This window comes from Athalia rosae, chromosome 6, assembly GCF_917208135.1.
Source record: "Athalia rosae chromosome 6, iyAthRosa1.1, whole genome shotgun sequence".
In the NCBI taxonomy this organism is placed as follows: domain Eukaryota; kingdom Metazoa; phylum Arthropoda; class Insecta; order Hymenoptera; family Athaliidae; genus Athalia; species Athalia rosae.
Genome location: NC_064031.1, coordinates 8974090 through 9115479, shown reverse-complemented (window position 1 = coordinate 9115479; position 141390 = coordinate 8974090). Strand labels below are relative to the sequence as shown.

The 141390-nt window shown below is 44.3% G+C and overlaps 11 protein-coding genes, 1 long non-coding RNA gene and 2 other non-coding genes across 23 annotated transcripts in view; 8 read left to right on the top strand and 6 right to left on the bottom strand.

Annotated features, from left to right (window-relative positions):
* LOC105690405 (protein GDAP2 homolog) overlaps window positions 1–316 on the bottom strand; it is a 26518-nt gene extending 26202 nt beyond the window's left edge. The window contains exon 1 of the mRNA XM_012408176.3: window positions 165–316. The gene's annotated coding sequence lies outside the window, so the exon portion shown is untranslated. The remainder of the gene's footprint in view (window positions 1–164) is intronic.
* A 124-nt stretch (window positions 317–440) lies between these two features.
* On the top strand, window positions 441–3001 carry LOC105690425 (dynactin subunit 4). Of its 2 annotated transcripts, XM_012408204.3 has the most exons (9): window positions 441–714; window positions 834–904; window positions 989–1179; window positions 1277–1419; window positions 1498–1657; window positions 1721–1904; window positions 1989–2187; window positions 2275–2465; window positions 2546–3001. In XM_012408204.3, exons 1-9 carry the CDS (start codon window positions 586–588, stop codon window positions 2763–2765), a joined length of 1488 nt encoding a protein of 495 aa, XP_012263627.2. In that variant the 5' UTR covers window positions 441–585; the 3' UTR covers window positions 2766–3001. The 2 variants fall into 2 exon arrangements, with proteins under 2 accessions (XP_012263627.2, XP_048512892.1); XM_048656935.1 differs by lacking the exon at window positions 441–714 and having other exon boundaries at window positions 834–901; window positions 985–1179.
* A 99-nt stretch (window positions 3002–3100) lies between these two features.
* On the bottom strand, window positions 3101–4400 carry LOC105690426 (40S ribosomal protein S14a). 2 transcript variants are annotated; one of them, XM_020854844.2, is made up of 4 exons: window positions 4242–4400; window positions 3757–3907; window positions 3574–3661; window positions 3101–3380 (listed from the first exon to the last, which is right to left on the bottom strand). In XM_020854844.2, exons 2-4 carry the CDS (start codon window positions 3903–3905, stop codon window positions 3162–3164), a joined length of 456 nt encoding a protein of 151 aa, XP_020710503.1. In that variant the 5' UTR covers window positions 3906–3907; window positions 4242–4400; the 3' UTR covers window positions 3101–3161. The 2 variants fall into 2 exon arrangements, with proteins under 2 accessions (XP_020710503.1, XP_012263629.1); XM_012408206.3 differs by having other exon boundaries at window positions 4238–4394.
* A 52-nt stretch (window positions 4401–4452) lies between these two features.
* On the top strand, window positions 4453–7863 carry LOC105690429 (protein disulfide-isomerase A5). Its single transcript, XM_012408210.3, has 9 exons — window positions 4453–4662; window positions 5027–5253; window positions 5371–5575; window positions 5666–5886; window positions 5965–6238; window positions 6367–6667; window positions 6736–6938; window positions 7024–7195; window positions 7268–7863. Exons 1-9 carry the CDS (start codon window positions 4633–4635, stop codon window positions 7531–7533), a joined length of 1899 nt encoding a protein of 632 aa, XP_012263633.2. The 5' UTR covers window positions 4453–4632; the 3' UTR covers window positions 7534–7863.
* Window positions 7864–8126: 263 nt separating this feature from the next.
* On the bottom strand, window positions 8127–8339 carry LOC112694997. The gene has a single exon (XR_003150292.2). It is a non-coding gene; the product is annotated as a small nucleolar RNA U3 (small nucleolar RNA).
* Window positions 8340–8529: 190 nt separating this feature from the next.
* Trnas-aga lies at window positions 8530–8611 on the top strand. Its single transcript has one exon. It is a non-coding gene; the product is annotated as a tRNA-Ser (tRNA).
* A 1716-nt stretch (window positions 8612–10327) lies between these two features.
* Window positions 10328–11568, bottom strand: LOC125501380. The gene is made up of 2 exons (XR_007278929.1): window positions 10678–11568; window positions 10328–10612 (listed from the first exon to the last, which is right to left on the bottom strand). It is a non-coding gene; the product is annotated as an uncharacterized LOC125501380 (long non-coding RNA).
* Window positions 11569–11877: 309 nt separating this feature from the next.
* On the top strand, window positions 11878–17993 carry LOC105690382 (alanine--glyoxylate aminotransferase 2-like). Its single transcript, XM_012408125.3, has 9 exons — window positions 11878–12031; window positions 12507–12607; window positions 13275–13393; window positions 13530–13764; window positions 15257–15350; window positions 15448–15656; window positions 15730–15955; window positions 17134–17532; window positions 17613–17993. Exons 2-9 carry the CDS (start codon window positions 12543–12545, stop codon window positions 17715–17717), a joined length of 1452 nt encoding a protein of 483 aa, XP_012263548.2. The 5' UTR covers window positions 11878–12031; window positions 12507–12542; the 3' UTR covers window positions 17718–17993.
* A 1250-nt stretch (window positions 17994–19243) lies between these two features.
* On the top strand, window positions 19244–25719 carry LOC105690381 (vitellogenin-like). The gene is made up of 7 exons (XM_012408124.3): window positions 19244–19339; window positions 19535–20271; window positions 20353–21333; window positions 21444–22545; window positions 22641–24347; window positions 24435–24868; window positions 24950–25719. The coding sequence occupies exons 1-7, from the start codon at window positions 19309–19311 to the stop codon at window positions 25538–25540; spliced, it is 5583 nt and encodes a 1860-aa protein (XP_012263547.2). The 5' UTR covers window positions 19244–19308; the 3' UTR covers window positions 25541–25719.
* A 22873-nt stretch (window positions 25720–48592) lies between these two features.
* LOC105690352 (UDP-glycosyltransferase UGT5-like) lies at window positions 48593–51748 on the top strand. 2 transcript variants are annotated; one of them, XM_048657536.1, is made up of 7 exons: window positions 48593–48916; window positions 49004–49106; window positions 49512–49821; window positions 49917–50440; window positions 50536–50758; window positions 50917–51136; window positions 51356–51748. In XM_048657536.1, the coding sequence occupies exons 3-7, from the start codon at window positions 49512–49514 to the stop codon at window positions 51666–51668; spliced, it is 1590 nt and encodes a 529-aa protein (XP_048513493.1). In that variant the 5' UTR covers window positions 48593–48916; window positions 49004–49106; the 3' UTR covers window positions 51669–51748. The 2 variants fall into 2 exon arrangements, with proteins under 2 accessions (XP_048513493.1, XP_048513494.1); XM_048657537.1 differs by lacking the exons at window positions 48593–48916; window positions 49004–49106 and adding an exon at window positions 49190–49381.
* Window positions 51749–52980: 1232 nt separating this feature from the next.
* LOC105690400 (chondroitin sulfate N-acetylgalactosaminyltransferase 1) lies at window positions 52981–116373 on the top strand. 6 transcript variants are annotated; one of them, XM_048657530.1, is made up of 9 exons: window positions 52988–55669; window positions 55767–56102; window positions 70138–70204; window positions 94523–94671; window positions 106980–107153; window positions 110598–111447; window positions 111571–111753; window positions 111851–111998; window positions 113926–116373. In XM_048657530.1, exons 3-9 carry the CDS (start codon window positions 70164–70166, stop codon window positions 114208–114210), a joined length of 1830 nt encoding a protein of 609 aa, XP_048513487.1. In that variant the 5' UTR covers window positions 52988–55669; window positions 55767–56102; window positions 70138–70163; the 3' UTR covers window positions 114211–116373. The 6 variants fall into 6 exon arrangements, with proteins under 6 accessions (XP_048513491.1, XP_048513487.1, XP_048513486.1 ...); XM_048657529.1 differs by having other exon boundaries at window positions 55747–56102; XM_048657531.1 differs by adding an exon at window positions 87234–87283 and having other exon boundaries at window positions 52989–56102.
* On the bottom strand, window positions 70657–73075 carry LOC105690353 (leucine-rich repeats and immunoglobulin-like domains protein 2). Its single transcript, XM_012408078.3, has 2 exons — window positions 72943–73075; window positions 70657–72723 (listed from the first exon to the last, which is right to left on the bottom strand). The coding sequence occupies exons 1-2, from the start codon at window positions 72943–72945 to the stop codon at window positions 70963–70965; spliced, it is 1764 nt and encodes a 587-aa protein (XP_012263501.3). The 5' UTR covers window positions 72946–73075; the 3' UTR covers window positions 70657–70962.
* LOC125501473 (leucine-rich repeat-containing G-protein coupled receptor 6-like) lies at window positions 73260–75660 on the bottom strand. Its single transcript, XM_048657535.1, has 2 exons — window positions 75442–75660; window positions 73260–75263 (listed from the first exon to the last, which is right to left on the bottom strand). The coding sequence occupies exons 1-2, from the start codon at window positions 75442–75444 to the stop codon at window positions 73482–73484; spliced, it is 1785 nt and encodes a 594-aa protein (XP_048513492.1). The 5' UTR covers window positions 75445–75660; the 3' UTR covers window positions 73260–73481.
* A 10303-nt stretch (window positions 116374–126676) lies between the features above and the next one.
* On the top strand, window positions 126677–137493 carry LOC105690355 (transformer-2 protein homolog alpha). Of its 2 annotated transcripts, none has more exons than XM_048656634.1 (6): window positions 126677–126767; window positions 126872–126942; window positions 134968–135278; window positions 135534–135653; window positions 135834–136373; window positions 136779–137493. In XM_048656634.1, exons 2-6 carry the CDS (start codon window positions 126937–126939, stop codon window positions 136951–136953), a joined length of 1152 nt encoding a protein of 383 aa, XP_048512591.1. In that variant the 5' UTR covers window positions 126677–126767; window positions 126872–126936; the 3' UTR covers window positions 136954–137493. The 2 variants fall into 2 exon arrangements, with proteins under 2 accessions (XP_048512591.1, XP_025602653.2); XM_025746868.2 differs by having other exon boundaries at window positions 135534–135725.
* The last annotated feature ends 3897 nt before the right edge of the window (window positions 137494–141390 follow it).

The window sequence follows — 141390 nt, the reverse complement described above, 5'->3', positions numbered from 1 at the left end:
CAGAGTAGGAACATAATAATCAAGGTCACGCACGCGGGTGGCGTAAGATTGAAATGAAAAGAACAACCGACTTCGAGCAGGTGTATCACGTTATGAACGAGGAAGATGAAAATATTAAAAATAAGTCTGTACGATTTCTCATGTAAAGAAAGGAGTATACTTACGAATACGTAAACGGTAGTCTTTGGCACGTTAGATCCTATGAAAGGTATTTCCTCTTTTTCTGTCACGGTACGATGTACGTAATATGCGTTCACGCGAAACGATACTATGTCAGCAGAATAATGTTACCGTAGTCGCTTTAGGCTCCCGCCGCGTAACGCATCGCAATTTCATTACAAGTCGACAAGCGACTGAATAATACTAACCAGGTACTAACTGATGGAGGGGCAAGATCGCGACTAGCGCCACAGAATAAGAACTAATTCTCATTGCTCCTGATAGGTTGCTTTCTCGATCCTATAGTGAGGCCCGTTAGTGCCCTTTACCAACGCCTTATGTCAAAAACGCCTTTTTCAACTGACAGCTACTTTGGCTTAAAAATTAAAGTTCGTTTTGTGAATTGTCTTTCAAAAATAGTTAATAATGGCATATTTATTTCAACCTGACTACGTACGATACGCATGCAATTGTGGATCAATAAAACCTGTGTCTAAAATTTACTTCTGTCGACACTGTTTGAAGATTCGATGCGGTTATTGTGTTTGTCATGAGGTAGGTGATTGTTTAATAGAATTCATATGCACACATTTGAAAGTATTCTAGCTTCTCCACCTGCTAGTAACAAATGAATTCTATAATTATTGTATTCTTTCTGATAATTATTTTCTAAGGTTGACTCTCACTACTGTTCTAACTGTATGGAGAATCCACCGTCACCCGAAGCTCGACTGAAAAAAAATAGGTCAGCTCACATTAAGACTGCTACAACTTGTGTGTCAATTTTAACTATCGTAACCATCTTATTTTATACCTTATGTACCTATAGATGTATGAATTGCTTCGACTGTCCTTGCTGTTTTCAAACTCTGTCAACAAGAGCTGCACCTGCACCTGTGAGAACTGCAGGAAATCAAAATAAGGAGGATGCTGCACCAACCCCAAAAAAAGTTTACTATTTGTCTTGTTCTTTTTGTCGCTGGACATCTAGAGATGCTGGCATTCCAGATCAGTTCGTAGGTGAGTTGGAAACTAGCTAACTACATTTAGAGGAACCATGATAAACTTGAAACCAAAATGTAACAATTTCTTCTGCACATTTATAATGTCCTCGAAGCAACTGGAGGATGGCCAGAGCAAGAAAATCCACACTCATCGTGCATTGGAGCCCTCATAGAATATCATAGAATTCTGGGTTCAAAAGAGCGCCAGCAATGCGAGCGTAAAAAATTTTATCCCAAGCGCACTTTCATGCAGTTTGTAGGTCTATTTAATTGATCAAGTTATGCATTACCAAGATTCGTGTTCATTGTTCCATAATTTCTTCTTAAATGTCAGGAAAAATTTGGGATGTCTTCTGTTATGATTCGCAAGCGTGCTGGGCTTCGTCCACCTTCAGAATCTCAGTCAAGTGACTACCCACTTCCTGCTATTGCAAGTGAAGACGTGGAAGAACTTTCACCAGATATTTTCACGCGACCACTTGATATTACTAAAAGTAAGTTGACAATGCTGCATTTGATGTAGTAATATGAAACTAATGCCGATGCCTGGAAAACAGTAACCACTCTGGAGCAACGTCTTAAATACCCGGAAGTTCAGGCTGAGGAAATGACCAACTTGCGGCCAAAGCACAAGCAATTTCTGGTGAAACGTTCCCAACGTTGTAGAGTATGCGAACACAATGTATGTAAGCCAGAAAAAAGTCCACAGTCAATAAAATTCAAGATTCAACTAGCCGCCTTGTAAGTATATTCTCAAATATGATCACATAGTCGTTTGGTTACTTGAAATTCTAGAACACAGGCGCAACATTCTCTGCATTTCAGTTATCATGTCCCTGAAGTGCGTATTGTGACCTGCGAGCCACTACGAATTGGACAATCAAGCGAATTGCTTTTGAAACTCTGTAATCCCACTCAACATCAGACGCAGATAATGCTCTTTCCAATTTCTTCTCCAACTACACCTACCACTACCACTGCTGTGGGTATAAAGCAGAATGTTGATCGTGAGAATTTACAAATGGTAAGAATTTGAGAATCTAATCATATTCACTATCAAGTGGATCTTGTCTGTTCTGAGATGCGGTTGGATTTTTGTTCTTCTATTAAGGGCTGTGAGTCTCCAAACCTCTTGCCTTCGTTGGTACGTCAAGTAGCAATTACTGAAGATCCAAAACCAATCAAACTAGAGCCAGAGGCTGAAATAACACTGCCGGAGAGCACGCTAATTCTTCCACCCAGAGATGATGCAGCTGAATATGATGACACCGGAGATACACATAACTTTCAGGATGATCCAAAGTAAGCATACAGAAAAATCTTACTGAATGTAAAATATAGATTCTGATTAGGCCAATATTCATTCGTCTATTTTCCAACAGGCTTGTCGTGTGGAGAAAAGGTAACAAGGCAGTGATCAGACTTCACGTCAAACCGAACGAAGCTCAGCAGCTTGAGGAGGGCCAAGATATAACAGTCGGTTTCGTGATGCAATATGAATACGTGAACACCATTGCAACTCTAGAGCACAAGGAGCCCCAAAAACTAGATTTAAAAATCAAATTATTTCTAAGCATTGGAAAATTACTCGGTTCTACTTAAGTGCAGTTAGAAATTGTCCTATATTGTGAGATGTCATTATGAATGATTACTAAGCTTTTATAAAATTCGGCACTGCTTTGTATTTACTAGCTCATTTTATTTTAGTCAATTGATTTCGACACCAAGAAACCAACCAAGAAATGCAGCTCAATGTCATGCATACTCGTAACCGACTGCTAATATAATGTAATCCAACACATCTGTGCACATTAATAAAGATATATACGTCATAACAACATAATTCTTTTATTTTTTACCTGGTATTTTCCATCAGTTGGGTAATTCATACTGTCATAGCGAGCATAGATCAGGGTAATGGAAGTGGAACAAATATGTTGAGTTTTATTTGTTTATTAGAATTAGGTAGTGAACCATGTACAGCACTGGAGTGATGAACTACAGCCTGCGTCCACGGCGCCCACCCTTCCTGCGGGTTGAATCTGAAGGGATTGGGGTCACGTCTTCAATACGTCCAATCTTCATTGAAGAACGAGCAAGAGCTCGCAGAGCAGATTGAGCTCCGGGTCCTGGGGTCTTTGTTTTATTACCACCCGTTGCCCTCAGCTTAATGTGTAATGCAGTGATTCCGAGTGATTTGCATTTCTCAGCTACATCCTGATTTGTAAAAATATACCAACTTGCTAGACAATGGATGCATAGAGTATTTGGACATTGTAACGGTCTTATAGAAGTTTCTGTCAAGTCGGACTAAATTTAAGTCCCAGGTGATTTTCTGGCTAATAATTACTAATGACCATAAGACCATCATTTTGTAAAGACAATTAATATAGCATGAAATGCATATTACCTGGGCAGCCAACATAGCAGCGTACGGGGAAGCCTCATCACGATCAGCTTTGACTTTCATACCACCAGTGACACGAGCGATAGTTTCTCTGGAATAAAGAACATCAAGTTATAACCTAGAAGTACGAGTATGAGTGCAGGTTATGTTTACAGAAAGTTTGATGAGATCTCCAAATCGACTTACCTGCCAGACAAATCTGTGACATGAACGAAGGTGTCATTGAAGCTGGCAAAGATGTGAGCGACTCCAAAAACAATTTCTCCCTCACGAACTTGAGGCCCAAGGGAAACTTGAACCTCCTCTTTTTGGACCTTCCCTCTTTTAGGAGCCATCTCTATAAAATGGAGCAAATAAATTAAAACCGAGAAATTAGTAACTGACTAAATTGTCGTGAAGATCCACATGGAGTTTGATCCTTGGACACTTAAAACCAAACACTTTTAGCATGAGTTAACTTGACATGATATTACTGACAGCACTAGCGCGTCCGACATGCACAACCATTGTACACTATACAATCTTTATCCACATACATCTTGATACTTTCAGCAAAAATTTGAGGATTTATAACAAATGGTCATCCGGAATTCATTTTTGTGTGTATTGATTATAATATTTTCAAGAATTAGTCACTGTTTATCCATTTATTATTTGGGAAATATACCTACTAAATAACCTCGAAACAGGAATTCCGAAACAGGAAGTTGAAAAGGAAAGCAACCCCAGCCAGCGGCCTGATGTATCGAAGCAGCGGGCTGGTTGAATTTCGATAGAATCGAGTATGTTTCACCAAAGTCTTCTACAAACAACGCCACAGATTCAAGCCACTAGTGAACTCTGCGTTTGTCTTAAGTACTATTATTTAAAAGTTACCGATAACTAGGGTGCTGTTGACCCGATGCGTTGACTGAAATAAAAATTTCTAGTCAATGTCCGGGTTCACATAAAAATTTTTTGTGTACATGCGCTGCGGTAGTGAAATCTTAGAGACAGAGGTTAACGCCGTTCAAATGCATACATACATTTTTTCGTAGTAAATTGTTCAACTTTCAAGTAGCAATGAACCGAAACGTAATCCTGGTATTATTGGTGAGCACAATTTTTTCATATTTCGGCTACTCTTCTATAGATCTCAAGATACAGTAGCTACGTCTACCGGTGTTGGTGCCTCGTGTCAGAATTGTTGAATGCAATTTTTTCAACAATTATAATGAATATCTCATGATGCATTCAAAGGCATTTTGTCAAAATGAATGAGTACGACCTTAGGCCCAATTCTTCAGTATATATTTAGTTAGGGACTGTAGTACATTGTAACGTGTTTGTTGTACCGCCAAAAATGTATTTGCGTACGTCACCACCGTCAGTTTATCAACGGATGACAAACGATCGATGGGGACAGCAAAATAAAAAATCCAAGTTTTCCGTAGTTAAATTTCATGGTTCATTTCAGATATTGTGCTACATTCCCGATTTTTTAGCCAAGCAAAAAAATCAGAAGACTGTAATCGATGATATTGTTGACGTCAAAGACTTCAAAAAATTACTCCGAACAAAGAACAATGTTCTTGTGTGTTTCATCACGTCTCAAAAACAATCATCAGAAATAATAAAAATATTTGAGGAAGCCGCAGATACCATCAAAGGCTCTGGGACTATGGTACTTGTTGATTGTTCTGGGTAAGTGATCTAAAATTTTGAGAAACTTGATACCTTTTTTATGGAAGAGCCAGGTTACTTGGTTCTGCAAATTTTACTATAAGTACAATGTTTATGTGAAATGAATGTTCATTACAGGAATGCAAAAAAAATGTGTAAAAAATTAAAAGTATCACCTGAGCCATACATACTTAAGCATTATTTAGATGGAGATTGGAATAAAGACTACAACAGAAGAGAAACGGTTTCTTCTTTGGTAAATTTCATGAGGGATCCATCTGGCGATCTCCCATGGGATGAAGATTCCACTGCAGTTGATATCCTTCATATTCCAGATAATAATGTTAGTAGTGATTTAAAGTGATGTGTAGGAAGTAACTATAGTTTGAATTTTGGAAATTTGTGTTTTAATGGTTTGAAAAATTTATTTCAGGCACTAACAAAATTACTAAAGAAAGAGACGCAGCCAATTTTAATAATGTTTTATGCGCCATGGTGTGGTTACTGCAAGCAGCTGAAACCAGAATATGCCAGTGCAGCAACTGAATTAAAAGGTCACTCTATTATGGCTGCAATAGATGTTAATAGACCAGAAAATTCTGGTATTCGCAAAAAATATAACATTACAGGATTCCCCACAATGCTATATTTCCAGTGAGTAGTCGGTCATTGGAACTCTCCAATGAGTATCAGATATCTGATTGATTCAATTGATTACTGATACTTTTCCAGTAATGGTGTTCAAAAATATACTTATGATGGGGATAATAAGAAAGATGGTTTGGTGAAATTTATGAAAAATCCAGAATCTATACCTGTCAAACCAAAAGAAGAAGAATGGTCTGATACAGATAATGACGTCGTTCACTTAACAAGTGTCAACTTTGATCTAGTTATCAAAGAGGCTGCCTCTGTTCTCGTCATGTTCTATGCCCCTTGGTGCGGCTACTGTAAAAAAATGAAACCAGAATACGAAGCTGCTGCTGCAAAACTCAAGCAATTGAATGTGAGTAAATCAAATTGTGTACCTGAAAAAATAGAAAATACATAATCAGTTATAGATATTTCACAATAACGGAATATTGTAACGAATAACAAATTAAATAATGAGGTATATTTTTTCATATGTTCCAGATCAAAGGAATGCTGGCAGCACTCGATGCCACAAAGGAAAGTGGTCTAGCAAAGTCGTACAATGTTAAGGGATATCCAACGCTAAAATACTTTGAGTATGGTGTGCACAAATACGATGTAATGTTGAGGGATACAAATGCCCTGGTTGATTTTATGAAAGATCCCAAAGAACCTCCTCCTCCACCTCCACCGGAAGCACCATGGTCAGAACAAGAATCAGCAGTGGTTCATCTGACCGATGATGACTTTAAGCAGTTCCTACGACGAAAAAAACACGTCCTGGTTATGTTTTATGCCCCATGTAAGTGATTTACACGAACTGATGAATAGGTGAGTCATTACTTACATTTTATGATTTTCGATTCACAGGGTGTGGGCATTGCAAAAAAGTGAAACCAGAGTTTACAGCAGCAGCTGAGCGGTTTAAAGATGTTTCGAAAGTCGAATTTGTCGCTGTAGACTGCACAGTGAACACAGCGACGTGTAATGCTTACGAAATTCGAGGATATCCATCGATCAAGTACTTCAATTATTATGACAAACTTGTTAAAAATTATATGGGAGATCGAACGGTTAGTATATTAGAATCAATGTTATTCTCAGTAAGTCAACTTCGATCCTTGAACACAAAACTTCAAACAGTGATACAAATCATAGGAAGCAGACTTCGTCAATGATATAATAGAACAGGACGAATCTCTGTCATCTGAACAAAAGTTGGATTGGGATATCCACAAAGGTGCCGATCACATTGTCCATTTAACTGACAATAATTTTAATGAACAATTAGATACCGGTAGACCCATGTTCGTCATGTTCTATGCACCATGTAAGTATACGTGAATAAATGTTGGCTGACGTCAAAGTTATTCCTTGATATAACTTATTATTTTTGGCTTAGGGTGCGAATCCTGTAAACCAGTCAAATCGAAGCTGGCTCAACTTGCAGCAGAGCTAAAAACTAGGGGATCGAAAGTAACAGTTGGAGCTTCAGATTCTACACATAGTGCCGTGGTAGAATCGACTTACAAGATCAAGACGCACCCCACGTTCAAATTTTTCAATAATGGGAAATACCATAGCGATTATAATGGAAAAATTAGTGTAAAACACATTTTAGATTTCATTACTTCCGCTACTACAAGAGCAGCGCACAGTGAGCTTTAACGTTATATCCTGTTTTTAATTTTTTTTCCATTCCTTGCTTATTTTATCAACTGGAGATTTATGATTTGATGTTTTTTATACTACCATATTAGTTATACTATATTTTATTTTACAAAAAGTGATCGCGTCGTCTATTTTACTACGTTTGTCCTTAATCTCTCAATGATCTTCAGCAATCTGTGTTAATAGGCGAATATTTTGTTTTAACTTCAAGCGTGTGTTTGTTGACTTGGTAAGAAAACAGCACTTTTTAACACACTCATCATGTACTCCAATGTCGACGATACTATCTGTTTTTTTATATTTCATCAATAAATTAATTTAAATGATTATTATCGGCCGATCCCTTTATTCATTCCTTCGTTGCATCGACTAGATTAACTCCCCAACACTTTTTGATTAGAAATTCCAAATTTGGCGTACTAAGTGACTTCATATAATAGGGTAGTTCTTAGGACATGACACTGCTGGAAGGGCCGTGAGGCGAGAATTATAAGCACGAGGTAAACGAGGCCGTTTATCAGTACTCATCGGATCAAGTAGTTAGATCTGTTGAGAGACTAATTTTTATGTTTTATGTATTTTGATAAGCGACCACTCAGATTACTCTTCCTTCATGCCTCGAGCAAGAATGCCTGAGGTGAACGATCATCGATGACTGAAAGCACGAAATGATCGCGCTTTCGAGTCGTCCTCACGCTCAGAAAGAAGAGTTATGCCTCGTCATCATGGCTGCATCAACTCTATTGTTGGATAGAGGGATAATGAAGATACACTACAGAAATGATCCTGTGAAGTATGATCTTAGTTTTCTTCGGTTCGAGAGTCGCATGTCTACTTGAATGAAGTTTATTCTATTAACGAGAAGATCAGTCACCGTCAAGACATCTGTCGGTTGTTACCTTAACTTCGAGAATATATAGGTATATGTGTAACGTTGCAGTAACGCATAGCTGGCAAGTCACACCTCATCGATTAGGATGACGTTCAAGCGTAGCAGTCGTGGCCGAGTGGTTAAGGCGTCTGACTAGAAATCAGATTCCCTCTGGGAGCGTAGGTTCGAGTCCTACCGACTGCGGAATTTTTTTTTCTCCGCCATTATCATTGGACAGAACAAAGCTCATTTAAATGGCATGGCAACCTCGTAAATCAATGAATTGTTTTTTCAAATATAGATTACGCGGAACAAAAGGTGCACCTTGCGTAGGAAAAACAGATTTTGAGACACCGCGTCCTCGTTGACATTGCAGGTGATATATGCGATGCTCAGTAAATTACTGCGTGATAAGTTTGGTAAATTCATCTTATCAGCATTTGATTTTGATTTTCTTAAAGCTGTGCAGAATATATCCTACTGAATATAAGATAGAAGTCGCTTTTCTTGAGGCGAAATAAATCAGCAAATCCATGTACGTATAGGTATATACATATGTATATTACATACGCATACTATACCGAACACCGTTGATTTGCCTCTGGCTTTTTGGAGATACACTCAGCCGTAGATTTATACATTTATCACCCCAGGGCTCTGAGAAGATTGTCGCAATATATGGATGAGAAGGGGCTTTGAGTTCAGAGCTGATAATTCAAACGCTCGTTAAATAATTGCTCTTCATTATTATACGGCATTGATGGTTTTATCACCCACGCAAAGTTCGAAGGTAAAGGGAAGTGTCCATCATAAATATGAAAACCCGGAAGAGTTAACTTACTATCCTATCCTTGAAAAGTTCTAGCCGTTAAACGACAGTTTGTAATTATATCCTAATAAGCCGCGTAATGGGTCAAACATTATACACGAGCCTTGTTGGGCTTATTATTTCTTGTTAACAGGGATTGTTATTGGAATTGTTGACTACTATGACTGGAGGTAGTTGAGATTAAGGAATTCGAGCACGCGTGGTCTCTTCCAAATTACATGGGCTTTCAAATGATTAGAATCCATAGATATTTAGTGAGTACCTATTAATTAGTCGGAATGTGAACGCAGTTTAATTTGTACTACTACGGTTGTAATATAACAATAGTACTGATAACAATAACGTAAAGGGGAACAGCTGCTGTTATCATTCGTTTGAGTTACGTTATTATGCTATAGTGCGCATGCATTGTGTACTCGTATATATATGTATATTAACTCGCGTCGTTATCTGCATTCGTTTGCGTTTGTTTGTCGAATAACGATTATATAGAGAAATCATCATCACGTTTGTGTCACGCGGTGGTGCATGCAGCACGTGGTCCTCTTCCCTTTTCCGCGGTTACAACCAGACGAGATCAGGTACGAGTTGGTCAACCTCGTATGAATGAGAACCAGAGTGAGAAACAAATCACGTCACTCCGCGCTGTCCCGAGCAGTAAATAAATGATTGACGATTTTAATAACGACACACGTATACTCAAACTTCTTTGATGTTCTTCGTTTGTTATTTCGTTCGATTGTATTAACAATTGTAAGTGGAAGAGAACGAGACGCTTAACGAGCTTCGATTGATCGGCGATAGATTATAAATCAAAGTCAGACGAGAATTATTTATTCCAAAACGCGACATAGTTAATCGTTGCATGGAAAATTTACCCATTCGAGAAACCCCATTTTTTTACGATCGTTGGTTGGTCTATTATAATTAATATAGTCGAAACCGGACGAGAGTTGTCGGCCTACAAAAAACGCGAGTCAAAAATTTTCCAAATCATTCCGCCAACTTTCCGACCATCCGCACAGTGGAAAATTCTATGGGACGCGTTATGCTTTGTTTTACCACTGTTGAGGGTATTGTGAAAAATATTGGTACTTTGATATCACTCCAACGATGCACGATATGACTGAAAAAAAGGAATCTTATCGAGAGTTGGTATATCTTCGGCAGGGGCGGTGATATTATAGGTATGTTATGCAATGTCTGCAGCGTAGTCGCACTGAAACACAATGGAGTACAATAGATTCTTGTCTAGAGAACATCGAGTACTATAGTGTTGACGGAAACGGCACGTTTATGCAGATCCAATGTGACGTGATCGTGCATGTATACGTTTGCATGAAAGTATAAATGCGTGTATGCACTTCCGAGACCGCCTGAAATTGAATCTAATAAATTTTCAGCTCCGCAAATTTGCGGTGTTGTAAAATTGTATACGTACGCGGTTCTGTTACTGAAAATTATTCATAACCAAATCACACCCATAGAATACGATAAATTTTTATGTACATCTCCGTTGATCGTTTAGTGGAAAGAACATAAGAGACGGAGAAAAAAAAAGCAACAAAAAACTGATCGATCAATTATTGATCCGATTCGCCGCGTAAAAAGAAACTGGGACACGATCGGTATTGTCGAAGGTAAATCAAGCGGCGTGTTTAAGACAATCGTTCACGGAGGCATGCTTGACAAAGTCACACAAACGTCAGGCACACATAGTTCTCAACATGAGTTGAACGGTGGAGGGCTCGCCGCGGAAGTTTGTTGAGATGATATTGGAGGGACGATCAATCACGTGATCGCGAGCCTCCGTTGTACAGAAGATATCACAAGCATCGTCAGTGCGAACGACGCATTGATGTATAATGCCGTACCCTATAATATGCCGGTCATCTTGGCGCGCTTTTAAAAAACCGGAAGAAAAATTTCTACAACATACTAGGACCAAATTTCGTCCGTACATATTTAATTTTTCAACTATATGTAGGTCACGCGAATTTACGTAGAAGATTTTTACGCAGTCGCGGATAGTACGATATTTATTTTTTTATTTTATTGAAATTTATTTTCGGTATCGGAAGGCGACTTTGAAATTTTGCGAGATACTACGTATTAGGAGGTCAGAAAGTTTTAAAACGGCCGATTTATCGAGTGACCGTATAATTCGAACGTCGCGAGTTGGATGGCTCTTACTGTTATATACCGCTTGCGAAACTGAAACGATCGAAATAATAAGCTGGTAAACAGATTTATAATTACTGATAACTGATAAAAATAAAGAGTACCGATTAGGGTATTAAATCTAACGAGAGTCTTGCCTGCTTGATAAGGAATCTGGAGACTCTACTATCTGCAATTTTGTGAAAAAGATAAATTAAGATAAATAAATAAACAGAATAACGTGCAGCTCTACAATTTCGATCTAGCAATTGGTACGATCTATTTTAGTCTGAGAAAAAGTTGTTAACATTCTCGCACCGGATGATCTCATTGATTTTTGGGTCTTCTAGCGTTCGGTACGTACAACATTCGGCGCGAGAAACGCGGATTATTGTTACTATCAATATCATTGTATGTTATTTCTTTTTTTTCCAATCATTTTTGAAGTCTCGACTTTGGAGGGAGAAGATATGAAGATGCCAGTAATTGCGCGCGCAACTCCCGCTTTTTTTATAACATGCTCAGTGAAGCTATATATGACGTCACTAGAGTAGGTCGCGACACTTAGCCAACAGCGTTGCGTTCAGAAGCCGAGGAACTTTGCGGCAACTATAAAGTTTGAACTTCCGCGACAGGTATTGAGATTTTATCTTATATTTCCCGCTCTTCAATTTCTGTTCAGCTTTCCATTGTTATCCGCGGAGTCTACCAAATCCAAATTTCCCGCCGATTGTTCGCGGTCTCGATTTTCCGAATCGCATCAAATACATAGTCGGCTTCAAACTACGCGAATTTCTATCATTCGACGTAACAAAATAACAATCCACTCGAATACAAAGCACAATGAATTTTTATCGGATTTTGGAGAAAATCTTCTTCAAAAGTACCAATCAATTGAAAAATCTCCACCTTCGCGATATCGCGATTCCAACTCTGATCAACCAGTATTTTATTTTACTTTATTTTTTTCTACCGAACGATATTTTGTACTTTTGTACCATCTGAAATAACAAGCTATCAAAGTACGTTAGGTACGTGACGAGTAAAATAAATGATAAAAGATGAACTACGGAATTTTTAGAGTCATCGCACGATTCGATTGATTTACAGGTTTCAAGAAATTGGAGGCCATCTAAATCATTAAAGATGATGGACCCACTGGAGCAATTGCCTAAATCCGACACCATCAAGTTACGTGAAAGGCACATCGGGTAAGTGCGGAATCAATTAAAAGAACGACGACGAAGATTGCGGAGAGCGCGAACCGTTCACCTTGACCTTAACTACTTAGCTGCTGTTTAGTTATTATTCATTACGTTGTTTGTAAACGTCTAAATTACTAAGAGAAACGAGCTCAGCGCTTCACGTTCGCGAATAAAAATCACTGGCAATAATTAAAAATTCACAGCAACGTAGCGTCAACACCGACGAACATGAAAAAAGTTATAACTTGTTAATTACGTAATTCTATCCAGTTAAATCGATCGAGTATCATAAAACTAATAGCTTATTTACGCTATCTACATTATGTGCAAAGTATTATTAGAGTTGGCAAATAATCGTCCACCTGTACTTAATGTCAAATAGTGACAATTGTATGAGATATAACTTTACATGCGTACACACCTACTACGCGTGGATAAACAATTAATTGTCTAGTTTCGAAAGAAACTTTGACAGTCCGTACTATAAAGTGCACGAATATTATCAGAAATGTACTAAACGTATATCATAGGTTTATATCGGCAGCTACGATAAGCCATATCCTGTTGGGTAATACACTGCGTAAAAAAATTGTGTCGCCCAGTTTCTCTCCTACGTCAAAAATGGCCTTGAATTTGAAATTAGATTCACTTTAGACGGATTTTTTGTTCATAGACAATCTTGCAAGCTGTTTTATCGATCGAGTCCGCTGAAAATCGTCAGAGGAAAGGGTCAGTATTTATACGATGAAAGAGGAGAAGGATATTTGGATTGTATCAACAACGTCGCTCACGGTAATTGATTATGCTCGAATATACATTCAATTTTGGCGAAATGAGAAGTAAATTCGGTCGAACGTCCATCGGGTGTAGGGTGAAATTTATTCTTAACATTCCCCTAAATTTTCCGTATTTACATACCATTCCGCAGTTGGCCATTGTCATCCGGACGTAGTCAGAGCTGGTCAGGAACAAATGGCCCTGCTTTGCACGAACAATCGTTTCTTGCACGACAATTTGGTACTTTGCGCCCGCCGTCTCGCATCTCTTCTGCCGGATCCACTGTCCGTTTGTTTCCTCGTGAATTCCGGAAGCGAAGCCAATGACCTCGCCGTTCGTCTCGCGGAAGCCCACACCAAAAGCACAGACATAATTATCGTCGATCAGTAAGTTTCATCGATACACCTAAATCACTATTAGTTTATATTATTTGATTATTCGTCGATATGTTTTAAGAAGCGATTAACAAATCTCATGCCTGTATAGGATTCGTTGCGAACGCAACTTGCTGCCGGATCATCGACGCTAATTAATTTCGCTTCGATAATTCTATTGAATGTGCAACTAATTTGGATGGTAGTAGAATTACAGTTTCTCCATGCTCTCGGATCGGACGGAGAATTATTGACTCGGATGTGAACATTTTCGTTTTATTTTCATCCAATTTCAATCCAATCGATTCGAGAGGATGTAGATCCCGGGTATGCGAGTATAATAGAGAGTGAATAATTTGGATGGAAATTGAGCGGACAGGGATCATACGCAAAGTAGAAGTGATACTAATTGAGTGGGTTTATTCTTTGCTTGTTTTCAGCAATCTCTAGATGTCTATAGAAATGATGTATTGTACGTACGTGTTACTGGAAACCGTATAACGATATCAGGATCAGAGCAGATCCAGACGCTGCGGCCGACGATAATTCTCGCTTTCGTATAAATTTTGCGAAAGCACAGGAGAAATATCTGCTACCCTACATAACTTTGTTGTCATTTTAGGTGACACACGAAGATGTATGTCCACGTATGCTATGAACAATAATAATTATTCCAGCATGCAAATTGGAATCTCTATATAGAAACGCCAAGATGTCCTTCAGATGGGTCTTGACGGAACCTGCAGTTCGATCGTTTGACATTTATTATTCCTATCGCACGTTGGCCGGCGAAAATGAAAAAAATTCTTTTTCATCGCTGTACCACAAAAGTTGTTCAAGTTCGAACTGTCGTTTGTGAGAAATTCAAGTCTCGCGTGGTCTTATTATTGTTATCAATTTATATTGCACGAAATCAGTACAAAGAGATAATTTCGAGCTCGATCATGCCATTTTTAATATCAACAATATCATCGAACAGCTTTTATGAACATTGCACACGCCGATTGACTTGATACATTAATCGTATTGTTATCGTAATAATTGCACAAAAATTAACAACTCCATAAGATCCGTGCGCAATGTTCATGATTCTGGGTGTTAATTGACTCGGGAATTTTTGCGCCACGTGAGACTGATTACAGTGATTATTTTCAAATGTGGAACAAAAAGAATACTCATCGCGAATATAAATTTTGGTCAACGTTGCGATTCACGATTCATTTAATAGCATCTTATAAAAAATACATATCATTTCTGTACATAACATATTTCAGCGGAGTTTAAAATTCACTATGATTTATTTAGAGAAATAATTCTTTTCTTCATACCCATCAGTGACAGATCGGCGAATAATTCCAGGCTTGAGTACAATTGAGATAAAAGAAAGATGATAACAATGAAAAACGAGTGAAAAATTTTATTGCAGTTTTACCTGCTAAGTTAAGGCAATTTTATAAGCCTTCGAAAGAGGATTATTGAAATGAAAAATTTCTCTGCCTTGTAGCGCTTATCACGGACACTTGACCTCGATGATCGACATCTCCCCTTACAAGTTCAACAAACCGAATGGACCTGGAAAGAAAGAACACGTTCACGTGGTGAGTTTCGGCCGAGCGAAAACTGAAAATAAAAAGAAATCTACAAAATTCCGACCGGAATAAAAAAAAGATTAATTTTGTAATTCATCTCCCGCAGGCTCCCTGCCCGGACGTTTACCGAGGTAAATACCGAGAGGAAGATTATCCGGGAGAAGATTTGGGCGTCAAGTACGCCGACGATGTTAGAAAGATCTGCGCGGAGGTAAAAGCCAAGGGTAAAGGAGTGCAGGCCTTTATAGCGGAGAGTTTGATTTCGTGCGGTGGACAAATTTTACCCCCGAAAAACTACTTCAAAAATGTCTACAAGTACGTCGTCGTATTTCATTCGTTCTATAGAAATAAATGTTTGGGGTATCATTTTTCACTTCGCAAATTTCAGACACGTTCGAGAAGCAGGAGGGGTTTGCATCGCCGACGAAGTACAGGTCGGATTTGGCCGTGTCGGAACTCACATGTGGGCTTTTCAGCGTTACGGAACCGACGTCATACCGGATATTGTGACTATCGGTAAGCCCATGGGTAACGGACACCCGGTTGCGGCGGTTGTTACGACTCTCGAGATAGCGACGAGCTTCAAAAACACAGGAATCGAATATTTTAACACGGTGAGTGAAACGCTTGGGATATGAATCGCGCAGAAAAAAAGCAATTAAAAACGGGGAAAAACTGACGAAGAGCGCCACGAGTCGAACAAAAGCGAGCGTTTCATTTTTATCCATTTTCGAGCCAGCTGTTGAATGAAATACATAATTGTGATTTGCCGCTCTGGTTTACCGCGTTGAATTCGCGTTCGTCCGTATCTCTGCCTACATGTATAAATACTTGAATTTACCTGCACCGTAGATGCGTTCTGTTATTGAAGTGAGAGTAATGGGAATATGTATTACCCGATTCATACATTATGCATGCGTCTAGCTTTATTTACGAGCAGACTATTCGATCACTGCATTTATCGCTGTTTAACCGACATCGAACCGTGCAAGCGGAGCTCCGAGTTTTGCGCCCTCCGTTTCGGTTCGCGGACGATATTTATTGGAACACTCGTGAATCGCGCGTGCGTTTACGTGTATAAGTTTATCCACATACATACGTTATTTGATTGAGAGAGTATTTCGCAAATTGTTCCGCCTTGCAGCTATTTTTCACCCCGTGGTAATTTGTTATCGTTCCGTATAACGGGAAATCCTCAACGTCCGATAGCGGTACAGCGGATGTTGTGATCATTCGCTACCAATTTCAAGATGTCAATTTACCTAATGGCCTTGTTCGTGGAGGTCCAACAGTCGTTAGCGAACTCCGTTGGTGGCTATCGGACGAATGAACACCCGAATCCGTTCTTATCAAGCGACGTTTAGCTCCGAATAGAATTATCCTTATCCGGCGGAATTATTCGGTGAACTTTTTTTTCACGTACGTCAAAATGAGCCGTACGTTTTATTACCCCATGAACGTAGCTAGTTTTTTTTTTACTTTCCAGATTCCAAAACTTTGTTTATAGACACCTGCGTTGCCTTTTTTACACCCTCTCGTATCGTAGTTTTAACGATTTCAGATTACGACAGATCTTCGGGGGATTTTATACCACGTTGTAAAAGTAGGCGCTATGCAGCTGCCGTATTCTTTATAATCTGTGATACACATACAACATATTTTGTATTTTCCCCGGATGCCCACGTTGCGCGATGCATTATTTATAAAATTGTAGCTGTACTTTCGGCGGAATCATCTGCACTGAACGTGATTCACGTTCGTACCTTAATCGCGTGAATTTCTCATTTTACAGTACGGAGGGAATCCGGTGTCTTGTGCGGTTGCCAACGCTGTTATGGAAGTGATCGAACGCGAGGGTCTTCAGCAACATGCTTTGAAGGTCGGTAATCACCTGATCGAGGAATTGGAGAAATTGGCGCAACGACATGCCATAATTGGCGATGTAAGGGGAGCTGGATTGTTCGTGGGTATAGAGCTGGTCAAAGATCGTACTAAGAAGCTTCCGGCAACGGCTGAGGCTAAGCACGTCGTATCCAGGATGAAGGAGGAGAAGATTCTGATCAGTAGTGAAGGGCCGGACAATAACATCATCAAACTTAAGCCCCCTATGGTCTTCTCCACCGAAAATGCCGATCAACTTGTCGCTACCCTCGACAAGGTACTTAAGGAACTTGAAGACGACGTCGAAGAGGTCGGTTCGCTCACTATATGACTTTAAATTAGAAAACAAATGGCAGTTTTTCCTGATCCACGTATTGCTTTCATTTCAAGGTATCCGAATCAATGAGCGCGATACTGAAGACCGGCCAATCGCAGATCGACAGGGTCAACTCGACTTCCGGTGGATCCAAATCCGTACTTATTAAAGCGAAGTAACAACCGACTGATAATAAATAGTTTGTTATTTTTATAAATAAATATAATCTAATAGCTGATGTATTTATCTAATGGCGTTTCGTCACTATTTCACACGTACACGCGAGTGCTATGATGTATAAGTATTTTTAAGCTGATCAATGCATCGTTGTTTTTTTTTGTTTTATTTTCTCAACGAGAATTGATTACGATTATTCAAATATGTATAGGTATTTATTAGTTGTAAGTGATTCTTGTCTTTTTCCACTTGTATTAAAGAGAAATAGGATAACGCTATTTTGAGATACCCGATTGCTTTCCCCCTTGCGATCTTGAATCCTAAATTTTCTTTCTCAAGATTTTCAGGGGAGTGTAACATCGCTAAATTCGTTATCGCTTTTACGCGATGAGTAAAAGCACAATATTGTGCCCGAGAGTTCTGCTTCCATCCGTTGTCCGTGACCTTACGTCAGCAACTTCTCCGTGCGACCGGATATTGATAAAACTTCGTACGAGAAATTCCCTCCAAAGTTCAATGTTCATACACGAGTTTTGAACTTTATTAGCTAGTAACCGAGAATACTACGTCAACCGAAAGCTGAAGACTGAAATGATTTTTTAAACGCTCCCCTCCCACCCCTGGCACGGAAGAAAATTTCGTACTAAACTTGTGAAGCGATTGTAGGTGGAAGAATCGGGCTGATAAAATCCTCGATTTCGATGAATAATTTGAATTCACGGCGAAAGCGAACTTCTGCAAGTTTCATTGAGCAAAAAGATGTACGTCAGATGACGTACCCAATTATTGATGCCATCGGCTATCGTTGATTCCTCGTTTTTGCTTCGACAACAAAATCTCCAAGATATGCACGGATCGCATGATGAGGTAAGGCTTACTCCGATTGAATCATGTCGAATATTCTTTTCTCCAGGTCTTCGTCAACTTTATGTTACGAGGTGTTGATATTTCGAAACATGCGGAAAATTGAAACTAGTTCAGACGGGTATATATATAATCCTTCCGAAAAATCCGGTATTCAAATATTTACCATTTGCCCGTTGGAAAATTGATTTAGTATTTTATCAACAACAATTTTCAATTTTCCAATGTTGTTCGTCGGGGCGAATATAGTGGATGAAGCATCGCGAAAACACAGTAATGGAAAATTATTTAAAACTTTGTGCAGCAAATATGAGGAAGAATTTATCGTGCGTTACTCGTGAGCGTGTGCCGTTGTTTTTTGTCATTTCCATATATTTCGGAAAAAAAAAAAGATTCATCAAAGCCGTCATATTGGGACACGTGCAGGAATCATTGATTACGCGATGCACCGATATAGACACGTGTAATTATACTATTATTCCAAACAGCGGATGTCTTGACATGCGCTGACATTGGCGGTTGATAAAGCGATGAAAAAATGGCAATCTCACGAGTACAAAGTTGCTATTAGAAATTCTTCCTTTGCAACGAATGATCCTCAGAATGCAGGGAAGGAGACTCGTGGAAAGGTCAACCGCGCGGTCAAGCTGAATGAACAGAAAATGTTGCTATAAAAGGTGCTCTTTAAATCTCGGTGTTCACTCCACATTGGGAATCTCAGTAGTAACCATGTGGTCTCCGCTGTTCCTCTGCATCCTCCGTAAGTAAAGTGATAAAAAAAAAAAAAAACAGATAGTTTTAATTTCAACTAGTTACAACCGATTCGAAAAACTCGATATAATCATCTACTCTTCAAGAGAATTCGCAATACTCTGAATGACTGAATTTTTTTAAGTAGATTTGCAGGAGCATGCAAATGTTCCGCCGGAGGGGCTAATATTTGATCTTCTTACAGTTGGAGGAGCTGTCTTGGCTGATTCCAATCAGCAGCAGCAGCAACATGCCTGGAAAAGTGGTAGCGAGTACAAGTACCAGGTTCAGGGACGCACTCTTGCAGCTCTGCACCAGGTCGCCGATCAGTATACCGGTATTTTGATGAAGGCTCAACTCACCGTGCAACCAAAATCCGCCAACTCTCTCCGAGCCAAGATCTCCCAGGCTCAGTACGCCCAGATTCATACGGAACTTCCGGGTGGTTGGGAATCTCAAATTCCTGAGAAGAAGCTCAACTACAAAAAGTTTCCTTTGAGCGGAAAACCCTTCGAAATCAAGCTGAAAAATGGAGCGATCGATGATCTGATCGTCGACGGAAGTGTCCCCAACTGGGAGGTCAACGTACTCAAGAGTATTGCCAGCCAGTTGCAAGTCGACACTCAGGGTGAAAATGTCATGAACTCCAAATACAACCAGGAAGCCGAAGGGGATCAAGCCTTTGCAACTTACAAGACCATGGAAGACTCCGTGACTGGAAAGTGCGAAGTTCTGTACGATATTTCGCCTCTTCCCGACTACGTTCTTCAGAGCAAACCTGAACTCGCTCCTCTTCCTCAACTTCGCGGAAACGGACAGATGATCGATGTTGTCAAATCGAAGAACTTCAGCCACTGCCACCAGGACATGACTCATCATTATGGTTTCAACGAAATGAACGACTGGAAACTTGGTACCAACGACAACGGAGAATTCCTTTCGGTGAGTTTGATTAGTTACACGGGTTGAGATAATAATGTGTCACGTAATAAGTAACCACGGATTTCATTTTATCTTCGATAGAAATCATCGGTGAGTCGCGTCATTCTTTCTGGAAGTTTGGACCGCCACGTAATCCAGTCATCTGTTACCACTAACAAAGTGATAATGAGCCCCCAACTACACAACGAACAAAGTGGTATGGTGGTCAGCAGATTGAATCTCACTCTTGCTGAAGTCAGCGAACCATCAGACAGTATCTCTTCTCCCAGCAACCCTGAATCTACCGGAAATCTTGTCTACCGCTACCAACCGAGACAGAGTGGCGACGATGAAAACGACAGCTCAAGCTCCAGTTCCAGCTCCAGTTCAAGTTCAAGCTCGAGTTCAAGTTCAAGTTCAAGTTCAAGTTCTAGTTCAAGTTCAAGTTCAAGTTCCAGCAGTTCCGATAGTGACTCTAGCTCCAGTTCCGACTCGAGTTCCGAATCGGATTCAAGTTCCAGTTCCAGCAGTTCCAGCGAGGAGGATCAGAATCAGAAGCGTAACAAGCGAAGCGCCAATAAGAACAATGACAGTGACGAAGAAGAAGACCTAGCCAACGCTCCCGCTGATGATATATTTGATATGATGAGTGGTGACGATGGGAAATCCAAAAGGAAAGTTCTCGAAGCCAATGGAGTAAACTGGCTCAAGAAGGCTGCCCAGGAGATCGGTCAGGATCTTCAAAATCCTAGCAGCATTCCCAAAGAACAAACCCTAGACAAATACGAAATTCTGGTCAGCTTGATCCGCTCCATGAGCGCCCAAGACATTAGGAAGGCTGCATCCAGCTTATATCAACCTGCCGATAAGACAAACTCAAAAAGCCAGAGCGATAGCGCCCGTAGATCAGCCTGGGCAGCGTTCCGTGATGCCGTAGCTGCTGCCGGAACCAGTCCAGCTCTCCTCAACATCAAAGAATGGATAGAACAGGGTAAAATCCGAGGATTGGAAGCCGCAGAGATCGTCAGTTCTCTTGCACAAGCCAGCCGAGGACAGAGTGCAGAGTACATCGAGGCTTTCTTCGTAAGTAATGATCGATAAAGAGATTAGGAAATCATTCAATATTTACGATTAGGTTTGTCATCCATAGTCGGCGTAAAACAAAAATAATCCGTCGTTATTTCTTTTTGCAGTCAATGGCCACAACACAGGCTGTGACCCAGCAACGTTTCCTGAATTCCGCCGCAATCCTTGCATTCACCGAGGCGGCTCGTTTAGCTCAGATGAGCAACGACTCCGCGCACAACCCCTGTTCAGTTCACGGAGGCGCCGGATCTTCCTCAAAGGGCAATTCACTCGTTGCTCAAAAATATCTTCCTTACCTGACTCGCGAACTGAAATCTGCCATCCGGGCGGCCGATGCCCCCAAGATTCTCGTTGCCATCCGAGCCCTGGGAAATCTCGCCCACCCCCAGATGCTCGCCGTCTTTGAACCCTTCTTGGAAGGTCGCGAGGATGTTTCAGACTTCCAACGTCTGGCTATGGTCGTCGCCATGGACAAACTCATCGAACTCCATCCTAAACTCGCTCGCTCTGTGCTTTACAAGATTTACCAAAACACCGGCGAAGCTTGCGAGGTCCGTTGCGCCGCTGTCTTCCAGCTTATGAAGACCAACCCACCTGCCAGTATGCTCCAGCGGATGGCTCATTTCACCAACTGGGATTTGAACAGACAAGTGAACTCTGCTGTCAAAACTGCGATTGAAAACGCTGCAGAACTTGAGAACGAGGATCAGAGCGAACTCGCTGAGAACGCTCGTGCCGCCAGAGATATGCTCAGTCCGAAAACTTACGGACTTCAGTACTCTCAGAGTTACTTGAGGGACTACGCCATCGAGAAAATGAACCTTGCGTACCAACTTTCGGCCCTGTCTATCGGAAGCGAAGATCACATCCTTCCTCAGGCTATTTTGTCTAGGCTGGAGACCAACTATGCCGGCTACAACGCCCCTGCCACGGAAATAGGATTCATGGTATCGAGCATCGATGACTTGACCAACTTCGTGGCCAAGCAAATGGATGACGGTGACAATAATGCACAGAACCAGAAGGAGAACCGAAACCAGAAAAAACGTGGGAACGCTAAGGCTTCTTGGACACCGGAGAGAATCGCTAAATTGTTGAAGATCGAATCCAACGACGCAGAGCAGATCGAAGGACAGATGATCTTCAACAGTATGAACAGCCACCGCTTTATCACTTTTGATAATCACACCATCGAGCTCATCCCCAACGGTAAGTGATCGGGTTATATATTCTCTCCGTCAGTGATTTCCGAATACAACGAATGACGTTTGTCTGATGATTTTTTTTACTTTATTCCGCTGCAGCGATCAGAATGATGGCCGCAGCTCTGAGGCAGGGCCAGAGCTTCAACACCACGAAATTCTGGAACAGACGTATGACTTTGAGTTTCCCAACTGAAATGGGTTTCGCATTCGTTTACGATATGAGAAAGCCGACCCTCTTCAAGGCTGGCGGAGAAGCTCAAGCGCGCAGCGATCCCGACATGTCTCGCGGTTCGCGCAACGAGTGGCAGGTTCCATCTACCGTCAATATGACCGCTGATATTCACGTCGTCTACTCCCAACAGATCCAAGCTAAACTTGGATTCATGACTCCGTTCGATCGTCAGTCGTACATGGCTGGTGTCACGACGAACTTCCAGGCCAATCTTCCGATTCGCGTTCACGTGGATCTCGACATGGAGAACGATCATGTTCGCGTTAAACTACAGCCCATCCAGCAAAACCGCGACTACAATCTGATCCACATCAGTACTTTACCTTTCACCACTAAAACTGACTACGAAAGCATGAGCCCCCTCGCTCTTGACAAAAATACGCGGTCCGTTCACACCAGGAAAGCTTCTCAGATCGAGCACGTTTTCGGTCAGGAAAGCACTGGGCTTGTTTTCCGTGTTAAAGGAGCGTCGGAAGAAGACCCTCGCCAGAGCATGTGGCAACAGGCTTACGAACACGTAACTAAACATGACTTCGTATCCGCCTTCGCCTTCCCACTCGCTCAGCAGAGCATAGTTTACAAAAGTTACGATTTGATCGTGGACTCTGAACGCAGCGATGCCAATGCCGTCGTAATGACCTTGTCTTGGAACAGCGAGAGGTCCGATAACGCCAACGAGAAGGGTAATCGTAAGCACGATCAATCAGCTTCTCGCAAAGTACCTCAGCCGTCCACCCAAAAACCTGACAGTCAAAAACGTCAGAAGGAAATTGAAGATCAAGCAGGTGAAGGTATCCAAGACGCCGATGTCTACTCCGTGGACATTGGAGTCCAGTTCCAAGGAAAGAGCAACGCCCAGTACGTAGCAACGGCTGCTTGGGCTCGCAGCAACACCGACGAGAAGTCTCGCTTTGTCTTTTACCATCACAAGAACTCAGTTCAGCAGAAGACTTACGAAATCTGCCTCACTGCCGAATCTGAACAACCGAATGTACCCGAACTCAATGCCGTCAAGGCTTTGAAAGCTGACGAAAGTAGCAAGGTCTCGCTCGCTGTCCGTTTCGGTCAACGATGCCAATCCGGAGCCAAGGTCATGGTTCAAGGTAAATTGCAACAAAGCGAAGAACTCGAGGCTTACCTCCGTCAAAATGAAATGGCTCGAGTATGCAGCGAACAGATGGAAGAGGGTGACAATGCTCTTCCCGCTTGTCGCAACATCACCGCCCGCGCCAACCAAATGGACCAAGCTCATTTCACCGTTATGTTCGAGAACGTGCCGGACAACGCCAAGAACATGACCGTCTCTGCCTTCAGGCTAGCCCAGTACCTCGCCCATCCCAATGCCTGGGAAAATATGATCGACCCTAAAAACCAAGAAGCTAACAGAATGGACATCGACGTCAACTTGTCCGAGGACTTCCAAAACCTCAACATTTCCATCAACGCTCCCCGTATGGATGCCAACTTTACCGATGTTCAGATGGCTGATTGGGTTCGTCCCATGTTGGCTATTCATCCATCCCAATCCGCATCTGAACGTCTTGCGGATGAAGCTATGGGCGGACAATTGAATCGTGAGTATAAAATTTCTTGATCTGTTCAAGTTGATGGTATGAAAATCGGTTCTAGAATGTTTGATGACTTTCGGTTTTTCGTTTCAGCTACCTGCGTCTTGGACAACAACTCTGCCAACACCTTCGACAACAAGACTTACCCAGTCGAGCTCGGAAAATGCTGGCACGTAGTGATGACCACTGTACCCGAGGAAGACCCTGACAACGACAACGAGGAATTAGAGATCCCAGAGAATATGCGCATCACCGTGGTTGCCCGTGACGTCAGTGAAAATGCCAAAGAAGTGAAACTCACTCTTGGTGAAGACGAGATCGAATTTTCTCCCTCCCAATCATCGCCCAAGGTCCAAGTTAACGGAAAGCACGTTCAGATTTCGAAAGACCAGAGCTACACCGAGATGGACGATGACAACGAAGAGGTTGTCTTCGAAATCTACGGACTTCCCGATGACACCGTAAAACTCTCTTCGGACGAATACGGAATCGAAGCAGTCTACGACGGTTCTCGCATGAAGATTTCGGTGAGTATTAATTTTCCGATTAAATTTCATCGGGACGGAGTTCAAAGTTTACAGTCGACCAACTCTCTCCTATATTCATAGGTCGCCCAAAAATACCGTGGCTCTATCCGCGGTCTGTGCGGTACCTTCAACGGTCAATCATCCGACGACTTCACTTCACCTCAAAATTGCATCCTCAAGAGGCCCGAGGAGTTCTCAGCCAGCTACGCCTTGACGGGTGACCAGTGCAGCGGTCCAGCCAAGCAAAATGCACAGAAGGCTCAGGAGGCTTATTGCGTTCGAAAGATGACCCTTTTGGGTAATGTTGTCAGCGAACAGGAGGCCGGACGTTCCAAACAGCACAAGCACGAGAACGCGGACAGACAATCCAAGAAACAGAGTAGCCAGAGTTCGATGAAAAATCAAAACTCTCGTCCTCACTGGACCCACCGAACGAAAATCGTTCAAGAAGACGGACAGACTTGTTTCTCTTTGAGACAAGTCCCGGCTTGTGCTCCAGGTAGCCACGCTGTCCACCAAAAGCAAAAATCCATCCAGTTACATTGCGTGCCTAACGGTGAAGCTACTTCGAAGTACGTCAAACGAATCCGCGATGGCAAGGAGGAGGACTTCAGTAGGAAATCAGTTTCCAAGACCATCAAAGTCAACGTCCCAACGGTCTGCGCTGCTTAGTTATAATCCAACGATCTAAAATTATGAGAATTTAGTTATTATATCAACTCTTGGCGATAAACCCCGTGATTTTATACCGAATAGAAAGAAGAAAAAATTATCACATTGTGCTCTAAATTATTACAGTCGTAGGTTTTGTTTAGATTAACTTTTAATAAAATCACAGAATATGCATTGATTAAAGTTGTTTTTGAGTCGTACCGAAGTAACCCTATCGTAGGTTTAAAGAAAATCAATGAAACCACGATATAATCCCAGCACCCCGTTCCGTTGTAGATCGGGGAGCGATCGATACGAAGGGATAAATAGGGTATTCCCATTAATTACCGAATGTCATTGACGTTCTTGTCTCTCCGGTTCATATAGGCGTCCGCCACTCAGCACGGTTGGGGTGAGAGTAGCAAACAGTGTAATCAAGAGCGGAAACAGACGCGTAGCAGACGCGGTAAAGCCTACCTCAGCAAAACATTTCAGAGTTTGCAAGAAATTCATTCAGGTCACGCTCTTGTCTACGGGGTGTTCGGGATTTTGAGTTACAGGGTTTCGAGGGCGGTTTCGGTCGCAACAAAAAAAAACACAAGCCATGTGATGTCAATCAAACGACATGTACCGTGGCGTAAAGTTTCACAATTATTTTCACCGGTAAACAATATTTATTTATTTTTTGGTCAAAGATCGCCAAGACCACCCTTTCGTGCGATATCTATTTCGGTGCGCGTGAGCTTATCTTAAGTATCTATCGATATATTAGGTATATTGGGGTGTGTGCTAAGCTCGGGGCACAAGCATGGAGCAAAATATGGCTTATGTAGAAAGTCAGGAAAATCCCCAGACGATACTAATGCATTGCGGGAATCGGGATGGATATTCTTAGGCTGTTCTGAGCCTTGAAGATAACAAGTCTTTCTTTCTGACATGACATGCGATTCAATCGATGCCCTGCTGAATGTTTTTTCTCCATTATTTTCTCTCTTTGGAGAATTCTCTTTTCCCCCGGGGAAGCTCTCGTACTCGCAGAACTTCACACTCAATAAAAGAGATAATAATTTATTTTATCAATTTCTTTGGTAATTTTTGCGAAAAATGTCACTCGTGATACGCCGATGACGAATACACGCAACGCGGATTATACCCACCCCGTATATTTTCAAAAATACGGTAATACTTTATCTCAATTTGGACGGAGACTCTTCAGCCTTGTCATTCGTCTGGCGATGACAGATTGCGAATCGCAGGAAGGTTACATTTGCGGTATAATAGCGATACTCGGTATGTATTTGCAAGCGAGAACGGATGTGCCAAAAATCAATAACCAAGAACGAAAAAAAAAAAAAAACCGTCGGCAAGGTAATTAATTAGTACCTAAATCGTGTGCAGCAAATGCTTCGCTTCTGACTAGCCGATGCGACTATTCATTTAATTTTTGTTTTCAATTTTTTTTCTTCCGCTAACCGGAGATCGGTGCAGCGATTATTTCCTGCAGGATTGAGAATCGCAGCCCGCTCATGCGATCATCCGTGATAACGATAACATTGCCGGCTTCACTCGCAGAAACATCGCAGGATAAAGTGTTCCATGTTTTCTAGAAGCAATTGGTAGATGAAGTTTTTAAGTTTATTTCTAACCAGGTATAAACTACACCGGGGTGGTGTACGTACATGTTCGTCAAATGTAATAACGGCGATGAAAATTCAACCAATAAGGCGTTGCGGAGTACAATCAAATTAGCGAAAACCACATCTGCGGCAATTATAAGCTGCGTACAGGGGAAACAAAACTGGGTGACAAAAAAATTGGCGAATTCAGCAGTTGTACGTACCTTGTCGGTTTCATGCGCAGGAATGAAAGACAATTTGTGATCGCGTTCGTAACAATTTATTCGCAAGGAGTGTAAAGTATTTCTAAATTTACGAGCGCGTACACGCGTATACGTATCTTGGGATGATATTTCATTCGTTTGCTTATCGCTAAAGATTCACGTTGAAATTGACCATGTATGGCGCGCAGAGTACGAACAGTTACGTGCACCGGTCAGTTTCCATTAGAATTTTTATGCCTTTGAATTTGATGAAATATCGAGAGTTGCGCTTGTCCGATATTCGTGTAATCTGAAACTATGGAGCGATTTGAATGAGCTTTATGGAAAAAGGGAAGACAATGAAAAGTAAAGAGAGGAATCAGCGATTATACAGCGGATGAGTATATTGCAGAAATCGTGTAGCGTGTCACGGGAAATACAGAGAAAAATAGGTTATATCCAGTGAATTCCCCCCGGGGGAAAGCAATTTCGTTTTAATTTAGATAGATCGTATTTCATCCTAGTTTGCCTTCACATCCCATAAGTTGGGTTATGGGATTCACTCGTGTACGGTAAAACTCAAAGTTTGGGAGGTACTCTGTTTTCATCCGTTTGATTTTTTATCTCGTTTTACTTTTTATTTCATCATCTTTTTGCTCCCATTGTTGTTATTGAGTATCAAAATATTTTCCAACACACTGCACGGTATAGTCAAATCATACAGTTGATATTCCCCGATTCGGTTTGAAACGCATAAAAATATCCGTACGTGTGCCGGCCAAAAATACGATAGCATTGAAAGAGAATTCATGTTATTTGTACATTCGATTCGGGGATATCATTTCATCTCAAGTCCTCCACGTGCCTTCACCTCAACAAAAAATTATATCTATGGTCCAAGTTAATTTCATTCAATCGCCACATTTTTTCCAACGATTGTGTTTCCAAAATTTTCGGAGAGAAAAAACTAACACTGATAAGCTTTCGGATGATCTTCCCGCGAGTAAAGAACACCGGTAAGACAAATATACGGCTCCGAGGAAGCGAGAAAACCGCAAACACTGAACCCTCCCCAGATATTTGGAAGTCTTAGTTGTCCAAGAAAATTGGAGCACGTAGCCTTGGCTACATCCTTTCCAAATCCTATGATAGAAAAGCTTTCTCAATCTTCGCGCTGTCACGTACCGCGGTGAAATAATATCACCTGCACACAAATCGCCAAGACCTAGACGTTAACTAAAAACGCGAGGGTCGCGCGATTCCGTACCCAATTCGACGATCGAATCGCTGCTTCTGACCAGCTGGCAATAACGACGAGCTGTGCACGGGATCAGGTACTTTAAGCTGTACGAGGAATGCAAATCGCTGTCCGCCCTGAGAGGTCACCTTGCCCATTTCGGTTCAACCGATGGTCACAGCTGGACGAGAATGTACGAAATGTTCCGTAGATAATAGACCGAAGCATAAATCGGCCGATGCAGATTTTAATCGCAAAGAAGGGTTGCGTTTCACCGTTTCAGCGTTTCAGCGCCTCATCATACCCAAGTCTCAATTTCATCGTGAAATTCTTCGGACTCGGTTGCCGAGCCATTCGCCCTCGAGCGAAGCGATTAATTTGTTTTTCTGCACACGGCCGATTACTCTGCAGCTAGATGCGTTCATCCGTACGGTGGTTTTGGGTCCAGGTAATTGAGTTTAAATACGATATCGTCGGTTGTTTGGAGGTCATAGGTCACGGAAGCAGCTTACTACGTTACAGTTGCCCAGCCGAGTTCATTATTCAAGCGATTGCACGCAATACCATGCATGGCTAGTAACGCCAAAGGACTTACTGATCGTTGGCGAACGTCGCACGTTGACCCTTGTGATCGGAGTTGAAACCCGGAGATCCCTACAGAGAATTGATGCGCGGAAGGTAGTTACCTGGATTACACGACGAAACAATTGGGAATACTCGCGGTAGCCATAAAGCTCCTTATAGAGGAAATAACTGCGAAGGGGAATGAGACGAGAGAAAAAAAAAAATAAAAAAAAAAATAAAAAATAAATAAAACGCGACGAGAAGGAACGTGGAAAACAAAAAAGACTGACAAGTAAAAGCTCGGCAGTTTTATACGTATAGCGCTGGAATTTTCTCTGTGATAAAATTTCATCTCGGCTCCTCGGTGTGTTCCGGAGTTCAGCCCCGAGGGTTTAAGGGTATCTCATATCTGTATCTATATTACCTCTAAATTCCAGAACGATGTACAGGAGTACAACATGTAGATATGTGGTATAACGGTCACGGAATCGGACAAAACGCAATAGCGGAAGTAAAGATTACCGCTCGTCCATTAGAGTCTTCGCTTAATTACCATTAGTCTGTGTAATCGAGCCATTAGAAGCGGCTGGCATCGCTGGCCCCGCAGTCTTTCATTCGAAAACAGCGTGGTGAACGGAGTTAATTAAAAATCCAAAGGACAGAGCGGTATAGCTGGCTCATTCTTATCGTCGATTCAATGGGGAGTCGAAGAAAGGCGAATCGCGGCAGTGTACTGTTCGAAAAATGAAGAGAGTAAAACGCCTGTTCGTACGAATTTATTTTATTTTCACCCCCGAGTTATCCGATCGCCGAGCAATTTTACAAACTCGGTTCGTACGGCGGTTTCCCTTTTCCCTTTCTCTCTTTTGAGAAATTCCGTTCCAACTGATTCCTCGTAACGTAGAGGTAGCTCGTTCCGCGGAGGCGATAAATGATTCGGTGCAAGTTTAATGCACCGAAAGAGCTTCTGATTGTGGCAATATCTGAGCGAATCTCATTATCTTTTACTCTCGTCCTGCTTCACCGTATTTCTCCCACATGCCCAACACTCCATCCGTCAAGAGATCCGCTTTAATCGAAAATTCTCTCGTCTCAGCGTTACTATTTCATCTTGGAAAAGGCAGCTGTGAATATCCGATTAACTATGAGGGGTTCGTTTTCCCCTTTCTAGGGGGGGGCGTATCGACTAGCGATTCTATCTCGTTGTCGCGGTAGTTGCGACGATGAGAATTTTTTCATCCGCGGGCGTCCGACGGTGTTTTTCAAATCCGTCCGTTTGTCCGTCGGACGAACGATTATCGCGTCGCCACCTCGTCAAATTCGGACGTCGGACGTTCTCGCGTATTCGTGAAACGGATTCGAATTGCTCAATCTCTGGTTGGATCGCTAACGACCGCGGGCTTTGATTACCTCTGGGGTTAGTTTGTAATTATAAGTGACCTGCGCGGTCGGACTTACTCTATTTCGGCCGACGTCAGCGACGCTTCGTTTTCTATTTATTTTTATCTCTCTCACCTGCGGCGACGTACCACGCGTTCAACTCGCGATGCGGTTATAATTAGTTATCCGAGTTTCCAGTTTTCACAAATAATTAATCTTATTTTGTGTGTACAGATTCACCAGGCTGTATTACTTAGTCCACTTATTGCGTGAGTCACGGTATTGCTTATCGCGTTACTTTTTACTCCGAAGGTAAAACCGCACGGTGGAAAAATAAAATACGATATAAAAGTCGCAATAAAATTTTCTATCTCTCCATCGATCCATCGCCTTTTATTGTCTTTCATTCTGTTCTCCTGCCGCATGCACCGTGTACAGATCGGAAATGTCATTTTAAAAATCTTGGCTTTATATCGCTCGACGTTACCGCGAAAGTAGGTGGCCGCATCGAATACCCTTGACAAGAAATGGAAGCCAATACAGGATTCTCTCAGGCGCGTTATATACCGTACCGTGAAAAAAATCCGCTGAAACTTTTCCGCTGCGGTGTAATTTTTTCGCCAGTAGCAGCAGCCTGGCCGATATTCAGATTACCCGGTAACGTCGTACAAATTATAAGAAATATTTGAATTATTCGAAATATGCGGAAGGAATAATCAAGTAGGTGGGTATTAAGAAGAGCGGAAGAAAACGGGCGTCGCGACGCCCGCTTGCTCGACCGAACCACAATCGCATTTTAATTAGAATTTCCCGTACCCTCTTCGACCTCGTCCAATCCCTTCGGCGTTACAACGTTTCTCAATTGCAAACCACTTTATTTTATATTAGATCTAAATTATAAAATTTCCATTAAGTTTCAGCGTTATAATTACGGGGAGAAAAATTATTGGGACGATATTGCCAATATCTGACAAGAATCAATTTTATCGTTGATTGGAAAAAAATTCGGCGGATCGAACGGACCACCCCGTATACTCGGATGCGGTTTCAGTTGGTAATTCGAGGTGAATTAATTAACATTCACAGACGAAAGATCATCGTAAGTTAAGGTACTACGTTTTCCCGCAACTCCGCTGAGTAGGTGTGTAATCAAGATATTCCCTTTATATTTCGTCCACAACTCAGTTTCTCAGTTTCTCAGCTGCATGCGAGTTTATAAGGAGAGGCTTGCGCGCTCCACGGTTCGGCGGGATAGCAAACTCGAGCGAACGAAAATGGGAACGACTAACTCCACGCGTATCTCCCTCCGCAATGGGACGTGGGCTGGATAATTTACAAGCCTAATCTCGTAAGCTACGTAACTAGCGCTTTCCTGCTGAGTTTTCAACTATATCTACCGACGTAACTGCATAGGACTTTGCAGGAGCGAACGGGTTGATTCACGATCACCGCCCCGCAGGTCCATGTTGTGCTTCGTAAGCTTCTATTTCAAGGTCGTTTTACGTGCGCCCTGTACGGTTAGACTGGGGTGTGTCCGCCAGACAACGTTCGTAGAACCGGAGCATTTGTCGGAGATGTGCGGAGCCACGAGAAGACAAAAATTTCGGGCAAAAATATCAGCGCAATTCATCGAACGATACGAGTAAACGCGGAAAGACGCGAGAGGAAGAATTCCTTGCGACTTCTTCGGGTGTATAAAGGGTGGGGAGGGATTCTTTTTTTTTTTTGTTGACTACTTATTTTTTTTCTCAAACACCATTTTACCTCGAGTGCTTTATAAAACGTTACACACCCTCGCGTTGAAAGCGTTTATTTATTTTTTTTTGCACGGGTTAACAGAATGCAGCGGTAGCTGTGGCGGTGCAAGTTTATGGAAAACTTAAACTTTTCATTTTATAACGCTAAAAGCGCACCAAGGAGGACGAAGGTTGACGTTAAACACGATTTTGTTTAAGTGGTTGATATTTTCCTGGATTAAGAACTTGAAAATGCGAAGAGATTTCATTAAAAATGAAAATTATAAGAAGAAAAGAGGGGAAGGAGAATCGTCGTTCCCCAAGACGTTGAACTTTGAACTTTTAACCCCAATTTTTGTTTTTTTCGTCCGTCTGATCTGTGAAAAAGAAAATAACCAATAAATAAGTGATACAACGAAGACGGAAGTTACGAGCGCGCGTCGTCGGCCTCTCTATTTTTACGTCTGAAACTTGAATCGCGTTCGTCGCTGCTGTTTCAGGTGAAGTTGAGTCTGATTCTCCACGGGGAGGGCAGAGATGGTCGCCAGCGGCGTACGTCATCGTGATATACCGATCTCATTTTCTTTGGGGGATAGCTTTTTGAATCTGGATAGAAAATTCCTCTGTTATTCCGTTAGTATTCTGAGCCACCGCATCATCCGTAAGAGCCTATATCAGGGTGGATATTTTTTTAAATTCAAGTTTACGAACGTATTCTGCGGATTTCACCAGCCTCTCGAACGGATTCGAGCAGCCCCGCGATACCCCGGCAACAAAGAACCTTCGAATCGAGAAATGAAAAACGAACAGCTATGAGAAATAATAAAAAGCTCTCTTCTTCTCTTACCGATTCATAAATGCACCAGGTAGAAGTAATAAAAACAAAAAAAATATCATCGCCAGGGTCGAAGGTAAGGGAACGTAAAATCAAATTGTGGCGCGTTTACGGTGCATTATATTTACGGCGATGTCGATATTTCATATATTTTCTTTCAATCTTAGCACGGGCTTTTCGAGAGGCGGAGGGCGTCGGGGGTATGACGTAAACAAAATGCGGGTAAACTGCCCGGGAAATCGACTCGTAAAATTGTGAGCGTTTCGCATTGATTTCGACATAGGTATATATATATATGTAATGTGTAAAGTAAAAATATAAAAGCCACGCTTATAGACGCAGCCGGTTGTAAAATGCGCTTTCCGCACAGGATATTACGACGAGAGGAAGGAATTCTTTAGAATTACACATTTTCGCTATTCATTCCTGCGGTACGTACGTAGTACACGCCGTACATCCGATGAAAAACTTTCGGAAAGTTGGGAAGCTACTTCGGTGGTCAAGTCGCTCGAAAAAACCGAGCGAAATAATAAAACCTCCGGAGGGTTTCTTTAATAAGATGAGAAAACAAGCGGATGAGAACGAAGGAGGGGAATACGATGAAGAAAAAGAAAAATGCATTCAAATTCAGCTGACGTAGCGAAGCGATAAAACAAATGCGACGAGCTCCGGTGGTCAGGAGATCCGCATCTCTGGGCACATATATTATGATCTAATATCGTCATATTTTATCCGTCGCTGCTTCTGTGGATTTTCTTTTTTGTTTCACCTCTCTCGAAGATTGTCAATGTCCCCCGGACACCCTGACGTGGCGAAACCTTCGCCGATATTCTATGAGAAGACGTTTGTCATTCGGAGACTCGATCGCGACAATTATCCACCCGACATCGAAGGGAGTCCTTCGGTATATTCGGGAAAGTGAAAGATGGCCTTCGATCCAAACCGAATTGAGCGAACGACGGGCAAAGCCAAGAGGCAAAAGTCCCGAAACATTGACTACCGGTTTCTTCATTCAATGATATAATTTTTTCAACGTCGAGGTTCAAGTGGATGTGGGAGAGGGTGTGATAAGGTTGCAGATTCGCTTCGCGTAGGTGCAAAACCGATGGGCGGTGGTGGAGGATCGGTAGCCGGGTAGAGCTTATTGATTTACTTTTTCCAAGAGTTTTTTTCCTTTGAGTTGAACGCGGGGAGGGAAAGCCGTTAATGGAACTTGGTAAATTGAATATCGGCCTCTGTTTTTTGCTATCTGGTCATTTGGTTTTGACCAAATATCAGCCGGGGATGTTCGTTGGTCGAGATGAGCTCCGCACACGTATCCGTATCCAACTGCGATATAAAATATGAGAAAATATTTTCATCCCTCACGTGTGTAATATGCATTTACGTACATTGTAAGGAATATCGACGTCCCGTAAAGTAACCGATATTTTATGAAATACATCGGTTACTTCACGGCTCATGTATCATACTTCCTCCGATAAGTCGACGTTCCATAAAACGCATCAGATTCTACATTCGAAAACAATCGGAACGAGTCTTGAAACTTTTGAAATAACGTCTTAATTCGCGGAGGAATTTCAGCTTGATTAACTATATGTAGATAGGACGTCGACGGATTCGGAACGAGTTTATTACAAGACGCGACTGAATTCCAATCGGTTTAATGGCGGGGTGGAAATTTCGTTGAAAAAATTTACCAAATTACTCTTGGAAATCATTCGGATAACGGAACTTCATCTTTCGACGCTCCGACAAAAGGTTCGACTAAAGCTTCAAAGACGACATGACGAAGGTATCGGGGGGGACTAGGTAAACTGGTGTATGCAGAAAAGGCATTCGAGCGAATATACAAGTGACGAATGATGATCGATGACAAGATCTTCCGAGACCTCGGCGTAGCTATCCGCGTTATAAAATCGCGAGGGGAGACGAGCGAAAGATTTTCACGTCCTCGCGACGTTTCTTTTATATTTTTTCTACCCCTGAGAAAGCCGATGTGAGCTTCGCTATCCCTTTTTTCCCCTCCACCGAGTAAGTTTTATCGAATCTACATCATAACTCCGGGGAGTTGTGATACTTCATTGTTTTCATTTGATTTGATATTTTTCATTTTATGCGGACTTCCTGTTTTTCAAAGAAGGTAAGATATATAATATCAATATTGTCGGATCGAATGGAGTCGCAGTTGTAAGAACGAGATGGTATTCTCGAGAGAAACTGGGGCGAAGTTACGTCGAGAATTGAATGTGATATGACACGGTCAAGAACTTCCTCCCGAGAGCAGCCAGCTGCAGGGGGAGTACGAGAATAAAGAGATGTGGGTTAGTTTGCTCGTTTGTAAAAGGAAAACATTTGTTTTACTTCAAAGCCTCGTTAGGTGGCTTTGCGCTCCGACGAAAAAAAAAACAAAAAAAAAAAACAAAAAAGAAACTCGTTTTATTCGGAAAAAGAGCTTGTAAAACTAGTCGGTCCAGCGTCTATGAGCCAGAACATGTTTCCCGACTGCAAACGTACCCACGTACCTGTAGACTCGAACACCTGAACCACTCGACCCTATCTTTTTTGCCGAGGACAGGAGAAGGAAGGCCTCAACATATCTTCTTCGAATAAATTCCGCAGCACATGACCGCGCCAAATAAGCGCTGCGCCCATTGGCGTTTATTTCCGCGAGTTTTTTCCGAGGTCGGAAAAACGGGAGTGCGGCGAGACGCGCGAGCCAAATATTTGTGGAGAGTATTTGATTTTCCCGTCGGTGTCGCCCGGCGCAAAGTTCACTTTGTTCTACGCAAACCGATGACGCAATCGCGCGGATCAAAATGTAATTCTGTTTAAACTTTTGTCCAATGAGCTTACGCCGGTGCGGTGGTCGGTAGAGATTGCAACGAATCCAATGCAACGCCCGGACTAATTTAAGCGCAATTGTTCGAGCCTACTCGCTTTTCAACTAGATAATCAACGCTGTATGTATCCGATAAATTCTACTCACCGTTCCGATATAGTTGACGCAGAGTCGCAACGCCGGATATGAGATTTTCGAGTCGAAAAATATCGACGAATCGCACGGAATCTTCCTGAAAGTTAAAACTTTCCACAGGTACGTTGAGTTGTGCTTTTTTCATGGTTACTTAACATTCAATTGCGAGGAGGTAAGTTCGGTAAAATGTACAATGATAACGTGAAATACGTTTTACACGTACCTACTACTATATTTAATGCGCGCGAGCAATGATACGTGTAGAGTGAACGTGTGCGGCTTAATAGTGAACCGTACATCGATGAGGCATTACAATAATGGTCAGGCTAATCTTTATGGGGAATCGTTATGGCTAAATGGACCATGGCGTAGATTGCTGGTAACGACCGAGTAGCCAAGGATCATCGCTTCGCTATCAGGATTTTCACGTTGCGCGGCAAAAATTATTACTTTCGTTAGACATTCTAGTTTTCCTAATATATATTTTTACCATTTTGGCACCGTTCGCGCTAGTAGAGAATAAATAATGAAACCCCATCGATTTGAACCACCCCGTACTGTGTTTTCCGTAAGTACGAGGCGTACGTTATCTTCGTTTCCTAGTCAAGTTCGGGATACCGCCGGTAAAAAGTGAGTCCTCGACGTGTCGAAGATCGCTCAAAGTGTGCGATTTATGGACGGTTGGATATCGATTTTCCGACTCGATCGTTCGTCGAAGGCAACATCGGCGGCAGCCGGAGCGGAGGTTCGCCCTACAAAACGTGTAGCGGATGAATAATATCGAAGCATAACTGGCGGTACGAAACACGTGAACGGGCTCCTAATTCCGCTTTCTAGCGCAGGTTTATCGGTTCCCGAGGGATGACGAGGCCGGTTGCGAAGCCCTTGACCCTGAAGGGCGCTTCAACTATACCCCCAGACGTGATCGGCCGCGATAATTCGAGGTTAACACTTGCCAGAGTCTCCGCTGAGTAACCGTCTCGGCAAGATGGACGAGATCTGGTTTGCATAATCCGCCATTAACCCCGCAAATTGTACAGCGCACCGCATACATCATATTATATCGTATCCGCATTATACGTGCGGCGAGCGCTCAGGAATTTCGGAACAGTGAATTCCACCGAGAAGAAAATTTGGAAAGAAAATTTAACCTCGGTCCCGAGATCGATGCGGCACCGGAGCGGGTGGGCAAAAGAAAAAAAGTGGGAAACAAAATGAGTCGGGTCATAATTAGCTGCGACGAGAAAACAGATACCATGTAACTGCAGCGTTGTTTTATTTTTTCGATCTTCGTCGGGCGGACGGGCAAAGTGAGATTTAATTATACTTTAAACGAGTCAGTAATTAATTAAAGTCAATTGTTAAATATCCTTTTGTCTCGGAGAACGGAGAAGATAAAGCAGGTATATAATCAATGAGCTGCTGTTTTGAGCTTTTAATTTACGAGGAGAAATGAACGAAAAGTTTATTGGATCTTTTGGGTGAGGCTCGATTCTCGAACGTGTTACACTTTGACTTGCGCTTCGATCCTGCGGAAGCACAACGTCGCGTAGAACGCTCGAGCTTTCGTTAGATTTTTCAATCGCGTGAGAAAAATAGGCGGAAGTCAATGAGGGGAGACGGAACAGAAGTTCATCGTTCCCGACCTAAGAGTGAAGAAGGTGGGTTCTTTCGGGGCCCAGATTTGCATAAGCTTTAAGCTGGTAAGCTGATCACAACCGCGCTTTTCTGTTAATTCTAGGTAAGCTCGGAATTAAAGCCTTCTACCGACGCGAGCCGTTAGCTTTAGACTAGATCCTTTCGCTTTGTGTCTTGAATGGAAACGAGAGGAATTTTTTTTTTCTTTTCTCTCCTCCTAAACGAAAGTGCGGGCGCTCGCGATTCGGAAAAATCGTTTCCTAATAACCGACAGCCGTCCAAAATCAATTTTCACGTATTCATTTCTCGTTCGTTTTTTTTTTTTTTTTTTTTTCCCTCGACAAAAATGCGGTTAACGTTACAACTTTGGTACTAAAATCGGTCGTATAGCGTAATAAAGTACACCGATCACAACTCTGGGTAATGTATACGTAGCTATAATCAAATAAGAAAAGCAGTTATATCTGCCACGGTACGAGAAGAATGTGGCGATTGGCCGAAACAAAAGAACAATGAATGACGAGATAAGTAATGGGCTCCCGGGCGATCGGAGGGGCGAGTTTTATCGGTTATGGACCCTATCGAAAGTTTATGACGTCATAACGGCGTCCCGGTATTACCGGGCCGATCCAAAAAAACTTCTATCTACGGTATACCCGCGTCGCTGCGGCGTCCGACAGATTTTTCCATCAAATATTTTCGTTCGGTAAAATAAAAAAAAAACCTCCGGTTACGGCGGCGTTGTCTAATTGCTCGCGCGGATAGACGTAGATTACGAAGTATGCGGAAACCGCATTAATTATCGAACGATGACATTTGCTGATGTCTCGTGTAATCTGCATCATCGTGTCAGCACGTACGTACGGTTGATGAGTCGAGTAGACAATGCGATACGTGTGCAGAATTATCGCGGAGGGATTGATAGTCGCCATAGCTGGTATGTGCTCAGCAGAAATTGCGTGCGATAGATATCGTTAAGCGTGACGAAAACGATCAATGCAATCCCGTCGGTGAACGCTGCGGATTTTTTACATCTCGACAATTGAAACGAAAAGATAACACGAAGATATTTACACTCGTACTGATTTCTACTCGAGATCCTCGGGGAAAACCCCGTCGTACGTCTCGGATTAACTTTCGGAGAGGCGTACGCACGCTAGGCACAGATCTACTTGTTTGACACAGGCGAAGAGATGGAGGGCAGAAATTTCACCCGTGTACACGAGGAGTTTTGATATTGTAAGTTGCAAGTCGGAAATTCTAGATTTTCGCTACTCGCGGTAAGCGCGACTCGTGCAGCAGCAGCAGCAGCAGCTACACTTACTTATTATTTCAAATTAATTTCCTTGGCTATGCCACGCGACGACAAGCTAAATGTACGAAGTTTTCCCGCCCACAATCACACGGAGAAACAATGTTCCTCAACTTCGGGGGTTGTGGGAGGGGGGAGAGGGGGGAGGGGATGGCTGGCCGGGCTCACGAGGGGGTTTGAAACGAAAATCCCGAGTCCCTCTTTCCCTCTTGTGTTCTCTTCCTACTCCCTCTTCTGGCGTCTTTCTATTGCGAGAAAACGGCACAACCGTGAGCCGGATGTGTACCGCGAAGGATGACAAAAAGTCGAAACTACCTAATGGGAATAGTTGGACGGAAAGTTCCAACGAATTTATCGTTAGACGGCGAAATGTTTAATGCAACAGAAACCAATAAGAATCCTTTCAGAGGGTATACCGGCCTTATGTGTACATCAAATTATTCAATTTCAGCACCGTTCACGTAATGCACTTGTATGCGCCATTTCGTGTACACGGAAATTCACTGCGAAAATACCGCGCGCTTACCGGCTTGCCTGAGAAATTGCATTTTTGCTGTTTTAAGAGAAAAGTTGTACACGCGAAAGCACAAAACTTTCGATATTCATCGCTTGTAGTGCTCAGGGAACACGCGACACATTTCCGTTTGAAATATTATCGCGATGGTAAAACGAAGCGAGGACATTAGATAATTAAGCGGATCGTGTTTTGGAATTGAAACTTGTCATCTGCAGAGGACAACGGAGATGCGATGTAATCGTATTAGAATTGTACGACCAACAGGTGCATTTGACATGGGTGTTCGTCCTTAATTAGTTCGTCATTTTCTGCTATCAAATTTCACAAAGAAATATTAATTTATATCAAACGCACTCTCTAATTGATAATAAACCTGACGAAATACAATTACGCAAATCGCGGATATTGCAGCGCGAATTGTTTGGCAATGGCGGAAATTAAAATCCATTGAGAAGCTAATTTTTCAAACTTTTCTGTCAGTCCGAAAACTCAATTATCTTCTTCTAGGGTTGTAATTAGTATATTATTATCGTTGCAGAGATGACGTTACATATTTTTTTTTTTTTTTTTTTCAATTTGTACACCATATTTTTTTCTCAATACTTGTTTTCATCTCATTAAAATTTCGGGCACCCAAAGAACCGTAGATTGGCAATTCTTATTTCGTGTTTTTTTTCATCCCTCTTACACCCGTTATTCTTCGGATCGTTCACGGAAGCGGAATAATTGACTTACAGAAAGTTTTCTCTACGCGGTTTAAAGTTAATAATTGAGTGCCACTTAAAAAAAGCTCTACCTCCAAATTTGGAGTATCGAATAAGAAAATTAACAATTAATCTGGAATCTCAACCGAATAATTCTATTCTGAGACGGGTGATGCCCAGTCGGATATTGAAATGGAAGAAACCCGTTTGAAAAATCTGATTTTGAAGTCGAAAATCGTCATTTTTTTATATTTGAATTTACGGGCTATTCTTGTGTATTTTGAGTTTAGGAATCCGAATCCGTAGGCCAAATAAAATTGATCGAGTTATCGCTAAGTTATTGCTCCAAAAAGTGAAAAAATGGGGATACCACGGTAGGATTCCATCCCTAGTCTAATTTTCTTTACAGGATCGTGTTCCTTGAATTAAAGAAATCAGAAGTCGCTTTAAACCCTTATACTGAATCCCGTGATGAAAGAAAATTCAAACATCACCCTAATACAGGAAAAAATCAAAAGCCATAGCTTTCAAAAAATCTCACAGTAACGCCATAATGCAATGCTATCATAATAAGAATTCAGGCCAATAATCTCAACGAATTTCCCACACGACCAGTAATTACAAAAATCTGCACGTGCACATCTATGGGTAATATTGATCCAATCAATCCACATCAACAAACGTTACGATTGCAACCAGAACAGATTATGTAGTAGATGCAGTGACTTTGGTCGTAGGTGATTTCCGACGAATATATCGTAGAATAGTGGAGGCGTGAAATTATCTTAACAATTCTCCGGAAGCTCTTAGCGAATTTGTTAATCTCGTAATCGTTGTTCCGGGTGGGTGTTCCGAAAGGACAATAATAACAATCGAAAAACTAATAATATTTGCTATCGTCGGTAATATCCAGCGTATAACGGGGTAAAGCCGGGATAATGTAACCGTGCGGCATTAATATAACGGGTGGGGGCTGGTTTAAAACGGTAGCATGGACAAAACCGAGTTGTGCGCACCGTAGTGTTGGGAATTGTTCCCACGGGACGTATCCGATTAACCTGTGCCACGCGCTATACTCCTGCAGCGGACTTCGATCGGATACGGTGTCCGAGGGACTTTTTACCTCGACGCTCGTCCCTTTTTCTTCGTCCTCCTCCGCACCTGATCCCGGAAAACGAACTGCCGCGGACGACACCCCGGTGTGTAGATACACCGCAGGAATGTCCTGCAGGTAAACGCGCGCGAAACAGCGCCCCGTTCGATTCAGCCTCAGGACCCAACGTACGAACGTGCGGAAATATTTATCCCCGGGGACGCAACGCAGCTCGATTCGGCGTAATGAAATCGTTGAACGCTTTTTGATCGAACCATGTTTTGTTAATTCGGTTAATAATGGTCCTGCGTTCGGTTGGTCGTGAGGCGGTCCGATTTGATTGGATGACGTGAGTCGAAATCGGCCATAAAGTATTTGGCAACGGGTCATGTACATATACTTAACGTTTCGTATAAAATACATTCCTCTTTCGCAGCCTTCCCGGTGTGCCAGCCGTTATTACCATAGACGACGGGGGCGAGCCGGCTATACGGCGCGCATACATTAAGCTCTGGAAGCTAATGAAAAGTAATGTTCCACGTGAGAACGCTTTCGATCAAGTAATATACATCCTGAAAGCGGAAAACCCCTTCTCTCATCCACGGGTAAAAATGAAAAATAAAACGAAAAAAACATGAAAGCGAAAAAACGAGGGAAAAAAGGTACGGAATATTCTCTATAAAAATGATCTGTATACGTCGCTCCACAGGACAAGGGGTCGCTACTGCTGCTGCCATAAAAATGATAAATTTTTCGTTTTTTATGTGGTCTAACGATCCGTGCCCGGAAAACCCCGTACACAGGACACATTTGTACGTCTCCCGTTTTCCAATTTTATTTTACCGGAGAGGAAATAATAGAAAATTCAAATTTTCAAAGAAAGCTTTTTTTTGGTTCTCGGAAGTGACTTTTTCCCGTTATTACTGCAATGACGAATACAAATTTTTTTTTCCGGTAGAAGTCAACAAAGATAGTACGTCCGGTGAAATAGTGCAGGTGAAGTGGCGGCGGGGTGGAAAATTCTTTCAAGTTGTTCAGGGGGAACGCGGTTGATGAATTTTATGGAAAAGTTTTTTTGCAGAAGTACAGCTGACGACGAACCGACACGGGCCAGGTAACAATTATCGCCGATACGTGCGGTGAAATTTGTAGTCCCACCGAGGAGAAATGTTGACAAAAGGGGGGCGGGGGGGGGGGAGGATGAAATTAAAATGGCGGAAGAGCACGGGAGGTTTTTCGACCGATAATCAAGAACCGCTATCGCGTCGAACTCGTCGCAATTTCAGGTGAAACCTTCAGTCGGTGATTAACGTGGAACTTGGAGGGAATCAAAGTACACGTTATTACACCCTCCTAAGCAGCCAGTGATTGTCGTCCAACTCCAAAGCTAAACTTTCCAGAAATTGAGCAGTTAGCGGATTTGGTATAAGTACCCCTCGGGCAGCCAACCAACCATGTTGAGATAATCAACTTGACAATGATCGATATAGCTGCTCAAACATCTTCGCGACAGCTCCGTCTATTCAGCGAATATATAGCGGATCGAATATTAATATTCCGTCTGCTTATGCGAATTCGGAATCACCAGAATCCTCGCTCCAAGAAACAATGGTAACGTGGTTACAAAATACATGCCACAAATACCCTACTCCGCAGGATGAATTCAGAAATGCGATCAAAACATACATGTATATATATTTGTTTCTAGTCGCATGTGACGTAATTCTCTTTTTCGTTCGAGTCGAATAGTTTTCAAGTCTTCGTAGATTTTCCTCCCTTTTCGCTAGGGCCAGAACGAATCGTCGTAGAAAAGAAACGGGAGAATAGGGAGAAGGTAAAGACGGTGGAGAAAAAAGAAATTCTTTAACTTTTCGTAACGAGTGGTGATATACTCACATACGTTATTGCCGAGGTATAGTATTAGACAATAAACTTGCTGGCTTCCTGATTCTAAAACGTATCTCCAAGTTTGCATAGAAACGAGAAAGTTCACCGGTTCCGACTTCGCAGACGTGGGTACGGGGCGGGTGGATAAAAATATATAAAGTTTCATTTCATCGAGAAAGAAATCAGCCATGCAGATCACATAACGGCGACACGCGAGTACGAGGACATTGTTCGAAATTGTAGATTCCAATCTCCGTCAGCGATAAATAGGTTTGTCAGTTTAAGCATGACCCGTACATCCGCGTACTTCTGTTGGAACAGGTGATAGCCGACGATGAAATTTTCACGAATTTCCCCCTAACGAGTCTGGATCTCTCGACGCCTCGTATTTTTCATTTTATTGCGCGGCGTCTGCGATAATTGTGTCGCGTCCGATGAAAATCGAGAGGATCCGCCCCGATGATATCCCAGGACGCAATCAGTGCCGATGTTTGTCTTTCTCCTTTCCGTTTCCTTCCGCATCGTCGATGATTTTTTTTGTCTCCGATTTTTTTTTTCGCCATCCCCTCCGCTCTCCTTACGCATGTACGGCGTTATATAATATTGATCTTCGATCGGGCAACGAATACCCGAGACCTTTGTCGCAATATTGATCGATAATTTCGACGATTTTCATTTTCCTTATATTATTCTATTTGCCCTCGTCCCCGCCCTCCGGTTTCCACTCGAGTCAACCGCACGGCGTCGTAGGTATACCTCTCGGAGAAATGAATGATCATGGCGAATGTTAACGCGCAAAGTGCAGGGGAAGGGTGCCGTGATCTCGGCGAAAGAATATAATACGGTTAATTCCCCCTCTTTTGTTGGCTCTGTTAACATCGCGTCGAGATGAAGCGAAAAACTAAAGAATACCTGCGGGACGTCGCGACGCCGAGGGCAGGGGGGGGGGGGGGGGTGTGCGAGGGTTATATTAACTCCTTCTGTGCGGAGTTTAGCTTCTCCCCCGCTTTTATTATTGCTGTTATTATTTTTTATTTTGTTTCGTTTCACTTCACCCCGGCAGTCGTGTTTTTTTTTTTTTTTTTTTTTTTTTGTCCCCCCCACCCTCTTCCGCGACGGTACTACAGAGCGCTTCCTTCTATCTGTCAGTTTGTTGTACTGCGGAGTAGGGATTTAATAAGTGGAAAGTGGAGGCACATCGTAAAACAACTGCAGATGTCCCGGCAGCCAACTGGGCAAGGTCTATTACTGTTACCGTACGTACGTACATAAAATATACCCCGTTACCGAATACCCACGTCCCCTAACATCGCTGCAAATGTTATTCCGACTACTTTCACGGTTATCTGCCTCCTCTTATTGCGTCATTTCAGATTTATTCAGTACATGCACGCCGCCTGTTCATTTATTTTCTCAGTCAATTATGACCTTCCTTTTTTCTCTTCTTTTCCAATTACATCTTGGGAATCAGAGAAACGAATTCGCTCCGCTGCCGCAGCCCGCTCGCCGAAAGTCTTGTAAAACATTTTTGTTAAAACAAAGGAATAAATTTATGAATGGAACGAACGGAATATGCGGGCGTAAAAATTCCACCCCCTCGCGTTTAGGCGTGTGTGCGCGGGAGTCGAACTCGGAGTCGAAGTTCGCCCCTGTAAAAGTTTGAAATAAAGAAAGTGAAACGAAAGAAGAACAAGGCGGGGAAAAAGCTGAGGATCGAGAGAACGGGTGTGCAAACGAGAGAAGCGGAATTTTTTCCTCTCGCCTCACAGGGCTCGATATTCCGAGTCATTGTCTGCCGCGCGCGAGTTCTCGACGTCACGAAGTGAGTCTAATTTTTGTTTCGGTGATACGAAATCGGTCTATAAAATCCCCACGGCGTCCTCCATACATCCTGGAGAACTGAAATCACATGCGATCTCCGGTCACGCGATACTTTACTCCGTTATACAACGCGCGTGAAATACTCCCATCTTATTTATAAACGGGCGATAAACCCCGTCTGTTCTTTACGCTCCATCACGCGACTCGTTGTACGCGCGCAAAACGCAATTAACAAATCTCGGAATATTCTCAGGAGAGAGAGTCGCGTTCTTACCTCGGATCACCTCGTACGCGAATTCGTCGACGATTTTCATTCGACGTCGCGCTGCTGAAAACGACGCAACCTACGTACGTACGAACTCTACGGGGACAGGCGAAGGGAGAATCGGGCGTCGTGACGTCCGTCCCGACGTCGGTGGACGCGGGGCCCGGGTCAGCCGACGATATTTCAACGCCGGGGTCAGCGGCGTGTGCGTAGAAGCGATACGGACAGGGGTTCGAGCACTTTATGGTGTCGTTAAGGCGTCGGGCGGAGCTATTTATGCGCCTGACTTCGGGCCATGCCGACGTTATACATTTTATCCAACCACGTCCCGGCTCCTTCGCTCTACTTTACCGCGCGCGAACGTCTTCGGCGAAATTGTTCATCTTCCAGGAGGCAACTACAGCTCGACCCCTGTCGCTCGTTGACAAAGGGGTTGCAGCCTGCAGCGATACCGGACGGCTTTCATGCCGGATCGCGAGTTCTCTGCTCCGCGAGTAATTAATTGAATGCTCAAAAAGAATGGCAATTATTTCAAAAAGTTTCGTCGCGCGGTTCGCTGTTTGTTTTCTTTCACACACACACAGGCGTTCCTCGAGCCTCGCGGAGGGGGTCGGAATCGCGGATACGCGGAATCGGGAGTAGGATCGATTCGAAATTTGTGATTCTTTGTACGGCGGTTGTAACGCTCTGTGCACGTTAGTCTGCGGAACATACATTACAGGTATGCAAAGGATACGTGTACGTACAGAGGGAGGTATAGATATATCGAACCCTTTTAAAATGTCGATATGCCATGCCGTCATGCCAATATAGAGGGTGTAGTACATCTGTATGAATGCGTGTATCGCCCTGGGTCGAGACGAAGTGTGTGTGTGTCCTACCGCGCGTATTTTCCAATCGTATTTTCCGTTCAATCGGGCGTGCTATTTCCGAATGCGCAGGTGTTTCATCCCGTCGGTACAAATCTCTCTACGAACCGCCACCCTCTTTACAATACCTATAGGAATATGTGCACGTATAGAAAGGATCCTTCCGCATCCTTGGATGTGCTGGATGCGTTTCTAATGTAAGTTTCAACGCTGAAAACCGCGGTCTGCGGTTTGCCTTTGAGTCAACCTACCATTGCGGATGAGGGAGAGGGGGGGGGGGGGGGGGGGGAGAGGCTCCTTTCTCTTTACTTCTTCTGCAGGAACTACGGGAACACGCGATGGCGCCCGAGTTTCAATATCTTCTCGAAACCCGTGCTTTTAAGCGGTTTTGCTACGATCTACCTGACACAGATGTATATATATCTACGTGTATTGCGTGGCTACCGTTACACAAAGGAAATTCAAGGGATACACGTAACTTTCCCTCACAAAATTCCGGGGCGTTGATATTACGCTTAGAAATTTCATCCGTACAAACCTGCGATCGGTCTGGGTGACTGATGATTTCAAATTTCGAACGACAAATTATTTGAGCTTAATTTGTTTTCCGTTCATAATTCCTATTATTTTCCGCCACGTGAGTTGGAAATGATCCCAACTTGGTACGGAATCCCGCGACCCATAAAGCTGCACCGGCATCGAACAGCCATACATGGTAAAATATCTTCTACGGATATTCCCCCGGCTTAGGCAACTTGCTTCTGCATGCGCGAATCCCACGGGAATTGGCGAGCTCCGAAATCCCTGAGGTGGTATTGCGAAATAGAATTTCTTCTTTTTTTTTTTTCTTCGCTGTACACAAGCCCTTTTACCCCCGCTTGCGCGTTTGCTTTTTTCCGAGTCTTTTTTCTCCCTTGGATTTTTTCTCCTGTTTTTTTTTTGAAGCACATTCTTAAATTTTTCCCACCGACAAAATTCTGCTCTAGGTTAGGACGTAGATTGTTTAAATATATCTATCGCGTATGCATATGCAGGTGAATATGATTGACGAAATTACGGTCACCTTTGCGTACATAACCGGTTCGTATATCGTGACTTATTTAAAAACGTATTGTTAAAAATATCTGCAGGTTTAACGGAGCGGTAAACTTTGCTTGAAACGTCCTACTTGAATACGAATTTTTTAATATTCGTGTTTCTTTTTCTTTTTTTTTTTTTCTTTTTTTTTTTACAGAGTCATTTCCGATGTAATGGGCGCGAGGAGAAAATTGTGAATATAGTTGCATTCATAACTGCCTGGTAAAATGAAATGTGAAAATGAGAGAGGTTTTTTTTGTTTTTTTTTCGTTCACTTTGCGATGCGTCGGTTGAATATTATTCGAATCGACAAACAACAATGATTCGCTGAACTACGTAACTCGCTGGATTTTTAATTTCGCTTCTGCACGGGATGTGGCGCGGGTGTAAATTGAGATTTTTTTTTCCTCGCCTAACCCGCGTTCGGTTCTATCAACGCATTGAATTTCATCTGATAGGATTTGAAAAAAAATTTCGAGTTACTCTTTGGGAACTCTTTGGGATATAACGCGTTTCGAATAAATTTTCTGATCGGAAAATGCTGGCCTTGCCCGGCGTTTCCTCCACCGTAGAAATACGACGTGAAAGGTTTTCTATTTTAATGCTTTACACAGAACTTATACGAAGGATGAGGAGGGCGGCAGACAACTTTTCCAACACATATTCTTCCACATCGAACACACGCGCGAACACGTATATATATATATATATACATACGTATACAATAAATACAAAATACATAGAGACACGTGTGAAGTTGTGCCCCGCGCGTCTCGAAATACGCGAAATTGATAAAAATATTCCGTGACTCGAGCGTGCTTTGGATACCAATTTAAATCGAAGGGAAAGATTCTCCCTCCCTGTCCTTCTATCTTACTTTCTACTTCGTGCATCCCTAGAATTCCAAGGTGTTACTCCTATACGTATGTATGTATATACGACACCATTCGACTACGCGAAATTAATTCACCGTAGGTACGAAACGCGCGCGTTAAAAAAATCAACCGAAATATGAGACGGAAAACTCGTACATCGATTGACCGAAGTAACAGCGAACGGAAAAATAGAGGAAAATAAAAACCATCCGTTCGGATTTAATTTGAATATTATCACGAACGTGCTCCCATCCCTGCCGCCCTTCTTCTTTTTTTTCGTTCCCGAATGAATGAATGTGTACGCATGACTTGGCGCAGTGATTCAACGAGTGCAACGAAATGAAGTAGATTGTAGAAAGCAAAGTACATATACCGTGCGAGTGTTAAGCGTAGACGACCGTGCTGCGGGAGCAGACGGACGTAAACGTGATAACATCTCCCTGCGAGAACAACATCGATAATTGTGTACGACCGATCGTAAGTTGTATTACAAGTAGGCGACGAGCGATCAGCTGTTGTTATGAGTTCTTCGCGCGAGAACACCGTTACTCCTTCGATCGTAGCGCCCCGTGTCTTTCTTGCAGTTTGGAGATAAGGAGACGGGTCACAATATCGTTGCCATACGAATCGGGAGAACGGTGGAAACTATTCGGTCGATCGACTTCGCGGTACGCGGTACGGCGTAGTTGAAATCTGCGCAATTGAATCGTTCGAAGGGAGAAAGGCCGAAAAATAAGCAAAACAAAAAAAAAAAAAATAACAAGGATAAATAATTAATGGGAACATAAGTGGTATTGTGAAATGATAATTATCGCCGTAATGCGTTCGAGTTTAACGCGTGGGTATATACGTATATTTTTTTTGTTTTTGTTTCGCAGATAATTGTAATTACCGGAGAATAAATACCTAGTTCTGAATAACGAGATTTTCGTGGCTGGTTGTAAAACGTATATTATTACGCGAAATAACGGCGGTGTTGAGGTATGTACGTGTAATTTAATGTGTGTGCGTATATATACGCGTATATTTTTAGCTCGTGTTGTACATACAAGCAACCGCAATATGTCTTGCTATTGTTGCCAGCAGAGCCCATGATGCTATCTAAATTGCACGTAGTAAATTATTTAAATATAAAGGGTACGGTTAGCGAGGTAAACTTGCCTTGGAAATTATAATCTTTCGTTTATTTTATTTTATTCTATTTTTCTATTTATCTTACAACTTCCAAAGATGTTGGTATTGCGCAGTTTGTAGAGGTACGCTGATATCATCGTGATTTGTGCGTTGCGTTGAAAAGAAAAAAAAAAACAAAACAAAACAGAAAAAAAAAATTTCCCCTCCACATTACCGCGAGTGTGAATAATTATGTGCACAAATGTATTGCAGATGATCCTGCGACTTTTGATTCTACTGGGTGTTGTAAATGTACGAGATATTTCGGTGACTTGTAGCGGTCAAAGATTCAAAATTCTCGCTCTACTTCCCCATTATGGGAAAAGTCATTGGACGGTCTTCGAACCAGTTTTGGAAGAGCTCGCCAGACGTGGCAACAACGTCACCGTCCTCGGTCATTTTCCCAGAGAAATTCCCATGGATAATTATCACGACATAACGATGCACGAATCTGTTAATCGAACCGTCAATTCAAAGGACATAGACGCATTTTCGTCACGTTCTTACGTCAGTTTGATGATGGGTAATATATCGAATCGATTCTTCATTTTTCCCCCCTTTTTTATTCTGAACTATTTTCAACGGAGTAACTGGAACCTCGATCGACGAATTCCGCAGATTTCGTACGCGACGGGGATGAAAGCGTTTGTCGCAAAGGATTGCGGCATCCGAATGTCCAGAAACTCATAAAGTCCGATGAAAAATTTGACATTTTGATTACGGAAATTTTCAACACCGATTGCTTCCTCGGATTCGTTCACAAGACTCAATTACCCTTCGTCGGATTGAGAGCGGCGCCGCCGTCCCCTTGGACAAATGAGAGGATAGCGAACCCGGACAATCCATCTTACGTGCCGAATTCGCTAGCGGGGAAATCCACCCGTATGAATTTTTTCGACAGACTCGAAAATTTTTCACTGACCTTGTGGTACAAAATTTTCTACCGGTACCACGACGGAATCTGCACCGAAATAGCGAGGGAACATTTTGGCGAGGAAATGCCGCCGCTCGAAGAAATCGCGAGTCGCGTCAGCGTTATTTTATCAAATTCACATTTCGCACACTGTTTTGCAAGACCTCTCGTTCCCGGGGTAAAGGAAATCGGCGGCGTTCACATACCGCCAAATAAACCACTTCCTCAGGTACTCGCGATTCTTTCTCTCCATCAATTGAAATTGCAATCAACGACCGACGACCGGCGTTCCAAATTTCACGAGTTCTTCACCTCAATCCTCAGGATCTGGAGAGTTGGATAGCCGGCGCGGAACACGGTGTCGTTTACTTTAGCCTGGGTTCATCGCTGCGCACCGAAAGTTTGTCGGTAATCAAACGGAAAGCTTTTTTCGACGCTTTCGCGGAGTTACCTCAGCGAGTACTGATGAAGTGGGAAGGAAATGAGACGAAAGGAGTTCCGACTAACGTTAAAACGGTCCAGTGGTCACCGCAGTTTGACGTAATTAGTGAGTTTCTGCCAAATTTTTCCACAACTTTTAATTAGAAACAAACCGACGTAAAAAATGGCGCGGCGGCGGCGGGGGGAGGGGGGGGGGGGAGGGGAGGGGAAATAAGTGATCGCACGTCAGATTTTTCCCCGCTCTGAAACCGTCGACATTTTCAGGCCATCCGAACGTGAGGGTATTTATTTCTCACGGAGGTATGTTGGGTACGACCGAGGCTGTTTGGGCCGGAAAACCGATGTTGGTAATTCCAGTTTTCGGTGACCAGCCTACGAATGCCGCCTTACTGGAGGAAAAAGGTTTCGCGGTCGTTCTCGGCTACTCCGAGATCACCAAGGAAACTCTTTCAGCGGCACTCGGGAAGGTTCTTCACGATCCGAGGTACGCAAACGCAAACTTTCTCTCTTGTCTCCGTTGCCCGAGTGCTTTTTAGTTTGGCGAAAGAAAAACCCGAATGAAGTGATCACGATCGCTTGCGCCGGAGTCACCCTTATTTTTTCCTCATTCCCCCTCGCACGCGATGCGTACAAATTACGGGGGGCTGGTTTCGCGTCGAAAGCGCAAAAAGCTGCAGTCGAAGGTTAATTTTTCTCGTTCCAGCTACCGAACGACCGCCAAAAAAATGTCGGAAGTCATTCGGGATCGTCTGGTTTCACCTTTGGACGAGGCGGTTTACTGGATAGAATACGTCGCTCGTCACCGCGGCGCACCGTGGTTGAAAACACCTGCTCACGGAATGCCCTTGTACAAATATCTGCTTCTGGATGTGATAGGCTTCGTGATCGCGGTGTCGCTTTTGTCGATTCTCGCAACGTGCCTGATAGCCCGAAGACTGTACGTTAAAATTATGCGTAAGACGGTAGTAGCGAAAACGATCAATCGTGACGTCCGAATGAAAAGTAAGAGAACTTGAGGAGATCTAAATTGTGGAAGAGAATAACGGTGATGGGAAGCGAGCGACGAAACGAAGAATAAAGAATTTCAAATCGGAAACTCGCGTTCGACGAACGGCGCCAATTTTCAGAATTTCAGGTTCGCGTTCGACGTCGCGTTGATGAACGACGACGTTTCCGTTCAGTTTCCAACTTTGCCGTACAACCGAAACGGCGAAGGTTGCGCGACGCTTCACTTTCCGAGTTTATGAGATACACCTTACGCTCAAAGTTGTTTCCGGTCGGTTATCAGGTCTGAAGAGTTCGCTTCTCTGACGTTTCAAGCTGCGGTTCGAACTTTCGAAGAATTTCAAAACGATTACACGTCTAACGTACCAGCACCCGCTGCTTAAGCCCCGCGCGAAACCACGAGGTTCGTGAATCATTGCGCATTATTACTTCAATTGCATTCATTTGTTCGCTTCGTTTTTTTCGCGATCGTCGCTCCCGTAACACGTTTCAACGTGAACATGATCTTGGAATACGTGAGGTATTCGTTTACATAGTCGGGCAATTTGTCACGGGACACGGAGTGGCCCGGCAATTCTGAAATTCTACAATTTCAATACTATTGTTTAGTTGGTACAGCGGTGCGGTGCAACTGACCATTTTCAAGCTGTTACGTAATGAACGCCAACTTCGATATCCACCGGCCTCCGACTGTATGAAAATTGAATTCCGTTCACGCTGTATACACGTACGGTTTACATGAATAAAACAATATATATATATGTATACATACATATTCAATACCACACGAGCAGTGCGTCTTTCGGTGGAGATGAAAAAAAAATCGTTAAAATTTCAACGCTGATTTGAACCGACGAATCTGACGGGTGCAGGAATTTCATTAAACGGAAATAAAAAATGATTGCGTTCTTTTATTTTTATTCGTCACGTCGCGCGTCGAATCGGCGAATGGACAAAAATTTTGACATCGTTTAAAACGATTTTGGACGATACGCGAATGTCCCCCCCCCCCGCGGCAAAACGTCGGTCCGAATTTTCGGAGGGGGAAAAAGGAGCCGCATGTACATATCGTAACTTTAGATATTTTTCCGGTTTCAGAGTCCGCGGTTAATTGTGTTAAAAGTTGGGTAAGAAATAAAGCTCACAGTTGACCCGTTTGGTCGGTTCATCGGTTAACTGCTGCAACAGCACAGCGGCAGCGGTGGCGGCGGCAACGATGAAGCACGTCGAGCGATAGATTTTGATTGTGGCAATAAATCGTAATCCCGAATCGGGGGGGGGGGGGGGGGGGGGGTAATTCAAGTAACTGATTTTGAACTGCAGTGAAAAACGTACCTTCATCAATTCCCCCCCCCCCCCCCCCCCTCCTCGCGCGCAGCATTTGTCAATACAGACACTCCGCTTTATACGCACGCGGAGAGATACCGTATCAATAAACCAGCTTTTTTTCAGCAAATTGGATATTCGGGGCATCAATCGAAAAATTCTTCAATTCACCGCGCGGACTGGCGGAAAATGAAAAAAAAACAAAAAAAAAAAAAATCCATCCCGAATTACCATACTAATACACCGAGGCGTCGCGAAAAATGAGAAAAAAATGTTCAATATCAATCGTTCTCAATTACGAGTAGGAGAAAAAAAAAAGAAAAACAAACAACAGAAACAAATTGGCACAAACGAATGGTAGACTCTCGTTGAGAAAAAAAAAAAAAAAAAAAAAAACAAACATCGTCGTCGCGCGACGTGAAACTATAAACGCTCGTTCTAGAAATGACTCGAGTATTTTCGTCGCGGTATCGGGCCAATTAAAATCGTCCAATTCGCGGCATCGGGATCGAGGTACTCTCGCGAATACGCGTACAGACGGTCGTTATCGGCGAAGCTAAATGGACGTGAAACGGTTCGCGTATCGAGGTAGGATGGATACCCCCTAGTGTAGGAGGCGAACTTGTCGTGCGATAAGTAGAGCCGGAGGGGTAGTATCGTGGGTATATTTGTGGAGTATATTCCGGATATCCGGCGAGGGTTTCGCGAGCTGACCTTACCCCTTAGAAGGAGGAGTTCAAGGCGCGATGCAAAGTGGTGGTGCTTCTCGTCGGAGCCGGAGTTTGCTCCACTCCCTCAAGACTTCTATAAATTCAGTTGTCAGTCGCTGCACCAACCCGCGGAGAGTTCTTCTCCGTTCCGAACTATCCGCCGGGATATTCTCGCCTCACTTGCCTCGCGTTTCTTTTCCCATTCCGCTTTCACCTTCCCTGCTACCACCCCTGATACACGGCGAGGCCTCACCGGGGTGTCGAACGAAGATAACCGACCGCTCCCGAGTACGGGGATGTGCTCAGAGCGCAAGCTCTGATACGGGTGAATATTATCGTCGCTCGCGTCGGACTTCGGAGGTGCAGATTCTGCGTTCCGTCGACAGGTTACGCCGAACCGCGGCAGCGTCGACCTCGCAGATTGAATAACGTCGCATCATACGAGGACGTACATGTGCGCGTACACCGCGATCGTCCGTTACCGATTCAACCTTCGTCATCGGCGGCCGAGAGTCGTCGACCCCTGAAAAGCTACGGTTCGCCGTTTCGGTTCGATCGACTCGCCGCAGAGAGATTCGATCGAAATAAACGAATTCTGGGGAACCCGTCCCGCGATCGCGAGACGAAGAGCTTTTCCAATTCGTTGCGGCGATGTTTCTGAAGATTTTTTCGCAAAAAAGAAAGGAACTCTGAGACGTGCCGCGATGGAGACCGTTGTTGGAAAAGCTTCCTGCAGAAGGTCGCTGTCCGGTAGACGTCGACCTTGAATCGACGGATCGTCCGATCGATGTCATTTTATTATTTATAGTGTCTCCGACGCTTTCCATGGTCCTCGCGCAAACGGAATAAGAGAAGCTGCAAGAATCGAGAATCCAAGTTCGTTCGGAGGGTTGATTTTTCCGAGACGATTTTTTATTTTCTCTTCGGGTTCCGCCGAACTTTGTGCCGGACGAATATTTCGACGATTCGAATACGTAATTTGGCTAGTTTGACGTCGCCATCCGTTAAGTGATCGTCGGAAGCTCTAATCAAGATTCGTTTGAGGATGTCTTGACCTACGTTGCGCCGACAGTACGTTATGATATTGGAACAAGCTGTGAAATTACGGACGAAAGAATACACTCGTTAGCGATATTTCAACTCGTTTCAGAGGCGTAAAAATGTTGTTCAGCTGATCGATAACATATCAAAGAAGCGTACGTGTAGCCGTAACAATTTGAACTCGATAGGTGCGTAACGAAACGAAAACACTCGATACGCGACCTACGAACACTGTTGTCCGGTGATGACAAAATTCTGGCTACGAAGCACATCTCCAATTTAATCAACGCAGTAACTCGGATCAAAAGAAGGCGAATAAAATAAAGCGAAAATCGATAGCCTGTCTGACGTAACTTCGCAATCGCCCGTTGACGAAGTAGCGCGAAAACAGCTGATACTCGGCTGGGGTTCGCGGGGGGAACGGGTGCGAAAGTGAGAAACTATCGGAGCTGCTCTCAGCCCAACGCGAGAGGGAAGGACACGGGGACCTTCGTGAAACGTTCGAGTGAAAGTGAAAATTAGCCATTTTCGTCAAGACGGAGAAGTAGGAAAACGAGAGAGAGAGAGAGAAAGGGGAAGACAAATGAGGGTTACTTCAAACAAAAATGGGACGGAACCCGCAAGCTCCGGAGACTCAAAGAGATGTGAATAATTTTTACGCTTGTTATATACTCGAGTGAAACAATTACGTCTCCTCAAACGAATGGCTTATTAATCGATCCGTTTCAACGTTACTCACAAAATAATTGCTTCCTTCTCCCCCTTGTATTTTATTTCTCACAGTTTATTCAATTCGATAAAATCGAAAAGAAACAAATATTCCTCACACCAATTATACTCGACTTGTACTTTCTCTCCGTATCTTTGATGGGAGTAAGAAGATATATCGACGAACCGACCTTAAGTGTGTGTGCAAACGTTTTTGAGTGTGTTAGGTAATTATCTTTTAAATCTAAGTAAACCGCAGGAAAAGTTTCATTTTTTTTGTTTTTTTTCTTTTTTATTCGTTCAGTCTTACATCTTTTGTTGAAGACGGCAAGACTCAAACAATGCTGGTACCGATGAATTAAAACCGGCAGGGAAAGGTCCGTTTTGTGCCGTGAAGTGTGAAGATAGCGAAGAGAGGTGGGAAGAAAGTATAGAAAATAATAAAAAAAAACGAGGAGAGTGCGACAAGGAATAGTGTGGGCAGGGGGGAAAAAAGCTGCAAACCAGCAAAATCTTTCTCTCTGTAGCTCGACGTCATCACTTTTAATATTGCAAAACTGAGAGACCGCCGCCCCTCACCCCAGCCACGTGATCCTGCAGGCCATCCCGCGAGCTGCCGAGCAAGTGACTCTCTTAATAATGAGATGATATTATCACGAGGTAAGAAAAGTAGCTCGTACGAATATAAAAAAAAATTGAAAAGAGAGAGCGAAAAAAAAAAAAAATTTGAGTCTCCCCCGCGCGACACGCCCTCGATCCTCCCCACATTATGCATACATAGGTTATAGCAACGCTTGTCCAATAAATTATAATGCGGGGGGGTGAATCGAAACTCGAGTAAAAAGTTTGGGATTTTAAATTCACATTTTCCTCTTCTATTGATATGATTTCATGGCGCAGGAATAAAATGTTAAACTCCGTGTGCTTTTAACTTTTTTTTTTTTTTCTTTTGTTTGCTCACAAGATTTATTTATTTATTTTTTTTTCTTCGATCATCGTCAGCGCGACGAGAGAAATTGAGACGTTTTTTCGACGAAGGAAAAATGATGTTCCGTAATAAATCTCAAACTGCTTATAGCGCACGCAATAACGAAATGTGTTTCATCCCGAGCGACGGGGGAGTGAAGAGGGAATTTAAAAATTTATTCGCCTTGATATTTCGTGGTTAAATTTACCTATACGATTACGGTAATTGTTCGGTTATAAGAATTTTATTTCATTTGCAATCTCTTATTACTTCTCTTATCTAGCTGTCGAAACGTATGTAAATAAAGTAGGCGGTGCGTATAGAGCGAAAGTTACACAACCGCACGCGAAATGATACGCGAGGAGCTTTTAACAATGTGGTTATAGTTATTGCGGCAGCACCAGCAGCAGCGGCGATAGAAAAGGTTTATTGTTAAACTGACACGTGTGTCACGTCGATATCTGCGAATATACCTGCAGATAACAAAAGCGGACACCTGACGCGACAGATTTCATTCATAAAATAGAGGCTGGCGTACGGTTGAACTCAGTTCCCGGGGTGAATCTTTTTTGCTTTTATTCATCGTTGTCCTCGTTTTGTTTTTGTTTTTTTGTTTTTTTGTTTTTTTGTTTTTATTTTTTTTCGTTAAATATTCCGCCTTTTATTTCTCGAATAATGGCTCTCGGAACACGGTTCAATTAGCGACGCCGATGAAGGGCTAATTAATCATTATCTTCCATTGTATCGTCGTATAAATGTGAAACTAATTGGTACCCATCGGGTCGTTGGGTCAACTCGGAACACACGTCGAGTCGACGACCCCGGGTCCAGCTCGACGGTTTTTTTTTTTTTAGTAATATTTGGGAATCGCCGATGAATATTACCAATCTGCGCCCCCCCCCCCCCCCCCCCCCCCCCCCCCTCCGATAATGAGTCAAAATAAATGGACGGATTTTAGTATTTCCGAGTTACGAGAACCAGTTTCGATACCGGGTCTCGGTCCCGGACGTTCGTCCGATATCGTCGCCTCGGGGACGTTTATGATATTCGACAGCTCCCAGAATCGTGCGTCATTCGAACGGGGACGAAGTTCGATTATCAGAAGCATTCGAAAGCTTTCGAACGCTGGCGCGAAGATCATCGACGATTCGTCTCATTCGCATGAACGCGAAACGGAATAGCGTCGGTCGACATCTCGTCGTATGAAGAAAAAAAAAAGAGGAGAAAAAGTGCAAAAAAAAATCAGTCTTACTTACGGTCCGTGTATGATGATCCTTTTTCACCTCTTGTATAATTTGTATTCCATGTCGCGGAAGTTGTTCGGATAAGGAAGAGTAGATGGGGAGTAGCGGGCGAAGGAGGAGAAGTATACTGGGTTCATTAGCGTATTTCTAAAGCACTGCAGCGTTTTCTTACCCAATTAAAATAGAAGCGAAACGTATGTTATAACCTTAAGGTTTTTTGAATAGAAAAATTTTATAAGGGTAGCTGTTATGCACTACGATAAAATGTACGTACCTACCGTAGGATACTCGAATCCAGCTACGAAGTTAGAGTTAGGGTAGGTTGATCGGACGAGAAAGTCCGTTCCTTTGTATGTCAACGGATATGAAATGTATAAAAATGAACTTGCCAATACGCGTCTCTTTTTTTTATCCTCGTAAATATTTTGTAATTTCTGTTCGTGTGCGAGTACGACGCACAGCATATAATTTGGAGCAGCACAACGAAGAGAACTTTGATAACTGTTATTAATGCGTACGTGTTCGCGATCATCTCGTGAATTTTCCTGGTAAATTATGGAACGTTTGTCGAACGACGGGAGGTCGGTGGTAAAAATAAAGTACGCAAATATCTGACAAACGAATTGAACAAAAGTCGCGTCGGCGTGTATTTCATCGACTGAAGATTCGCAACGACGGATACCTCCTCTGCGCGGGTTTTCGTTCAACGAAACCATAACGAAACGTTTGTCTCGTAGTTTGCGCGTGTTGAAGAAAAGCGAATGTGTCGTGATAATAGCCTGTGGAATTAATGATTACGGGGGTTATGGATAACGTGTGAGAATTTTACGACGGTACATGTCCCATTAAAAATTTGTTCGGGAATCCGTCCCTGGACGATACCGATCTCAAGAATGTTCAATCAAACTTTATTCTCGTTTTTTTTTGTCCCTCGATTTTTGCTTCATTCAATTCCGATCGCGATTCGCCGCACGCGCGAAGCGGATGCCGTCGAACGCTGGGTATTTTTGAAACTAAAAAACTGGTTTTCATTTCTGTGATTCTCACGGACGACTGTACGTATTTTTTTGTCACTGTGGCAGGGGAAATAACGCACGCCATCCGCACACTCGTCCCCGACGAATTTTCAAACGGAGAGAAGAAAATTTTAAGAGATGCTGCAGGGAAAAGATCCGTGCAACGCCGCAACTTTATAATTTCGTTGCTAGCATTTTGTACGCGCTAATTAGAGCATAAAACATGAAAGACGACGCCGCTACTTTGCAAATGAGGTGGAGCTGCTGCAAAAAACGAAGAATGGGGTCGCTGCACGTATACATAGGTATATCACACACGCCCCGATGGGTTTCATCTCCGCAACATCTTTGCCATTTTTTTTTCTACCCGCTTTTTATCGCGACGCTACTTTTGATTCACGTAATTCGCGTTCGGACTACCTGTAGCTACTCCGATGCAGCGCACATTACAAACACCGATCGTTGTATATTTCTTCATTTTCTCACGTGTCATTTCAGGTCTGCGTAAGTCTGTTCGAAAATGTCACGATATCGCGCACAGTGCAGCCGGATTACACGAAAAACATAAAATAACGGGTGAATACATGAATAAATTTGGAAAAAAAAATGAGGGAGATTTTACAGTCAAGGTCTTTGGCATCTCGAAGACATTCGTCCTTTCTTCTACTCGCTTATATTTCTTTCTAGGGAAACTTATCCGATCGGATGACCTGATCGATTTTGGAAAGCGAAAAACGAATGCATGGAATTAGAGAAGCTGCTTTGCGATTTCCGCTCGCGGACGCGGAGATATCGCAGAAGGGTTGAGACACAGGGATTGAAAAATCTCCCCCAAGCCCCATCAGCATGTTCGGAATTTTTTCTGCGTCCGTATGCTTTCGGGGGTTGATATTCCTCCTTATTTCGCCCGTGTCGTACCTCTGCAAAGGGGCGGGAATTATCGTGAAATCGATCAGGCCTTTCGACAAAGCTTCTTCAACCCCCTTTCGCGAAAGTTATTAGGTTGATCCTTTCCTGTGACGTTAACTGGATTCATTGCCAAGAATTGTCCCTTTCGTTTAGGTGGACCCGGACGTCCGGGAGAATATTATCCCCTCGCTTGTTCTCGTTTCTACTTTTCTACCCCTTCGCTTCTCCTCGCTTCCTCACTTCATCTTTTACCCTTCCTACCGACCGTTGAACCGAAATGACGTCGAAATTCTTTAATGAAATTTAATAGTAACGCGGTTCAGTTTTGGCCAATGGAAGTGAAACCGTGGAAATATACGTGCCTTTGTCTCGGCGGATTATTGGGTGATGTTAAAGAAGAGAAGAGAAAAAAAAAAAAAAAAAATTATGCAACGGATGACTGAGAGATTTCATTTTTGCACCCCCCATACCGTCCGTCTTAACGGCTCTTTTAAAAGTAAATTTTCCCCTCAGCGTTTGGCGTAATAAATATATAAGGGGAATGAAAAATTGGCAATTTTTGTCCCAAGATTTTCATTTTGAAAAATGAGATGAAAAGTTTGCTTTATTAAAGATCGTTAAAACAAAAACGCGAAGAGTTATGAAATTTAGGTTCATTGCTTCGGTGGATAGGTATAGGTACTACTCGTTTCTACGTGGGGTTTTGGTCGTATTCAACAAATGTAATTATATCAAGTCGAGTTTCAAAAACGATGGGGAAGCTTTGAAACGCGATACGAGATGTTGAGGATCCGCAAACGATGAGAAATTTGAAATGAAAAAAGCGAACGAATCGAAAAAAAAAAGCTCCGATCGGGTTCGAGCTCTACTCAATTGTCTAAAACTGATGCGAAAATTGTATTCACGTATGAATAGCCAGACATTTCCCAGAGGTTCGTTTATTTTCACCTGAAGTCACTGGACAGGTAATTTAAAAAATAAAAAAAAAAAAAAACGAGCATAAAAAATGAAACAGAAGCCGCAGACACATACCCGTACAAACCCGCAACTGACACACATCTGGCTTGAATCCAGACGAAAATCAAATTATTTTTCAGAGGCGCCGCGCGCGGGTGGTGGGATATCCAAAGCTCGTGTTATGTGGTTGAATTCGATAAACAATTCAAATTTCAAATGTAATTTTAAAGCAGCTACAACCGCAGTTTTCATGCTACGGAAATAAATGCATTTTGATGCAATATCGTATTTTCTATAACGGCACCATCTAGGTCAGTGCATTGCGGATGTTCAGGGGACGGAAAAACTGGTCGTTATAATAGACGAAGAATCCTAAAGAAGAGATCAAGAATTCAAGGATCCATTATCGCCTTCGAGGGTATATATATACAGGTATGCCCGTACACCTCATAATCGCTCGAAGATCTGGGTCGTTGCTTTCGACCTCTCGAAAATAATCACCGCGGCATTTACACCCCTGTATTACTTGCGTCAGTTGGCTGCGAAACATTCGATTTTCCGCGACGGCGGGAAGCAAAAAATAACAAGCAACCGCGTCATTTTCAAATGTCGCAAAACTTTTCCAAAGGGTTGCGACCACTTCGCGAAGGGCAGCCTATCCTTTATACGCGCGAGGCGCACACGTGTTTTTCCTCGAAGTCTTGATAACGTGTTTGCGGTTCACCGACCGCGTTATCCGATCCCCGATCGTCATGTGAAATCGCCACTCCGCTATGCATTCAGCCCTGCGGCGCAGCAGACACGTGAAAATATACACGTAGGTTGCGTACACCTGCTTTCGCGGGAAGAGGGAGTATACACGCGTTTGTTACGCGAACTGTTTGTCGGTGATAATTTATTTCACCGGTCGGTTCGGTGATTTCGGAATCACCCCTTGTCTCGATCGAACGGGGGTCGATTTATTCCGGAAAAATTACCACCTCGGATTTTTCACCCCCTCGACCGAAGGAAAAAAAGAGAACGCCGGTGTAAACAGCCTCGGATATCGTAGCGATATTAGGTATATCGATCTGTTTGTTCGTGCGGAGTAACGTGGGCGTTTAATTGGTCGTTCAATCGGAGAGCTCTTATCTTATCGAAAAATAACTACATAATCATCCATTGCTCCGGATGGCGGGATCGCAAAACGTGGAGATTTTTTTCGAGTCATCCGTCCCGTGCGCGTCGAAACTTGTCCTGCGAATAACGATTTCGATCGGAGGGCGCCGGACCCCCCCGTGGATGGATTAAAACTGGACGGATGATTCGACGCGGAGTTTCTGCAGACGCGATTCGGTCGAAGCGGCTGCTACGCGGGACGCGGCGCTTACGAAGTGCGAGGAGAATCGGGTATCGATTTCAGGGTGAATTCTATAACACGATAATAGAATCAAGCGGAAACAAGCGCTCCTACACCTTTGATGAAGGGGATAGAGGCTATCACGAACCCGCACTCCGGCGCGGCGGTGTTTGGCCACCGCTGTTGCTGTTGCTGCTGCTGCTGCTGCTGCTGCTGCTGTTGTTGCACTTTGGCGCAACTGCGGCAAACACATCGGAACATGTGGCCCCCGCGAGCGTGCGGAGGAAATCCACTCACAATCGGTCGCTGTACGGCGGGCTACGTGATTTGCAACGGCGAGCTAATGCCGCCGAATAACAGTCGTCTGATCCGCAAAACTGTTTCCCGAGGCATCCGATCGAAACGGAGTTTGATCCCGTTCGGATCCGTTCGTCGAATCTGGTGTAAGGTCGGGCCCGGTTCACGTTCCTTTTCCAGATCCATTCCTAGTTTCGCACCGGAAATCCGTCTCTATTACATGCATATATGCATGCCGAATTTGCCGGCAACGCTGACCCGCCCGGCTGCAGCAACTTTATGCAGATTTGTTCTGGAAAATTTGGATCCCGCGGTGAAATGTGTTTCGAAAATTCGACGCGGATAAATACGTTCGGTACACGTGTAGGGCGCGAAGAAATCTATTTCAATTTTACACCGCGGTACGAGGTTGTCCCGGGAGATATTCATAATTTTCTAGTTAATGCCCAAAACGAGAAAGTTCCACTTTCAACGGAGGCGCACCAGATCCCGGAAGGTTTCCTCCGGAGAGTTGTTCGGAATGATGATAATAATATTAATAATGGTCCACAGGCCACGCAATAAAGACGACGATAACGTTCATTCATATACAAGATTTGCATTTTGATTTCATTGAGGGCAAAAGTCGGGATTTATTTTTATTCTTTCTCTCCTCTTCCTCCCATCGCTAACCCAACCAGCGTTGAAGCGGGGAGGTTTTATTCTCCGAAAGGGTGTATTTCTTTAATTTTTTTTTTTCTCTTTTTTCTCTTTTTTTCCTCCTCCGTTTTGGGGGAACAACGAAATATGGAGGTGAAATTGCTCCGCAAATGGGGGTCTCCCTCTTATTCGACGTTAAGATCGGATGAGCCGATGACCTTTTCCTTAATGACCCCGTGCTATAGCTGCCGAATCCATTATCATTCTAGCTAACGTAGCTGTGATGTTGCCGAAGGAGGTCACGCGCAACGGGGGGGCGGGGGATCTCTATAATCAACGTGTCTCAAAGACCCATTCGCTAACTACTTGTTGTTGGCCGGACCACCGAAATGTCAGCAATCTAACCCTCGAGCGGAAATTCACATCCTCGCCTGTCGATATCCTCGTCCACCGTGTATCGCGCCACATCGAGATCCGGACGGTCGGCCGTAACGTCGACCGAAAAATTTTCGAAAACGATCGATCACTTTTCCCCGGACGGACAAATTCTTGGTCGGTTTTCACGAGTGCGCCTGCGATAATCGTAATTGGTAAGAAAGCGTTGCGAACGCGACGCAAGAGTCGTGGGAGTCGTCGAACGAGCGTGGCGGCCGAGGGACGGGGGAGGGACGCGTAGGGCTTTCAATTAAATTCTAAAATGGACGTCCATTGAAATATATTGGACGTTTCCCTACGATTATATAACCTCGCCCAGGTATCCCGTGGCTTTAGAAATAATCCTCGGAGCTTAGCGTGCGCTTTCCAGTTTATGGAGAGTTTGCGGGTGTTGGAAAGATATAAGATATATATATATGGCGAGATACCCCGGTTTCGTAAGAATTACGCTAGGCTCCCTCCCGAGCCACCCCTACCCACCCCCTGGTTCTCTCCAGCTAGCGCAGTCTAAACCCCCTACAACTTTTACCCCTTTACTCCGATTGCCCGTGCAGTATCTTAGGCCGAGTCGAGCCGGGCCGAACGACTTACTATCTACTTTCCATAAAGTGCGAGCCTTCCCGTATCCCGTATCCCGTTTCCCATTCCCCTCCTCTCTCCCTCGCCTTCTACCTTCCTCTTATCCCCTATCCACCCCCCGCGAGGCTCGACGATTTCCCTAATGCGATAACGATATATTAGCAGCGAAAGTCTTTCGGGTATCCCGTTGTACAGCGCGGCGCGTAGAAACGCGGATAAATTTCTAGGAGCTGCGAATAATCTCCGTACAGCGGTGGTGGTCGTTCGAAGTGTAGCGGTGTCGCGGTAACGAGCCACTCTTTTATTTCTCCTAGTTTTTTTCCTCCTCTTTTTTCTCTTCAACATCACTGTCTCCTTTTTTGTTTTTTTTTTGTTTTTTTTTTCTGTCCACCGTTGTACGGGTTCAAGAAAAATGAGTCGGGCGGTGGTAAAAGGTGCGAAGTGCAGGTCTGAAAGGATTTAGAGCTATGATTTTAAACCTAGGCGAAGACGAGAGAGAAAAAAAAAAAAAAAAACAAAGAATAAAAAAAAAAAAACAAAAAAGGAAAACTGCACCAAATCGATTTATTACCCGGCACGATTCCGCGCTGAAATTATCCGACACAATGAGCAGAAATATCACCGTTATTATCGCCATCGTCGTTATCATATTGTCGAACAATGAACGTGTACAGCTTGCTTCCGCCAGCATTTTGAAAGCGATAATGGAGATTTTACTCTACGATCGTAATGCATTTTAGGTATACGTGTTACGTGTATACGGTTATATAGCGAGCGCGATTCCGGGTCGATGTAAATTCAGGACGACGATGGAAACGTATTTAAACAAACGATAGCGGAGAGTAGGTTTGTAACGACGTCGCTTATCGCGTGTGGTCGAACAATTTGTAACGTTTTAGTGGTGGCAGTTTTATTTGAATTATCTGATTTTACCCTCTGTGTCCTGTGAAAGATAACCCCATAAAGATCGAACATTCATAACTCTCGACGGGTCCGATGGTTTTTGAAAAGATATTTTTCGAAAAAAATTCATAAAATAAAAGCGACACCAATGACGGATTTCATTAATGCCGCGGTGGTTTTCATTACGACCCGAGAGCGAACGACGTGGCGGGGGAATTAAAATCGGAGGAAACGGAGGCGAGCGAGTCGTTAGTTTGCGATGGTAATTTGTAACGAAGGAACGAGAGTGGATCGCGCACGTGCAATGTAGTATGAAAGCTGTTTGGCTTTGGATAGAACAAACGGCCATTAACAAATGGGTATAACTCGAGCCATTTTTATCAATGAATCACAGACGCCCGGCGCTAAGATACAGCCCATAGATCACTACCTCTGATATTTTTTATTCTCTCGCTTTGTTCGATTATAGTCGTAAATTTTCAAAAACTTTTCAAAATCAGAATTGAATTATATCACGCGGCTGGAATTCTCGCGTTGAAATAACGCAAAACCCAGGCGAATTTTCTATGGAGGTATTATAATTTCTTTACCTCGAAGTAAACGAAGAGTGATCGCGATCCCGCGTTTCCGAGGAATTTCAAATGACGTCTGAAAAGCTTTGCGAAATTTTGTCTCCGCGCAAAGGACAGCCGCGAGGAGTTTTTTTCCTCCGCTCGCGGTGTAACGACGGGTTAGTATTTTACCACGTGGAAATATTTCTCCCCGACGGCGATTAATCTTCTCCGTCTAGTGTAGTGCGTGGAGTAATTCGTCACGGTTGGTAAAAAATATTGACGAGATATAAAAGCGCGTGTCCGGTCCGGCGACACTGTTCAAATCTTTGACTTTTTGTTGCCATTATACCGGCGAGAAAAAGAAACGCTCTTCTCGGGGGTCGCGAAAACCTCCACCGACCGCGTCCAGATATGACGTACCGCTCCTATGCCTGTATATATACTTCTTACCCTCGTTCCTAGCGGGTTTGACAAATGCCGGGGCAGTTCTCATCATTTTTATACGACGCGTAACTATAGCCGTACGTACATACATATGTATATACCGACGCGCGGAGGTCGCCTATAGCCCCGAGACTTCGTGCGCGTGCTGAAAATAAATTCTCTACGGTTACAACGGGTAAATAAAATCATTCAAAGCGCGAAGAAATTATTCACGAAACTCATCGTTCGACGGTGATGTCAAAAAAACGAAAATGAAGAAAATCGCGGTTCCCCCGACGGATCTTCATGCGCGCCGATCAAACAGAAGGTGTTGAAAAATCGCGCGTACAGTACCCACAGGTGCAGACGCGGAGTTTGCGGAAGCGGCGATGGGTATAACGATAAAATTTATCTACCCCAGGAAACTATGGACTGCTGTACGCCGGAAACTTGCCACCGAACTTTTCCACTAGCCAGCAGCGTTACCGCGACTGCGAGACGAAGAGGCGAAACTCTACGTGCGCGTTCGCGAAGACGTCGCCTCGGGCGCAGTCGGTCGTGAAAGCTCTCGCGTTGTTCATCTTCCCTGTACAGCGGAGAAATAATGTAACTAAGAGAAAAATGAAATGAATATGCATCCCGCGCCTCGCCTCTCCGACAACCCCCTCGAACTCGGGGACGCCCCTTGGACGAGATATCGTAGGAGTTCGCTCACGTGCGGTCACTCGTGTGGGGGCGTCCGGAGAGAGCGAGGACTCGCGGTCGAGAAACGAAACAAAAGAGAGAAAAAAAAAGAAAAAAAAAAAAAAGAAATACGGAGAAATCGGGCTCGCAACGATCGTCGAATCGTTGGGACAAGGATCCGAAACGGGGGGAGAATCTTGTCGCCCACGAAGGGAGCGAGGGAAGAGTTTTTCAGTAATACGCTCAAGTAGGTCTTGTCATCTCGATCGAACGGCTGTGCCCTGGTTTTCCGAGGAGATTAATAGGTAACTCACGTTGCTACGATTCTTCGTAAGTAATACTTGAAAAGCATTGAAAAGTAGTTGGAGGAGGATCGATTGCCTTACCGACCGACGCCCTACTCCCGTTCGAGACGACGACTACATCTGGTCCTGCGATCCGATCATCTTTCTCGAGTGCCTGAGAATATAACAACGATCGAAATAACGGGGTGAAGAAATGTGAGGGGAATCGAAGAAGGGCGAAATCGTACTGTGGCGTGAAAAGCAGAGAGATAGAGGATACCCACCGGTGACCGACGATCGACGATCGAGAGACGAGTATTTCGTTCACGAATAACGAAAATTCAAAAGCGACCGAGTATCGTAGAGCTCGAGAAATCAATCGGTACACGCGAAACGTACGTGCGGAGCTGAAGTTATCTGACCTACATCGAACGGTGGCCATAAATCTGAGGAATATAGCGAATGGAAAGTATAACTCCGCAAACGTAAAGCTTAGCTGGTAGAAGCCTGAACGTAAACACGAATCTGCACTTATAGGGGCGGTAATGGCGGGGGAAGCTTTTGAGAGACGAGCGGAAGAGAAAAAAACGAAAGATGGAGGAAAAGAAGAAGAAGAAGAAGAGGAAGAAGAAGAAGGTGATGATGATGATGATGATGACGACGACGACGGGAGAGGAGAAGATATTGAATTCGATCGCGTCTTACGTGCAGGTCGCGAGCTCGAAGTCTTCTCTCCCCGATTTTCGCGCATTCAACGTTGCGTCAGGGATTCCATGTCCAGCGAATTTCGAATTTCATAAGCCGAACGGTACACCAATTTAACCAGAGGTTGCGACCCGACCCTACGCGCGCATGCCAATGAACGAAGGAAGCGAATAAAGCGAATGAACAAACCGTCGTCGTCGTCGGTCTTGGCCCGAGGGCGACTCCTCGGTACTCCGGACGACCGAGCAAAGCCCTCAGAGTCAATTTCAAACGCTTTTCTACCATAAAGAACAGCTTCTAGAGGAATTGAACAAAGTCTCGATCGATATCACGGCTTTCTGACGGAGGATATGCGGACCGCAGAGATCTAAGGAGTGCGCAAATTCTACGAACGATGAATTCCCCACCGTGATAAATGCGGGTGAAAAAAAATCGGTGAAAATCTTATGAAAAATTTTTCGAAATATCTGAAGAGATCGCCGACGATTCACCGTCGAATCGGATGTAGCCAAAGGTGTTCGTACGATTTCGTTCATTTTTCGGTATCACACCGTTCTCACAAGTTAAACTCAAAGTGGGTATTCAAGATGCGTAGCGCTGCAGTAAGGCGCCTAGTTTACCCTTTGGTACCTCAACGATGTACGCGAGTACTTAGGAATTCCTTGGCGATATTCCTCCACGCTATGTAATGTAAACGCTGAATTATGTATGTGTGTAGCCGGATGTGGATGAAAACACAGAAACGCGTACCCAGAGGTGTAATATAAGTACGGAGAGTAAGTACGTACGTACGTACACTGAGCAAAGGTATGCGCACGTTCGCAGTTTACATTTCACGGTTTATCTTTCCTTTTGTCCGTCTTGTTCGCGGCGGGGTTCAAACCCACCACGGAATAAGTGCCGAGGGTTCGAAAGTTTTGAGATAATTTTTAGTCCCTACGTTCCGCAAACTTTTACGGATCTAACGATCCTTTTATTTTATATTCTCCGCAATCGAATTGAGTATCGACGACAAAGCCCCGGGGCTTAATTGATACGAAATTTCGGCGAATTCGGGATCATTTCTGTTTTTGATTCCGCTTCAATATCCCAACACCTCGAGGGTGCGAGGATCGCATCGACCCTTTGAATGCGATAATTTTCGGAGACGAGCAAAGGAAAGGCGTCGAGTAAATAACGGGATAACAATTATTGGACCGTGAGCAACCGCAGCGCGAGTCGGCGGATGGTTTAGGTGGTTTCGTTCGTTGAGAACGTCACGTTTACAGGGTAAAACTTCGGGCGTATAAACCCGGGGAGGGGGGGGGGGGGGGGGGGGCGCGAGGGGGAAAGAAGACGGGTAGCTTCGTAGGGAGTTGGGTATTTGAAATTAGGCATGTTCGGGTAAAACTTTCGGAGATAACCGGCGGCGAGTAAACAACGAAGAACATTCAAGTCCAAAGATAGACTCGAACGACTAGAGTTAGTTTACAACGGTTGTACTTTCCTCCGTTGTCCTCTTCTTATTCTCCTCGCCTAGGATTATCCGAGGCGATTTGGTACAGGTATACCGCGGTGAGAAAATAAGATCGAGTCGCCGGGCTATGGGCGGGGGCCGAAGGGGGAGCGAGGGGGATGGAATGAAAGGGTAAAAGTTGCGAATCTTACCGTGCGCGCGCGAGTGAGAATGCTCGGAAAAACTCCTTTTCCTTAAACGGCGTTGAAGGCGTATGGAATAAAATTTTGTGTTATCCGCTCGACTCGATCATCTCGAATGCGGTTGACTTACGTAGCTAGCACCATAGATATATCGGAGTCGACTGTACGCGAAAGATAATGCGGGCGTTATTTTTCCCAATCGGTGAACTTCGGGGGAATCGCGTTTTTTCGCTTCCCCTGCGAAGTCCTCGCAGGTGTCTCGACCGCGGTACCGAGGGTTAAATTGTTTAGGCGAAAGTAAATAACTTTGGAGGGTAGTTCGGAGGGCTTTAAAGCGCGCTAAGCACCTACCTACTCTCAACAGTCCCAAATTACAATTAGCGGAGTCCGAAGAACTCGAATTATTTGCCCGTCAGATTCGCACACCTCCAAGGAGAACGTTGCGCGGGTGCATCTTCTCTGCAGATAATTTCACGTTGCGATCCGATCGATTCTATTGCGAAACTCGTGAGAATAAAAACCCATGCTTCGTTCGTGCCGCCGATCGTAACCGCAAAACTATTTTTTACCTCCGGTTATTACTAGGGAAGAGTAAAAAGCTCGGTGACCATCGTAACAAACTAGATATCGGCTCGGCAAAACCGAGTGGCACTAACCGGAGCCGGGCTGACCATCCGAAGAGAGGTTTCCCCATCCCTAACCACAACATCCTATTTCAGGACACCCTAAAACCAACGGCCAACTAGCAGGCAGCTAAAGTATGAAACTGCAGCAATATGCAGTAAAGAGCTTCGCGAGTAGGTATACCTCCGATGTCGTCGTTATTCGGTATGAAAGGGATAAAGTGACGTGGTTCACGATGAGTTGAAATTTCAGACCACCTATCCGCCATGCCGATTCGTTGACTCCGTTATTTCGCTGGAGGCTCCGGTTGTTCGCTAATATCGACGGTTCCGCTATAGACACGTAATCGTTGCCATTTTTCATTCCGTCTCGCATCATTGCGACGGTACTCGACGAGGAGAGAGATAATCATCTCATCTTTTGAAACTGAAAGTAATCGAAAATCATCTCCAGCTATTTATTGGTTCGATCCTGAGATGAGCAATTGGAATGTTTCAGAATTTGATGGGATGCATTTCTGAAGAATGACGCTCATCACGCTTCGTCCTCCCATGTCGAATCAGTGGTAAGTGAATCGCTTGGATACAACGTCCGTTAGAAACGAAAATCCTTCGTCTCGCGTACAACTTTCATCCTATCGATTTCTATCGGATTGCTTCTTTATTTTCCAACTCGTCCGTGTTTCGTTTACCAAACGCACGAGCTGGAAAGCTTATCAAGTGGAAAAAATCCGAACACTGTATCGTTTGAGTTTCAACTCACAACCGAACATCCGAGTCTGCACTCTGAACTGCAGTATTAGTGTCCGGAGTGTCCCGAGAACTTCGGATGCTTTACGTCCCACTTCTAGAATCTGGAAACTTTTCTACCCATACTTGAGAGTATCGCGAGTTGTATTTTCTCAAGTCACACGGAGAACGTGGCAGTAGCCGGAGAACGAAACTTCAAAGGATTTTCGACGCATTACAAAAAGTTCACATGTTCTTAGAGTCGGTTACCATAATCGAAACAAACCAATTTTGATCGATGATTTATTTGAAGCGATATACAAGATTTGGATTTCACGTCGATATCGGTGTCGAACGTGAAATCGAAGCGGCTGGACCTTGACGTCAACTTTTAAATCTGAATTTCAATTAGTGACCATATTTGCAATTATAGATAAGGTTGTTTTTTACATGAGTTGCGCAATATGATCGTGGCAATCATAAAACGTGGGTGCAGTGCGGACGACGAAAACATTCAAGCGTAAAGAATTTTGAAAATTGTACACTTTTGAAAAATGAGTTTTTTTCTTTCTTCAAGAAAATCGTACGCCACAGTTTAATGACATGGGACAGAGTCGACTGAATTTTTTATTTTGCCAAAAACAAGCGTGAGGTTTTCGGGTAAGCCGACTAAGTCGTGTAGATTGAGTTGTTCGATGATACCAGAAACATCTAGTTCTTCCAGGTGATAGAGTTCTCCGATGTGCCAGTCATGAGAATTTTGCGGTATCCGATTCCAAGCGAGATCCAAGCGCTTTAGCGTGTTCGGGAAAGTTTTGGGTGCAATTTGGGATATTGAGTTGTTTCTTAAGTACAAATGTTTTATTTCCGGAAGGTCAGTGAAAGCTTCAGGGGAGAGATTCGCTATACTGTTATTGGATAGATTCAATATCGCCAGTTTTGGAAGCGCGTGGAAAGCTTGAGCCTTGATATCAGTGAATTTGTTTCCACGAATGGTGATTGCGGTTAAATTTGATAGGCCGAAAAATGCATCCGATTCTATCGACCCTTCACTTTGAACTTGTACCGGGAATCCTCTATCTCTCGCTGTATTTTCTTCACTCGATTGGTCCTGTATTTCTATACTCTCTAGATGTGGAAGATTCTTAAATGAACCAGACGAAATCGTTGTTATTCTATTACCACTGAGCCCGATATGCTTCAGTCCGTTTATGTCCCGGAACAATCCACTTTTTAAAACAGAAATTTCGTTGTTATCCAGGTACAAGTAAACAGCATTCGCGTTTGAGTTCAGCCTGGCGAACGCGTTTTCCTCTATTTCATCGATCCTGTTGTGTTTCAACGAAAGCCTCTCCAAACTCGGTAAATTAACAAATGTTTCATTATTAATTTGTACAATCTGGTTTTGGTCCAATAAAATGGTTTTTAGTTCCAACAAGTCGCTGAATGTGCCAGGCAGTAGTTCTTCGATTCTATTATCGGTCAGATTCAGGTGACTCAGCGCTTCGGCACCCTGAAAACTATCGGCGTCGATTCGCGATATTTGATTCGATGAAATTATCAGGTACTCCAACGCAGGGGATCGTTCTATAAATAATAATTGCAGATCATCTGGCTGAGTAAACCACCCCGTATTACGTAATTGCCTAGCATACTGCGCAGGTGTTACGTAAGAATGTGACGAAATTCTGGAACACCGATTGCCGTGCATGTTCAAGTAAACGACCGACCGAAGGTTCGATAATGAAACAAACTGCAACGCATTGTTGTTCAGATATAAATGCGTCAAGGTTGACTCGGAATTCGCGTAAAACGTAGTCAATTGGTTGCCGGTTAAATAAAGATGAGAAAGGTTGTACATGTCCTCGAAGAGATCGAAAACTCTCAGTCCGCAATGGCTCAAATGCAATCGTTCCAGCGACGGCAAATCGTTGAAAATACCGATATCCAAATCACTGGGCAATCGGTTTTCGTCCAGATCGAGTACTCGCACCTTGTCGAGATACATGAAAGCGCCAGTTTCAAATTGACTGATTTGATTTCTCGCTAAACTGAGGTACGTCAAGTCTGGAAGATACTTGAAGGCTTTCGACGGTATTTGACGTATGATGTTGTCGTCCATGACCAGCCATTCCAATTGAGGAACGTTGAATCGGAACTCCGCATTCAGGGAGGAGATGCCCAATTTGGCCAGGGTTATCCACGTCACATTTTTTCCATGTAACACCCAAGGCCTATAAAACAAGTTACTTTCCTCATCAGATCCGAATTCCGATTGCTTGAGATCCGAAGGTTGCGAATGGGCCGCCCCGATCAGAGAAATCAGTACGAAGACTGATGCTGCACGAAGCAAAATCTGAAGAAAAAATATTTTCACGTTACATTCGCATCTGTAGATTTAACTGCAATACACTCCGCTGCGTTCGTTGCACTTGAGGAAACAAGACGAACGATCGGAAAAATGTTCAAATCCATAACCAAAGTGAGAAAGTGTTTAGAAGCTGCGGTCACCTTTGCAAGGCGCCAGTTAAATATTTACACCAGACGAACAAGTGTCGAACTGGATTTCACTCACCATAATGCTGCTCCAGTGATTACCGCGAGCTGGACTGCAATGAGCTTTCCTCGTCTCAGATGTGGCTTCAAATAATCATAATCGAGTCAAAGTTCAAGCGATAATTGAGATTTCCAACACATGGAACTGATAAAAAATTGTTACTCAACTATATATGTGGTGGAGAGAAGATCGTTTGACATAATTTCTCGTTAACTCGAAACATGATTTTTTCCACAGCTCGAAACATTTGTACTCGAAGAGATTGACCATCTAGGTCGTCATACAAAGCAAAGTAGGTATTAGGGACTTGGTGGAATTTGACGAAAAAAAACGGATCAATGTTAGACTTTTACTCTTTCATTTATAAACGTAATGAGAGGCTGTTCATATACAAAAATTTTGTGCTTACAATTAGATACATAAAGTTCTTCCTAAAGACTAAGAGCTTTCGTTTCTGTTGACAAACGAAATGATCTATTTAGCAATATGATTACGAACAGTTTCATAACGATAACGGTAAGTCGAATGGCACACATGGATTGAAATACGGCGAAATACTATTCATTAACAATGATTGTAAGATTTGCCGGAAGACCCGCCAATTCGATCGGTTTCAATTGTCTTATTACACCAGAAAGATTTAACGTCTCGAGCTGGTCCAATTCTTTGATAGGCCAATCACCTAAATTATCAAGAATATGATTGTGAGACAAATCTAAGTGTTTCAGACATTTCGGCAGCGTATTGGGCAGCATCATAGGCAGCGAATTGTTGCCAAGATACAAATATTCTATATTTGCAAGGTCAGTAAAAGCTGTGGAGGGAAGTCGCTCTATATTATTGTTGGACAGATCTAATACCAATAGTTTTGGAAGCGAGTGAAAAGCCTCCTCCTCAATATGAGTGAAGGAATTTCCGGATATTCGAATCAAAGTCAAGTTCGTTAGATTGAAGAATGCGTTCGATTCTATTGTACCGGTTTTTTGCGTATATGAAAACGGATTTCTACTTGGCGAATTTGTTACAGCTAGAACCCGTTCACCCCAACGGTTTGTGACGTATGGACTTTCAGGATTGAGCGATTGATTTTGAATTTCTATGCTTCCGAGACTCGGAAGATTGATAAAAGTTAACGAAGATATGGTCGATATCTTATTTCCGCTGAGCCCAATGTGTTTCAAACCCTTTATATTACTGAACGAACCTTTATTCAATGTGCGAATTTGATTGTTGTCCAAAAATAAATGAATTTCACTTGCACTCGAATTCAGTTTCGCGAACGCATCTTCATTTATGTCACTGATCTCATTATTTCTCAGCGTTATTGTTTTCAAACTGGGTAAATTATTGAATGCCCTGTGGTTCAATTCTATGATCTTGTTCGAATCCAGCAGAATATCTTCTAGATTCAATAAACTATCGAACGTACCAGCCTGCAATGTGTTTATTTGATTAAGGCTCAGATCCACGTGGGTCAGAGCCTCCATACCTATAAAACTATCCGAATCAATTTCAGTAATTTTGTTAGATGACGCTATCAGATATTTCAAATTAGGTGAACGCTCCAAGTACAGAACGGCAGGGCGATTATGATAGTAGTTACCGTTTCGGAGGTCTCGCAAATGTTCTTCGGTACTCATTCGAGAGAGGGATGCGATTCCGGTGAATAAGTTGTTTTTCACATCCAAGTGGAGAAGTGACGGAAATTCTCTCAGCGAGACGTAACGTAATTGGGTATCATCGAGGTACAAATGGGTTAAGGATGAGTCGGTAGTAGCGTAAAAACTAACCAATTGATTTCCCGTCAAGTAAAGATGGGACAAGTTGTTGGTACTTTCGGACATATGAAACCTCCGTAAATTACAATTTCTCAAGTACAAAGACTGTAATGCAGGTAAAGAGCTGAAACGACTTGAGCCAAACGGATCTGCGTACCCACTATCATCTGCGATAGGATTCCGATCGAGATCAAGCACTTGTAGCTTATCGAGAAAACCAAATCCAGAATCAACGAAAGATCGAATCCGATTTCCTGCCAAACTTAGGTAGGTCAAGTCCGGGAAATGTTTGAAGTTTTCTGTTGATATCGCAGTGATCGCGTTGTCATCCATAACGAGCCATTTCAAATCGGGGATGTGTAATCGGAACGTAGAACTCACGGAGCTAATACCCATTCCGGCGAGTGAGATCCATGTTGTATTACTTTCATCGTGTTCCCAAGGTCGATAAGCGGGATATGCTTCTTCTTTTGAATTCAATAATTCACTGGAATCAATTTCCAGGGATTGAGCCACCCCGACCACTACGATACAGACGGTGGTCGCTATTCGCAGGAACATCTGTAACAACATCACGAACGGAGCAGGTTGAATCTGTTTACACCAAAAGTCACTCGCACATATCGATCACTAACAATAAGATGATATTCTCATCGAACGATATCGCAAAATGATGGAAACATTCAAGGTCGAACTGTAGTTGCGCGAGTTCGTTTAATTTGAGTCAGTTTTCACTCACCATAACGATTTACCGTCGTCTACCGCAGTTCACCGCCTAATGGCGGGTCTGTCAGGATCGAAGAATATAAATAAACTCCTGTATACGTTCCAAAGTCCGGGAGATAATTATAATCGGAGTGTGCGAGTTGTAGATTGTACACAAATTCCACGAAAAGTTCAGCGATAAGCACGACAAAGGGACAGGAAGCTTCATGTGTATCGTCCGATTATATCCCGTGGCGTGATCTGTGCGAATAAAATGATTTGACATTTTTTTTTTTCCTTCATTCGAAGTCAACGAAATTCCAGACTCATTACCAACAGCCGATCGGAGCATAATCCTGTCGTCGTTGAAGTACGGATGCCGGAAATTCCCAAATTTCAAATCTTCGTGAGTTTCGTTCTCGTCCTTTCTGCTTCGCCGCACTCCTTTGCACTCCGATGAGCGGTTTTCGGGGCAAAAATTACCTCTTTGCTTCTCTTTACGATATTGAAATACGCGTCTGCAACATCTGAGCCTCAAATATTCGCCCGGTCGGCATACTCGGTAAATTCTCAAACCAAAAATGGGCAACGGGTGAATATTTTGGTGCTCCCAGTCAATGCCCGGAGCCGATATCTAATTAACCGGTCGTCGGTGTTACTGCCGTAAATGCTTTTGTTGCATTTCACACGCTGACTCAGCTGGTGAAAATATTCTTCATCGTTTCTCCCTCGTAATTATAATGGTCGCAAGTTTCACCCTCTCAGAGACGTCTGTCCGAACCAGCGCTGGCAGGTTTAGTGTCAAGTGAGATATTTTGTATTCTGAAAATTCCGCGAGTGAATTGGACTGCCAGGTTCGCCGTTGGCAGTCTTGAATGGAAATAAAATGAAATGTATGATAAAAAACGTCTTCTTAGACCGGGTGCCTCTACTCGGGGATTTGTTTGACGTTCCATTAGTTGTCTACGCTTTTTTGTTATAGTTTATTTTTTCATTCGCTCTTCGAGGCGGAGTGACATTTTTCGCGATAAATGTTAACCGTCGACATTTTCTACGAATGCTTAAACTTTGTATATGACATTTCTGATTTATCTCAAATTTTTATCAAATACAATGCAGCTATACGCGCCGCTCGGGTTCGAAGATAACCTTATCGTTTCTCTTTTCGTTTTTCAACGTGGCGGATATCCAGTCACCGTAACTATAAATATAACTGCTGATATCTCTTCGCATATTATGTATATACATACTTGCACGGGGCAACGGCTACTGACACGTGACAAAGTTGCAGCGGAGGACATTATCGTACCACAGTTAGAAGGGAGTGGAAAAATAGAGAGAGAGAACAAAAAAAAAAACAAATAAAAACAAAAAAAAAAAAAAAAGAAAGAAAAACAGAAAGTGACGGGAGAGTCATGAATAATTCAAATTGTGAACCCCCGGGAAACAAATGAAAAATAATGGAAACGAACCGGAAATACATTCGTTATTGCTTCCTTCGGATCCTCAGCGGGGCGCCTAGCGTCCTCCTCGTACCCGTAGCTTCGGAACCACCGGAATCAGTCTCGCATGCAGACCCTTCCCGAAGGGCTGAGCAAGGGAAAATCGAAAGATAATATTATACTTGGTAGCGGAAGACGAAGGATCTTTCGAGTTTATTCAGTAGCCTTGTCAGGTATTCTTTTAGCCTTGCGATACGCGTGTATACGTATACCTGTAGGATTTATAAATACCAGTTGGAAACTAGAACTTGCGATTCGGCTCGATCTTCCGTTCGATCGAATCTTCGCGTGAATTGATTCGCTACACCGATGATGGCGGAAGATTCCCGGCGAGACTTCGCACGGACAAAAATGAGGCGAAACTCAAGCTCGAACGAATCAGCGGTCGGTAGTTATTTAGAGCGGGGGCCATAGGGAACGACGCGAAAGAGCTTTCCCCCTTTCATCCCCGATATCAATACTACCCAGTCGTACACCGGATGACAGACGAAGGCGACGAGGGTATGCTAACGATGCTCCAGAATTCTGTCCTTCGAGTCGTATGAAAGGAACGCAATAACCGCCAAAGTCCCCGTGAGTCGTGAGTGCGGGAAGGTGGTGTCGAAAACTAGGGGGGAGGGGAGGACGGGCCGGAGGTGTCGGAGTTGGAAGCGAAGGTGGTTGTGCCGCTGCCACCGCTGCTTCGCTTTTGCTTCTGATTCCGGTGCTGCGGGCGGCATTTTAATCGATCATTCGTCTCTCTCGTTGCTCTGTTCTCCCTCTCCCCCGTTTTCTCACCCACTCGTCCCCCCCCTGGCTTCGCTGTGTATCTCGAGGAAGACGAGAGACGAGCTCGTTGGGAGGTGGAAACCACGCCGATCGATCCGTGCAATTACATCTGCTTCCACGCAAGATGAGCGACCCCGCGCGCGCCTCTTCAACTCGACTATATCGGGTGTATTCGAGCGTGAAACGTTCGCGCGGAATGCCCTCAACATTTTACTAGACGTCGCGGATATCTCTCACCGGGAGGGAAAAAGGTTTCCTCTATTTCGTCGAGGAGTTACCGAGTCGCGGAATCACCTCAACGATTATTGACCTCCAGCGAACAGAGAGTGGACGGACGTTTTTCGTCTTTGCGATTAGCGCGATCGTCGGCGACGCTCGCCCCTAGAAAATGGCACGCGTGCATACGAACGATGCTGGGCATTCTACTTTTGAATGTGGTTGTACGCCACCGCGCGGTCCCGCGTGTAACGGAATCGATTTAGCTTTCTCGTAGCTGTTCGCTCGGTCCGCAAAACGTACGCACGGTATGGGTACGTGTACCAAGAGGGAAACCGCGAGCGCTGACGAACGGCAGAGAGCGAGACGGAGAAAAAGAAGCGCGTAAATTGTTGCTCGGACAGTCCGAAGAAACGCGCTCGGATTTCCACCACGTTTTTCGCCATCCGAAAGCGACGAGAGTTTCCAGCGAGTGATTCTCGAGGACGAACATAAGGAAAACAAAAAGTGAAACGCGTCTTCGCCGTGGTCTTCATCGTCGGTACGCGACGCGGTTTCATCGGTCGAGGTGCGAAACGCACCGGATACCCTCGTTTCGAGTGTGCAGAAAGCGTTAAACGGGGGGGGGGGGGGGGGGGGGGGGTGAAACTGGGAAAGGGTCGCGGTAAAGCGATCGTAGGGGTGCGAGGCGAGGTTGGGGCCAGTGGCACGGCGCCAAATGAAGCGGGAACAATGACTGGGTAGAGAGACGCGCAAGCTTATCGTGCGACGGTCTCACTCTATGCGCGCGTCAAACCTTTGCAATAGCAGCATCTTGCGGTAAGGCGGCAAGCGTTGCCACCGAACGAACTGCGGCCTTATCCGCCTTGCCAAGTGACAAAAGTGTGCGACGGGGCGGTTGCAGTATATCCGGGGAGAAAACCGGACCCGTTCTCCTGGCGTTCGAGAACTCGGTCTTTTGGATTTTCCGTCGCGTCGTCGGAGCGGCTCCTTACTCTTCACGGTTAATTTTCGTCATCCGGAGACTCGATTCGGTATTTTTATACCCCACTCGTGCGGCGATAAGCTATATCGCCTGTCGGGTATTCGAAAATTCCTTGAAATCGCGTCGCTCGGCCCGCAAAACTTCGCGACTCGTGGCCCCGGCCGTGAGATTCATCCGTCATAAATTTACCGGGAGTTTGGAAATACAGCGGATAGCGGTTACGAGGTGAAGTACGGGGGTCGCGTTTCCCCCGACGAGACAAAAGAGCCGCCCCCGTAACAAGGACTCGAATCTCGATTCCCGTCACGACGTTGTCGTCGCCGTCCCGACGCCGAAGTACTTATGTTAAAGCTTTTGTATCGAGCGTGCGCGCCGGGGCTTAGTTCAGACGGCGAGGAACGCCCAAAATATGTCTCGTAAAAAGGGAAAGGAATAGAACAAATAAAAAAAAAATACGAAAAAAAAAAAAAATAAAAAAGAGAAAAGAGAAAATTTGTCGCCCGAAGCTCCCGCGGAGGTGCCTGGATGTGCGGAGTACGTAGAACGCCCGAGTTAAAATATTCACGAATTTATAAGGTTTGAGAAAAAAAAGCACCCACACAAAGAGAGAAAGAAAAAGAAGAAAAAAAAAAAGGAGAGAGAAGCAGAAGAAGAAGAAGAAATTTATTCGTCGCAGGTGGTACTAGCGCGATGTCGGAATTCCGTGGTACTCAAACTTCCGATGCGAGCAGATTTTCTCTTTTATTTTCGGCGGAATTTTTATCTCCGACTCCGGCCTCCCAGGTAGAATTCATAATTTGTTATCTCGTTTCGCGTATACGTATGCGGACGCCGATTCTCGACGAGAGGAGAAAAAAAATAGAAGATCGTTTACAAGGGGCACTTTTCATCGTCCCCCGTACGACGGATTCCAAGAACCGTTGACTCTATGCCGTACAGCCGTAGTGTATGTATCCGGAATTTTCAGAAGAACTCGGAGAATAAAGTACAAAGAGTTCGAAAGTTATTAGCCAGCTCATGTATTTTTAAATTGGTCACCTCAAGGTTTGAGGATCGTTTGCGATTGGGAATCGAAGAGATTCGGGTAAGAGGCGGGGGTCGTCTGTCAGGGCCACCTCAAAGGAGTTCAACGTTATTTTAAATCTCATCCACTTTGATGTGCAGTCAGCCCCAAGGCCTTCGCGCTTTTCTACGAATGTGTACAGACGTTCGAAAGACTCCGTGGCGAAGTGATAGCGGAGAAAGAGAGGGAAGGGGGGGAAAAAAAAAAAAAAACGTAAAAAGCACCAAGAGAGCGGTGCTTCGGAATTTTAAATCTCGACCAGATAGTTCGTCGATCGTGATGAGGGGTGAAGAAGGGAGGGGAACGAAGAGACTCGGTAGAAAACGGAGAAAAAAATAACAAAATGGAAATAAACCTGGTTTCATATTTATCGATTCGCTCGATCGAGAATTTGAGATCCCGGTTGAGGTTTTGCGGTGTGATCGGAGAATATCCCCCGGGGGCCTCGCATTAATTATCGTGGGTGTCGGATCGTTTGACGGCCGCGATACGACAGCGATCTATTGTCCGATGTGATCGCCGTGCGGATGAGTCGCATGCAGCTCGAAACCGATGACACGAACGATGACGAGACTCCGCGGGTAGCGTGTGATACCACGTTACGGTTACGGGAATATCGCCGCTGACGATTGTTAAAAATGACAGAAACACGGTTTGTGCATGTAGCGAGAAACAGGCGGTTCATAGAACGAAGCAAACATCGCGACCGCTGCTGCAATGCACGTAAAAGTACGCGTATAGGTATACGCGCGTATTGATCCGTATGGTGGAAAGAACATCCGAATATTCCAATCCCAAATCCCAACCCTCGCGTTTCGATACCCACGCGATATAAACCGCAGTTTTGCATGAAAGTTACATTACAAAACCATAAAAAAATAAAAAAATAAAATAAAAAGAGATACAAATCTCTCTTCGCTTTATTTTTTACATTATAAATGTGTCGGGCGTTTATAAACTTTTCCTGCTACGCGGACTCCGTCTTTCTATCTGAAAAATACCCACACATATCTGTTTCGCGTATTCTCATTCCCGGGCACGATGGGGATTTTCCAGTTGCGATCGACGCCGATCACATTTTCCGTCCACCTGTTTTGTTTGTTCTTTTTTTTTTTTTTTTTTTTCTCATTCGACACCTAACCTACTCACAAAAGTAGCCAGATTTTTTCACCTCAACTACCAGTTTGCGTCGTCGGCCATACCTATTCTGAATTATCCATCCCTCATCTCGCCAGCCGGACCACGTACGTTCGGTGGAAAATCCATTCGTGGATATGAAGAAAACGTACTTGGAATAAAACCGCGTTCGCTTATTCGCCAAGGTTCTTCGATCTTTTTACTTCCCTTTTTTTCGCGCCATTTTTTCGCTCTCATTTTTCCTCGTTTTTTCTTTCCAGTTTTTGCTTTATAAAATATGTACGATACGGCAGTGCAGTGGTCGTTACCGTATCACGTATCATACACGGTAGAAATAGAAAAGCGAGTACATAGTTTTTCGCTAAAGTTTGTCGGTTCTTCTTTAACGAGCATAAATTCTAGCCGTTGGATAACGTGATGAATAAATTAAACGATAATTCGGTCGTATGAAAAACCGTTTTTCGCGACATCGGGGAAAATCGTTGTTAAACTTACCGCAGACGTGTCGCAGGCGCCGCGTCGCGGTTGAATTTTATCGCCATTAAGCCGCGGCTACGTCGAATCGTTTATCATTTATCGCGGGACGAAGCGAAAAAACACAGATCGTGCTCCGAATCAATTTTACGAATTTTCCGAACAGGGCCGAATCATTCGCCCCCCCTCCCCGCCCCCTTTGACTGAAATATGCAAGACCTCGGGCAGCCTTCTACGTCAGAACTTGAAAGGGTTGCCGCCGGAATGAGTCCTTTCGTTTTCTCGCATGCACCGAATTCCAACGCTCGATTCGGACCCGCGACGCGCGAACTTCGCCAACGTGTCAAACTGAGAGTAGAACTGAACTTGACAAGGGTATTGAAGTGAAATATTCAAGTAAATCGACGAACGAACGAACAAACGTTGATCACCGAGTGAGTACGAATAGATCTCGAAACCCGTGAGAGTTGGATTTTTTTTTTCGAGGGAACAAGCGAGAGAAATAAAAATTTTTTGGATATTCAAAAGCTGGTTATTCTCGCAACCATGGATGACCCTTGACCGTCCGACGTTTGATAAATTGAAGACATTTCGTAGTAAATCGGCAGCTTTTCCGCGCCCCATTTCCTGGCCTTGGTTTATACAGAGATACTAATCTCGCGTCCTCGATATATCCTCCTTTTATTTTGCTTTCGAGTAGCTTTTTCCGGCCCCCACTCGGTTCCGGGAGAATGTTTTTCATTTTTTTTGGTCCGGTAAAAAGTGCCCGGAAAATATCTACCCCGAGGGTTCCGCACACGTGGACGTACGTGGTCCTCACCACCGGACCGAAGAGTAATAACAACAACAATTGTGTGACGAGATTAGTCGATCTGTCGGACAAAGCGCGTCTCGGTATGGCGACGGAATAACTCATAAATCCTTGACATCGCGTCTTTTTCGTAAAAGCGTGAGAAAAATGAAGGAAATACAGCTCCTCTTACGCGCGCAAGCAAAAAAAAAACAAAATAAAAAAAATAAAAAAAAAAAACAACCTCGAATAAAACAGCGAAGAAGGGGGAAAAAGGGGGAAAAAGAAGTCCCGGAAAAGGCTAAGGGAATTGTCTCGTATCTTTGTTGCCTTCTGATAAACGAGGAGACGAAATAAACCTCATCTCGCGATGAAAATAAAAATCTCTCGAACCGCGCTGAAAGATGTATAGCGCTCGAAGGAGATCTGTGCGCGCGACTGACTCGTCGCTGGAATTCAGGATTTCCATAACGCCGGAAATTCAATAAATAATTGAAAGTCCGGCTGTAGATCGCGATCTATCGAATTCGGGTTATAGTGAATACAAGAAAACGAAGAGCGGGGAGGAATTCTTCCCGCGACAACGGGGCAATTAAGTTTCAGCAAGGATGAAAAATCGTGCAGTTACACGACGTCATAAATCGGTGTTATCGATCCTGCAGTCGACTCGATATTCCGTCAGCCAATAACCACCGTACATTCAATTTCTCAAGTATTACGGTGTGATCAAGAAGACCGCAATTAGAGTTTTCATTTTCCTCTCGCATGATTCTTCACCTCTTATTCCAACGAAGATCTTTCGGGACGTTGTTCAAGAGGAATTTTCATTTTTCCTTGATGAAAGAAATGTAGATGAGAATGGAAATATATTTAAACGGAATGGCCGGTGAATTTCTCCCTCTTTCTCGGGTGAGCGACTTTTTTTTCTCTTTCAGGTTTCCTTATTGGTTCCGCGTACGTTTTTCTAAGGCGAAGCCGGTTGGTTCCTCCTGTTTTGGGCAATTTTTCACCCCCCCGCCCCCTCTCCCCCTGTTCTTCCGGTTCGCCAACAACAAGCGCTCTGACAGTTGAGCGTTGCACGTTGCCGGTGGAGGAAAAAAAGGGTGCCGAAGGTCTCGAGATTGGCGAAAATTCATTCCAAAGTGAAACACATATTACGCATAAAATATGTTGCACGTTCTGCACCGTGGAAATGAAATATACGGTTCGTTCGCGATGGCAATTCTATTCCCCTTGTATTAAACTTGGGAGATTGGAAATCTCGCGGGCACCATTCCTTTGAACCTACGTACGTACCTCGGTCGGTTCACCCTGCGGAGGTTTCCGATGCTTTACCAGCGGGTTTTCCTCGCCTGGAACCGCAAGTATCGGCTATAAATAAAGTAGCGAAACGTCCGCGCCTCGTCTAATGGCCCCAACTATTTCATCATTTCTCATTTTTCGAATCGAAAAATATCTCGGGTGCTCGGAGAGGAACGTACTTTGATCGCGGCAACCTCGGTTGGATTTTCGCTCATGCGAAATTGCCGGATAAAAAGCGTCTCAATGTCTGTCGCCGCCATATGGTAGAGCCGCGCGAACGTCGCGCGGATGTCTTTTAGATTAATTCTTGAAACTTTGCGGACTCCGAGGCTATACATCTAACCGAATCTTTAGAGATTTTCAATAAAGTTTCCTTCAACTTTTCGCTCCGAGCGGAAACGTTAGAACGGTGCGATTTCAATATCACGCAAATCCAGATAAATCTATGACGGTACGCGTACACTCGGCACCGGTACGAGGAAATGGAGAAATTTTCCGTCGCAGTTTTCCCGCTGATCGGTCTGCATCTAAATTAAAATTAGCCACCGGTGACGGTTCGAAAATTCGCCAAAATCCGTTCGAGGGAATTACGGATCGCCCCCGAGACGAAGAGGGCGTAATTCCTGGGGCCGTGTCGTAACGCGTTCTTTTTTCCGATCTTTGGCAAAAAAAAAAAAGAAGTCGACCGGTAAGTCGGCGGGGTAGTCCGCAGCGAGCTGGTGTAACGTTCTTTCGAAAGACTCCGTCGCCTCTCCGGGCAACCATCTTGATTTATATTACGGGCCAATTTCCTCGATGGTTCTTCCTTCCTCAATCCCACCCTTTAGCGATTCCCCTTTCTATCTTTTCACCGCTCTCCACCTCGCGTCGGCTCTTTTACACACGAGTTCAAGCACCGCCTTGCCAAACCACACAAAACCGAAGTAGCTGGTAGCCGGTTATAAGGTACCCGCCGACGATGTGCGATATAACCAACTCGGTGATCGGGGAGGAGCCCACTCGGAGTGCGTTATCGCATATCGCGCGCTCGTCTTCACGTTTCCCTTGTACGCCCTTTTTACTCCATTTCCCATTTTCGGGGGCAACTGTTTAGAGAAACTCGCCGCCCGAAAACTTCTCCTTTCCGATCTTCGGAACATTCGCGCGATAATTCGACTCGGTGGAATTCGGCACCCGTTCGCGTAGACATCCGAAGAGAAATGTTTGGCGTGGGTGAAATTACTCTATCGACGAACAGTCTGCCTATTGTTGATTGTCCCACGCGTTCATTGAGCGGAATAAGTTGCGATCGCTGGTTTAGATAATGCGAACGGTGGAGAGCTTCGCTAGATCTGTAGAGCGATGGTATCCGCGGTGATTTGGCGCTGGAGGCTTGCGCCATCCGAAGTGGGGGTGTCGGTGGTGGTGGTGGCGACGACGGGGAGGGGGGGGGGGGGGGGGGGATCGCGCTTTTGTAACGCTGGAAAACAGTTTCGCTTCCCGATTATCCCAAATATTATCGCCGAGACTCAGCTGGGGAAAAAAATCATCTCGTCGGGTTTATTCGCTCCGATCAATTCCGCGTCGGCTTCTACGATTCGCCGGAATATTTGCCAAACGCTTTGATACACGCACTGATTTATGGGAGTAATTTAGCGGAAACGAGGAGCCGGTGACCCCATATTGCGCGGATACGTCGCTCCAGAATTTATACAGTCGAGTGTATTTCATTTGTTATTGAAAAGCGGAGCACATATTCGCCGCTTCCGAAAATTCAACGGCTCTGATTATCACGTTCCATGGCGATGCCTCGCTGCGTTTTCAAGGGTAAGGAATCAAAGAACGTTGGATCGATATACGGAAAGCAGTAAGTCATATTATCAGACCGCGAGTTCGTACGCTTCGTTGGGCAGAGCGTATCGCGTGTGATACATAATGCATTTATATATATACACACATCACGGACTCGCGGATACGACGCCCCGTAGTCATCCGGTTCTCGAGTCGTGGATCGAAGCCACTTTTCAAAGGTATCCAGAGTCAATATCATCTACCCTCCGCCGAAACGGAACTGTCAATAGATGTCAAAGTACAACCAGAGGTGAGGAATACCGAATACACGAGGCCCTCGGACCTACGAACCACCTCATTTCATTTCCTCTATTCGTCTTTTTTTTTTTTTCTTCATTTTTTGGAGCGCGGATCTCGGAACCTCGGAATCGAATCGTCTCGTCTTCTTTTTCTGCGATCGACTCGATTCGGAATATGAAAACAACTCGATAGCGATATCGAGTACTTGGAGTTGTCGAGCCTTCCGCGCGATCGAGAACCCGTTTCGTGGTTGCGCTTCGCTCCTATAAATCTATCGGAATTTTGAAATCGCATTACGCGCAACGCGCTACGTTTTGAATGGATTTCAACCACCCGTGTGGATTCACGTGCACTTGTGCAGCGTGTGTATTTAGTTAGGTATAAATATAGGGTACCGATGTCACACACACGTTCGAGCAAATGAGGATAACAAGCTCTGGGTTCGGACAAACACGCCTGATTGTGTGTACCCAACCTCAGCCAAGGGAATAATCGGGCTCACCGTCATCGCCACCGCTACGACAACTGTGGAACAAAACTGGTAACGTACAGCGTGCGATTTTAGGACGCCTACAACAACATTCGGCGAGACAACCGAACCCCTTCGCCGAAGAACAAATCCAACGAACGAGTCCGTATTGCAGGTGGCGACGAAAAAACGGCGCGTGTCCGACGCGAGGACGCTATTCCTTTTTTTCGATTCCGGAGAATAAGTCCTTTCGTCCGTTCGTCTTCGTTTCGCGTTTTCGGGACGCGATTCAACGCCATTTAGTAGGAACTGCCTTTTCGAGTAGCGTGTCAAAGGTACTTTGCCGTGCACTTGGCAAGCTTACCGCACGGAGTGGAATTCAGAGGCCAAAACCGTGCGAGCGTTATCCTTGATTCTAATTATGTGATCCCGGCGGATTTGCATTCTTGGCAGCCTTGTTAATCCCTCAATCCTTGAAAATTGTGGCGCGGATCGGAAAATATTGGACCACCTTTGTCACCGGCTCCTCCCACGTCACCGCGAATAATTCCCTTGGTATATTTTTTCACCGACGATTTTATACGGTAATTCTTCTCGCTTTCGATGCTTTTATGAAGAGTTTATCTCGCGGAAAGAAAAAGGTTGAATTATTCAGAGGTTGGGCGAAGACTCGAGGATTATTTTGACCGGTGGCTGTGAGACGGAAGAAGTTCCAACCGGCTCTTCGAGTCTCTAATGAGTTGAAAAGAAATGCAATTTATAAACTGGCACTGGATTTATTTTTGGCCGGGTATCTTAATCGCTAGCTTCCTTTGTTGAAAAATGTGCCAACTACATGGGAAAGATGTTTTTTTTTAATTATTTTTTTTTTTTTTAACCCTCGCGACAAAAGGCACCGTGCCAAATCTTAAAACAACCGGTTAACCGATCGATGAATGTACGTCATTTGGAAGCAACCGTTTAGCGACTTTTTTAACTGGTCTTTTATTTTTCGGCTGTGTGACTGCAGAGTAATAAAAAAAAAAATCACTACTTTTCATTTTGTTACAGAAGTGAAGTAACCTAATGTCAAAATCTCCAAGTTTCGAGTCCCCTGCAAAGTGAGTATAAAAAGCTTTATTTTCATAGGAGATAAGTTTCGATCAATTTGTTCGGCGTTCTATCGTGAAAACTGTTGAAATTCGTCAACGTCCGCAGTTACGGTTCGATCGTCGTATCGTGGCTCCGCAGCGTTGGTTTACATAAAATTTTAAATAAATATTATTCCAGTCGAATCGTATGCCGGTACTCTCCGCAGGGTTGCGCGCATCGATGCCCCATACCGATGTCCATCAAAATCTATGAATAAACAAACGAGTTACTAATTGCGGCGTTGCAACTACACTCCACGTCCGCTGCATTATCACGATTTCGATGACGTCGAACAAACAAATATGCGGGTCAACGTTGCGATAAATAATTCCCCCGCTCACGTACCGCGTTACGTTCACCGGACGGCGGACGGTGTGGCGAATCGCAATCAGAAATATTCCCTAATTACGTTTTTTTCGGAACTTATACCTCGATCGAAAAAAAGCTTCCGGCCAGCTCGGAAACTCGTTGGCTCATCCGCGCGCGGAGTGAGCTCTGTCCGTCTAGTTGGAAACGTATCAACTGCGAGAGCGAAACGTCGAGGTGAAACTGCCTCGTCTACGTACATACAACGTACAACGTACAACGTACAACGTACAACGTACAACGCGGAACACCCATCAAGATCCGATGTTTTGGCTGAAGGGTCAAAGCACAGGATGCTTCCAGGGCAACCGTGCGTTCGTTTGGTAGAGGTCGGTCAGCGGTTACGTCGGTGGAGACGGCGGTTATAAACCAGAGAGGGTTTCGTCGATGTATACCTCCCCCCTGCACTCCACGATATACGTAAAGCCGGAACGAGAATCTCTCTCTTACTGGAACACAACGCAGCGCCGAACCAACTGTAATGAGACCTAGAACTCCGGGGTTGATATTGTGCGGGACAAAGCAACGGATTGGCTTAAAGAGGGTCGACTACGCGAACGTCCGGGTAAGGACGTCTCTTTAACGACCCTTCTCCCGCGACCTGAACCGAGCTTTTCTCCGCAAGTCCGCATCCGACGCATCGCCGGCTGTACTCGCGGTCCGAATTCCCTCACCGCAATTTCACCCACGTACCTACCTACGTAGGCATATTTTTTTATACCGGACACGAGATTTTCAAAGATTCTTATCGATTTTTTCTTCGCCGTTTTCCGATAGTCGTTGTTTCATTTTTTTTTTTTTAGCTTCATCTTGCCAACAGATAAGAGAACGAAGGGGCGTCGCGTTGTTTATTTGTTAGTTATTTTCAGCGGTTATTCGCACGAAATTAATTTGCGTCTGGTTAGTTATGGGTAGTTCGTGACCTATAATTCATTACGACGCGATAAGAAATACGCGTGTGCAGGGGTCGTGTGTACGGTGAAACTTGAATTTTGATTGCTGGCGAAAGATTTGAACGCATCACGAGGTTCGCTTGGTTTTTAATATTTGACACGCGAATCTCGACCTTAATACTTATTTTTTTTCATCAAACTTTTTCTATTTATTTTAAATCTCGCTACGTACTGGCATACTTGAATTTTTCATTTTCACGTAATTTCTTTGTTTTTTTTTTTTTTCCTTCTCTTTTTCAATTTCTCTTTTTATTTTCATCAACTCTCGTCGCGCCGAGTTTTCAAATTAAGACGAAGTACTTTGTATAAAATAAATAAATTCGTTCTGCGACAGAATATTACTCTATAGGATATCAAAAGCTTCTGGAGTGTGCTTTAATTTCCGACTCGCGAGTCACTAAATATATTCCAAACTAAATTTGCCTAGTGTTTTCGCAATAGTTCTGGCTACGCTGTACGTACGTTGCAGCTAAGGAAATAATTTAATTTCGTGCCAAGTTCACCTGAGAAGTTAACGTATTTACATTGTCACGGGGACACCTTGGAAAATTATACGAAACGGTTTCTGTTACCGACGCTTCCGCGGCCCCTGCAACTCATCCTGCCTTCTTTCGAATTTCAGTCCTCGCGCAATATCCATTATTTCGAATGACGGTGAAATTCGTTGTTGATTTCGAATTTGAAACACCGTTTCTCATCGTTCGAGATACGAGAAAAAATAAAACCGCAAACAGAAAAATCTCGGAGCGGGCGGCGGGAGGAAGAAAAAGAGAAGAAATTATAACGGGAGAGTATTCAGGTCGTAACAATGAACAGGTGAAAAAGATAAAGTCTGACGGCCGAGGGAAGAAGAGGTGAAGGAGAGCGTCGGGTATTTCCAGCTTCCCGCGGACATCATCCCGGAGTAGGGTTGGCAGTTTTCCTGCTGAGGGATGTGGAAGGTGAAAGAAGGTGACAGCCGGGGACGATCCTCGTGCTTATACTGCAGACGTGGACAGGTTTACACCGTCGGAGTCCGAGTTTAGCCGAAGCGGGGGGTTTTGTCCGAAAGAACCTGCGAGGCGTAGGAGATGTCGCGAAGTGTTTCAGCGAGGCGAAAGAAGGGATAAAAGTTCAACTTTAAAAGTGTCATGGCGTCTGATACGTGCCGAAAACTCGTTCAAACTTTCGGTGTACATGTATGGAAGGAGCAACTTAATTCCATTATTCATATTTTGTTCGCTCGAGCTACGGGGCGAACACTTGGGGTAGGTATATGTACCGGATACTCCAACCTCAAAGAACACAACTTGCTAAATAGAGAAAAGAAAAGAAGGAACGCACGTAAGTAGAAAATGTGAGACAAAAAGAGTCGTCGGGTGTACGAAGAGTCCCATTGCCACGGGGAAAACTCCACCTAGATTTCACAAAGAACTATAAACGGTTTTTCTTCTTTTTTTATTTTTTTTTTTTTATCTCAGCAATTCTGAGACTGCGATTCCGCATTTTCGTCCGTTATAATCCGACTGTGAAGAGACGTACGTCCGTTTAATACTCCGTAACATTTGAGAAATAATTCAAACAGCGTATGGTCGTTCGGTTGTGAAAACTTTTCTTTTTTATCTCCACGATGATCACAAGGAGCAAAGTAGAGCTTTTAATTCAGCTCCAGGATTGGCAAAGTCTTGAAGCGAGTCTTTCTCTCTTCCGTACGGTGGAGAAATGAGAGAAAAAAAAGAAAACGGAGAAACGAAAAAAAGTTGTTTGACTAGCGAAGCGGTACTTCGGTCAATAGCGGCAGCTGCTGGCGCACAGAGTATAACGAGTAGTTACAGCAATTCGCTTCATCGCCTATTTCTTTTTATAATACCTATAGGTATACCTCATACCATCGGATCAGCAGATGCTGCAGCAGTTTTCAGGCTGCACCTAAAGCGAAAATTGAGCCAACGAAATTCACGGAACAATTTCTACAAAGTAAATCGGATTACCGTGTATGTACGTTACGTATAGGTATTACATGATGAACGGACGAACTCCGCCCGATCATTTACGATCTTCGTCGCTTCTTTTTTCTTGATCAAAAAGATTGTTATATTTTTTTTCTACCTCACTATCTTGTTTGCGTAAAAATCGCCGGAATTATGCCTTGTTCGAACTATCGCTTTTTGGAGCGGAAAAATTGAGATATTTCGGTGAGAAAAATTCGTCGCTCAATTTACCCGGTGGATTCGTGTTTCTGAGGTCAAAGTACGTTAGAGAAGTCTTCTGCAATTAATTTTCAAAATACTTTATTTTAGGTTGAAAAATTTACAAAATCCATAGAGTTTTGGGGCCAAAAATCGATATTTTTTTTATTTGGGTTTCTAGGCTCTTCTTCGATAATTTGACCTCAGGAACCCGAATCTGAAAGCTGAATTGATCTATCTATAAAATTGATCGAGTTATCGCCAATTTATCGATCCAAAAAGTTAAAAATCAAGGATATCTCGATGGGATTTGTATACGTAACGCAAAAATACATTGAAAAAGTGTCCTCGAGATAATTTTGCAACGACTTCACATTTTGCCCTGAAAAAATGGTTTCTCTCGAAACTCGGTCCGAAATTCAACACGTCTTTTTTCCTTGATCTTTCCATGGTGTTGTTATGGACTTTGATTTCAACTGAAAATTGAAATTTTATTGAATGAAAAATATTTCGGAAAAAGTGACTTGTTTGACGTGGAATGCCCCATATGTGCGTTCGATTAAATTCCACTATCGGCGGTGCGTGTATTTTATAAAAAAAATTGATATTGAGTATTGCCCGATGTGGACGGTATTTATTGCAGCATGTTATACAGAAAACGTAGGTATCATACGTAAAATTTTCGGATGACAAATTAATTTCGTCAATTATCCGCCGAAAGTAATAAAGCATCAGAAAAACGCAGCGAATCCTACAGTGTGCGATACCTACATCGATTCACGCACCGAACAATTTCCCAATGGATCTGATTTTCTTTCGTCAATCCGCGCGAATTTTCCGTCCGAACAATTTTTCGGGAGTAAAAGTTTTTTCACTCTCCTATTTTCGTTATCCTTGACACGTGAATACCGATTGGCGGGATACGGCGAACGATACGAAGTTTTCGCAATCCCCGGCGCGTCTTATACGCCGCGAAACGAACGCGAGGGGATTCTCGAAGTCAGCAGCGTGATTCTTAATCCAATTGGCCGGGTCACGTCGCCTCCTAGGAGACTCTTCTCGGCGTTGAATTAATTCAACTGCACAGCACGCCGTCAGTTCGCGGCGTGTGCAGGACCGACCGAAACCAAACCCCCGCCCCGTAGTACCGCTCCGTCACCTCAGTTTCATTACGGTCGTAGCGAAGTTTTAACACGATAACTTCTTACTTCAATCCAAACTCGTATTACCGTAAGATACTTTCATAAATTCAAACGTCGTCGTTCGGTCGGACTCCAGACGACTTCGGATAGAGCCGTGTATTTTCATTTATTCGAAGAACACCGACTCCGGCCAATGCAGAAGCGCACACTTCACCGGGGTTTTAAGCGCACTTGTATCGGCACGGAGCGTAAAGTAAATTATGATTTTTATCAAGGCTGGACGCGTCGCCACTCTCGGAGGAGGGAACACCTCAAGATTTCTCATAAATTTCCCAAGGGTTTTTTCGCGGCGAGGGCTCATCGTCGTATTGTTTCCCTACTTTTTCCGTCTCCCTCCGTTCTCTGCCAGCCTCCCTTCCGCCCTCTCATTTCTGTCTCTTCCTCCCGTTCGCGAGGCTGCGCATTTCCCTCGGAATTTTTGCCCGATGTTTGCTATCGACTAGATATACGGGCGCCTCTTTCCGCGGGTAAACGAAAGTGAAATTTGTAGGCCGGATCAAAGTGCGCGTGCATGAGAAATTCGGATAACATTGATTTTCGGCCCCCCGTTCTCCCTACGGAGTCTTGACCGATATACTTCGTTCTTGAAATTCAGGAAAACTGATATCAGAGATTCCTCTTGTATAAACTAGATCGGAGAAGGGAGCCAAGAATCTGGAGTCTATGACGTATATTTATATACCTACGTCTCTCTGTATTTTATATCGAAAAATATACGTAGGGTCGAAGGATAACTTAATAACCGAGAGACCTCCTAAAAAATAAATACATCGTCCGCGTCGAGATTTTTTAGCTGCGGAGTTCGATGTCCGATCGTTTGCCTCTGGATAGTAAAAAAATAAAGTTCCGTTCTTCGTTTGGTTCAATTTTTCTTCGTCCCCCTTGTTTCTCTTTCTGGTTCGTCGCCATTTCTCAATTTCTCGGAACGACGACTCGAGACATTAGAATAGAATTCGATCGGTGGGTAATATCGTTTGAACGTATATCATTCCAAAATTGAGTTTCACCGCGTAAATCCTCCCGCGATTTTCTTCCTACATAATCTCGATCCCCCCCGATCCCCCCGATCCTCCCCCCTCGCCCCGACGCCTCTTGAGCCAGAGTTTATTCACGATCAAAGTGAAATTCTTACGAGCCGACGATGGATTTGGAGAAATTTCGTCCGACTTCCTGAATTCTTTGCCTTTCTTGCGGCCGCCACCGTTTTCCCCCCGGTGTCTACGGGGAGTGAAATGCTAATCAAACCTCCGGATCAATATGCCAACATCGATAACCCCCCGCTTTCGGGTTATCCGAAGCACGGTTGCCTTTGCTCGATGCCAAAAGGTGATCGCGATTCCTTTCATCCGAAGCCTTGTTTTCGAACAAGATTTTTATCACCGACGCGGAAGCTACTCGCTCGCCACCCCATTCGCGGGGAACACTGATAACTTTTATAATAAGATTTAAAGAGTTCCCCCACCTTTACTTTTTCTTCTCTACGTTCTTTTATTTTCCCCGCCCTCGGCACACAGTTCCCTTGCTCGGCTAATACTTTGGGGAAAAAACTCCTTGTTATCGGATGCTCGCGATCGAAATGTATTCTCCGTAATAACACGTCGGTCGAAAGAGGATGAAAATCTCCCTCGTTCCATTGATTCTCATCGTTTTGAAAATTATTCGAAAAATTTATCAGACCTAAGGCAAAGGCGATCTTAAAATCGGCTTACCATTGTTTCGGATGGGAACATTTTGGCCACCCGCCAACGCCCGCTTGTAGAGCAAACGCTGAGCTGACTGTGAAAATAATAAAGTAGAGTTTATACACATCCTTCCGTCGGTATGGAAAAGTCTGCTTTAATTTTACGCGTGGATAAATAACTACCGCCGTAGAATCGAATGGATAATAATTGAAGTGAGTCAATGGGCCTGCAGTACACAAAAGTTAGCGGGAGATTTTCTAATTAGTTTTTAACGAAGTAAAAGAGAAACTCAGCGGCAACAATCGGGGCGTTTTATACACGTTATCAGAAAGTTGGAGAAAAGCTTCGCTGCAGAGCTTTTCCCCCGCATATTTTCCATTATTTAACTTGGCGTTTTATCTCTTCGACTCCTCTATAGAATTCTCTCTTTGAATAAAACTGTCAGATCGAAGCTAGGGAGCTGCTTACATCGCGAATTACACGGGGTATTATAATTCATGATTATTAATTAGGTGGATGATTCAAACGGCGGCAACAGCCGCCGAACTAACGAACTTCCCTCGCAGGGATCACGCGGGGGTTAAATCAACTTTATATACATCAACTCGAACCGAATTACCTGCCCGAAGTTACGCGCGTCGCGTCGTCCTACACCGGACAGGGATCAACGACCGCCGACAAATCTTTCGAATTCTCGTCCAAGGCGTACTCGCCGCCTATCGCCCCCGCGCCCCAGCGCTGTCGCGTGCGCCTTGTTACGTCAATTATTCGTATCAGCCGCCTTCGTTTCTTTTCCCATTTCCATTCCGCTAACACCTTTCAACTTTCAATTTTCAGGCGACGCCGGGACATGATGCTACGCGTTCTGGGTGTGCGACTGTTGTCGCGTCTTCTGGTCCTCGTTTGTTCGCTGTCACTGTTATCGCTGCTCTTCTTGAGTCGTTGCGGTTTCAACAACTTGGAGAGCGATCTGATCGACACCGCTGGTGAGTCGAACTTACGATACACCCTATCCGAGACGTTGATCTCGTGATTGTTTTTTTTTTTTTTGTTTTGTTTTTTTCTCCCTCACCGGTTGATTAATTCGGTCGAACGTTGTCGGGGGGTCATAAACGATGAAACGAGCCGTCAATAATCACGCGGTATATCGGTCAACGGGTCAAACTGTTGAGGTCGGGCGTCGCGACGCCGACCGTCCCGATTTACGAGGGCGAGAGGTTATAGTGCTTTCGGCTCGGTAAAGCTGCCCCGTAAATAACCTCGTCAAAATCCTTGTCAAGTCGGAAACCTCGAGCGAACTACTACCTCATTATCTACCCGCATGTAAGCCATTTCACCCCTGCAGCTGTGGGTCGAACGAAATCCTGAATAAATACACGCGGGGTACGACGAGTCTCGCGAAACGGCCGACGCGTCATCGAGCCAGAATATCGGCGAGTCTGAAAGAAAATTCAACGGGAATCCGAGCGAGAGTGTTGAATGGGAGAATATCCCCGGTCTCTGTATTCTATTTTCCTTTCTTTTTCATGAGCCGATTCCGCACAATGCCTCACCAGCTTCGAAATTAGAGACGTGGAAATTAATTCACAAAGAGGTTGTTACCTTCCGGAGTAGTACGTTGCACGGCGTGTTGGGTAGTTTTGAAAAAAATTTCGAAACAAAAGCTCTCGAATGAAATTCGAGGGTATTCGTACGTACGTCCGCGAGTCTAACGGAGTTAGTTTTATACGTACTTGAGTCTACGTACCTGTACATGCGACGCTTTTTACGAGCGCCCTAGGTATAAGGGAATAAAATTTTTACGCTTATATTCCTCATGAAATGTCGATTATTTTTTCAGTTTTTATTCTTTCCCTTTTTCTCTCTCTCTCTCTCTCTCTCTCTCTCTCTCTCGAAACTTTCTCAACCGAGTATAAAGATATTATCGCTATTCTACCCACGGAGGCCTTGGCGATAAATTTTCCCGGAAGAAACTACGATACCGAACGATCGAGACCGAAAAATTTTCACACAATCCGAACAAAATTATCTACCGTAGAAACTACACGTGTAGAAATATTTGAAATAAATCGACTGCGTGAAGTTCGTGAAAATTTTTCGAATACAAAACGAAATCAGGTACAAGATTTCGCGGAGTCATTCGGGTGACTGTGAAGAAAATTTTCAAGTATCTTCTAATTGGGATAGAATGAGGTATCCGATCGGCGGTTAACGAGAGGCTCACGATCTGATAATATCGACTGGGATTCGCCCCGAAAGTTTTCTCCCATCGATTTCGAGGGCTGCGAGTTACCCTCGCGGAAATACCGAGGCGGACGCGGAGGGTCGAAATTTGGGTTCGACCCGCGGCGGGGGGGGGGGGGGGACCTCGAGTCCTTCTTCGTCCTCCGTCTTTGCTCGGGCGAAGATCCTCCCGTTCGAACCCGAATGAAACGAGATAAGTTTTGAGGTAATCCGCGGGCGGAAGATAACTCGATCAGCGCTAATTATAATTTGTCAGAGTCGCGTGGCGAAACGTGGCGTAAATTCTATACGGCGTCGACATTCGACCCCGAGGACGACTTTGGGATGAGATATAATCGGGCGGATTCCGATGTTCGGGATGAAACTATCGCCGGGGGTGATAAACGCGTGTGATCCGCACAACGACGTAGATTCTTTTCCGCGTTGCGACGCGTTAAAATGTCTTCCTCGCGATACTCAAAATTCCATATACTTCAGACAATGGACCTCATTGTTTCCATTGTTTCAAATGGAATAACCCGGGTAAGTGGGCCCCCCAACCCTCCAACCCTCCAACCACCCTCCAACCACCCTCCACCAACGTCGGGTTAATAAGTTAACGCCAACGAGACAAAGAACTTTTTCGCAAACAAAAACAATAGGAAGTTATAATCGTCGTGTACCTATACAGTTATACGCGCTCGTGCCCACGTACAAATAATACGTGTAGGTAAGTAAGAGCAAAAATAGAGAGAAAGCGAAAGGCGGAGGTTGTGGAATGAAAAAATGTTAAATTGAAAGAAAAAAAAAAGAAAAAAAACTTAAATGGGGTAGGCTAATGTGGAGTAGTTTGTAGTTGAGAACCGGAGACATATAAATAGGAAAAAAGGGTGCGAAGGAGAATAAGAGTTAGGGAAGCGATGCGAGAACGTTAATTGGGGAAAGTAATTAAGACGTCGCTCCATGTCGCGAATGAAGCGAACTGAAAATTACGGGAATCATACTCGCCCCGGGTGATCGTCGGATTCGTAATTATCATCTATAGTGTTGGATACATTCGATAAAGAAATGAAAATTCTTAACCAAATTCTCCTACGATTTATCAGCGAAAATTCATCCGGAATATAATTATTCGTCTCACAGATTAAGAAATAAATTTCCCTCCCCCCTCCGGACAAAGAGAGCGGAATAAAAAAATCATAGTCATAAATTTTCCACGTCGTAACTTTGTTTCGTAATGAGATACATTAATTAATTCGAAGGAAGACTCGGATTAATTAATCACCGATCTAGAGGGTCCCTTTCACCGTGCGAGATGTGCGGTATACGATAATAATCGATGAGATTCCCCATTTCACAATAAATAATTCATCCACGGCGAGTGAGTTTTTTTAAGTAACAGAAAAACCACTTAATTAACGTTCGCCCGAACGACGAAGCGACAAAATCGGCCAGCCGCGAGTCACAGGGAATATTCCTACCCCCGGTACGTTATTAATGGGATGTAATAAAAGTGCAGCATATTGTGTGAAAAAAGTGGAAATTCAGCGCGAGTTCTTCGGCGACTTGTGACGGGCCACAAAGTGAGGTGAATAAAATGAAAAGCGTTCCTACTTTATGAATTAAATTCAACGCCGGAGCTTTGACCGCTGCATATTCTCTGGTGATATTAAATAAACACGTTTCCCACGTACGTGTAAGCGGCGTGTACCTGCACCGTACCTGTTGGGGGGGGGCGGGGGGTATATTATGTACGTGAAAATATAAGGACGGTCGCGAGCGCATGCGGGGAAATTGCTGCAGTGACTGCTGAGCGTGGAACATTAATTAAGCTGAGGTTAAATAATATGCTCTTAATCCGGAACGATTTATCTCGTCTAGGGTCGCGCCACTCCGTACCTATAGCTCGTAAGGTCTTCCCTTGTACTTTCCTCCGTAATATCGCAGACTGCACTGGCGTCGCGCGCGCGCGCGTTCACCCTCCTCGTTCGTTTTTCATTTTTTCATTTGATTGTTTCGATTTTTCGACCGAAAAATTTCTCGCACCCGAACACACGTGCGATACAGTTACGGTTACCGCGTGCGGTGTATCCGCGCGCCGCTGTACCTCGGTGTCCAATTTTCGCGTAATCAAAAACGGCCGTTCCGAAACCAAATAAAAGAATATGGAGGGAGGAATGCGGCGGCGCGGGGAGGGGGGGGGGGGAGGGGGGGGGGGATTATATTTTATCCCCCGCGATGTACCGAATACAAACCATCGTGGATCTGTATGTATTCGATATTTGGGGAATCAATCCGGCCGGGGGTGGGAAATCAATCAGACTCCGTGCGCTCTGCGCGGCGAAGATAAGCGCCCCGCCACAGGTATCGAAAAATGATAAGGTACGCGTACGCGGGAATAATATTCGCGCGTTAAAAGTTCGCGTTAATTAACGTCGGCGTGTCGTGTTTAGTGTTTGCATAATTCTGCCACCCGACGCGGACCGGAACGCGGAACGACGTTGTACGTGCGAGCTAATATCAAATTTCGCGTTCCACCAGCCCCGCTGGGGAGCCACATTTATAGGATTGCGTCTTCGTCATTACGAGACGAAAAAAGGAAGCAGGAAACCGCTCGGCGGATCGATAGTTCGACGCTCTTCGCCGAAGCTTTGAAAAATTCTTGAGGAGAGAAGAAAAAAAAAAAAATAAAATAAAAGAAGGAAATTACATATACTCGCCGAAGAATCGAAGCGGAATTCAATCCGGTTCGACGTGAAACGTGTGCGTTTTTATACCGCGAAAGAAACACGCCGTCTGCTTCTCATCGTCCCGCATTTATTTATTACCGCGTATTATCGTCGTATCATTTGATTCGGTAAAACTGGGGGATGAAGTTGAAAAAAAAAAAAAAAAAAAAAAAAAAAAGAAAAACAAGAGAAGCTATAACTTCCCTGCCGTACGGGTTATTATTATGATGGGGAAAGCTATTTGAGATTCATGAGCTGTACTCGCTCGATGATATAGGTATATACGGAACAACGCTGCTCCGCACCCGCTCGCATTACGGTGTACGCCAGCTTTACATGCATACCCGGCTATACGTATCCCCCCGGCAAAGCGTCAAAATAACACTATTTTCTCGGGGTAAAAAATACGCCCACTTTTTACACGGGCGTAAAATACTCCGGCTGGGGATACGGCGATATAGTTTTTGCGCCGGGCCGTGCGGAGGTGTTTTCGAAAAATCGAAGGCCATAAATCGCGCCGGGGATGAGTTTTTGGAAGAAAATTCGACGACGCCGCGAATCGTCGGGTGCGGACGACTCAAAAAAGCGAATATCATTGCAATGTTCTTTCTTCGCGGGTCACGGGAATATAATATGCCCGTTGAATCGTGAGCGCGGTGTAACTTTTGCCTGAAAAGTTTTACCGCCATAGCCGGTACATGTACACCTTGAATAACTACACGTGAACGTGCAGTTGTTAGGTGGGTACACCCGCCCTACATACGTGTTTTATTTTTTAAACCCGGAAAAAGTGTACCCCGGAGACCGTTCGCCCGTATAACTGTACGTCAGGAATAAAAGCTTCGCCAGCTCAGGAGCGAGAGGTCATAAAACACGCGGGCGGTACCACGAAATTTTATCTCTCTTTCGACGCGACGAAATCCGAAATTTGTTGAACACCCCGTCGAGGGGGGGGGGGGGCGGAATTTTTGATTTTTCACCAATTTTCTTCGCCAGTCGCCGCGGCGCGATCGACAATTAAAGCGTCCTCGCGCACCGTTAAATATTAGCGGCACGTCTCTCGGCTGGGAGAAAAAGATTTGAGCGCCGCGGTTAGTTTATTTTCTTGGGCAGTAAGGTTTCCGTCGTTCTTTTCCGACTCTGCAAGCTCCGAAACGTCCGAAGTCCTCTTTGGAAAATACGTGACTAGACTGCGGGAAGAAGTACGTCGTTATACGGGAGTGTCAAGGCGATCCACTAGGACGACGTATGTAAGTAGAAGACTTGAGCTACGAGCTTTACAAGTAATAAGTTTAGCCTCTCCACGCTAACGTCTGGCAAACTAGAGAAAAAAGGAACAACCTCGTACCCCGTTGTTTACCATGTTTCACTTAATGCGTTTATTTTTTTCCCGTTTGCTAAAAATTTTTCTCACCTTTTTCTCACCTGCCGCGAATCTCGCCGCGCAGAGTTCGTTGCGCTGTGCGGCGGACGTGCAGCGTCGAATAATGAGATTGCTTTCGCGCCAAGTTGATTTGAACAGCGAGTATCGCGCTGTAAATAATTACCCGCCTTTATAATCAATCAATCAATCAATCAATCGGCCGACGAATCAGTCAATCAATCAATCACGCGGAGGAACGATCGATCAATTAATCAAAGCGGGGCCGAATGTGACACGCGTTCGCCCGAACAAACTATACATGTTAATCGCAACATTAGCGATGGCTCAATGCCGCTTGTGTTCCCTTATTCGAACATATCGTACATATTTCTAGACGTGAATCGGTGCGTCGCGTATATTTGCTCGGTAACCTACGGGGGAATCACCGTCTCGTCTGGAGTACGCGGTCAATTAATTACGCCCGCGGTATGACCGTTAGCGAACAATGACGACGATTCCGCGAAAACTGTCGTCGACGGGGATTTCATCGGGTGGATGATTTTTCGCGTCGATCGACGAGCGGACCAAAAATTTGGTAAATATTGTCCGGGGCGAATTTTCTCTGTTGAAAATCCAACCGCCCCTGCAATTTTCCGAGATCCATCGGCACGTTTTCGTTTTGAATAATACGCAAACACGTCGTACCGAGGTCCGTCAACTACATCGGGGGGGGGGGGGGGGTGTTACACCTGCGGGTAACACCGCCGATCCAGTTTACTCTGTTTACCGGGATATACATATATCCTCCGGGGGCGATTCGAAAAACAGCGAGCTACCCCCCCGCGCGCATCGACGAACGTTCGAACGATATCGCTCGGCTGTTTATTTTTTTTTTCCGCCGGAAAAATAACCGACGACACGGCTGCTTTTGATATGCGACGTGTTTTTGGACAGCGAAAGTTTTGCAATAAACGGGACTCCGGAAAAAGCGGCGCATTTGTGTCGATCGCCTTTACACCGAAGGATAGTGACTTTTTTCTTTCTTTCTTAACACCGATCACCAAATAACCAGATAGAAAAAAATATTTCATCAATTTTATACCACTCGATATCACAAATTACCATTTCGATTGCCTTTCTTATTTTTTTTTTTTGTCCCGCTTTTCTCGAGTATTGCCACCGGGAAAATGTGTAGATGTAACATCTTTCTTTTTCCACTTTTTTTTTTCCGTCTCATTCCCTTCTCTTCTTTTGTGGGATCAGAATAAAGTAACGAACCCTCGAGTCGGGAGCTTCCAGCATCCCTCGGGATGTACGAGAGGTTACGGTGGTCCGCGTCGAAACAAACCGGAAATTAATCTGTTTGACAGCCAACTGATGGATGCGTTGGATAATCAGGTCACAAAGGGGTCCGGATATCTTTTACTTCGCTCTATTAAACGACGTTGCGCCAGACATACGTCGCATTCTTATCGCGAAAATAAAATTGGATTTTATCCGCGACGACGTATTTTTCATTACACGGAAATAAAGTCCTCCTTCATCGATTGCACGGAATTCGTTATCAATTTTCTCTAAACCTATCTATCTATTTTGAGCAACGAGCGTCGTTCCGTTTTCTCCCTCCCCCCCCCCCCCCCCCCCCCCCCCCCGTACAAACAAGGGGGCGTAAAAACAAAAGTCTTGTTGAAGTTATGAAAACTGTCGTGGTTGCAGCTCCGGTAAAAAGTTTTCGCTCTATTTCCGGTAACGATCAAAACCCCGGCGAACTTCTATAGTCGAGGAGAATCACTGTACAGTGCGGTACCCCAGTCGTCGGCGTTGGTAGTGAAGTTTTGCCGGGTTCTCCCAGTAATTATACGGGATATTACGTTGCATACAGTTGGTAGAACGTCAAACGGGATCAAGTTCCCTGAAACGATAGGTATGTACGTACGTATACGTTGGGAAAGAAAAAAAGGAGAGGAAAATTGTCCGGTTCTTATTAGATCGGGATAACGTGAACGTGCATTAAAATTGGAAGGGTTTTTTCCGTTTTTATTCTCGAGTAAAATCCGTATTTTCATCGCGGCGCACGAGCGCAAGTTCAGACGAACTAAGAAATTGCTAGGAAATGAAATATATCCTGATTCTCGAATGTCTCTGACGTTATGAAATTGAAAAAGAGGCGCATCATGCGGTTAAGGGATAGGTAGAAGACGCGCCCGTATTTTATCGTGGATTTTAAATCTGGAATGAAATTATTTCCGTAAAATCTACGAGAGAGAGAGAGAGAGAGAGGGATGAAATTCATTGTCATCAGCTCGATCGATTACCGACACACGTACCGTTTGAAAAATGAAAGGAAATAATTCCGAGCAAAAGTTGAAAAGACGAGAGAGCAACTTTCTCGGCTCCGATACACGGAGGGACGGGGTAAGGATACGACGCTCGCAGTTCCTCGGATAGGGTATTATCCTAATTATGATCACTCGTAGAAATACCTCTCGCTGTTAATTAAATTTCTATTGTTTCGCGGTATGAATGCGAAGCAGTCAGGCATGAGAAGGTTAGTTTGAGGAAACTATAGGGAATGTACTTCTGTCGAAATCAGAAACCGCTGTTTTAGCAAACCCGCGGTACGATAATATTATACGAGAAGCCGTTACAAGGATCATCAAAGCGATCGCATCCTACGCCGTCTTGTTAACCCGACGTCGAAATTCATCGAATTTTTCGCACGATTCTCTCGTGCTTCTGGATTCGTACGCCATCGATGTCGTACTACGACGGATTAATTTTTTTCCCACAGCGAGGAAATCCTTCGTGTATCAAGTTGTAGGTACACCCGAAACAATGTACGGTAACGTACACCCGGTTAATCATACGCAGCCAATATCAGGAACAAGAGAATTTCCGGGAGTAATTTTCATCCGTTCGAAGGGTTCCGGGAAATCGAGTTCACCCCTTGAATCCTTGGCGATCTTGTGGTTGGCCACAAGCAAACTTAGGGAACAGTTGTTTGTGGCCGATGATTACGGAAGTCTAAAACTTCGAGAATTGTTGGAGAGCGTCTGTTCGGAGCTACGCGGATACGGAAGCGTATCATGAAGCGCGGTGTGGAACAACGAAAAAATTCAAAAAATGGTGGGCGGAAAAAAATTAGGACGGGATGAACGACGATGATTAAATTCGACGGGCTCGTAGAGGGATCGCAACATTCGTTTCCAATGGATTCCAACCAGCGGGGCGTTTTCGACAAAACATTCCAACTGCCCCGAAGCTCCAACTTGTTTTTGCCCCGCGTATTCGCAGCCGCGTTTTTTGCTTCACCCTACCTTTCGGCCGTACAACACCTGTTATTTTCCGTGACGCGCGTGTAATCAAGATTGATACGGTGGGCTGCGCATTGCGTCATAACCCAGAAATTGTTGAACTACCGCACGCGGAGGACGTCTGACGATAAGTGAAACGTACAGCACCGCGGCTCAGAGTTTGCCGGCTCGCCTTAAAATTTTACGTCTCTACCGATTCGACGTTAAAGCAGAATGATCTCCGCTATCGAGAAATTGCAAATTTCAACCAGCCGCATCGACGCCTCGTCGTAAATAATTCCGGAGATAATGGCTCGCGACTGGAAAATTTTTATCGTTTCGACGGGGCGATCGGCTCTGAAAAATAACATCGGTTTCCGGCGAACGGATATAATTGCATTTTTTTTTTTGTCCGGTCATTGCGAAAAAAATCGTAGAAATATTCGAAAATATTAAATACCGGCGCGCATTTAAGCGTCTTCGTTAAATTAATTAGCGAGTCAGAATGGATCGAGCGATGAACTTTGACGCGTGATGCACATATTTATACCGCGGGTGGGTACGATGTGGTTCGTTCTCTCATAGTTGGCGAATTTCGTTTTAGTTGCCTTTTCTTGAGCTTCTGAATTATTTCCCACTCTACGTGTACACGTACATATTTACGCAGACCATAGATTACATGTACACGCGGATGCCCTTAGTCTGTAGAGGCATAATATCGTTACCGAACTCAAATGGAGTTTTACCAAGAAACTTTCCAATTATTGTCCGTCGGATCCTGCGCCCAAGCTTCTCTCATTTTTCTTTTTTTTTTTTTTTGCTTTTTAGGTAAAAGTTTAGAAAAATCCGAATGGAAAAGGATGGTTTCGCCGGTGTATAGCGCGGGAGAAATTGGAAATAAAAAGGTCCGGCGGTCTACGCGGTGTCTGCAGAGAATCGCGGCCGCAGGCGCGAAAAATATCCGATTGCAAATCGCGCGCCGAATGTGCCTGAAAATTGTCGAAAATCCGGATCTTATCCTTACGCCTCCGCCGTATCTTTCGGTCGGACGGTCGATTCGCCGACGTCAATCGAAGCTCCGGGGAATCGATCATAATTATCTCAATGAAATTAACTTTACCCATCCGAACTACGGAGCGCGCAGTGGGTATCACAGCCGATGTGCTTTTACCCTCGCGTAACCGGTGTACGTGTACGTGGGCCATATCGGCGCGGTATATTTAGGTGAATTAATTAGTTTGCGAAACAGATAATTTCTTGGCTTGATACAGGTTCACCTTCGTAACCGGAAACGCGAGGCGGCTCGTACATCACGTGTATCTGACGCGAAGTTGGACGGTAGTTTCGCCGATATTGTACGCGAATTTTTCACCCCCCTCGTCTTTTCGACATTCGGTGTACTTCGCGAGGACGTACGTACGTGATCCGCGGCGACGTAGCCGCCCTCGATAGTTGAAACCGACGCTCGGCTGCGCGACGCCCGGGGGACGTCGGAGTGACGCAACCGGACATGAAACCGCCCCCCGCCCCCTCTGCCGTCGCGGCTTGTTTATATTCCATAACGCATCGTCGGTCATTACGACGCTTCTGTTTACCATCGACATGTGTACACGTTACGTATGCTCGGAGATGACGCACAGACGTCGTTTCCCCCGTTCGACGCGCACGCGTCGTTGGAGTAGGGAATTGATAATTCCGCACTTTACACCACCCCTGATAACGAGAGTCGGGAGGAAAGAACTAGCGAGAAGGAGCCCCGAACGATACCGCGGAGCGAAACCGTAGGATGGGTAGTTATGAAACAACCGGCTTTAAAAAAGGAATAAGGCCTCGGTAAAATCCATTAAAAGTTGTCGATGGCGTCGAAAACTTGATAAAGAGCCTCTGTGTAACTGAGAGCTTATATCCAATCGTCCCGGTTGTATTAATATTTGTTTTATTTTTTTTTTCTCGCTCGTCGCTGCGATGGAAATAGTTTTTCTAAATTATAATTAACCTGATTTGTCACTCCCCGACCGATTGCGAGTCATTAGACCCCGGCGTGGGGTGAGACGAGTCGAGATTCTTCGTTTCGCCGACGGGGTTTGGAATTCTCCTAATAAGATGAATATTTCCGATCGCGTGACTATCGCGGGAATAATTTTCACCGCATTAGAGTTGCAGGTTTCGTTCTGGGTCAGATAATGTTCGGTAGGTTGGCACACCGCCATTTTACCGAGTGTTCGCTTCAACTCGCTATGAATTATAGCCGGACCTGTCGCTGTTTCTTGGCACGTGAAAAAGGGTAAAAACTTCACGCCGCGAAAGTCACTTTTGGGATAATCGACGATCGTGCGAGGGGAACCGATGCAAAGAGCATCTGTCATAATATTCTTAGCCCAGACCCTTTCTCGCTCTCGAGAGAATAGAAACGAGAAAATGTTTGAAAAAAATTGTCATTTTTGATCTTAATCTTTCTCAAAAACTTGTGGCCGGAGAGAAAAAGTGCGACAAAAATTTCTCAATCACAAAAAATGAGAGAAAAAGGGTAGTCTATTTTCTGTAAAGCGTAACAAAAAAAAAAAAAAAAAAAGCTGGCGCTTTTTCGTGGGCATGGCGAACAAAAGAATGAGAGGAGCCTAATTTTTGTAACTCGTCACGTCTAAACGATATAAATGGGCCGGGATTCCGCCTTCGCCTCTGTTGATTTTATGATAGATTCATAAATACGCGTGAAAGATTTGTCTCACTTATGAAACGGAAAGAAACCGAGTGATTAATGCCACGTGATCCGTTATTTCACCATACAACTCCCGGTCGTATCTAACGATCAGTTTAATTGCCACTCGCGAACACAATATTCCGAATCCCTCGAAAACTCGGCTACCCCCTCCCACAAACGCTCCATATTTTCCGCTGTCCTTTTCAATCACGAGTACGATTCTTGCGCTACTTCCTACGTCACTCCGTATCCATATACTCGAGTACGCAACGATACGTTGAGAAAACATTCCAAATATTTGACGTAAGATTTTTCTCAATTCACGTATCGCGAGGTAAACGTACCGCAGATGTGTAGGTGCAACGCGAAAGAGTAACAAAAAACGTCCGCATTCAATTGGAAGGAACCGAACGGAGGGAAGGGACTCGTACGTAGGGTACGGATATTACCCAGCCGCATCGCGCATCCACTTCGTAAATAAGATAGGAAAAAGCAAGAAGGATCCACGTGAAACGCGAATTAAATTGTAACGGGATGTTTTCCCCCATTCACCGCGTGTACTTTGAGGGGTATGTTACATTTCGTTTACGCTCGATGTTGCTATAATTCATCTAGGAATGGTGCGTCTGTGCTCCGTACGTTGCGTCTGTATGAATTTGATAGGCGAGGCGCGGCGCATCGGCGAGAGCTCATTTCCGGCAGTGGATGGATAGATTCAAAGTTTCCATAGACTGGATACCTGATATCAAAGACCGAATTGCAGCTTCGCTATTCATCGGTCGATCTCCGATATTATTTATGTATGCAACGAGATAGACCAGGCATCCCCAAGTTTCCGTACTACATGCGCAGCGCCCGACCTTCTCGCTCGTATTACGCGATGTCCCTGGAATTGCGGCTCGCGTCGGAGATAACGTTATTTTTTCTCCTCTCCTCTCGGTTTTTGTTAACTCGGAGAAATTCGACACAATTTATTCGTTCCCAGGTGATAGAAAAGGTAGAGAAAAGAAACACGCTTCGTTTCCCGATGTCGTTTCAGGTCCTGTTACGACGACGAGTCTCGCCGAGGCCAATCAAAGGGAAGAAGAGACCAGGCTCGAAGTTGAAAGACTCACGGCTGAAATAAGAACCCTGAAGTTGCAGATACTCCAGCTGACAGGTTCGTTTGTTAATCACTACCCCGTTAACCACGTGTACATTTATTAATTGGCTCGTTGACGGAGCGACGGGGATTGAAAAAAAAACTCGGCCATTGGGTAATCCGGAACGGAGATAATGCGGTGCGGTTTGCGCGGTTGATATCGAAAGTTTATAAACAGTCGAATAATTTTCACCCTCGATTTTTGTCGCTCGATATTCATTTCCGGAGAATCGAGGCCGGGGTAAAAGTTTCGAGTGGATTTCACGGTTCCGTTTCAAATCCCTCGGGTGGAGACGATCGGCTTTTCGTACACGTTGTCCTCATCTACTCGTGCCCTTGTGCCTTGACGTAAAAAACGTCTTTTGAAAAAATACTTTCGCGGAGTAAAATCGGTCCTGCACTTCGATTGTTTCGGCGTATCCCTTTCGTTCGAATACGTCAGTCCGCTCCGTTTTTCCCCTAGTTTTACGTGGTCAGAGTTTTACGTGGGTACCGAACGACCGTCAACGATTTGCGAACTAGGTGTGTACGTCCTTGCGGATGTATACGTACGTACGTACCTCGTACAGCTCGTGAATATCCGTTCTTTGAAAGTTTGCCGAGGAAAAGTTTGACGTTAGAAATTGCAATCTCCGAAAGTACTTAAGCGCAGTGAAATTTTAGAGAACATTTGCAGAGACGGAGAAAAAGGGGGGTGTGGAGGGGGGGGGGGGGGGGATAAAAGTTGTTGTAATAATAATCGTGACAAAGAATCCGGAAGTAAAACATGAAGAGGTTATCCTCAGAGCTAATGTTGGATTCGACGCACAGGTGTACCTGTCACTCCGAGTTTCGCGTCGCATTCGTAATGAGAATAATGCAAATTCGCCGATCGGAATTTTGGAATTAATTAATTCATAATTCTTTCGTGATTAAAATCGGAAATCTCGTAGTACACGCGGATCTTATCGAGTCTCGAGGCATCCGACGATCATCTCCGGGTATAATCCGCTTAATCGGAGCGTCGCGACGTCGTATTTGAATGATTAAAGTTTCCAAGTATTCGCATTAAAACGAAAACTGCTTGTCTTCGGAATTCCTGCGAGTTTGTATAGGTACTTTGCAAAATATCTCAAACCCGTCTCACTCAATAAATTCTCCTCACTCGCAGTTTATACACATCGTCGGGAACAACTTCCTCGAATTTCGCCCGCGAACCTCACCCTCCCCGGATCATAATCCCCCAATTTTCCGCGAAAGTTTAATTCGCCGTCAATCGAGTTACCCAAATAATTTTTCAGATACAGTTCGCTTGTATTTTTCGTTCCTCTCTACACCTCGTCGTCCGCAGTCGCTATTCCGGTTAAATCGACCCACCCGTGAATCTTATTTCGCGAATCGAGTTAACGTTTCATACGTAGTTTTCGGATAGTCTGCAGGTAACGAAGCCGGGTTGCATATTCATCGGGTTTTACTTGATTCGATTTTATATCGTGCGCGCGAAATCCTCCGGCGAACGAAATATCGCGGCGTACATAGCGTAACGCGGTACGTGAATCGGGGTCGATGTAGAGGCGATCCGATTTTCCACCGGTTCCATCGGAGGTATTGATACATCCGCAATCTCTCAAGAACAATGAACTCGGACAGGCGTACGTTCGCATTACACATTCGCGAGTATGTAGGCAACCGCGATCCCCGAACGCCCATTATCCTCGTCGACTGCTCAAGAGATTCTCAAAATCCTAGAATCGATGATTGCGGTAGCCTCCGGTTAATTTTCACCCTCGAATTTCCGTCTCGCTCGACATCCCATTCAAATTCAGATCCCGCTGGCGGATAATAATACATGCATCAACGCGATGTCCGCCGCGGTACCTACCTACCCACCTACCTACCTACCTACCTACCTACGTCCTTCCATATCCCTTCGTCTGCCGCGGTTAGACGGTATAAAATCACGCGGTTGCCTAGCTGGTTCAGAAATTAGAGCGCTCATGTTTTATGTAAGTTAGAACCGCGAGGACGTCGTATATAGCGCGCTTGATTTCATTCCGGGTGCTAAGAAGGGGTTGAACATTTTTCCGCCGTTTCGGGAGATGGTGTCTAAACGCTTGAAACTATCGATGCCGCAAAGACGCTATTGGTACTCAGTGAGCGACTCGACTATCCTTGTTTAGGCTCGAAAATTTCGATCCGAAAATATTAACGAATTTAATCTTTTTTACTGCTCCCTTCGCCGTGGAACAATACGCGTAATGTGCGTATCCGGCGATGTTGCGATATCGACGATATCGGATATTTCGGGGACGATCCCTCGGGCCGTAATTGGATTTCATTTTAACGTTCGCGGTGCAGATTTAACGTGAATACGCACATTGATAATAATAATAATAGTAATAATGATTCTTACAAGATCGTCCAAATATTCCAGATATTAATTCATCAAAGTCCTCCCCTGTATACCCGTCGCTATTTATTCCCTCCGAACGGTCGTGCACCTGCCCATACATCATCGCCTAAATTTCGTTGTGGAAAAAAAAACAAATTCCGGGGAGCGAAGAATTTCGCGCTTTTCATTTTTCTCAAAGTTTTTCATATCAATTTCGAGTCCCCCTACGTAGACATATACGGCTATCGTGTAGTTTCATATTTACCCTTACGCAGCTACGTTACCCCTCTGAAAAAGTCGATGTTGAGGTTGTAACGAAAATTTAGAACGTCGCCTTCAACGGTCCGCGCCCGGATATTCCGGAAATACGAAATGGAAATAACCGTGTAGTATACCCGTATAAGAGCGGGTTATAAAAATAAAAAACGGCTCAAAATTTATACGGAGGGAATCTTCGCTAAGATTTTTATCACCGCCGAAAACTGGATGTATATTATTTTCCTTCTATTATACCGCCGATACAATGGTAACGTCCTCTTTCCTTTTTTTTCCTCCCCATGATACGGGCGTTCTCCATTTTTTTCGCCTGTCTTTCTTTTTTTTTTTTTTTTCACTCTCTCGCGGGTATAACGCGCATTGATTTTACGGCTAGGTAGTTAAGCCGAGCCCGTCTCTGGGGATGGATTCTTTTATTGTTGGTGTTCGTTTTTTTCGCAGCCAGTAAAACGCAAAAACTGCACAACCGATATCCCGCCACCCCGTACCCTGAGCGTGTATCCCGACGCACACTTTTCCAAAACAACACCCTGTTGAACGATCCGCGGGAGGTAACACAATTTTCTCCCTCGTTACGCGACCGTCCGACTCCCCGGTAATTCGTAATTTCAAAAGCCGAAAAATTCCGAATACCTAAGCTCAACAAATTCGCCCCTAATATACGCGCGTATTCCTATTCCCTGCGACAAAAAATTCCACGGTATATTCGCGCCGTCTGAACATTAACATCCAACAACGAACTAAAAAGTACGTAATTGTTTATTTTTTTTTCTGTTTCTGTTTTTTTTTGTTGTTTTTGCTTCGTTATGTTTCAGGTGGTCCACCTGGCCACAGCGAGGCGGCTTCGATGCTGAACGCCACGGACGTTGGCGACTGTTTGGCGGCGCGTCGTCAGGTTGATTTGGCCGAAATATCCCAAGGTCTTCCCCATAACAACGAATACGAGTTGATAGCCTTCAGCCATTTTACATTTTCGAGGGTTTACCCGGTGGATTTGGGGCTAGGTAAACGTGTTGTGGAAAAACCGATCGGTTTCAAGAGAAAAGATCTGCTGGAGGCGCTCGCCAAGGCGGTCGACACGCTTAACAGAAACACGACGCAGTCGACCACGAAGAAGTACACGGTCGAAGATTTTCTCGAAGGACTCTACAGGGTGGAACCGACCACCGGCACTCAGTACGAAATGTACTTCAGGACTAAAAACTTGAACAAAAGCACCCAGATCACCGGCAACGGTTACACGAAAGTGACGCTGATGAGACCCTACACTCCGATACAATTCGTGGGAATCGAGAAACAATTACCCGCCAAGGAGAAGGAACTCATACACATTATCCTCCCGTTGTCCGGCAGGACCAGCACCTTCCAGAGTTTCATGGACAAGTTCGTCAAGATCGGTCTTAAAAATGACAAGAGGGTACATCTGACCGTGGTATATTTCGGCACCGAGGGGCTCTCCGAAGCCAGGGCGATAATGTCGAGGGTTTTGATGACGCGAGGAAGCGGTGGGAGCAATCAGAACCTCAGGTTGTTAGCGCTCAACGAAACGTTCTCCCGAGGGAAAGGATTACGGGTCGGGGCCGAGAGGGCCTGGGGGGGCGAGGCCGACGTACTCCTATTCATGTGCGACGTTGACGTCGTTTTTAGTGCGAGGTTTTTGGACAGGTGAGACTCGCCCTTTTCTCTCGATCAGAGAATTCGAGAGCCCTTCGCCAGACCACCCCCGCCAATAAACCGTTCTTCTTCTTTTTCTTTTTTTTTTCTTTTGTTTCCTTCGTCACATTTCAGATGCCGCTGGAACACGGCTCCCGGTCGTAAAGTTTATTACCCGATAGTTTTCAGCTTGTACAATCCTCACGTGGTCTACACTCTTCAAGGGCGCGAAGTACCTCCCGAAACGGATCAACTGGTCATTTCGAGGGATACCGGATTCTGGAGAGACTTTGGATACGGGATGACCTGCCAGTACAGGTGAGCGTCTGTTTTCCGTACGTTTGGAATCTTTTTTAGCTTCACTTGAGAGGAATTTCTTTCGTAAATCGCGGGATGTCTCACGTGTGCTCGGCAGATCCGACTTTTTACGGGTTCGGGGCTTCGACGAAGACATCGTTGGCTGGGGAGGCGAAGACGTCACTCTTTACCGAAAATACGTCAGAAGCAACATCAAGGTCATTCGGGCAACCGATCCAGGAATTTTTCACATCTGGCATCCGAAGGTATTCCACGTGATTCACCGATCGTTCACCATTTCGAGAATCATTATAGCTCCGTATCGGAAGACGTTTCGATACCCGATCGGCGCTTCGGTGGCTCACAGGGCGTGGCGAAGTCTTTCGAAAATGTTATACCGCGTGTAATAGGGTATGTGCGGCCATGGAGTTTGCCACGGATCATTAGGGACTCACTAAATCTAATCAACGGTTGGCTTATTACCGGCAAACTTCCAATAATTATATTACACGCGGGATAACCCTGGGCAAGATATGGAGGGGAAGGAAACCGGGGAAACCGTTGGTTATGCTCGGGTAAAGCAACTTGGACGTTAACCTCGTTATCGAATGGTTGGATCAGTTATACTCAACGCGCACGGTATTTCCGAATTCACGACCCTCTTGAAATTCGATTCTTTAATTCACGGGCTCGAATCGCACTCCCGATGAAAAGTTGGCCCGAACGAATGAAAAGAGTAAAACGGCGCTCGTGGATCGTTCCATTTTTTCGATAGAAATAAATAGACGGGAGTGTACAAACAGAGCTTACCCGACGTTTGAACAAGAGCGGGTACCGCACCTATCTCTGAAATAACGATCATATTCCATACGCGGTGGTCTGTAATTACGGCGCCCGTAGTAACCGTGTCTAACGGCAAATAGGAAAATAATAAATTTACGATAACGAAGTTCAGGTGTACTCTGGAGGCAGTTTATTTATGCCCCATATCTTATACATAACGTTGCTGCAACGGCGCAACGTTGAATTATATACGTAACTGAACGTGTGCAGCAAATATTGCTGGGGGGAAATAATAATAACAACGATAACAGGGTAATTCAACGTTCGTACAGATAATTGATGGGATTTTAAAAATCTTCCCCTATTTACCGGCTTCCGTTTTTTCACTCCTCGCGTTGAAATTGAAATCAAAAAATTACCGAACTTCGTGCGTCCTTCTCGCGGTTTCTCCCCAGGCCTCGAACCAGCGATATCAACGCGGACGACAGTCCCGGCTCGAATCGAGCTCCTTGAAAATGAAAGCGGAGGGAATATAGTCGGCAGAAAAATACCAACAGATGTACATACGTATACGTTCGCCGGTAAGACAAGTGATTCCGACGGGCAATATTTTTGCATTTCGAATCGCTCGCTGCTCTGCAGGTTATTTCCGAGCCTCGGGCGAATGATTTGTTCAGTTTCCTTCGCGAATTGCATAACGCCGCCGCGTAGTTGGGGTGCACAAAAGTTGCCGCTGCCGCTAGAAAATCTGAGGCAAAAGCAATCCGAGTGCTTCGCTGTAAAACTGCCTCTATTCGCGGACCGAGGAACTAGAGCGGTCGCGGGGGCCCTCGAAGATCGTTAATTAACGCGACATCGATTATTCGATACGCGTGTAAAAAGCGATGCGACGAGTTTCGAATTCTCGTTATTACGGAGACTGAAAATTGGAATCTGATTACTCCGCTGGGAAGTATAAAACACACACTGGAGCGAACGGTGTGTGTGTAAACCTATAGCTCCGGGTCCGGCTTTAAGCGCGTATGAGAAACGATTCCAAACGGAATCGCATGCGAACCCTACCTTCCATCCATCCAACCGTACGATGTATTTACCAGCAACTCTGACTCCTTCGGCTGCTGCTCATCTCCCCGTACAACGTTTACGAACCCGAAGTGTTTGAACGATTTCTACAAACTCGGACCATTGTAGGCAAAGCTACGTTGAACCGGAGGTACAGCTTTCGGTACATACGATTGGTTGCAAACTTTTCACCGTAAATTACGATCCGAAGCTGCGTAGTGAAAAAGTGATGAGCCGCGAGAGCATTGCGCTGGTCCGGGTCGAGGGCTGGCTCCGGAGATGATCGTTGTACATTCTTCGCTTGTTTGAAATGTTCTTCTTTTTTTTTGTTCCGTTTCCAAATTTCAGGTATGTTCGGGCGGACCTGGGCAGCGTTTATCGACCGACCAATACCGCGCCTGTATACGATCCAGAGCTTTGAACGAAGCTTCGCACGCACAACTCGGCTTCCTGGCGTTTCGCGAGGACATCGCTAGCCAGGCGATGAACGTCAAGTCGTTAGTAAGTAAGAAGAAAAAAGTTACATCGAAAAAGGAGAAGAAAAAATTTATCAAACAGAACAAATCGATCCAATCGTCCTTGCAAATAATCAAGGATAAACCAGTGAGAAGAACTTCCAAAGATCAAACCTGATCTATGAACAATAATTTATATGTTACGATATCGAGTGTAAATATTATGTAAAAAAAAAAGACTGGTTATTTCGAGATAGTTATTAATTACGATTAAAGATTACAAAGGTCATGACTATTATATGACGATCGAGATGATGACGATTCATTGAGCGTCCGGTAACGTATATTATATATGATTCGTGTTGTTATTTATTATATAAAAAAAAAAAAAAACAGAAAAACAGGAAAGAAAAGGAAAAATTATCGAGTTAAAATGTTTATACAAAAATATGTTATTATTTATTATTTATCGTTTAAAAAGATGAAGAGAAGAGGTGGATATAAAAGGATGGTGCTGCGATGGAGTGAAAGAAAAAAAAAAAAACGAACCGAGGCCACAGTCGACGACTTTGAGGCTGTACAAATACAAGAAATTTAGTTACCAGATTTTCAGGTAAACAATTTCTATCAGACAATTAATATCTCCACTGGACTGAACTATCAATTTACCAAAATCGAGCACGAACTAAGATGAAATAAGGAGTTGGCGATACTGACTCGTTATCAAAGTAGTCCAATTTTGAGAGCGGATGAAAACCAGCGCTGTAAAATAATCATAAATTTTCACAAGTTAGACCAGTTTTCGTTGTAAAAACTCGCAAACGAGTGTAATGGTAGAACATAGTCTTCGACAATTGTCCGAATTGCGTATAAACAATTTATAGAAATTTATAATCCCGTCATAAAACGATAGGTGAAAACGGTGCGAAATCTTGTTTTTTTTTTTTTTTAGTGTAATCTCCGTAATTATGCATTTGTAAATATTAACGAGGATAAATAAATCGATTCCAATTATACAGAAAATTTATACGCTTCGATCAAGCCTAAATTAATATAATCGATAACCAATCGACGAATCAATTTGTTGACACGATGTAGCTAGACGTTATGTTGGATAATTAAAAATATTTAATACTTCGTGACTAAAGATACTGTAAGCGATGTACAATTTGTGAATTAACGAAGAAAGAAAATTTAAGGGTTAGAGCGAGAGCGTTGAGCGAATGTAAAATGTTCTTTTTCTTTCATTCAATTGTTATTCGCGAATGCTTGAGGAAATTTTTTGGATAAAATTTGTTACGTGAAAAATTGTGAAGAATCAACTCGACGCGAATCGGGAGGGCGGGAGGTCTGATTTACTGCACATATACCATTGTACCGCTGATATATTCACACAGTAGGTGTCCGTAAAAGTTTATGTAATAAATAGATAGCTATTTAACTTCATTCCATCCATTCATCCATCGTTATGATAATGTAATCAGAAAAAAAAACAAACTATATATTCAAATTTATACCTTCCACTTCTCAATTGTACCCAGACTTCGACTCTCTTTTATTCCGAGGATAATTAAAGGATTTTTAATCGAGTCAAATGTTCCTTGAGAATAACGGTACTTTTATCAAACGATTGCATGCCAATGTTCAAGTCCGTATAGTTTGGTACAATTTCCAACCAAGTGATCCTTAGTTTTTATTAAAAGAAACCGAAGAAATTCCGGTTTAGTTGTACAGCATAGATCCTTGAAAATTTCTATTGTAAGCAGCACAGTGCAGCTTTCAATTCCTTTGTCGTCTTAAGGTTGATTTTTTACTTTTTGCTATTGCCATTGTGTTTCCTTCGTTTGTACTCGGTTAAGTTGGCAAGAGTCTGCGAATGTGTATACGATACCCCCCGTGAAAGAAAACCTCGGAAAACTGATGTCTTTGCAGTCGGTGATGGGGGCCCGGGGGAGGGGGTGGTTATCGCTTTAACAGCTTCTTCGTGCAAACTTGCATTTTTCTTTCACGATTTTCTTTCCATTTTCTTTTCCGCCCCTTACATACCTGCAGTATTATTAAGTCACTCACTTTGTCCATAGATCGTTTATCCGACGATCTCATGCATTCCATTTTATATACCCAACTTTCGGAAGAAGAAAAAAAAACAAAGAATGACGACGATTATAAACTACACATAAAAGTATATGGCATACATACATAAACGCGAAATATTGTACGTAATGTAAATTATCAAAAGTGAACGGACGATCGATCCGCTGTACTCTGGGGATGTAAGAAAAAGAGAAAATAATTATAATAATAAATGAATAAATAATTGATCATCAATATTTACACTTTACCGAAACAATTGCTGAACAAAAATCGAAAAATGCCTCAATACTTTTCTTCTCCCTCCGTATCATCTGAGCCATTGAACGTGATGCGATACGGGATGACGTACGGTAAGTGCCATTTAGTATCCTCTGTCAGAAAATGATTAGTAAATCATTCACCGCGGGGATCCCCTCATTTTTCGATGCGAATGTGATCACTTTGTTCGTAATCCACTGATTCGTAAGACTGTTCGGTGCGGTTGAATAATATATATGTATATTACAGTATTTTCGGGTGAAATGCGGGGCTAGTTTTCTCGACGGTTGTAATTTCAGCTGATTCGCTTTAATCTATGAACGATTTCGCGATTTTTAGTAACCGTAAAACGAAGAGGGTCGTAAAGCTTGAGCTGCACGTAGAAAATTGAAGAAAATACCAGGATAGAGAGCAGCGCGCGTTCGACTATCTCTACCTAGCGTAAATTGAATTAATTTTATCCAACCCACAATTCTACACGGCTCACTGGATTCTCCCGGTTCGGAAAAAGCGAGATCGATCAGACCAACTATAACAACGGGGTAAAAATGACTCTTCTATGCAGCAGGTACGCTACCTTGCATGGAATAAATTCTGCGACCACGGAGAAACTTTGGAAACGCAATGATCGGAGGCTGCGTCGCGATCGTATACAGAGCAAATGGACGATAAGATGAATCGGTGCGGGCGGCGTTGGGTGTGGGGCGATGTAATCCATTAGACCGTATTATAATCCGTTTAGATTTTCTTGAGGTGAATCGAGGAGGCGTAACAACAACATCGCGGGTCCGCCGATCCGTTTTGGTACCTATATTTCAGCGTACGTATGATATTGTTATTAGATCCCCCGGTGGAGCACACGTGGCATCAATCACTTGACTATTTAATGTGACGTCACGATAAGGCGCTTGCAGGCTCCTACCGATTACCACCCGCAACACTTGCAGGTCCCCAAGAGCAGACATCCATTATCCTAATCACCGTGCGGTACTCCCAGTCATGTCAGTCATTCCCTTACATTAGATATTCATTATCAAACTATGCTCGTATATGACGTACACCTATACCCACGTATACATGTATGTATACGTAACGCAGCGAACAAAAGAACGTCGCATCTGCACCGAGCTGCTGGGGCTTGCGACGTTACCTTATTATTGTTATTATTATTATTATTATCGCTATCATTATCGTTATTACATAATGGAAATTCAATGATCGAGCGGTACATAAAGGGTTATTTTATTACGTCACTCAACTCTGACGTCCATTAAAATTGGTTGTTTTTTTTTTCTCCGTCTCTCTCTCTCTTTTTGAAACTCAATTTAAACTTTCGCCTAACTCATTTTAACCAATTCCGTTTTTTTCTCTCTTTATTTTTTTTTTTTTTTTTTACTCCTCGGCGAAGAATTTTAGTCGCGTTGTCGGAGGCGCGCGACGCGAGAAAGCTGCGTGGGGTAATTAGGATCTATAAATCATTCATGGATCACACAGTGAAGAAGCATATTTCAGACAAGTTTTCGCTCCCGCGAATAATCGGCGCGAGCGTGATATTCGTTTTTGCCTCGAATGTCATTTTTTTTTGTTCTGTTGCAGTAAAAGAACAGGTGGAAAAATGATGTCCTAGGCGAGATTTTTCACGAAATTTTCACCTCCTCTTGTTCGTTTATTTCATTTAATTTTCTTATTTTCTCTTCCGGTTTTTCTTCATGTTTTTACCACGAAGTTCGTTGTATCTTTGAAGCTTAACGCGCTGTGCAACAGGGACGTCATGAACTAGAACGAAAACAACCTTTTCTCAATTACTTGGGTTATTTTACTTTCAGGTGTCTTTGGATTCCTTTCGAGAGTTTGCTGAAATATCTTACTTCGTTATTACGTAGTTTAATGAAACAACTTTAATTGTTTTTTTTTTGGTACCCTTGAGTGGTGTCCAGGTATAAAATTTTTAATTAGTCCGTTGACGATGGAGTAACAAGTGAAATTTTACGATGAACTCCGCAGGTTTCTTATTTTGCCACATCAATTTTTGACTCTTTCGAGCGAAGAATATTCTTCTCTTCATTATTAAGAGAGTAATTTTACACTGTCACGATATTAAAATACGGAACTTTAACCCCACCCTTTGTATAAACCTACCTAGGTATACGCCAACTTGATAAAACGATGCGCCACTAGACACTTTCTTCTCGCAGATATTAAATTTTCCTAAATCTAATTCACGTCCGATTTTTAAAAAGTAAGGTGAACGCCCGGCGCCGATGCGACGATTCGAAGTGCACTCCTCAGAGAATGATTCTTCGCAAGATGAAAGAACAGTGTTCCCAGCGCGTTGGTTTCTCCATATGCATTTCGAAGCTCGCGAGCTCGTAAATAAAATTAAGGGAGGTATTCGGTAATCCTGTAAATTTCAGGGGGGGAAATTGTACTTGACCCGCTGTAACGTGTCGGGTTGTAATAATAAATATAAACAGCCGTAACGGACGCCGATTAATGGCGTCAAAGACACACGCGTGTGTAGGCAAACACGGACGGGAAACCCTCCGCGAAAGACGAGGGAGGGGAAAAGCTCATCAATCGTAACCTACAGACGTGAATTATAAGGTCGTTATACGCAACTGCCACACTATGCGGGGGAAAGGGTCCTCCGATAACTCGTGCGGAAACTGAAACTGCTTACTATTTCTGCATCGTGAAATAATACAAAGGCAAATAAATAAATAAATATAACGAAACGAGGACCGGTGATCCACGCAGCGCTCGACTAGCGGGACGAGGAAATCGCGTTGCGGATTTCGTTACAGCTGGAGGAATGAATGAACAACTATATTTAGGCACCAGAAATTGAATACCCGTTCGCGGTGTATACCTCTACTTGAGTCTATTCGGCAAAGGTTCGTAATTAGACCCCGTACGAACTCGCCTCGATTTCTGCAAGAACGGCGTATCCTTCGAATAAAAAAGTGACCCGCGAGCGAAGAAAAACGGCGTATCGGGTTCATCCTAATTATCTTTGACCTTGGATCGATCTATCTCGCGATCCTCTCTCCGGTGTTGGAAAATTGTTGGATCGTGTAATTATCTAGCTACACCGCGGATGCGAAAAAATTGCGAAACCCGCCCCCCCCGGAAAGTTGACGAAGAGAAAAAGGAGCTTGTCCGGATACGAGATTACAAAAAGTTCGCAGACTACAACAATATCGCTGCTCCTAATTTCCACCGAATTTGGGTGAATTTTTTTTCGTCGTCCCGACGAGGGTTGTCGAATACATGGCACGCCAATTAGGCGGTCGAACGTTCAATCGACGTACACGTTACTCGAAGACGCGAATCGTAATTGCTACGCGATAAGTAGGTTAAATATGATTTCGGTAATTTTTGTGCTTGCGAAAAATACATCCTGCACCCGACGGCGAGGCGGTTACGCTTATAATTATGTACTCGTAATGTCAGGAATTATTTTGTGTCCCGCAATAAAACTATGCCTACACGGTGCACGGCGGGTACGGGGGTTTTAAAAATGCACTCGCAAAATGAGCCACTCCGCAATTAGGTCGAGAGGGACTCTAGGGGTAGTTCGTATAATATACCGACGAATTATACGCATACCTATACGAAAATATATCGCTCCGTTAGCTGACTTTACACTGCCTCGTGTCGAGGAAATATTAAATTAACGTCATAAACGCGACCGATCTCAGCTGCCTCGACCGACGACGATCGCGCGACGAATAATTACGCCGCGCAAAGCTCAAGTTCTCCTCGATTTTCAAGCGGGTGAATCTTTTTCCGAGCTCCCTCGCAGATTTCAGATCGGTGTCTTACGTAAATTTTTGCGAACAACGCTGGGAGATGAGAAAAAAAAAAAAAATGAGGAAAATCCGTAGCGATTCGATTCCCGCGAACTGATAACGGCCTGTTTAGTACAACGGCTGCGGGCACACGTCGCGTCGTGGCTTTAAAAGACGAGCGTGCAACGAGGCGTAAATTGCGTTTGCAACCAAATGAGCTTCGACGTGGAGTTTTAGCGAAAAAAATTTTTCTACGAGTATTTTTTCTGTTATTTTTTTTATTTTTTTTTTTTTCTCGTTCCGATTCCCGCTTCGTCGGATCTAGTTCTCTTCGTTTTGTCTATGACGAGAGATGGAGAAACGAGAATGAAAAAAAAAAAAAAATCGAAATAGAATAAAAAACAATTCATGTACGAATCTCATTACCAGTTTTCCCGTTAAATTAATGCACACGCGGCGTGCAGCGGTGGGGCCGGTCTTTCTCGAATTTTATTATTATTCATGTTCTGACATTCTCGTTAAATTTCTACGTCGTCGCCTTTACTCTTCGTCGTCATGAGGTCATATTATCATACACGTATATTCCCACCTACGTACCGCAGTAGGTGAACATCCATGAAAACGTGCTGTGCATATCGCCGTCGAAAGTCTGTTCGAGCTTCGGGGTCTACGCGCCTAATGGTATATCTATACGTGCCATAAGCTTATAGTTTCATTTTTTTTAATAATAAAAAGTAAAAGCTAACCCCGGCGCATCCGAATGCATTTTTGCAATTCAAAACTACCTCAGCCACCGTCTGTAACGCGCGCGGTACCCGCAGATTTTATCCACCTATTTACGGACAAACCTTGCCGCGGTTACATCGAATTTTTGTTCAACCTTTCTATACGATCTTTGTTTCGTTATAAAAATACATCGGGAACTCGAGAAAAAAATTCGTCAAATCCACACCACACACGTCGACTGCATTTTTATTTATTTGTTTATTTATGTTTTTTTCTTTCGATTCTTACTTCTGCCCAGCCAATTTACAGGCGGGAGTATCGTCGAGGTGCACTATTTACAGCGATACACGGTGGGGTAAAGAGAAAAAGTTTACTCTTCCGGGAGGAAGTGAATGAGCGCAGGGAGGTACGGTACGTGGTATACGCGGACCTCCGAAAATGTTTACGCGGAAAAAGCGATTACGCGACCGTTGGGAAATTTCTGTTTACCTGGGAGTCGAGTACCACCGGCTAGCTAATCTCGTTGCCGAGGGAATATCTACGATGGCCAGAGCCACCGGCCTTCCTTAAATTATTTATCGCACCGACGCAACGCCAGCAGTTGTATACCTATGTAGTTTACCCGTATCGGCGGAGGAACAATTTTCACTCGAAAAAGTTATCGCTTTCTCGTATCCCGCTACTTTCATCCGCGTGCTATCTTTTCCGCGAACGCGACGAGAATACAGAGGGTTCGAAGACTCGTTGACGATATTCTGGATTTATTATTATATTTTCTCAATTAGTCGATTCGTTTGTATTATAACTTTGATACTCGGGGCCGCCGGTGTATTTGGATCGCAAAATAAAGGAGCGGATGAAAATAAAATAGCGATATACGGAGCTCGCGGCGTTTCCTCGGATAACGAGAAACACGGTCCTTTCGCGGTGAAAGAATTTTCACTCTCATTCTCGCGATGAAATTCCAGAAGGGTTCATTTTATTATTTTTACTATTATTTTTTACTCTCAACTTTTTTTTCTTTTATTCCCTACTTGAGGTGGTACCTAAGGAGAGAAGCGCCGCACTATTTATAAAGAAAACCTGAAATCTCAACATCAAAGGATGCACGTCGACGAGGATCCCAGAGAAGAGATACCTAAGAGAAAAGAAGGGAAATAAAAAAAATGTATTTGTGGAATGGTAATTCTGACGCGCAGACGGCGCGCCGTCAGACATTACACGAACACACGTATACCTATGTAGGTGTATACTTTGAGAGTTGAAACTAGATAGGACGCTCGCAAAGAAACGGAAACTGGATATATGTATACGTTTCATGGAGTCTGCAGCGAATCGCTGTTATCTCTTTCTCGACGATGATCAGTGGGTGAAAAAATTTCGCAAAAAAATCTCCCATCGTTTTCGGCTCGTAGCTAGCTGATTGCCGTATCGCGAGCGTGCCGCGGAGCGGATTCGTATCGAATTATAACGTGGACGAAACGCGAAATGTCGGACGGCGCGCGAGTTGCGTGAACGACCGGCGGATCAGCTGGGAGGCGAGGAATTTGTAGCGGGGTGATATTGGGCGTGATAATTGGGTTGGTTTGATAAATAGATCGAGGTACGCACTGCACATTAATTCTAAGCCTGGCCATAGATTACATCGCTTAGAGCTTGATTAACGTCTGTGAAATGCGAAAGCTGCCCCCGTAGAACGCGCGTTGCTAGGTGGCGCAGCGCGCGCGCCGTTGCGGTTCATCGAAACCGCGAACTGGAATCGCGCCCCGTTCCCGCGGGACCGTCCGTTTCTTTTTTTCTTTTCCCCCTTCGCAAACGTAATACGCTTCGGTCGATTCGTAATTAACGGTGAAACAAAATGGAGCGAAGCAATTTTTTCAATAAATTATACAACGTTTCCTACGAGGGATAGCGAAGTGTTTGCCAATGGCCTCGTGTGCGCAAAGATGCGCGGAATGAGATTCAATTGTTTTGCCAGTTAATTATGGAACGATCTTAATTAGACCGCCGAGGCAATTAACGGATCGCTTTATTTGGAAACAAGCCTCCGGCGACCGTTACCGCGTCGAGGCAACTATACCGCGCGAGATAAAATCCTTCGGGAGTGACCGTAAAATCCACTCGTCAAATGAATAAATTTTTCATTATGTTCTCTACTTTCACTGGACACACACACACACACGTGCGCTACAGAGCACGGGGCACGTTTCAAATTCACACGTCATCCGCACAACTCCCGCTGCAATTAATCGCGGAATATCCCCATAAGTGATTATAGCCACAATTAGCTGAAATACTCGAAATTTAATTAAAACGTTTAATCAAATCGTCATAGAATATCCAACTCCGCGGAAAACGCACACACGCCAAAAAATGAAAAAACAAAAAAAAATCAGTCACCGACTCAATTACATAGTTGCGTTGCGACGTATGATGAATTTGCAATCGATGAACGGCGAACGTTTAATACACGAAAGAAAAAAAGGAATAAAAATTGCTGTGGACACAATCGTCTTTCGATCGTTTCTTTATCTTCGGAGTGAGCGAGCACCTGCTCGTTAATTGCTCGTAGGAAAGAATCAATCTCGTTCGAGATCCCGTGTAAGCAATATACACACCTCAACGCAGAAATGTATGCGTTGGACATAAAAATTTATGTACACCTTGAATAACTCGGGGTAGTCGGCCGTATCGCGGCGTTCATTTTTGATGAAATATTTCTGCTGACGAATGCGGCAGGGGTACGTAGATACATAAGCTCTTCCAAAAACTGACGGCCCTCGGTAAAGCTCAAGGTAATACCAACGGCGCGAGCCGTTTCTCATTTCGTTCCTCTTCCTCGTCTTCTTCGCCTTTTATTTTTATATCAGTATTTTATTTATTCATTTATATACATTTATTTTTCATTTTTCCCTCAAGAGTCTCATAAATCGCGTAAAGAGTTTTGCGGGTAAAAATTCTCGTCTTCCGTTCCGGAGCTCTCGAAAGTTCCCTCACTCGACGAAGCCGTGGAAAACCGCGACTGGAAGACCAACCGCGCGCTTATTTCATCTCGCGCGCATTCGCTGCACCGGGATCGCGAGAGAATTTTTTTTTTTTTTTTCCAAAAGTCCACACGACCGAAGTTACACGCGAGATGCGCTTCCTTTCCGTCAGAGTGGACCGCGCCGAATAATTAGTCCTCCCGAAATCAGATGATACAAGTAAAATAGAGAAACGAAATAGCGAACAAACAAACGAACGGAGGAAACGGAGCAACGACTTCGGTCCAGAGTCGATTACCGGGGACATTTTCTCGAACGGTAATCGCTGGTCAAATTTTTTCTGCTCCCTCTCTCCCGACGCCGTAATTACACGTACGCGGATCGCGGTCGCGTAACTGGAGATCTATAGGAGGACGGAACGTTAGACGGATCGGCGATTGTTACTCTAACGGTGAACGTCATTATAACGTTTATGACACGCGCTCGACGTACGCGAGACTTCGTTTCGAACGATCGCGAAATGACGGGCGGGGTGGGGTAGGTGGGAGAAAAAGTAACGATTGGTCGACAATGGGCCTTGTTTGAATTTTTTCAATCTCGATACTCGCCCTAGGCGCTAGTGGCCGCGCGGAGACGCTGCGCTTAGGATGCAATGTTGAAAATTTAAAAGAGGTTGCGTCGAGTCAGACGACGATGAATAATTATTATTGAAACATCGAGCAATCAGCACGCAGGAAAATTACACGTCACGGTTTGGTGCTTCGAGTTCGCTTCGAATTGGTACGAATGCGGTGGGTTAGGGTTGGAAGTTCAGAACTAGCGCTCCGAAATTTCGGGGTCGTAACGACTGATTGAGTGGTTGATGCGGAGGTTGAAATATTTAGTTTGAATACATGATCATTTATTGAATATATATACCGTTCGCCGACTAGGAATAGAATACATTAACATACGGTACCGCCACGCATCCGAATTTCGACTGGGTAAATTTTGTTCCACCTGAGGATATAATTGCACACCCGTCTAACGTTGTCACAATACCAGCGCGAAGCGAGATTAGACGAAAATAAAATGATACATCGCGCTACGTCGGCGAAAATAATTAATCGCCTTCAATTGTTACCGACAAATTGATAATTAGTCGACTACAAGGTACACGTATACCGTAAACCGATGTTTCACCCGACTTCCGGCTCTTGCCAATCATATTATATATACGAACGTACATCATAATATGCGTACGTATACCGTACATAAATGTTGCTAGACTGTACGCGCGCGATACGTACGTACGTAGTACGTATTTCTATCGTGTAGGTTCCGATGATGAGAGATAATCACCTCTAGCCTGTGCAACCTGTTACGCTCCTATGAATTAGTTATACGTATATGCATATAACTAATATATATATATATATATTTGAACTTGCGAAATAAACGCTTGCCTGGGTAATTCCTCTTTGTCCCTACATACGTGTGTATATATACATTAAAATTGAATAGCATGTAAAATGGATTTGCCAATATCAATTTTTTACCGTTGTTAATTCAGATATAGGTGTACGTAAGCAGATACGGGAATATGTTCGCCAAGATCAACGTGAGATAACTCTATGGACGAGATATAATAATCCCATCTTTCGTAATTTCACCCGCCAGATTTTCCAATTCTTTCTTTTATTTTTTTTTTTTTTCTTACCGTATCTCCATCCTTCCCTTTCCGAACACGACTTCGTCGTCTTCGGTGTACTCCGAGAAAAGATAGAATTGAAAAACTGCGGATCACGTGATCGTCTTTCGCTTATCGATAAATCAGATTATCCGCAATAATCTTTTTATTAATTAACGGATGCATTCAATGTCACGTGAACGCTGTAAAATGAATGATACTCGATTCGTGTGTTTACGGTCGGCAAACCGATTGACAATAATATACACATATACGTAATTTAAAGTTCTGGACACACCAACCGTGACACCCTATTCCGTCCTACAGTTTTTACTTCCGGTTTAGAGGCCAATTTACAATCATAGAATTCACTCATTCGTTCACCTTGCGAGTTTTTACCGAATTTCTGCCCAAATTCAAAGCACTTTCACACGGTGAGGAATTTTTAAAACACGCGTTAAAAAATACTTGCGACTGTATTCTACGCACCCTAATTACATTGTTTAAATATTAATATTTTTTTTTTTCTCCGGCTTCACTCGCGCGAGCAGCGACGTTGCAACAGCTCGTGTGAAATATGAATTCATACGCGAGTAATTAAAACATAATTTTCGTAGCGAAGTTACGCTAAGAATAAGGACACCAGACTCGCGTTCGGGTTGGTCTTTCGAACGGATAGAATTCCGCTGCTTAATAATGCAGGTCCGCAGCTGCAGGTACGATACTTCATTTCGCGGTTCAAGATCGAAAGAAGACTCCGCTGGGCTTCCGTGCGTCATTTTGATCGATCGAAGTCGATTCGTTCTCCGGACGTTTCTCGATCCCAACTAGTTAGTTTGACAAAGAGAGGAGAGAAGAACACCGAGAACGGAAAATGAAGGGAAACAAAGTTTCGCGTGCGAACCAGACGTAATAATGTCGGGTGAAATATTTTAAGCAAAATTCTCAAAGGACGGAATTCGAAATCTCTGTAAGCGGGAGACGAAGACGAGCAGCGGCGACGCCTCCGGTCCGGATGATATTTTTCACTATAAATATCGTACAGGTTGATCACCAGGGGTTATCTGGAGGGGGAAGGCAGACAAGGTTACCGGAACCTATAAAACGACCAACCTGCGCTAAAAACCCGTCCAAACCATACGGTGCCGTGGCCACGCAAGCGAGTAGATATCCTAAGGACTCATAATTTTGTGCGCCGAGATCGGCGGTGCAGGTAGAAAATTTTCGTTACCACCGCCGAATGAAGTCGTAGACGACGTAATCAGGGGGGGTTGGAAGCGAGTGAGCGTCGCCGGAATAATCTCGATCTTTTTTCAGTTTCTTTTCGTTCGACGTGAATAAAATTTTGTCAAAAGTGTGCCCGACGCGATCAGGTGCGAAAGATGCAGGTGAGTGACTTTCAAACTATGAATTAACAAAGGGCGGTGGCAATGGGCGACGATAACAGTTGTCGTTGGTATAAATTAACAAACTCGAACCCCGAACGCCGAACGCCGAACGCCGAGTGGATGTGAAAAGCCGCTGCTGCGTGTGACGGAATTGAATGCACATTTTCGAGAACCTCCTCAACGGTATCGACACTGTGGCACATTGAACACCGCGGAATAGTCGGGTGACGGTATTCGAATGACGCGAATGTCACCGACGCTGAATTTGCCAACTACTAATCAAATTCAATTAATTACAAAATTTGATTATGCTCAATCAAGACGGTTGCGGGGTCGGTAGGTAGGTATGTACGTACAGTGAACCGTGGATCGTATCGTACAATTCGGAATAACTCAATTATCGCCGGTGGATGAAAAACGAGAGAAAACGACAACAAAAAATAAAAAAACAGAAAAAAAAAAGAAACAAACAACCGAGTCATAAACGAATCAATTAATTTTCGGGGAATTAAATAATCCGTTTGTCGCGCAGCCGCACGTTACGCAAATACGTGCGGATCACGGGTGTGCGCTCGCTGAATTGGTTGACTTTGAGAAATTTCGTATTTCCTTGATTGCTGCGGAAGATGATTGCGCCGGCGTCGGGGCCTCTCGGAGCGGAGCTTAGGAACTGGAAGAGGAATTAATACTCCTTTTAATTGTGCTCGAAATATCACCTCGCCCTCGGCGATTCGCGGGGTGAACGGAGACGTCTTATCGTTAGAATGAGGAACATCCGTCTCGAATCAGCGTATTACACCTACCTGTAATACCCGGGCGTACGTGTGCCGCGGGCTCGCTCGGTGATATAAGGATAGAAATGTAGGAAGAAAACGAATAATTACGTCATTAATTACCGAGCTACCCGGGTTCGGTTCCTTCGAGTTGACGAATGAAAATTACGATCAATCCACATCGGGAATCTACACCCGCGAATAAATCTGCAGGATTGGAAAAAAATCGTCGAAAATTCGTTTTAAGAAGGAGCTCCTACCTTCCGAGTGCAAATCTTTATCCGCCGAGAATCGTATAATTAACATTCCAAAACCAAATGAGTTTTGCGGACTCTTTTAACGAACTCGACTCACCGTATGTAATTGTTTTAAAACTCCGTTCCCTTTATATCTCCCATTACCGTATCTTATCTTATTGAACTTGAACCAAAGCAAGAGAAAGGAACGAGATAAAAAAAGCTCGAGACAATTGATTGCAGAGCCGGCAGCCGGAGGAATCTTCGGTATACGGGGGGGAAAAAAAAAAAATCTCATTTCCTTTGCGAGATTAAGTATTTCGTACTATCTGTGCGACGTTCTATCTATACCAACACCGTGATTCCGAAGCGCCGAAACGAAAAAGCCCCGTTAAAATTTATAATTGAGATAATCGCCGGGCGATTTTTATCTGAAAAATGTTCACGGCGAAAATGTACGACCGGAGATACAGTTTCTCAACGGTGTAACAAAGAAGAACGGAATCGAATCCGGTTATTGAATCTCCTTTCTTTTTTTTTTTTTTTGATTTGTTCAATTTTTTTTTTTTTTTTTCACTCGAATATTTTTTAATAATGTATTCTCCCGATAGACTGGATAAATTTTATAGACCGTCGGTCGGTTCGAATAATTCTTTCGTACCTTCTTTTGTACCCTATCCGCTGAATGCCTCCGAGTCCGTTTCGAGGTAGGAAGTGAATAAAAACGGAAAGGGAAAAGAAAGTTATATCGCGAACGTTGAAAAAGAATGGATATACACGACTCTAACAGTTTAAGGTATGCTCCAACTATTCCATAGATATTTCGTTCTCGCTGCAGTATGCACCATGTACTCTTATCTACCGGCTTCCACTTCAGCAATATCCATCCGTTTCAACGAAGCGCGAGAGTATTCGATTATTGACCGTATTTACATATCCAGGGAAATTCCTCTCGTACACGCGCGTATAGCGTACGATTTAAAATGCACTATATCCCGAGATACTCGATAAAATTCTTCTTATTCTCTCGCGGATACAACGTCTCGCCGGAGTAGGTATTTTGATTGCCTGAAAGCGCGGTGTCTCACGCGTGAAGTGAAATTATTTTTGCATAGATTTTTCATTTTTTCGTCATTCGTCGATTATTTTTTCAGAGATCGTTCTTTTCCCCCGGTGAGACCGCAGAGGTCGGTGCCGGTGTGTACAATTTATCAGAAATTAATTAACAGATTACGTTTCATAATTGGACTGCAATGGTAAGCCGTGGCTCTCTAATTACATTTAATTGCAGAGCGACTCAATTTTACAGCGTATTGTTCGGCGGTGGAGAGACGGATACGTAACTGCAGTTGTAACATATCCGATATCGCTAATTCGAACTTTTTTGGGCGAAGAATCGAGCGAAACTGTACACGGTGAAAATTGATTGGCGTTGATCAATCATTTCAATCATTAATTGAACGCGATAGAAAGTTCCGCGATTTTGTAGAAAATTGTAATTGGTCGTACCGCGAGCGAGTGTAATTATTTCACAGAACAGGGATAACACTCAATTAACAATTATCGTCCGAACTTTTTTCATCTCCTACAATCAGCGATTCTACATTCGCTGTCGCCGTACCACCTCGGCTATAATTTATTTCGATTTCGATTCGCATCAGTTATGGAATTTGGTGTGGGTACCGCGCGAGGTGGATTTTAAGTACAACATTTTGTTCCCGCGGGTACGCGGAAAATGTTTCCATGTTCGTAAATACAGGTTGTAAATGTACGTGCGAGGGTAGACGGAGGTATAAAAGTGGGACTTTTATATTCAGAAGAGGTAGCGTGTAATTACCGAGCATTGAGCGCGGACAAAGCGGTCAAAGATGCGTGACCCACAAGGGAAGTGGCCCCGCATACATAGTTAGTCGCCTTGCACGTTCACGGTAATAACGTGTATGAACGTCGCCGAAACCGGAAGGAAGCTGAACCCTTATGACGTCTCGTTTTTCACCGCGTTTGATAATTTCTTGAAACAATTCGCGAAAAGGGAGGAAAAGCGGAGGAGTTTTCGGAGTCACCGCGATCGATACGAATTATAGAAAAATTTTCCGGCGTTTGGGAAAAAAAGTTGGAAATGGCTTTCGAGCTTTTCGAGCGTCGGAGGGCAGGAGAGGCGACACAAAGGAAGTACATTGTGGTGTAGATAGTGAAATAAAATAATGGTCAGTCGAGGGGAATGCCAAACTACGCGAGGGTATTGTACGCGGCACCGCGTTTCTCCGCTACTCCTCGCGTGACGTCACTTCCGCCTTCTATTATAATATATCCTATTCCCACCTCGCTACAATTCAGGCTTTTCGCCGGTGAGTGTGCGGTTAACAAAGTACCTTGAACTCTTTCGCGGATACACCTGATGTGTCCGCGGCAAAAGCCGAGATTAATTATTCCGCCTATTTTCGTTATTTCGTCCATTTTTTTTTTTCTCGCCTCTTTTTCCTCTCCTCTCCCCTGACACGCCGAAACTGAAAACCGTTCGATTCGTTCATCCCCCACCGGAAGTAACTTGTATCATCTTTCGCTCGAGTTTTGGCGAATCTTTTTTTGCTCCCGATCATCTCTCGTCGAATCGACACCACATTTTGCCTTTTCTCTGCAGCCGCTAGGTCTCCTTTCTAAACACAATCCGATAATTATGTTTCTCGTGAAATCAGATCGGTTTCGTGAGCAGCCATTTTTCATATTCTCATAAACCTAATTTCCGAACAGATTTGCACGGAGGTGTTTAAGAAATCGATAGAATCTAGGTCGTTGAAAAATCAAGGGAGAGATATCTCGAAGAATCCTTCGATCGGACGGAGCGTTCCAATCCCGTTATGCCGGTTGGCAGGTGTCGGATCGCGTGGAAAAAAAAGCTCTGCAGGTTGCACGTGTATATAAGCCACAGTTGACGGAGAGCTGCATTTATATGGACGTAGATGGCATTTCTCTCTCGACGGTGGGGATATACAATACCCGGAATTAGATTTGCATTTCCAATATACCTGCCGCGGAGTTCGGCAGTGGAACGTGCGTTTGTAATTTGGTGTATATTCGTTTCGCCTGGCGTACACACCGATATTAATTATTTCATTCGATCAATCAACCTCGCCGAATCGCGTTTCGTCAAAATGTTTTGAAAAGCAACAATATAACGTCACCGCGGCACGGAGAGAGAAAAGGAGAAAAAACAGGTTCTACAAAATTGCGCGAATTGTTGTGGGATAGTTTTACATCCGCGCTACGAGAAATCATACGAAATTCGTCGCCGTTCAAATTTCCATTGGATCTTTTATTTCCGGTTGGTTTTTAGCATGACAATTACGTTGTTCGGAGATAAAAAAAAGAAAAAAAAAAGCCAGAGACATGGGGGAAAAATAGAGAAGAACAAACGAAAGAAAGAATCAGTAAAAAAGGAGAGGTACGCGGACCGGGCCGGATGGGCGCACCGATTTTTGTGTTTCGCGGCTGTAGCGATCGCTAAATAACTAGACCAAACAATATAATATGGAGATCGTATCGGTGCGATTTGAATGAATAATCAATTCCGCCTGACCCCGCGTCACGGTGACCGGCAACCGAAACTCCGAGCGATTCGCATTCGAGGATCAAAAGAGAGGAGGGAATCGCCGCGTAGTCACACACATCGAAAATTGAAAACTCGCGGAATTATTATAGGGGATCCATTGTCGCGTCGCTCTGTTGCGATATTCCCGCACGGGCAATTTGCGTAAAGTTGAACCGCTGATGATTCTTCCCCCTCGTTCGTGTCGCAGCTTTTCGCGACGTTAGACGCTACGCGGGTATTAGCTACGTAATCGTAAGCTTGAGTTATTCATACGAGAGATATATCTGGAGACGAGGGATGGTTACGCGCGAGGGTGGAACGAAACGAAACACATCTGCAGCCGTACGATACCAGCCACTCGACGTCGCTTGCGTTTCACGGTCACGTTATATATATACATACATACATACATATATACTCGTACCACCTACAGGTGTACGTGTGTCGTGAATTTCGCTGCGTCGACTCTATCGTGATAATTATTATCAGGGAACTTGATGCTCAATGAATATGCATATCTTTATGGGCAGGTGGTAATACGGGAAATAAACCCCCGACTCTCTATATTCGAAGTGATTTCGCGTCGCGTTATTATACGGGTGTACCTACGCGTGTACACAGGAATCGAAATTCGAGATCTGAGCACCGCGCCCCGGAAATACTTCGCTCTCAGAAATCGCTGCGGAAGATTATTTTCCGATACAAGCGAAATCCCGAATATATTGCGCTGGATTCGGTTCCCCGTAAGTACCAAGGATACCTGCTATTATTTCCAAGGAGAAGGGAATGACTCGAATCATTATGCGAATCGCTTTTAGATTGCTCGAATTTCCCCGATGACTATCGCTGTTGCACAGGGTGGAAAATCTCGTGACTTCGGAGCCACCCCCTCCCTCGCTCGACGCTTGTTATATATATATAAGCTGTACCGGAAATATATTTTTTTGACGGACGTTTGGATGGCCGCGCAAAACGTAATTTGTATTCAAAGAGGCCGGGGGACGGGAGGAGTAAAAGGCTTCTGCCTTCAGCGCTGGGGAGTTATGTCTTCCGAGGAAGGGCTCAACGGTGTCCCGAGGAAGAGGGTGGAGGTCCGACGGGACGAGCGGACGAGCGAGACGGAAATAAAAATTCTGCGGACGGAGTGCGGGGGACGAGGAATGTAGTGAGAAAATGGCGGAGAGAGAGGGTTGAAACGTTCACGCGGAAAAGCACGAAACCGAATTAACCTGACAGAAGTAACGAGAATTTGCATTTAAATCTTAAATAACACGGTTATTAAAACTGCGCTCTACTCCATCCTCGTAATAACGAGCTACGCTTTACCGCGGTTCGCTGTTTCCGGTCGCCTTGGGTTACTCGAAATTTCATCGCCATTGTGAGAGTGTCGCTCATTGAATTAAAAACCGTAGATTGAGACTGTTGCGAAGAAATTTCACGTCTTCGTCCCCCTTGTTTTTCCTCGCGGGTATCGCGGTTCGTTTCGCGGACAATATAAACTCTGTAAATTTGTTAAAAAATTATTCTCGAACCTCGTATTTTTCGGGATTCCTCTTATATCGGAGTTCAATTACATCGCTTAAATCGCGTAGTAGCGTTTGGTGCGAAGAAATTCTCAGTCTCGTTTCGAAGAGGAATTTCCGCGCTCGGTGTGCTCGGTTCGCAACGCGACCCCTACAGATGGAACCAACTCGAAGTCCAACGTATCCCAGCCCATTTGGTATCCACTTGACAGCGAAATGGCGCCTAGTGCACTTTGCGGTGTCGCACAAAATGGCGTGGAAAATGGTTGAGGTGGAGCTTGATTTCCGCGTTACCTCCGGCGTACGAGAAACTACGGCGAAATTCAAATGAATTTCCCCCGGATATTCGGCGTAGCTGGTGAAATCCTTCCACGCACGTATCGCCGATTCGAATACCAACGAGTTTCCCGCTGCCAACGTGTTACCCTCAAAAATTGCTCGAGCTTTAATTTTTCATTTCTCAACTCGTGCGTTAAAATCTTCAAATCTCACCGTAAGTCCGAAATCCGGACGTATGACGACCCGTAAAAGGAAAAAAAAACAAACAAAAACAAAAACGAAAACGGGCATAAAATGGGAAAATAAAATGAGATCGAAATTGTTTTTGTTTTTGTTTGTTTTTTTTGTTTTTCCCCCACGTGCGCAGGGGGGGTTGAAATACAGTCGTCGGAAGGTTTGAGCGTAGCGTATACGATCAACCGGTACGCTTTGCGGGGTGTATACGTCGGTATTTTTCTATCACGTATAAAGGAACGAATGAACCGAAGTAACGCCGGCAACACAATCCCAACGGGGCGTCGAGAGAACCGTAAAGAAGCATGGAAAACCCTCGGCTGAATTATGGTTCGGACGGAGAACGGCTTTGCACCGCGATATCCGACCCACTACCTTTATTTCCTTCGACAATTTTTCTCTAGCTACCGCCCGAGCTATGCTACTTTTTACGATTACCGGCTCTCGCACTCCATTCGCGGCTCCGATCGCGCGCCTCTAATGATTCCTAACTCGACTAAAAACATTCACCTGTTGCCCGCCGCTGCAGCTGCGCTCCGCCGCGGAAAACTGTCCGGGAAAAAAATTTATACCACGTCACGCGTAGCCGTGTGTCGCGATTATCGGTTTTATTCGTCGCGTCGTCCGACCCGTCGCGTCGTCTTCTCCGCTTCGGATTTTTCCCCTTCGATTTTCGGACGCCATGAAATTGAAGAGTATAAATAAACTGAGAAGGAAGGATTTTTTCACCGCGGTTTAACGGGCACGCTCTTTCGCGGGACGATGGTACGACGTCGCTTGACGGTGGTTATTGTATTTTTATGAAATTCGTGGAAAAGCGCGGTGCTAATGAAATTCTTTCACGTTATAACCGAGCGCATTTCGTGCGCTCTGCGGAGGAATTCTATTTAGCATTTACAGGCGATATATTTCTTTCTAGCTGGTATAAAACGGTGCGGGAGGGCGACGGTGCCAAACCACCCCACTGCAGTCGCACGACCGCCGGATAGATATATATCCCCGCTTTTCCACGTGTATCTGATATATGTGCGAAATTTATATAATAGTTATATACAATGCACTTTATCTCCCGGTACGTATTCACCCCGCAAACCCCGTATACGCGCGCGCACAGTAGGTACGTTACACGCGTACAACTATTTTTGCAGCGAAATACCCGGTCGTCGTAGTGCGATGATTTGTCGAAGTGTACAGAGTCGCACCCTATAGTATGCGGAGTCGCGCTCCCCGTATAACCCGAAAGTTGAAAGGGCGGAAATAACGGGCGTGAAAATACGCGCGCCACCCGCACGCGGTGCGGATAATTCGCTCCTCGGTATTATACGTTACATGTATGTATGTATACCTTATACCTTACGACGGATGGGAAAATCATGGCTACGTAATTGCAGATGTACGTCTTCCTGGCATTGCTTTTGCTGCGGGCGGCTTCGGGAACTCCGTCAACGTCGGGAACGCCGTCTACGTCGGGCTCGGACACGACCCCGTCGGCGTCAGCGGCGCTCGGCGCTCTATACCGACAGGCTCGTTCGGGTCAGTATTACACGAGCAGATACGCCGGCGACGGTTTATCTCTCAGTTCAGGAACAATCGGAGTCCGTTCGGAAACTGCTGCCGAGCCACGGGACGCCGCCTATTTCGAATCGCGATGCATCACCTGCGACCCGAACAAGTCCGCCGCTCCCAACGTCGCGGATCGTGGGTAAGCATCTTCCCATAAGTCTGCGATTCTCGCTTCCCTCCTCCGTTTCCTCCTTTTTTCTTCCTCTTCTTCTTCTCCCTCCTCTTTGAGATCCGACGCTTCCGATATTGCCAAAGTTTTCACCCTTCCGCGAAACTTATGTTTCTTTCGCATCGCCTGTTGGAAGAATTTGTCGCCGTTTCCCCCAAAATTTTCATTAAAAACGGTGACGCTGTTCGCCGATCGATCGATTGATCGATTTCTCTCATATTCCAGATACAGAACGCGTCCGCGATACGATTGGTACGAGGACGACCCGGAAGAGCGTAGATACCCAGCGAGCTACCGAGATCGTTACGACGATCCGTACGACCGCGAGCGCTCGAGGTCACCTGGGTACGATTACGATCCGCGCTACGATCGTTTCGGAAGATACGATTCACGGCCATTGCCCTATTACAGCGACCGGTATCGATCGAAATCTCACAATTATGAGCGAAAAATGCGGAATTCTCGCCGCCCCCTCCGCTCGAACCCTCGTGTTTAATCATCCCCGTAATTTCTCTTCCGTTTCAGCTACGACGGCAGGTATCCTTCCTACGACAGAAATTACGAGGGCAGGTATCCTTCCTACGACAGGAACTACGAGCGCGGTTATTACGAACGCGGAAACGGCTACGACAATCTCGACTCCCGGTACAACCCATACGAAGGAAGAACCGATCGGTATTATCCGAGCAGGCGACCGATCTACGAGGATCCCTACGTCCCGCGATACGAACACAGGAATCGGCACCAGGGTCTCCAAGGGATCTACGAGCAGCCCTACGACAGGTACTACGGTAGAAGACCGGCGGTGGTCGACGACCCCTACTACGACCGATTCGGAGGCCGAGGAGCGGGAGGCATGGGCTACGGAAGCGACCCCGTCAGAGGAGGGGGGATGGGCGGCGGCGGCGGCGGCGGCGGCGGCGGAATAAGCGGGGGATACTTCTCTTCGTCTTCCTCCGGAAACTGGGGGCCGGGATACGACCGAGGATACGCGAGTGCCTGGAACTACGGGGGCACGCGGGACAACTGGCGAGACAGAGATTTCAACAGGGATCGAGATCCGGGGTAACGATTCCATTTGGGTAACGACGGGAGGGTGATGTTGCCGATATACGTGCGGCGCGAGTCCTCCCGCGATCGGAAATTAATTCCTTTGAGTTACGCAAAACGCGCCGCATTATTGGTAACGCGTCGCGCCCCTTTCGTGCCTTCTGTTACGTAGCGCGAAATTCCACGTAATTTATCGTACACAACCTTTTGATCAATTTTACATTAAGCATCGAACAAATTATAAACGCCTTTTCGGTCCTTGGCCGACGACGACGTTCTGCGTAATCATTGTTGTTGTTATTATAATTATCATTATTATCGTTTACCGGGAATCCTTAGAGCGCGTTTGAAAAATCGATCGCTCCCGCGCGAACGTCCGTGATCTTGGATTATTTTTTTGTCTCTTCTCCGTTTTCCCAGATATTATCGACCCAGGGATTATTTCTACGACAGTACAGCCGCTCCCGGTGGTACTCGGGGCACCAGCTACCTACACGACAGACCGGAATCCTCGACAGCCTCGAACGCGATCGGTCAAGAATCGGCTACAAATTCACCGAAGTCTCCGGACACGAACAAGGTCTACAAGGACTAAGGGGAGACTATCGCCGATTCCGAGGAATATATTTGTATTATCTATCCGCCGATCTGGGAGATTTTTTGTGTTCCCGAAAAAAAAAAAAAAAAAAAAAAAAAATCAAAGAAAAACTCCAGTTCGGAATATACGTAGATCTATTTTCTGAAACTCGTTAGTTCTCACCGATCGAAAAATTCATCGTAAAAGAAACGTCGATCGGCGATTGATATTCCTTACGCAACATTCTCCCTTACAGGATCCGTATCACTGTCTACATGCAGAAGATAAATGAAATAAGATATACCGATCACATAACTTCGCCACTGCCCGTCCGTGTGTAATACCGGCGAGATACCTAAGAGTAGATAAGTCGTCCTTTTTTTTTTTTTATTTTTCTCTTTCCTTTATTTAAATTAGTATAACTTATTCCATCCACAGTACCGACATGCATCGGTCGATTTCGTCATTTGCATTATTTGTACCGCGAACATGATGCGCTTGGGCAATCAGCGTTCGTTTGAATAATTGTTTTTTGTAATAAACGTAACGAGACACGAATAAAAATTTTCAAAATCAAAATCATAAAGCAAGGGAAGCGGATCGACGACGACACTATGGGTGAGTCAATCGTATCGATAAATCGATACTTCAAGAATATACGAGGAATCGATTGCGAATGAGAATATCATAGGAGGAAATTGCAGAAAAATTGTGAGATACGAACTTTTTTTTTCCATTAACACCTGCGAGTCACATTGTGACACTGCATCATGCGAAGTTTTCAGACAGTGAAAGAATAGAGAAAGGAAAGAAAAAGGAATGAAGCTGCGATGCGGGGGCGACGGGAGTTCTAGCTGTGGCAAATTAATTTTTAATAAGCAAAATTTTACCGTTCGCGTTAAAGTCCTCGAAGCACGTATAGCCGCCATGTATAATAAAAATCGGAGGAGAAGGTGTTCGTTGCACGCGCTGAAAAAATTCCGTATTTTTATGTATATTCACGTTATTTCACCATACCTCGGTATTGTGAAGAGGAAAAATTAGTTTCACGATGTACGGTATGGTAATCACGAACGATAACATGTAAAAAATTGAAAAGAAGAAATAGAACAGGGTGAAAAAAATGAATTTCCGCTACCTCCGCGCTCCGCGTTTAATTCACGTATCGCGAGCGCAGCTGTAACCGGCGGCTCTCTCAAGTTTCTCCGCATGGGAATTTATGTTCGTAGTTCAGTGTAACTATTGTAAATCGATTCCGGCCGACGCTATCGCCACTTCTTAGTTTAACTTACAGTTATGTACTTCTATACATATTAGATGCGGTCAAAGTCGCGAAGTCTCGTGACCCGGATGTAATCTCCTGCAGCGTTGCGAGCGCGCCGTTGCAAGAACGCGTATCGCAAAATAATTACACAGGGTGGCGATTTTTCGGATACCGATAATTTCGTTTTTTGTTATTCTATCGGCGACGGCGGGGGTGCGTTGTATAAATTATGGACGACGCGTTCGCTTCGTAATAATTTACGGGGGTCCTCGACGAGGGATATTTTTGCGAAAAGTCCCTCGCGAGTCCGAGGCGAAGGTTCCGTGTCATCCGGGACACCGATTCTTCCGATTTTATTTATTTCGTACGGTAGGAGTGCGGAAGCGCAAGAAACACCGGCAACGCGTTACCGCGCTCGAAGTAATACAGCCCAGTCGCAAGAGCTCCCGGCGTCTTCCGCGCAAATCTTACGTTTTAAAAGAAAGCTCGGAGATCCCTGATCCATTATTAACCGACGCGCCGCAACGCGTATCACGTACACCCATAAGCGAGATCTCGTCTCGAAGAATCTCCCTGGCTTTTCTTCTCCGTTTTTTCCCCCTCTCTTTTTATCTCCTTCTCTTTCGAACGGGATGCTGTAAAAATTCTCTCTTCGCTTTTTCACGTATTTAAATAGCAAGGGTATACGTATTTATGATGTATCTACCCACGCGTTTTCCACTTTCCTTTTTCCACTTTTCCACGAATACCGGATGGTGTACGTACACGATGCGCAAACAAGTGGAAAGAACCGAGCGGTGAACCCGAAAGCTTTTGTGTCTCGTAATACCTCGTAACATCACATAACCCCAACCGTGATTGGCTAAATTATTGAAGAGTGGAGAGAATCTACTCCCAGGGTCGTTGCGCTTCGACCTTCCGTCACCTTATCAATTGGGTCCCCGGAGATCCCGAGTCTCGTGGAACACCCACCGAAATACCTGAATTTTAATTCGTGGATTTTTATACGAGTGCGAAAAGAGGCAGCGGCGGTATTCGTGAGAAGAAACTGAGATTCGTTGAGGCAGTAAGACCGAGAATAGGGTCGGACGTACGTAGAGCGATTCTGAGGTGAGTGTGGTGCGAAAAAAACTGTACAAGACATCCGGCGTACAAGACCGGAGGTCCAATTCTTCGTGGGATGTTGATCATAAAACAACTTTGTACTCACTGAAATTGGACGATCTAAATGCTAATGTGGAAGCGTCGGATTGCCGGATCGACGGAAGGGACGTGCCTCAATCAAAACCAAACTCAATTTAAATTGTTATTCTTGAATTGTAGTAATGGCTTTTCCTCCGAGGCTGGCGAATTAATTTGCTTAACCCGATGACGTTGGATTCCACAAATCTTAGAGGTGCGCGGCGAAGATCTACGTTACGATCGAGCCGCGTCGCCCCTCGTTCGATACACGTCGACGACATCCACACGTTAAACCGCGGCAGCTCATACGACGTGCCGTACGTATAACATCGTCGAAATTTCCCTCGATTATAGCGCGAATATATGGTTGCCTAGATATGCGCGGTGTGTAATTTTAGCTTATTGAAACGCGGCGCGCTCTTTGATCAAGAAAACAATCGACTCGACGTCTGGGACTGTGTGGTACGTACGTACGTACGTTGTACGTACAGCCACCTATCGCTCCCAAGACACCACCCGGAGAACCATCTCCGGGAAGAACATATATGATCGCTGCGCCGCGGTATATCTATACGGGGGGAATGCAGAGCCAACAAATTGCAGATTGATCAGTCGGTTAATTGTTTCCCCGTTCGACGTAATACCAATTTCACGGATCCCCGATTCATTTCAACCACATGTACCGCACGAGTCGTTGCCGATTGAATTATAAAACAGATTCATCGATTTTCGCCCCTTGAGATATTTACCCCGTCCGACTGGGTCCCGCGAGGACTTCTTGGTCGGCCCGTTTAAATTTCTCGTCGTTAAAAAAAAAAAAAAAAACAAACGAACGCGGGTAATCCGAGGATTTGGTTTTCATAGATTTTGGAAACGGCAGCCGGTCTACGCGTAACGTCTTATTCCGCTAGAGCGACGCTAGCGAGTTCTCCGATTCCCGCGGGAGTAGCCGGCGTCTTTTCTTACAGTATCAGTTGGCGGGCTCTTTTATATTTCAGTCGTGTACCTCGTTTCGGAAAATAACTAGTTGGCGAAGTTTTAGTGAAAAAGTAAAGCGCTCTCTCTTCTATCCAGCTACGATGAGGCATGTAATAATACGAGTGGAAATAACCTCCCGATCGCACTCGCAGTTTTCACCTATATCTTATTAAAAAATCTCCCTCGAACCTCCGTCCTCATCTCGAACGTAACGCGGGGAAATGGAATAGCCATCGCCGCGTATCGAATGACTCATCGAGCTCTTCTGTTTCGTTTATTCCAGTTTCATTAGTTTCCTCATCCCTTATAATCCCCATTTATTTTATTTCCTTTCGTTTTACGCCGCTCTCCCTCCTCCTTCCTCCGTATACGTCGGGTGACGACGCTCTGTATATCCGGTACCTCGAGCACGTTTTGGCAGCAGTGCGACATCAGTGCCGGCTTTTAGATATAGAGGTTCTTCGTGCGATGCATTTGCCACCTGATATCGTACCAGAGCGGCAAACACAGCGACACGTACGAAACACTGGTAACTGAAACTTGACGCGACCTTCGAGATCGGAGGATACCGAGTGCGATTCAAATTTTCGCAATCTCTAACGAGCGACCGCGAGATGACGGAGAAATTACGAAGAATTCGTCACGTTTCTGTTTTTGTTGTTTTTTTTTTTTTTTTTGTTTTCCGCTCGGCGATCGCGTATTTCGAGCGATCGGAGCTGCACACCCCGTGTGTTTACCCGCATAGATAAACTGGTAAACTATTTGCTTTCGCACGTCATTCGGTCGGCTGGATTTACGAAGCGGTGTCGGATAGCTGGCTGCCGCGGGGTTTGCGCGGGGCGTTGAATGGTGCGGAGAAATTCCCTGAAATTCCAGAACCGGGCGAGCTTTACCTGCGGCAGCGCCAGCGCCAGCGTCAGCTACCACCGCCGAAGTCACTGAGTCAGCAATCGCTGTAATATAGAATCGCGTATATAATATACACGCCCCGTTGTCCGACGATAGATTAGTCATGCATACACACGTACCTA

What these genes read in the sequence shown, in the direction of transcription:
- LOC105690425 (XM_012408204.3), top strand. Translation starts at nt 586, where the DNA reads ATGGCATATTTATTTCAACCTGACTACGTACGATACGCATGCAATTGT. An exon ending in AGCGCACTTTCATGCAGTTT is followed by an intron (nt 1,420 to 1,497) that starts GTAGGTCTATTT and finishes CTTAAATGTCAG; the next exon opens with GAAAAATTTGGGATGTCTTC. An exon ending in ACCACTTGATATTACTAAAA is followed by an intron (nt 1,658 to 1,720) that starts GTAAGTTGACAA and finishes CCTGGAAAACAG; the next exon opens with TAACCACTCTGGAGCAACGT.
- LOC105690426 (XM_020854844.2), bottom strand. Translation starts at nt 3,905, where the DNA reads ATGGCTCCTAAAAGAGGGAAGGTCCAAAAAGAGGAGGTTCAAGTTTCC. An exon ending in GTCACAGATTTGTCTGGCAG is followed by an intron (nt 3,662 to 3,756) that starts GTAAGTCGATTT and finishes TCTTTATTCCAG; the next exon opens with AGAAACTATCGCTCGTGTCA. An exon ending in CTGCTATGTTGGCTGCCCAG is followed by an intron (nt 3,381 to 3,573) that starts GTAATATGCATT and finishes TTTACAAATCAG; the next exon opens with GATGTAGCTGAGAAATGCAA.
- LOC105690429 (XM_012408210.3), top strand. Translation starts at nt 4,633, where the DNA reads ATGAACCGAAACGTAATCCTGGTATTATTG. An exon ending in ACGTAATCCTGGTATTATTG is followed by an intron (nt 4,663 to 5,026) that starts GTGAGCACAATT and finishes GGTTCATTTCAG; the next exon opens with ATATTGTGCTACATTCCCGA. An exon ending in CCCACAATGCTATATTTCCA is followed by an intron (nt 5,887 to 5,964) that starts GTGAGTAGTCGG and finishes ATACTTTTCCAG; the next exon opens with TAATGGTGTTCAAAAATATA.
- LOC105690382 (XM_012408125.3), top strand. Translation starts at nt 12,543, where the DNA reads ATGATGGACCCACTGGAGCAATTGCCTAAATCCGACACCATCAAGTTA. An exon ending in TACTTCAAAAATGTCTACAA is followed by an intron (nt 15,657 to 15,729) that starts GTACGTCGTCGT and finishes CGCAAATTTCAG; the next exon opens with ACACGTTCGAGAAGCAGGAG. An exon ending in GAATCGAATATTTTAACACG is followed by an intron (nt 15,956 to 17,133) that starts GTGAGTGAAACG and finishes CTCATTTTACAG; the next exon opens with TACGGAGGGAATCCGGTGTC.
- LOC105690381 (XM_012408124.3), top strand. Translation starts at nt 19,309, where the DNA reads ATGTGGTCTCCGCTGTTCCTCTGCATCCTCC. An exon ending in CATCGAGCTCATCCCCAACG is followed by an intron (nt 22,546 to 22,640) that starts GTAAGTGATCGG and finishes ATTCCGCTGCAG; the next exon opens with CGATCAGAATGATGGCCGCA. An exon ending in GTTCTCGCATGAAGATTTCG is followed by an intron (nt 24,869 to 24,949) that starts GTGAGTATTAAT and finishes CTATATTCATAG; the next exon opens with GTCGCCCAAAAATACCGTGG.
- LOC105690352 (XM_048657536.1), top strand. Translation starts at nt 49,512, where the DNA reads ATGATCCTGCGACTTTTGATTCTACTGGGTGTTGTAAATGTACGAGAT. An exon ending in CAAATAAACCACTTCCTCAG is followed by an intron (nt 50,441 to 50,535) that starts GTACTCGCGATT and finishes CTCAATCCTCAG; the next exon opens with GATCTGGAGAGTTGGATAGC. An exon ending in AAGGTTCTTCACGATCCGAG is followed by an intron (nt 51,137 to 51,355) that starts GTACGCAAACGC and finishes TTCTCGTTCCAG; the next exon opens with CTACCGAACGACCGCCAAAA.
- LOC105690400 (XM_048657530.1), top strand. Translation starts at nt 70,164, where the DNA reads ATGACGCTCATCACGCTTCGTCCTCCCATGTCGAATCAGTG. An exon ending in CGATCTGATCGACACCGCTG is followed by an intron (nt 94,672 to 106,979) that starts GTGAGTCGAACT and finishes ATTCGTTCCCAG; the next exon opens with GTGATAGAAAAGGTAGAGAA. An exon ending in TTCACATCTGGCATCCGAAG is followed by an intron (nt 111,999 to 113,925) that starts GTATTCCACGTG and finishes TCCAAATTTCAG; the next exon opens with GTATGTTCGGGCGGACCTGG.
- LOC105690355 (XM_025746868.2), top strand. An exon ending in CCCAACGTCGCGGATCGTGG is followed by an intron (nt 135,279 to 135,533) that starts GTAAGCATCTTC and finishes CTCATATTCCAG; the next exon opens with ATACAGAACGCGTCCGCGAT. An exon ending in AACAGGGATCGAGATCCGGG is followed by an intron (nt 136,374 to 136,778) that starts GTAACGATTCCA and finishes CCGTTTTCCCAG; the next exon opens with ATATTATCGACCCAGGGATT.